General features: G+C 45.9%; 2 protein-coding genes across 3 annotated transcripts in view; one reads left to right on the top strand and one right to left on the bottom strand.

The window, feature by feature from the left end:
• Positions 1-16,179, bottom strand: part of NOTUM (notum, palmitoleoyl-protein carboxylesterase) — a 51,693-nt gene extending 35,514 nt beyond the window's left edge. The window contains exon 1 of the mRNA XM_040330800.1: positions 16,055-16,179. The gene's annotated coding sequence lies outside the window, so the exon portion shown is untranslated. The remainder of the gene's footprint in view (positions 1-16,054) is intronic.
• Positions 16,180-28,853: 12,674 nt separating this feature from the next.
• On the top strand, positions 28,854-99,571 carry ASPSCR1 (ASPSCR1 tether for SLC2A4, UBX domain containing). Of its 2 annotated transcripts, none has more exons than XM_040330799.1 (16): positions 28,854-28,977; positions 34,546-34,601; positions 37,338-37,452; positions 39,953-40,053; positions 42,734-42,794; positions 46,817-46,890; positions 50,414-50,903; positions 52,488-52,627; positions 55,137-55,218; positions 67,091-67,157; positions 67,254-67,316; positions 70,518-70,570; positions 86,663-86,714; positions 93,603-93,672; positions 97,562-97,740; positions 99,329-99,571. In XM_040330799.1, the coding sequence occupies exons 1-16, from the start codon at positions 28,888-28,890 to the stop codon at positions 99,337-99,339; spliced, it is 1,704 nt and encodes a 567-aa protein (XP_040186733.1). In that variant the 5' UTR covers positions 28,854-28,887; the 3' UTR covers positions 99,340-99,571. The 2 variants fall into 2 exon arrangements, with proteins under 2 accessions (XP_040186733.1, XP_040186732.1); XM_040330798.1 differs by having other exon boundaries at positions 39,950-40,053.
• Positions 99,572-108,297: the final 8,726 nt, after the last annotated feature.

The following is a 108,297-nucleotide window of genomic DNA, read 5'->3' as shown; positions in this document are numbered from 1 at the left end:
TTACCCCAGGTCCAGGATCTTACAGTGTGTCAAACCATCTCCCCTCTTCCCATTTTACCCCCCAAAAAACACCACAGAACTAAATGATTATTAAAAATAAATATATATAATTTTTTTGACAATTTTTTTCATTTTAATTTTTTTATTAACAGCTTTTGTGAAATATCAGGGGTCTAAACAGGCCACTGATGTCTCACTTTTGAGATAAAGTGATTGATTCAGTCTCTTTCTGTGCAGCCTTAGTTGTAAATGAAGGAGCCATTGGCTCTCGCTGCTGTCAAATCCAGTGACACGGGAGCAGGTGGGTAGGGCAGAGTCCCGCTGTCTGTGTCAATGAATGCAGCAGCCGGACTCGGGAGCATGTCTGCACGGGTGCCCCCCACGGCTCTCCGGAGGGGAAGAGGAGGAGCCAGGAGCGCCGCTGGAAGAACAACAAGAACAAGAAGTTTGGGGGTTCCAAGTAATTTTCTAGCAAAAAAACTTGTTTTTAACTTGTAAACAACAAATCTCAGAAAGCGGCTCGGCCCTTAAGTGGTTAACAAAAAAAACGCTGGTAATGGTTGATCATACACAGCGCTTTAGAAAAACGATCATTCAGTTGGGACTTATTTATTTATTTTAGGTTTCTCCTGTATCCCATTTTTTATTTTATCCCCCCCCCCCCCCATCCCTCCCTCTCCTGCCACCTCTGTGTCACTTTCCATCCCTCCTTTCCCTTGTTTTCCTCTCCCCCTCCATCCTCCGGCCCACACCCCTTCCTCTTCTGCGGTTCTGGGTGTCGTCGCTCTGCTTTGATCTCCGCTTTTTTTTTGGCGTCCTCTTTTTTTTTTCTCTCTAAACCACAAACAATGTCCACGGAGGGGGTGAGGGAGAAAAAAAAAAAAAAAAGTGTAAATACAGGCCCCTATCGCCAACTCCAGGTCATCTGAAACCTCAAACAATACAAACTTGTAGGGGAGTCCCGATAACGATCTCTTTGAACACTTCTAGGGCGTGGGCGATCATCCCTTTAAGGGCTTCGCTTAACCGGGACGGTCATTTCAGGAGAAGGAATCCAGGTATGGATATTTTGGAGAGGTTTCATCCATCCAGCGTGGATCCTACATAAGCCGTACCGGTGGGATCCCCGTGGAAGCTGGAAATACGCCGCTATTCCACGGATCTCCGCTAGCTTCCGGGTCCCACGCTGAGTGGCTGCCCTGCTGCTTTCTGAACACGGGAGGTCGGCCGCTCGGCATTAGAGCCATTCAGAAAATGATTTTCTGAATGAATGGAAAGCATTCTCCGATTGGACGAGGTGGAGAGGCAGGGCGGTGATGTCACGCTCTTAATTTCTTCCAGAAAAACGCTTTGCATTCATTCAGAAAACGCAAAAGCATTGTCCCAATTCAACTTTTGCTTCCGTGAACCTTGGGTTTTCCTATCCACTTGTGTGTTCCAGCTTTTCCCATTACATTCTGAAGATTATAAAATAAATACAAATCCAGCAGGGATGGTGGGAACCCCTCATAATGGGCACAGCAGGTGTGTAGACCAAGAACCCAGGCACAGGGATGGTGGGAACCCCTCATAATGGGCACAGCAGGTGTGTAGACCAAGAACCCAGGCACAGGGATGGTGGGAACCCCTCATAATGGGCACAGCAGGTGTGTAGACCAAGAACCCAGGCACAGGGATGGTGGGAACCCCTCATAATGGGCACAGCAGGTGTACAGAACTGGGAACTCAGCACAGGGATGGTGGGAACCCCTCATAATGGGCACAGCAGGTGTGTAGATCAGGAACCCAGGCACAGGGATGGTGAAAGAGCCTCATAATGTGCCCAGCAGGTGTACAGACCAGGAAACTCAGCACAGGGATGGTGGGAACCCCTCATAATGGGCACAGCAGGTGTACAGACCTGGGAACCCCTCATAATGGGCACAGCAGGTGTACAGACCTGGGAACTCAGCACAGGTATGGTGGGAAACCCTCATAATGGGCACAGCAGGTGTGTAGACCAGGACCCCAGGCACAGGGATGGTGAAAGAGCCTCAATGTGCCCAGCAGGTGTACAGACCAGGAAACTCAGCACAGGGATGTTGGGAACCCCTCATAATGGGCACAGCAGGTGTGTAGACCAGGACCCCAGGCACAGGGATGGTGAAAGAGCCTCAATGTGCCCAGCAGGTGTACAGACCAGGAAACTCAGCACAGGGATGTTGGGAACCCCTCATAATGGGCACAGCAGGTGTACAGACCTGGGAACCCCTCATAATGGGCACAGCAGGTGTACAGACCTGGGAACCCCTCATAATGGGCACAGCGGGTGTACAGACCTGGGAACTCAGCACAGGGATGGTGGGAAACCCTCATAATGGGCACAGCAGGTGTACAGACCAGGAAACTCAGCACAGGGATGGTGAGAACCCCTCATAATGGGCATAGCAGGCGTACAGACCTGGGAACTCAGCACAGGGATGTTGGGAACTCCTCATAATGGGCATAACATATGTGTTAATACCTGCAGGGTCCCACCAGTTGGAAAATCTCAGTATGGTGGGAGAACAGCGAACATTTCGCTGCATTTGCAGAACCAACTTCAGCCAGCCGAGTTAAAGCCAAGACTATGGCGGCTTCCAGCGGAGCACTCGAGGACAGGCAGATGTGTCACTTGTTTGTCATTCTGAACAGGACAACACACTATTTCTGCATCCAAGGAAGGTCACCATGTGCCTGAAACGTTGTGCCATTATTGGGTGCCGTGGCTTCAAATGAAGAAAAATAAAATAAAAAATAAATTAAAAAATCCAGAATATAGTTGTAGTGCTACCCCCGCAGGAGCCACTGGATTTAACTGATGCTATTCCCAAATACTCGCATAGGCAACAATCCCTTCACTTCGGCTCCATTAACCACTCGACCTCCAGAAGATTTTACCACATGATCATTGCAGCTCCGCCGGTGCCCATCATTGCAGCCCCGCCTGTGCCCATCATTGCCCATCATAATAAGTTTTCCTATTTTTTTGTGGTAAAATTCGGTGCCTCGGCTTATATTCAGGTCGGCTTATACGCGAGTATATAAGGTAAGCATCAGCCGACTCCAGTAGTACTGCCTCAGGAGGGGCAGCAGCCCCCGAGGCTGGAAGCTTCTCCAGCAGGACCAGAACAGCCCTGCTCCAGGCCTCATTCTCCCCAGCCAGCCACCTATTAGGCACACCTCCCCAGGGATTGGCTGAGATACCATAGACATTCAGGCTGCCCATTTGACTTTCCCAGCCCTCTAGACTTCAGAAACCTAAAGAATGCAAGGATAAACCATCAAGCCTGCAGCCTGTGGGTTTCAGAACAGCCCAAAATAAATCAATAGCTGCTCCAATGATTACAGAGAAGCCAAAAAGCAGCCTATCTAGGAGGACGTTACATTGTGGAGCTTAAAAGAATTTGGAGTCCATCTAAAAATATTAGCACAAGGAAACTGATGACTTTATACCCTGGCTTCCTATCAAGTAGATGACTTTGTTCTACTCTACGCCATCTATGGGCACAGACAGGTGTCCTCTCTTCCCCGCCACATCAAAAACAGACCCAAAAAGTGTGATGCAAAATAAATGGGCCGTCTTAAAGTGAAAAAAAACTCTGGTACGTATATACGCACACAGTATGTCACAAAAGTAAGTACACCCCTGACATCTTTGTAAATATTTTCTTCTATCTTTTCATGTGACAACACTGAAGAAATGACACTTTGCTACAATGTTGTGTAGTGAGTGTACAGCTTGTACAACAGTTTTTCATGACTGCGACATTATGGCAGACACGTCGGCCAATTTTGACACATTTTTGGGACCATTGTCATTTTCACAGCAAAAAGTGCTATAAAAATGCATCGATTACTGTGAAAATGACAATTGCAGTTTGGGAGTTAACCACTAGGAGGCGCTGTAGGGGTTAAGTGTGACCTCATATGCGTTTCTAACTGTAGGGGGGCGGGGCTGGACGTGTGACGTCACTGATCGCCTTTCCCTATATCAGGGAAGAATGGGGAAGGTGTGTTTACACTCTCTCTCACACACACACACACACACACACACACACACACACACACCCCCTCTCCCCGTTCTTCAGCTCCAGGGACCGATCGCGGGACTCCGGCAGCGATCGAGTCCCGTGCCCGCAGTCACGGAGCTTCGTGTGATAGACAGTACCGCGTGATAGACAGTACCGCGTGATAGACAGTACCGCGTGATAGACAGTACCGCGTGATAGACAGTACCGCGTGATAGACAGTACCGCGTGATAGACAGTATCGTGTAAGTACCGTGTGATAGACAGTACCGTGTGATAGACAGTAACGTGTGATAGACAGTAAATTATAATTCTCAGAAGAGCTATGGAAGGCCCTTTTCTCATGACAAAGTCCCTTTAAGGGCCACTCCAGTGCGTTTTTGTTCCGCATCAAAAACACATGGAAAGTAGGTTATATGGTTTCCAATGGCATAGTTTATACCAGTGCTTTTCAGTTGCAGGAAAAGTATATAAAAAAAAAATAAGGTAGAACACGCTGCATTTTTCCTGCACTGGATCGCAGCAAAATGCATAAAAAAAATAAATAAACGCACTGGACCCTAGTATAGTGAAAAAAAAAAAAAAAAAAACACACGCACCCTGAATGCAAGCGGGATGCATAAAAACCGTGTTATAAACACGCATGCAGAACAGATCTGGAGTACATTTTTTGTGGGGTGAACCGGCCCCAAGTCCCACAGAAAGCAGGTGACAGAATCCCGACATATTATCCTCGGATGTCCGATTCTACTGCGCAGTCACACGATTGGGTTGCACGCATGCCAACAGCCATTCCCTACACATACGGAGCCCTCGCCGTCCCCACATGTCATCCTGATGTTTTTACAAGGCTGGCAGTCTGCGTCACCCGCTCTGCAGCGCAGTCACATGATCCTTGCGGCTTCTCAGCTACACACACACGTGGCACGCTGAGCTACATCAAAGCGCCCACATGATACACTTACAGCATCTCAATTGCCGCCACACCTCTTACTACTGGCTCGGGGCTAATATACCATTTACAACTTAATCCACTGCTACGCTCCACGCCAAATTGTGGGAGACGCGCGACTTAACAGAACTCAATGTGGAGTCTCAAAATTAAAAAAAGCCGCCGTTTTCTTATTAAAAAGTGGATCTTTTTAGGAACTTCCTGAAAATGTCACAATATTAGTGCATGTATTAAAGAATGTACATTTTACCAATAAGAAGCAATTGCAGTGCTCCGGTCGCTGACTTTGCCTAGACGAGGGATGAGGATATATTTTTCCTTTGTATGAATTTCCCACTTCCTGTTCCTCCTCAGTAAGCTTGCCCCCCTCATCTGAGCCGTTCTGGCTGGGGGGTTAGTCAGCGGACATTTAAAAGCAAAATGGAAGGATGAGGTAAGTGAAGGTGGTCTGCACTAAGGTAAAGGAAGCTATTTAGAAAAAAAAAAAAGTGCCTTTACAACCCCTTTAAATTTGTCTTGTACTTATCGTTTTAGCAGTGTTTCTTCTCCGGCTCCGAGCGGGGAATCCTTCGGGGAGTAGGCGTTCCTAAATCAAGCGCAGTTGATTGACGGGCTTGGATAGCGCGTCACACCTTCCGAAAATAGTCGACGTGACTCTTGGCAATTTACGGCGCCTGCGCAGTCAGCTCTACACGGCAGGCGCAGGCGCCGTAAGCAGCCGAGAGTCACGTTGGCCATTTCCGGGGGGCGTGACGCGCTATCCAAGCCCGTCAATCAACTGCGCTTGATTTAGGGACGCCTACTCCCCGAAGGATTCCCCTCTCGGAGCCAGAGAAGAAACACTGATAAAACGATAAGTACAAAAAAAAAAAAAAATCCAGCATACTGCAGATGTCAGCAGTATGCTGGATCTAGTGACAGAAAGTTGATTTTTGGGTGAACCTCTATCCCCCTGAAGATGACCGTTCATAGGTTGAAACGCGTCAGGTATTTTACACCTTTCAGCATCGATATGCAACAATGTGCACAATTTCGTGTAACTTTGCTCATATGCTCTACTGTGGAATGTACTACTTGGCCAGTTTTTATATGTTGTATTTTAACCACATTATGACATCCATCTACCTCTGAATAAATGTACCCCTTTTGCCATCCATTTTACACTTTTCTGACTTTATTATATAGCTGTCCAAAGCCTCATTGGGGAAACTGTTCCATATCCCACAATTACGGTTGGCCTTGGGACACTGCAAGCCATACCCATGGGCAAAAATTACTGAACTTGACAATGGTCACCTCATAGCAATAGATGGGTACCTTCAGGCTTCCCCTACACAGCACCCTCTAGCAAGGAATAAAGGGTATGGTGCAAGATTTTATGTCTTGCTTAATAAGCAAGCAATCAATGCGTCTGTAAAGTACAGAGCACAGAGTGGCCCCCAACCTGCTGTTCTGGGGTCCCATGGTGGCTCTCGCAGATCTTCCCCGCAATAGCTAACCCCCTCTGGGAAGCTCTCTCCCGAGGGGGTTACCTTGCGGGTGCACTCCCGTGTCATACACTCAGCGTCCATAGACGCCAAATGTATGACTCGGCCCCCGGATTTGATTGACAGCAGAGGGAGCCAAAGGCTGCGGTGCAATCAATCTATCCAATCAACAGCAGGACCCCGTGGAGAAGAGGATGCCAGGGACATGTCGAGCAGGTGAACTGGCTCAGGCAAGTAAAAATGGGGGGGGGGGGGGGGGGGTGCGCCGGTGCTTGCCAGGTGTTTTTTCACCTTAGTGCATAGGATGCATTAAGGTGAAAAAAACACAAACCTTTACAACCCCTTTAAGTATATGGGGGTAGGTCGATGCGCATTATTGAGGGTAGACAATCCAAATACAATACACTTTAAGGAATCAGAGGGCCCTGCTCCTTAGAGCTTACAATCTAAGAGGCAAGGTCAAGGAGGTAATAACTGTGGGGGATGTGCCGATGGAGAATATAAATGTACAGTTGTTAGGCGGGGGCTAGATAGGCTTCTCCGAAGAGATGAGTTTTCAGGGATCGTATGAAAGTGGACATAGGAGGAGAAAGTAAGACAGATTGGGGTAGAGCATTCCAGAGGATGGGAGAGGCTCTAGAGAAGTCCTGGATGTGAGCATAGGATGAGGTAACAATGGAGCTCGAGAGCAGGAGGTCTTGGGAGGAGCAAAGAACGATTAGGTTGGTATTTTGAGACCAGGCTAGTGGTGTAGCTGTGGGCCAGGTTGTGGATGGCTTTGGAAGTTATTGTTAGTATCTTGAATTTAACGTGTTAGTTGAGTGGCAGCCAATGGAAGGATTGGCAAAGGGATATAGCAGACAATGAGCGGTTTTTAAGGTGGATGAGCCTGGCAGAAGCGTTCACGATGGACTCAAGGGGTATTGCCTATTTAGCGGTAAGCCAGTGAGAAGAAAGTTGCCGTAGTCGAGGAGAGAGATGACCAGGGCGTAGATTAGAAGCTTTGTGGCGACATTGGTTAGGAAGGGGCAATTTGGCAATGGTCCTCTCATATCTATAGGTACCTTTAGGCTCCCCATACACAGCACCCTCTTGTGGGGGTTGAGGCGGCAAATTTTGGATAGCGATTGGATGTGGGGCCGAAAAAGGTTACTTCGGAGTCCGGGTTTACACCTAGGACCTTGGCGTGGGGGGACAAGTTGATAGTTGAGCAGCGGATCTTGACAGAGGAATCAGGGGAAGGAAATATCATGAGCTCGGTTTTGGATAGGTTGAGTTTGAGGAGGTGGTGCGACATCCAGGCTGAGATGTCCGTTAGCAAGTTGGTGACGCGTGAGGAGGATAGATTTGGTCGTCATCAGCATAGAGATGATATTGAAAGCCATGGGAGGCTTGAGAGAAATGGCCATTGTTGACCCTCTTTTCCACTTACAGTAGCTGCTGCATTTTCCCACCCTAGGCTTAAACTCAAGTTAATACGTTTTCCATTTTTTTTGTGGCAAAATTAGGTTCCTCTGATTATATTCGAGTATGTACGGTACCTGTCCAGTATTCTCATCAATCATTGCCAGTATACAAGCCCCGATAAAAGGGCCAGAATACATGTCTACAGTATATATATATATATATATATATATATATATATATATATATATATATATATATATATATATATATATATATATATATATATATATATATATATATATATATTCTTGTCATTAAAGCGGGAGTTCACCCATTTATTAAAAAAAAAAAAAATTCTCCCCTTAGCTTCCTGCTCGTTCGGTCTAGGGGAATCGGCTATTTGTATTAAAATATGAGCAGTACTTACCCGTTTTCGAGATGCATCTTCTTCCGTCGCTTCCGGGTATGGGTCTTCGGGAGCGGGCGTTCCTTCTTGATTGACAGTCTTCCGAGAGGCTTCCGACGGTCGCATCCATCGCGTCACTCGTAGCCGAAAGAAGCCGAACGTCGGTGCGGCTCTATACTGCGCCTGCGCACCGACGTTCGGCTTCTTTCGGAAAATCGTGACGTGATGGATGCGACCGTCGGAAGCCTCTCGGAAGACTGTCAATCAAGAAGGAACGCCCATTCCCGCAGCCCATACCCGGAAGCGACGGAGAGGATGCATCTCGTAAACGGGTAAGTACTGCACATATTTTAAAACAAATAGCCGATTCCCCTAGAGAAAACGAGCAGGAAGCTAAGGGGAGAAAGTGCCCTCTAAGGGTGAACCCCCGCTTTAAGAAAGATCCTGTATCCAAGTTTGGGCGACAAGCAGGGCCATCTTAATAGCATCATGGGCCCCTGGGCAAAGTAATGCTTTGGGGCCCCTACAATGGAAACATACATTGTGCAGGTAAACAGAAATCAAGTAGGTAGGAGGTAGAGGATATCTAGGGTGTACAGGGGTCAGAGTGCTGGGGGGGATATCTGGGATGTAGAGGGGCTGCCCAGGCTCAAGGACCAGCTGCTTTGGGGGGGAAGGGGCAGGGGCCCCTATGCAGAAGGGGCCCCTGGGCAGTGCCCTCTTATTAAGACAGCCCTGGCGACAAGGTGTCTTGTGGTCTTTATTCCTGAGCTCAGGAAAACAGATAATCTGCCCTGAGCTATATCACCAATCTTGTCTCCAAATTCTTACCAAACCGTCCGCTCCTCCCCAAGACCTCCTGTTCTCAAATCTCCTCCTCTCATGCTCATCTCCAGGACTTCTGCAGAGCCCCTTCCATCCTCCGGAACTCTCTACCTTAATCTGTCCATCTCCTACTCTGGACGCCTTTAGGAAAACTCATCCCTTCGGGGGAAGTCCATCAATCCTCCAAGCTAACAACTGAACCTTTAAGGGGTTGTAAAGCTGTGTTTTTTTTAACTTAAAGTGGAGGTTCACCCGGAAATGTTAATTTTTAACTTTAGATTGAGGCTCATTTTGTCTAGGGGAATCGGCTATTTTTTTTTTTAATCGAAGCTGTACTTACCGTTTAAGAGAGCGATCTTCTCTGCCGCTTCCGGGTATGGGCTGCGGGACTGGGCGTTCCTATTTTGATTGACAGTCTTCAGACAGGCTTCCGACGGTCGCGTCCATCGCGTCACGATTTTCCGAAAGTAGCCGAACGTCGGTGCGCAGGCGCCGTATAGAGCCGCACCGACGTTCGGCTTCTTTCGGCTACTCGTGACACGATGGATGCGACCGTCGGAAGCCTGTCAACCAAAATAGGAACGCCCAGTCCCGAAGACCATACCCGAAAGCGGCGGAGAAGATCTTTAGAGAACCTCTCTAAAACGGTAAGTACAGCTTCGATTTTAAAAAAACTACCCGATTCCCCTTGACAAAATGAGCCTCAATCTAATGTTACATTTTTTTTAGGGTGAACTCTCGCTTTAATGCATCCTATGCATCAAGGTGGAAAAAAACACCTTGCAGTCAACGCCCCCCCAAGCCCCCATCTCAGTACAGACTCCCCTCAATCCAGCCCTTGAATTTTCCTTGTACCGGTCTAAATATGAAATCGGTTCCAGATTTTAGCTTTGATTGGTTTATAGAAAGCAGAACGGAGAAGGATGGTTACCGCCTGAACGCTCTGAGTCGCTGTGCTTTATACATTTCTTGCTGGATCATTAAGCATATGTACTCACTTACGTAATGAAGCATCAACAGATAATATGGCTGATGCACGCTGACCTCACCAGTGCCAAGAAACCTTTGTAATTTCCTTGCGTATACAATGAGATGGGTCTACTTTTGCGGAAGCCTCCATTTGAGACCAGGGTGTCCACCATGCGATGGCTTCTGGCGCTCTTACCTTAGATAATAGGGTACTCGCGTGTCCCAATATTAGAGCCGCCAGCATTCTGATTCAGCCGCAAAAGATGATTTATAAAAATCTAGGATGGACGCTTCCATCTTGCTTGTAGGCACTCTGAAGCCCACAAGCAAATCCTTCCGGGATGCGGTGAATGCTGATGTCCCAGCATTCGCCGCTAGATCCCGCGCATGTGCAGTGTTGACGGCGAGCGGCGCCAACACTACACAGTTGCCATCACAACGGCCGGCGTCCTGAAAAGGACATGTCCCGTTGTGACGACATACACAACATCTTTGGCGTTTTCACCTGTTTTCCCATCAGTTAAAACGGCGGAATTGTATCCGCCCTCGTCACATGACCAGCTGCAAGAGTCATGTGCCATGTAAAAATCACGCAAGAGTTCTTCTGCTGGGCAAAAGAATCGTCTCCTGGGCAGCGTCACGCTGTGCGCCCAGGAGACATTGCTAAGTAATCCCAGGAATCAATGTGGCGATCGCAGCCGAAGCGACACGCCCAGTCCCGCGGGAGCCAAACCAGGAAGTGCCTGGTTCGAAGGAGAGAACAAAAAAAAAAAAAAAAGGTATGGAATCAATTTAAAAAAAAAAATTTTAACAGCGAACTTTCAATACATACACTGAGCACTTGTGTTTAACGCTAACTATCAAATTAGGGTGAACCTCCGCTTTAAGCTTTGACATTTCTAGCTAGATTCAGGATGGCGAGCGCATACTTGCGGCGGCGTAGCTTATGGCATTTAGGCTACGCCGCCGTAAGTTAGCGAGGCAAGTACATGATTCACAATGTACTTGCCTGCTAAGTTACGGCGGCGTAGCCTAAAGCGGGCGGGCGTAAGGGCGCCTAATTCAAAATAGGCTGAGGGGGCGTGTTTTACGTTAATTAGGCTTGACCCGACGTGATTGACGGTTTTTAGGAACTGCGCATGCGCCTACATTTCCCAGTGTGCATTGCGGCTAAGTCCGCCGCACGGGCCTATTGATTTCAACGTGGACGTAAACTACGTAAATCCCTATTCACGGACGACTTACGCAAACAATGTAACATTTTCGAATTTCGACGTGGGAACGGCGGCCATACTTAACATTACTATTCTATTCCATCTATTTGATGGAATAACTTTAGGCCGCTAATGCGTTAGGTAAACGGCGTATCTGTACTGCGTCAGCCGGGCGTACGTTCGTGAATAGGCGTATCTAGTGATTTACATATTCTACGCCGACCGCAATGGAAGCGCCACCTAGCGGTCAGCCTAAAAATAACACTTTAGGATACGAGGGTGTAAGACACTTACGCCGCTCGTATCTGAGCCCAATTTAAGCGTATCTGGTTACCAGAATACGCTTAAATTAGCGCGGGCACACATTCAGACTTAGGCTGGCGTATCTACTGATACGCCAGCCTAAGTCTCTCTGAATCTGGCCATTCGGCTCCATTCACACTTGTTTGATTTGTTATGTGACTTTTGAAATGAAAGTCGCATGACAAATCGAACCCTGTTCTTTTCAACGGCACCCGTAAAAAAAAACAAAAAAAAAACGGTGCAGCAACTTTGAAAAAGGTGCCTACACTACTTTGGTGTTACTTTGATCCATAGAATGTAAAGTCAGATCAAAATTGAACCAAAAAAGTTGCATTCAAAGTCTGGAAATCATGCGACTTTGGAGACGCACTAATGTCAATGGAGCCTTAAACCGGCACGTTCTTTATCAACAGAAATATTAAATTATTTTTTCATTACAGGTATTTATATAGAACCGACAATTTATGCAGCACTTTACCTTTTGTACATTCACATCCGTCCCTACGGTCAAAGGAGCTTACCATCCGAGGCTGGGTTCACACCTATGTGATTTGGACGCGTTTTCCGCATCCAATTCACATAGGAGGAGAATGTGACCGGCTGTCTATGGGGCGGCTGCGGAAAGCGCACTGCACAGAAACGCTGTGTGCGTTTAACTCAGTTTCAGGGCCGAATTCAGGCAAAGATACGTCCCTGAACCGGAGAATGGGGACAAGGGACAACACACAAACTCCACGCAGATAGTGCCCTGGTTGGGCATCAAGCTGAGGACCCCGGTGCTGCAAGCAATAGGTGCTAACCATTAAACTTTTTACCTTTAAAGTTTATATAAAAGGCAATTTTTTACTTTTGGATAGAGAAGGCAAAAATATTATAAGATCTTGATCTACTGAGTTCAAACTCTTTTTTTTTATCATCCCCCAAGGACAAGGAGGACAAGGAGGTGTTTACGTGGTTTGGTAGGATCAACATAATCAAAATGAATATAATGCCAAGATTGCTATACCTATTACAGACCTTGCCTACTAAGATCCCGGTGGGATACTTGAGAGAGTTAAAGGAGTTGTAAAAGGAAAAAAAAATTTGTTGGCTGAAATGACAGTTTACAGTGTATAGAGACATACTATGCAACCTCTATAGCTAGCCTACGGAGCAGTGGGCAACCATGTCATCTCTATAGCTAGCCTACGGAGCAGTGGGCAACCAGGTCATCTCTATAGCTAGCCTACGGGGCAGTGGGCAACCAGGTCATCTCTATAGCTAGCCTACGGGGCAGTGGGCAACCAGGTCATCTCTATAGCTAGCCTACGGGGCAGTGGGCAACCAGGTCATCTCTATAGCTAGCCTACGGGGCAGTGGGCAACCAGGTCATCTCTATAGCTAGTCTACGGGGCAGTGGGCAACCATGTCATCTCTATAGCTAGCCTACGGAGCAGTGGGCAACCAGGTCATCTCTATAGCTTGCCTACGGAGCAGTGGGCAACCATGTCATCTCTATAGCTAGCCTACGGAGCAGTGGGCAACCAGGTCATCTCTATAGCTAGCCTACGGGGCAGTGGGCAACCAGGTCATCTCTATAGCTAGCCTACGGGGCAGTGGGCAACTATGTAATCTCTATGGCAAGCCTACAGAACAGTTGGCAACTAAGTATCTCTAGGACTAACATAAGGGACAGCTGGCAACTATGCACCTATAAGACTAGCCTACAGGAGAGTTGGCAACTATGTAACTTCTATAGATCGTTTATGAGACAGTGGGCAACTATGTAATCTCTATAGCTAGACTACAGGACAGTGGGAAACTATGCTAGCTATCCTACGGTATAGTGAGCAACTATGTAACTTCTTTAGCTAGCTTATGAGACAATGGGCAACTATGTAAACTTTATAGCTAGCCAACGGGGCAATGGGCAACTATGTAATCTCTATGGCAAGCCTACAGAACAGTTGGCAACTATGTATCTCTAGGACTAACATAAGGGACAGCTGGCAACTATGCATCTATAAGACTAGCCTACAGGAGAGTTGCCAACTATGTATCTTCAATAGCTAACCTACAGGACAGTGGGAAACTATGCTAGCTATCCTAGGGTATAGTGAGCAACTATGTAACTTCTATAGATAGCTTATGAGACAGTGGGCAACTATGTAATCTATATAGCTAGCCTACAGAGCAGTGGGCAACTATGTAATCTCTATAGCTAACCCACAGGACAGTGGGAAACTCTGCTAGCTATCCTACGGTATAGTGAGCAACTATGTAACTTCTATAGCTAGCTTATGCGACAGTGGGCAACTATGTAATCTCTATGGCAAGCCTACAGAACAGTTGCCAACTATGTATCTCTAGGACTAACCTATGGGACAGCTGGCAACTATGCATCTATAAGACTACCCTACAGGAGAGTTGGCAACTATGTAACTTCTATAGATGTTTATGAGACAGTGGGCATCTATAGAAGTTACATAGTTGCCAACTCTCCTGTAGGCTAGTCTTACAGATGCATAGTTGCCAACTGTCCCATAGGTTAGTCCTAGAGATACATAGTTGCCAACTGTTCTGTAGGCTTACCATAGAGATTACATAGTTGCCCAATGTCTCATAAACTATGTAATCTCTAAGGCTAGCCTACAGGACAGTGGGCAACTATGTAATCTCTATAGCTAGCCTACAGGGCAGTGGGCAACTATGTAATCTCTATAGCTAGCCTACAGGGCAGTGGGCAACTATGTAATCTCTATAGCTAGCCTATAGGGCAGTGGGCAACTATGTAATCTCTATAGCTAGCCTACAGGGCAGTGGGCAACTATAATCTCTATAGCTAGCCTACAGGGCAGTGGGCAACTATAATCTCTATAGCTAGCCTACAGGGCAGTGGGCAACTATGTAATCTCTATAGCTAGCATACAGGGCAGTGGGCAACTATGTAATCTCTATAGCTAGCATACAGGGCAGTGGGCAACTATGTAATCTCTATAGCTAACCTACAGGACAGTGGGAAACTCTGCTAGCTATCCTACGGTATAGTGAGCAACTATGTAACATCTATAGCTAGCTTATGAGACAGCGGGCAACTATGTAATCTCTATGGCAAGCCTACAGAACAGTTGGCAACTATGTATCTCTAGGACTAACCTATGGGACAGCTGGCAACTATGCATCTATAAGACTAGCCTACGGGAGAGATGGCAACTATGTAACTTCTATAGATAGTTGCCCACTGTCTCGTAAACTATGTAATCTCTATAGCTAACCTACAGGACAGTGGGAAACTATGCTAGCTATCCTACAATACAGTGAGCAACTATGTAACTTCTATAGCTAGCTTATGAGACAGTGGGCAACTATGTAATCTCTATAGCTAGCCTACAGGAGAGTGGGAAACTATGCTAGCTATCCTATGGTATAGTGAGCAACTATGTAACTTCTATAGCTAGCTTATGCGACAGTGGGCAACTATAATCTTTATAGCTAGCCTACGGGGCAGTGGGCAACTATGTAAACTCTATGGCAAGCCTAAAGAACAGTTGGCAACTATGTATCTCTAGGACTAACATAAGGGACAGCTGGCAACTATGCATCTAGAAGACTAGCCTACAGGAGAGTTGGCAACTACGTAACTTCTACAGCTAGCTTATGCGACAGAGGGCAACTATGTAATCTTTATAGCTAGCCTATGGGGCAGTGGCCAACTATGTAATCTCTATGGCAAGCCTACAGAACAGTTGGCAACTAAGTATCTCTAGGATTAACCTATGGGAGAGCTGGCAACTAAGCATCTATAAGACTAGCCTACGGGAGAGTTGGTAACTATGTAACTTCTATAGATAGTTTATGAGACATTGGGCAACCATTTATGAGACATTGGGCAACTATCTATAGAAGTTACATAGTTGCCAACTCTCCTGTAGGCTAGTCTTATAAATGCATAGTTGCCAGCTCTCCCATAGGTTAGTCCTAGAGATACATAGTTGCCAACTGTTCTGTAGGCTTGCCATAGAGATTACATAGTTGCCCACTGCCCCATAGGCTAGCTATAAAGATTACATAGTTGCCCTCTGTCGCATAAGCTAGCTATAGAAGTTACATAGTTGCTCGCTATACCGTAGGATAGCTAGCATAGTTTCCCACTGTCCTGTAGGTTAGCTATAGAAGATACATAGTTTCCAACTCTCCTGTAGGCTAGTCTTATAGATGCATAGTTGCCAGCTGTCCTGTAGGTTAGTCCTAGAGATACATAGTTGCCAACTGTTTTGTAGGCTTGCCATAGAGATTACATAGTTGCCCAATGTCTCAAACTATGTAATCTCTAAGGCTAGCCTACAGGACAGTTGACTGCAATGTAATCTCTATGGCTAGCCTATGAAACAACTGGCAACTATGTAATCTCTAAGGCTAGCCCAGCGGACAGCTGGCAACTAGGTAATCACAGAAATAGGTACCTTGTGGATTGCAGGTCACTGATCTCCGAAGCGAGGCACTCCTCTTTCAGTAATAAGAGTCCAAGGTCAATCACAGGGATGGACAGGTGCAGATGAACCAGTTCCTTGCAAAAGTTGAGGAAACACGAGATGAAAATCCACTCTGCTCAACCTCCCAATGGAGCCTAAGGGGAGCCCAATCCTAAATTCAGAGGGAACTGCAGCGGCGGGTGGTGGCGTGCCCCTGGAAATGCTGCTTATGAATGAAGCCACCTTTGATGGATGGATGGAGGTGGGTGGGAAGGTGATCTATACTGGGATCTCTCTGATCTCCCTTTCCAGATCTGCACCAAAGCAATGCTTGCTCAGGGCTCAGCAGACCGTCTGTGTGTGCGAAGCTCGGGGATCTGGGGATTTGGAATAAACTGCACTAAGGGGGCAGGAGGAGGGGGCTTTAAATTAACCCTTTAAGGGCAGCCTGGACCTCCCCTTCCCAAAGGCTTGCCATTTCCTCATTAAAGAGCCGTTAAAGTCATCAGGGTGAAGTCACTTAGGGGTCTTTAGTGGGTAAATAGCAGGTAACTTGAGAGGAGCTGAAAAGGCAAAAAGAAGAAAAAGAGAAAAAAAAAAAGAAAAGAAAGAAAGAAAAAAAAAAGTTACAAAGGACTGAATAACTGCTGCAGATTAGATCAAGCAAGTCCCACATCCGTCCCAGCAGAGACTGAGATGAAGGGGAGGAGGAGGGATCAGGAGGGGAGGGGGCCTGGACTACACAGAGGAGATATTCCTAATAAAATAGCACAGGGGGGTCGGGGGCGCCTAAGCGCATCATTCCAGTGGGACACCTTTTTTTTTTTTTTTATTGGGTTCATGTGCATCGCTCCCAACTGTCCCTGATTCCGAGGGACTGTCCCTGATTTGGAGCAATGTCCCTCTCTCCCTCATTCCTCCTCATTTGTCCCTCATTTTTGTCTGATCTATATACCGTATTTATTGGGGTATAGCGCGCTCCCGCGTATAGCGCGCACCCCTAAAGTTGCCCGAAATTCCTGTGGAAAAAAGTTTTTTGGTGTCTTGCGCGGCCTCGTCGGGTCCGGCGTCCGTCTGCGGCTTCGGGTGTCCTTTTCGTCGGGTCTGGCGTCCTTCTGCGGCGTCCTCGCGTCCTCCCCGCTCGTTTCCCGCGCCGAGTTTGAATACTGCACCGACATATACAGAGCGCAGTACACTTGTGTATAGTCGGGCAGGCTCGGCTACTCTCGCGCTGACGTCCTGTACGTCCAGGACGTCAGCGCGACTATACACGAGTGTACTGCGCTCGGTATATGTCGGCCCAGTATTCAAACTCGCTGCGGGAAAGCGGGTATCGGCGTATATCGCGCACCCACGATTTTGCCCTGATTTTCAGGGCAAAAAAGTGCGCGGTATACGCCGATAAATACGGTAGTTGTATATAAAATGCACTTTATCTATTCAAAAAGTGTTTCCCAGAGATAAACCTTTCATCTGATTTCTAAATTGCTGCATTTGTAAATTCCAAAAGCCAATATAAAGGAATAGTAGTGGTAAAAAAAAAAAAGCACTTGTGGGTTTAACCAAACTTGTTTTTTGTGCAATTCTCCTTTAACCACTTAAAGGGGAGGTTCACCCTAAAAACGACTTTCTAATATTACATTGGCCCCCCACATTACAATACAATTATGCCTATTATGTTTTTTTGTATGCTGTACATACCTTAGGAACAGCTAATTCACCCGTGGCTTCCGGGTTGCGAGTCCCGCGGGAGTGGGCGTTCCTAACATGCTGGTGATTGACGTGATGACCAAAAACAAGCTCCCCCCCGTCGCGTAAGCTGCATCACGATTGCCGAAAGGAGCCGAACGGCGGTGCGCAGGCGCAGTATAGCGCCGACTCGCCGTTCGGCTCCTTTCGCCAATCGTGACGCAGCTTACGCGACGTGGGGGAGCTCGTTTTTTGTCATCACGTCAATCACTAGCATGTTAGGAACGCCCACTCCCGCGGGACTCGCAACCCGGAAGCCACGGGTGAGATAGCTGTACTAAGGTATGTACAGCATACAAAAAAACATAATAGGCATAATTGTATTGTAATGTGGGGGGCCAATGTAATACTAGAAAGTCGTTTTTAGGGTGAACCTCCCCTTTAAGCCCCGGACCTTTAGACAGCTAAATGCCCAGGCCAGGTTTTGCGATTCGGCACTGCGTCGCTTTAACAGACAATTGCACGTGCGACGTGGCTCCCAAACAAAATTGACGTCTTTTTTTCCCCACACATAGAGCTTTCTTTTGGTAGTATTTGATCACCTCTGCGGATTTTATTTTTTGCGCTATAAACAAAAATAGAGCGACAATTTTGAAAAAAATGCAATATATTTTTACTTTTTGCTATAATAAATATCCCCCAAAAACATATATAAAAAATTATTTTTCCTCAGTTTAGGCCGATACGTATTCTTCTACATATTTTTGGTAAAAAAAATCGCAATAAGAGTTTATCGATTGGTTTGCGTAAAATTTATAGCGTTTACAAAATAGGGGATAGTTTTATTGCATTTTTATTATTATTATTTTTTTTTTACTACTAATGGCTTTCCTGGGCTTTTTTGTTGCATTTTTGATGCGCTTCCAGATGATTTTTATTTTTCTTTTCTTTCACCGCACTGCATGGTCCAGTGCATTTTTGATGTTCCTTTTTATGCGTTTGGGTGCGTTTTTGATGCATTTTACCATGTTCCAGTACAGTACTTTATTTTTTCTGGTGAGGCTGCATTAATGGGCGCTGGTGAGGCTGCATTTATGGGCGCTGGTGAGGCTGCATTTGATGGGCGCTGGTGAGGCTGCATTTGATGGGTGCTGGTGAGGCTGCATTAATGGGCGCTGGGGAGGCTGCATTAATGGTCCCTGGTTAGGCTGCATTAATGACGTTGGTGAGGCTGCATTACTGGGTGCTGGTGAGGCTGCATTTGATGGGTGTTGGTGAGGCTGCATTTGACGGGCGTTGGTGAGGCTGCATTTCATGGGCGCTGGTGAGGCTGCATTAATGGGCGCTGGTGAGGCTGCATTAATGGGCGCTGGTGAGGCTGCATTTGATGGGCGCTGGTGAGGCGGCATTTGATGGGCGCTGGTGAGGCTGCAATAATGGGCGTTGGTGAGGCTGCATTTGATGGGTGCTGGTGAGGCTGCATTTGATGGGGGCTGGTGAGGCTGCATTTGATGGGGGCTGGTGAGGCTGCATTTGATAGGCGCTGGTGAGGCTGCATTTGATGGGCGCTGGTGAGGCTGCATTTGATGAGCGCTGGTGAGGCTGCGTTTGATGGGCGCTGGTGAGGCTGCATTTGATGGGCGCTGGTGAGGCTGCATTTGATGGGCGCTGGTGGGGCTGCATTTGATGGGCGCTGGTGAGGCTGCATTAATGGGGGCTGGTGAGGCTGCATTTGATGGGCGTTGGTAAGGTTGCATTTCATGGGTGCTGGTGAGGCTGCATTTGATGGGCGCTGGTGAGGCTGCATTAATGGGGGCTGGTGAGGCTGCATTAATGGGTGCTGGTGAGGCTGCATTTGATGGGTGCTGGTGAGGCTGCATTAATGGGGGCTGGTGAGGCTGCATTAATGGGGGCTGGTGAGGCTGCATTAATGGGGGCTGGTGAGGCTGCATTAATGGGAGCTGATGAGACTGCATTAATGGGGGCTGGTGAGGCTGCATTTGATGGGCGCTGGTGAGGCTGCATTTGATGAGCGCTGGTGAGGCTGCATTTGATGGGGGCTGGTGAGGCTGCATTAATGGGTGCTGGTGAGGCTGCATTTGATGGGCGCTGGTGAGGCTGCATTTGATGAGCGCTGGTGAGGCTGCATTTGATGGGGGCTGGTGAGGCTGCATTAATGGGTGCTGGTGAGGCTGCATTGATGGGGGCTGGTGAGGTGGCATTTGATAGGCGCTTCACTAAAAAGGCGGGGAACATGGGCAGAGCAAAGGGGGTGGAGCCAGGGGGGGGGCGGCAAAATGAGGTTTCACTAGGGTGTCAAAAATCCTTGCACCAGCCCTGGTGACAGTTACATTCCAGCAACTGCCGGGAATGTTTTCTGAAACTGTCCGATGCGTTTACTTCAACTCGACCAAAAACAAACAAACTGTCCAAATTACAGATTTTCAAATGATTTTTTGGACGAAAACGGTTGGCCAAACAGCGGTTGCGTCCAATCAGATGCAGTTGCTGTTCGGATATTTCTGGCAGGAAAGTCGCTGTGTCCCAACAGACATGAATGGGACTGCCTGCACTGGAACGCGCGGAACCCCTTTGCATCCTGTGCCAGCAGGGCGCCACTTGACATGAGTGCACAGATGGGTGTGAATGAGGAAGTGTCACTTACCTCCATTCCAGTGCTGTGATGTCCGGAATCTCTCACCACTGCTGACATCTTCGCCGGTCTCCTTCCAGGTTCAGGGTCTTCAGTCAACTTCATTAACCAAAGTAATTCCTGCGCATGCACACAAGAGGATACCGGATTTAAAGATGCGTCCATTGAAGTTTATGAGGCCAAAAAATCACATGTAGCGCACCCCCTAAAGAGAAGCAAGTAGAACGGGATCCCCCGCCCTGCACAGCCAGGCACACTGCATTTTCACAGGAACTCTAGAGTCACAGAACAGTCCAGTGCTTTGTTGTTGTTTTTTGTTTTATTGAGGGATTAGAACTTGGAAAGGAAAATGATGGGATGCCAACTTGACTTCAAACAACTCCAGGGACAACATCTCCTATATACAGCCTATATACTCTCCTTCACTTAGACGGGCAAGTGTTGTATTCTCAAAGCACTTGCTCCGTAAGTTGCGGCGGCGTAGCGTAAATCGGCCGGCGTAAGCCCGCCTAATTCAAATTTGGATCAGGGGGGCGTGTTTTATTGAAAACTACTGTGACCCGACGTGATTGACGTTTTTGCGGAACGGCGCATGCGCCGTCCGTGGAATTTCCCAGTGTGCTTTGCTCCAAAGTACGCTGCAAGGACGTCATTGGTTTCGACGTGAACGTAAATGACGTCCAGCCCCATTCACGGACGACTTACGCAAACGGCGTAACTTTTTCAAATTTTGATGTGGGAACGACGGCCATACTTAACATTGGTACGCCGCACTTATGCCTTATATAGCAGGGGCAACTATACGCTGGGAAAAGCCTAACGTAAACGTCGTAACTTTACTGCGTCGGCCGCGCGTACGTTTGGGAATTCGCGTATCTACTTAATTTGCATGCATACTCGACGTGGAATTCTACGGAAGTGCCACCTAGCGGTCAAAAAAAAAATGCAGCTAGGATCCGACGGCGTAAGAGACTAATGCCGCATACAGACGGTCGTTTTTTGTGATAAAAAAAAACGAAGTTTTAAATCATGAAATAAAACGACGTTTTTGAAACATCATTTTCAAAAACGATGTTGCCTACACACCATCGTTTTTTCACAATGCTCTAGCAAAGCGAGGTTAAGTTTCACCACTTTTTTCCATTGAAGCTCGCTTCATAACTAGCTTCTGGGCATGCGCGGGTTTAAAAACGTCGTTTTAAAAGTCGTTTTTTTGCTACAAACGGTCAATTTCTGTGAAACAAAAACGACGTTTTGAAAAACGACACAAAAAATTCGAGCATGTTCGAATTTTTTTTTGGTCGTTTTTTTGAAGACATAAAACGACGTTTTGCCCACACACGATCATTTTAAATGACGTTTTTTAAAACGTAGTTTTTTTTCATCACAAAAAACGACCGTCTGTACGCGGCATTACGCCTGTCGGATCTAATGGATATCTATGCGTAACTGATTCTAAGAATCAGGCGCATAGATACGACGGGTCAGATTAGGACTTACGACGGCAAACAATGGCGCTGCGCTGTCGTAAGTCCTTTCAGAATCTGGCCCCTGCTCTTTTTGGTGCGTTTATTTTTCATAACCGCACCAAAGATGTGGCAAGCAGGACCTTTCAAAACGCACCGCACACACACAGCGAAGTGGTGTGAAGAGTCCCATAGGATTTAAAGGCAACGCGTTTTTGTTGTGTTTTTAGCAGGGTAAAAATGCATCAGTGTGCAAAAAGCCAAATCTTTCCTGAATGAGGGGGGAAACCCTAGATAGTTGTCACTGGAATTGGTGCCCCCCCCGTGGGAAGATTTCCCCTTACTTCCTGTTCCTGTGACAACTGTAAAATGTAGGGTTGCTCATAACTCAGGACAAAAAGAGAGGGTGAAAATCTCAAATGTTATCTTTGGACAGAAGAGGTCAGCTTTAAGGCTGCAGATGACAATAACAAATGGGTCCCTGTTGCGTAATCCTTCGTATATCTCATCATTTGCTTATCCGTAGGAAAGACGATCGCACGAATAAAAAAATAGGAAGAAATCCGACAGGCGCTGTGTCTAGCCACTGACGCAGGACACATCTGTTTATCAATGTACCTTATGTAAAAATCATCATGCAAATAGTTCCGGAATGCAGGAATTATTTGTGTTCGGATTTGGCTAAAACCACCATTGTCTGGGTTCCTGGAACTGGCCATTATGCAAAAAACATATATATATCCTCAGCCCATGGGTTCACCCGTCTTACATATTTATATTGACAATAAAAGCTTGTTTATACCACAATGCACAAAAAAAAGTAGGTGCGTTGATGTGCGTTAAGGCGTGTTTGTATCCATTGTTTAATTCACGTTGCGCTTTACTGTGCTGAAGCTGGCAGCAAGATCCTGCGTATAAAATACGCAACGTTTGCATGCCGACAGCGCTAAATGGCCTCTAATGACCACCATGGCTGCTCAGGTGTGTAGTGTCACTTGTGTAGTGATTGCATGCTATTGGTAGAAGGAAGCCACTGAGCATCCTTCTGTGCCTTGGATGTAGAAGGCTTCAGCCGTCTAGTGTCCTCCTGTTGCTAGGATGCAAATGGCTTCTGACACCAAGCATCTTTTGTTGCTAGGACACAGATGGCTATTATTCATTGCTAGGATGCAGGCGGTTATTGCTATTATTTGTTGTTAGGATGCAGGCGGTTATTGCTATTATTTGTTGTTAGGAGGCAGGCGGTTATTGCTATTATTTGTTGCTAGGATGCAGGCGGTTATTGCTATTATTTGTTGTTAGGATTCAGGCGGTTATTGCTATTATTTGTTGTTAGGAGGCAGGCCGTTATTGCTATTATTTGGAAATTCGGACAAATTTTTCATTATTCGGACATTCGGATGCATACGAATTCCCGAATTGCAATATTAACGAATTTACCGAATCCGTTTCGATTCCGAATCGAAAACCCACGGACGAAATTCGATCGGAATTCTAAAAAAAAAATTATATTCGAATTGAATTTGAAAACACATTCTATTCGAAAAGAGACTATGGGCCAGATTCTCATAGAATCGGCGTTTGCGTAGTGTAAGCCATTTACACTACACCGCCTCAAATTACTGGAGCAAGTGCCGTATTCTCCAAGCACTTGCTCCGTAATTTGCGGCGGCGTAGTGTAAATGGGCCGGCGTAAGGCCGCGTAATTCAAAGGGGGCGGCTTGTATTTAAATTAAGCGCGCCCCCGCGACGATCGAACTGCGCATGCGCCGGGCATAAAAATAGCCCAGTGCGCATGCTCCAGCTCACGACGGAAAACGTCAATGACGCCGACGTGAGCGTCATTGACGTAAAGTCGTATTCGCGAACGACTTACGAAAACGACGGAAAAAGATGACGCTGACCTGACGCCATACTTAACATGCATACGACGGACCTTCGTAAACTTGCCCCTCATATAGCAGGGGCAAGTTTACGCTTACGGAAACGTCGTAAATTCACTGGGTCGTCCGCGCGTACGTTCGGGAATCGGCGTAAATAGCTCATTTGCATAGACGACGGGGAAAACGACGAGGCGACACCTAGCAGCGGGAAAAAAAATTGCATTTAAGATCTGACAAGCGTAAGAGCCTTACGCTTGTCAGATCTAAGGGATATCTATGCGTAACTGATTCTAAGAATCAGTCGCATAGATACGCCGGGCCAGATTAGGACTTACGTCGTAAGCCTTTTAAGAATCTGGCCCTATTTGTTTTCGAATCCGGTCAAAATATTTTCGATTTCGACTGGATTTTTCGAAATTCGGTCGAAAACGAACGAATTCCGAAAACGGTCGAAATATTTTCGAATTCGACCGAATTTTTTGAAATTCGGTCGAAAACGAGCGAATTCCGAAAACGAATTTAACACATGTAACGAATCTAACTTAGCGAAATTAATTAAATAACAAATTAAAACGAAACGAAACAAATGTTTCCCTTTTGCACATGCCTAGTTGTTAGGAGGCAGGCGGTTATTGCTATTATTTGTTGTTAGGATGCAGGCGGTTATTGCTATTATTTGTTGTTAGGAGGCAGGCGGTTATTGCTATTATTTGTTGTTAGGATGCAGGCGGTTATTGCCATTATTTGTTGTTAGGAGGCAGGCGGTTATTGCTATTATTTGTTGTTAGAATGCAGGCGGTTATTGCTATTATTTGTTGTTAGGATGCAGGCGGTTATTGCTATTATTTGTTGTTAGGAGGCAGGCGGTTATTGCTATTAATTGTTGTTAGGAGGCAGGCGGTTATTGCTATTATTTGTTGTTAGGATGCAGGCGGTTATTGCTATTATTTGTTGTTAGGAGGCAGGCGGTTATTGCTATTATTTGTTGTTAGGATGCAGGCGGTTATTGCCATTATTTGTTGTTAGGAGGCAGGCGGTTATTGCTATTATTTGTTGTTAGAATGCAGGCGGTTATTGCTATTATTTGTTGTTAGGATGCAGGCGGTTATTGCTATTATTTGTTGTTAGGAGGCAGGCGGTTATTGCTATTAATTGTTGTTAGGAGGCAGGCGGTTATTGCTATTAATTGTTGTTAGGAGGCAGGCGGTTATTGCTATTATTTGTTGTTAGGAGGCAGGCGGTTATTGCTATTATTTGTTGTTAGGAGGCAGGCGGTTATTGCTATTATTTGTTGTTAGGAGGCAGGCGGTTATTGCTATTATTTGTTGCTAGGATGCAGGCGGTTATTGCTATTATTTGTTGTTAGGAGGCAGGCGGTTATTGCTATTATTTGTTGTTAGGAGGCAGGCGGTTATTGCTATTAATTGTTGTTAGGATGCAGGCGGTTATTGCTATTATTTGTTGTTAGGAGGCAGGCGGTTATTGCTATTATTTGTTGTTAGGAGGCAGGCGGTTATTGCTATTAATTGTTGTTAGGAGGCAGGCGGTTATTGCTATTAATTGTTGTTAGGATGCAGGCGGTTATTGCTATTATTTGTTGTTAGGAGGCAGGCGGTTAATGCTATTATTTGTTGTTAGGAGGCAGGCGGTTAATGCTATTATTTGTTGTTAGGAGGCAGGCGGTTATTGCTATTATTTGTTGTTAGGAGGCAGGCGGTTATTGCTATTATTTGTTGTTAGGAGGCAGGCGGTTATTGCTATTATTTCTTGTTAGGAGGCAGGCGGTTAATGCTATTATTTGTTGTTAGGAGGCAGGCGGTTATTGCTATTATTTGTTGTTAGGATGCAGATGGTTATTGCTATCTGTTTTTGGGATGCAGGCAGTTATTGCTATTCATTGTTGGGATGCATGCAACTCTTGTACTCTAATAGAGTATACACTGTATTTGGGCTGTACACTACATGCATGTAAACATCAGCAGGCTCTGCGACCTAGCATCCTTTTTTTGTTAGGACTCGGGCATCTTCTACCCAATGTCCTAACACTATAAATGTTAGCAGCTTCTATCTCCTAGCATCCTTATGTTTCAAGGACACAGATGCCTCCTAGCGTCCTTCTGTTGCTAGGACTCAGGTAGCTTCTTCCTAAGGTCCTAACACTATACATATGTAAATGTTAGAAACTTCTAACTCCTAGCATCCTTATGTTGCTAGGAAACAGATGCCTGTGGCCACCTAGTGTCCTTTTGTTGATAGGACTCAAGCAGCTTCTTCCTAAGGTCCTAACACTATACATGTGTAAATGTTAGCAGCTTCTGCCTCCTAGCATCCTTATGTTACTAGGACGCAGGTACCTGTGGCCGCCTAGAATCCTTCTGTTGCTAGGACTCGGGCATCTTCTACCTAACATCCTAACACTATACATATGTAAATGTTAACAGCTTCTGCCACCTAGAATCCTTCTGTTGTTAGGACTCGGGTGCCTGTGTCCCCTAGCATCCTTCTGTTGCTAGGACTCAGGCAGCTTCTTCCTAAGGTCCTAACACTATACATATGTAAATGTTAGAAACTTCTACCTCTTAGCATCCTTATGTTGCTAGGAAACAGATGCCTGTGGCTGCCTAGTGTCCTTCTGTTGCTAGGACTCAGGCATCTTCTACCTAACATCCTAACACTATACATTTGTAAATGTTAACAGCTTCTGCCTCCAAGCGACCTTCTGTTGCTAGGACTCAGGCAGCTTCTTCCTAAGGTCCTAACACTATACATATGTAAATGTTAGAAACTTCTACCTCCTAGCATCCTTATGTTGCTAGGAAACAGATGCCTGTGGCTGCCTAGTGTCCCTTCTGTTGCTAGGACTCAGGCAGCTTCTTCCTAACGTCCTAACACTATACATATGTAAATGTTAGAAACTTCTACCTCCTAGCATCCTTATGTTGCTAGGAAACAGATGCCTATTCCTGACAAGTGTCCTTGTGTTGCTAGGACTCAGGCAGCTTCTTCCTAAGGTCCTAACACTATACATTTGTAAATGTTAATTTTTTTTACCTCTTAGCATCCTTATGTTGCTAGGAAACAGATGCCTATTGCTGACTAGTGTCCTTCTGTTGCTAGGACAGCTTCTTCCTAGGGTCCTAACACTATACATATGTAAATGTTAGAAACTTCTACCACCTAGCATCCTTATGTTGCTAGGACACAGATGCCTGTGGCTGCCTAGTGTCCTTTTGTTGATAGGACTCAGGCAGCTTCTTCCTAAGGTCTTAACACTATACATGTGTAAATGTTAGCAGCTTCTGCCTCCTAGCATCCTTATGTTACTAGGACGCAGGTACCTGTGGCCGCCTAGAATCCTTCTGTTGCTAGGACTCGGGCATCTTCTACCTAACATCCTAACACTATACATATGTAAATGTTAACAGCTTCTGCCACCTAGAATCCTTCTGTTGTTAGGACTCGGGTGCCTGTGTCCCCTAGCATCCTTCTGTTGCTAGGACTCAGGCAGCTTCTACCTAAGGTCCTAACACTATACATGTGTAAATGTTAGAAACTTCTACCTCTTAGCATCCTTATGTTGCTAGGAAACAGATGCCTGTGGCTGCCTAGTGTCCTTTTGTTGATAGGACTCAGGCATCTTCTACCTAACATCCTAACACTATACATATGTAAATGTTAACAGCTTCTGCCTCCAAGCGTCCTTCTGTTGCTAGGACTCAGGCAGCTTCTTCCTAAGGTCCTAACACTATACATATGTAAATGTTAGAAACTTCTACCTCCTAGCATCCTTATGTTGCTAGGAACAGATGCCTATTGCTGACTACTGTCCTTCTGTTGCTAGGACTCAGGCAGCTTCTTCCTAAGGCCCTAACACTATACATATGTAAATGTTAGCAGCTTCTGCCACCTAGCATCCTTCTGTTGCTAGGACTCAGGCAGCTTCTACCTAAGGTCCTAACACTATCCTGTATATACAGGGGCAGATCCACAAAGAGAGTACGCCGGCGTATCTACAGTATCTACTATATTTTTTATGCAACATAACGCACATGTGCGAAGAAGTGAATTTTGCCTAATATATATATATATAATTATTTAATAGTATTTAAATGTAATATATACTGTTGTATATACTGTGGGGTAGATCCACGTACCTCTGCCCGGCGCAGATGTGAGATACGCTACGCCGCTGTAACTTACCTGGCTTTGGCTTGAATCCTCAATGAATTTGCGCCGTAAGTTAAGGCGGCGTAGTGTATCTCTCGCGGCAGATTTCAAATTGGGCGGGTAGGGGGCGTGTTTCATTTAAATGAAGCGGGTCCCCGCGCCGAACGAACTGCGCATGCGCCGTGCCTAAAATTTCCCGCCGTGCATTGCGCTAAATGACGTCGCAAGGACCAGCCCCAGCCCCATTCACGGACGACTTACGCAAGCGACGTAAAATTTTCAAAATTAGACGCGGGAACGACGGCCATACTTAACATTGAGAATAGCAGCTTTAACTATACGCCGGAAAAAGCCGAACGGAAACGACGTAAAAAAAAAATGCGACGTCCGCTCGTACGTTCGTGGATCGTCGGAAATAGCTAATTTGCATACTCAATGTGATTAGAAAAACTTGAATTATCATTAGATCTTAACAGACAGTCCCAATCCAGTTACATTGTTTCATTATAAATTATTCTCATATGGAACCGATCTATGCATAATAATCCAACGTACATCTCATACATACGATTACCATGTTCAGCTCTCCTAATAGGATGGAGAGAAGCGGGGGCGGGCTTTCAGCCATGCTATGGGCAACCACTGGGCGGGGTTAGGGAAGTCCAGAGGGCGTGCTCTGGGTAGTGTTTCGGGGATGGAGAGTGGGAAGCTACAAGGCGTGGCTGAGGCGTCCAGAGGACGTACGGTAGGCGTGGTTGAGGCGCACATAGGGGCGTACGATAGGCGTGGTTCAGGCGTACAGAGGACGTACGGCAGGCGTGACTGGGCGGGTTTTCAGTGCCATGGCAACCGGCGGGGCTCGCCTGCGCATCGCAGCAGCTCTCCCCTGTGCCTGGCGCTCCGCTCTCTGTCTGACTGTTGCCGTTTCAATAAAGTTACTTGAAAGCTTCCGCAGCGTCAGCCAGTATGGCGGCCAGCGGTGCCGGGGTGACGGTGTTGGCTCCCAATGGAAGGCGGCAGGTGGTGAAAGTGACAGCCGGGACCCCTCTGTTACAGGTGGGGGGGACACACCACACCTGACCTAGGCCCGGGGGGGAGGGGGAGGGGTCATGTCATAGGTGGGCCAGATGTTCTGTCATCATTCTTCTTCTGACTGGGATACAATGTGTTGTGTGTGTGGATATATTTATCATAATACATGTGTATAATAAATATATCCAGCTCTTGCTTTTAGTTGGGGAGGGCTACAGCCCCTGTCTGGTGTTTGTCGCTTCTCAGGACTCCACTGGTAAGATTTCCCCTCACTTCCTGTCCTGGTGACAACATTGGGGGGGAATTTTGGTGACAACATTGTGAGAAGACAACAATGGCGGAGGCCGATAACGCTTATTATTTTCTTACTAAATGGTTGTGTGTCCTTGTGTTGGGTCCCCCCTCCCCTTTCACTTCCTGTCCTGGTGACAACATTGGGGGGGAATTTTGGTGACAACATTGTGAGAAGACAACAATGGTGGAGGCCGATAACGCTTATTATTTTCTTACTAAATGGTTGTGTGTCCTTGTGTTGAGCCCCCCCCCCCCCCTCACTTCCTGTTCTGGTGTGAATGTGATCACCCAACAGGAAGTGGTGGGATATCTCCCCCAAAGGGGACACCAAGGGAAAAGTAACACCCCCCTCCTTTTCCTGCTCTAGGGGCTCATTTTATGGTGTTACGTTTCAACACGCGCATTATAATGGGCGGTCTGCAAACCGCGAGCCGCTGAAAGAATTTCTGCGGTCCTGTGATGTAAAGGGGGACTCCGCTGTAAAAAATACTCCAATGAGGACTGTAATGTAAGGAGGGACTCTGATAGGGACTCGCGATGTAAGGCTCGATTCACATCAATGCATGTTGCTTTTGAGCATCTCTGCAGTGCTTTTTGCATCGCTTGCCGCCCTTTTGGATACGCGTTTATTTTTATTTTTTTACACTGTATATAGCTGGTTGCTAAGGAGAGGGCCGGGAAGCCGGCCGCCGCGTCCTTAACAACCGATGAGTCATCAGCTGTCAGCGGGCTGAATGTAAAAAAAAAACAAAAGGGATGCCGGCTTAAAAAAGAAAATGTGGAAAAAAAAACAGCGGGGGTCCCCCCTCAGGTCCATAGTATGGATTCAGAGGGGACTCCCTCATGCCCACATTTTTTTTTTTTTAAATGGCATGGGGGTGCCCCCAAAATGTTTACACTGTATATAGCTGGTTGCTAAGGAGAGGGCTGGGAAGCCGGCCGCCGTGTCCTTAACAACCGATGAGTCATCAGCTGTCAGCGGGCTGAATGTAAAAAAAACAAAAGGGATGCCGGCTTAAAAAAAAAATGTGGGAAAAAAAACAGCGTTGGGTCCCCCCTCAGGTCCATACCAGACCCTTGGGTCTAGTATGGATTCAGAGGGGACTCCCTAATGCCCATTTTTTTTTTTTTAAATGGCATGGGGGTGCCCCCAAATTTTTTACACTGTATATAGCTGGTTGCTAAGGAGAGAGCCGGGAAGCCGGACGCTGCGTTCTTCACAACCGATGAGTCGTCAGCTGTCAGCGGCCTTCCCCGCTGACAGCTGAATGTAAAAAAAAAAAAACAGTTGCCGGCTTAAAAAAAAAAATTGCGGGGGGGGGGGGGGGGGGGGAAAAACAGCGTGGGGTCCCCGATTGGGTCCATAACAGGCCCTTGGGTCTAGTATGGATTCGGAGGGGACGCCAATTTTTTTTTTTTAATGCCATGGGGTGCCCCCCAAAATCTATACCAGACACTTAACCAAGCTTGAAGCCCGTAAAGTCAGGAAAGGGAGGTGACGAGCGAGCATGCCCCCCACCCCCTTCTGAACCATACCATGTCGCATGCCCTCAAAATGGGGGGGGGGGTGGGTGCTTTGGGGAACCCCCCCACTCCAAAGCACCTTGCCCCCATGTTGATGGGGACAAGGGCCTCTTCCTGACAACCCTTGCCCGTTGGTTGGGGTGTGCAGATCCCGCCCCCCCCCCCCCTATGTAAATGGGTATCGGGTATGTGGTACCACCTACCCATTCACCAAAAAAAAGTAGTGTAGTGTGACAAAAGACAATTGACAGTTTTTGACAAGTCCTTTTATAAAAATGTCTTCTTCTCCTGCTTCTTCCTCTGCTCTTCTTCTTTCTCCTGTCTTCTTTGTCCGGTGTTCTTCTTCCTCCGCACCCGCCATTGACCCTCCTCCGATGCTGCATCCCGCTGATCTGTCCGCGCCGATGTCAAGCGTTTCTTAGATATCTATGGGGCGTGGTCATCGGATGACTTCACCCGGAGGCCCCGCCCCCGTGACATCACAGACACAGACCCATCATGCCCCCAGGCGGGGCCTCCTGATGACATCATCCAATGGCCACCCTCTATAGTTATATATAGAAATGCTTGACATTGGCGGTGACAGATCAGCGGGACGCAGCATCGGAGGAGGGTCATCGACGTGAGCGGAGGCAGAGGAAGAACACCAGACAAAGAGGACAGGAGGAAGAAGACATTTTTAATAAAGGACTTGTCAAAAACTGTCTATTGTCTTTTGTCACACTACTTTATTTGGTGAATGGGTAGGGGTACAATGTACCAGACACCCATTCATATGGGTAGGGGTATCTGGGGGCCCCCTTGTTAAAGGGGGCTTTCAGGTTTCGATAAGTCCCCCGCCCGCAAACCCTGTCAACCACTGGGCAAGAGTTGTTGGGAAGAGGCCCTTTTCCCCTCATGTTTAGGGCATGCGGTCTGGTATGGTTCAGGGGGGGATCGCTCGTCCCCTCCCTTTTCTGACCTGCTGGGCTGCATACACACATAAGTGTCTGGTATGGATCTGGTTGCCCGCTTGTTAAAAGGAGGCTTCCAGATTCCAATAAGCCCCCCCCCCCCCCACCGGGCAAGGGTTGTCAGGAAGAGACCCTTGTCCCCATCAACATGGGGGCAAGGTGCTTTGAGGTGGGCGGGAGAAAAGCCCCCCCCATTTTAAGGGCATGCAGTATGGTTCAGGAGGGGGGGCACTCGCTGGTCCCCCTCCCTTTCCTGATTTACCGGGCTTCATGCTCTGTTAAGGGCCTGGTGTGGATTTTGGGGGAACCTCATGCCGTTTAAAAAAATAAATAAAATTGGTGTGAGGGAGACCCCTCCGAATCCATACTAGACCCAAGGAGGACCTTGCGTTCTTTTTTTCACGTGTTTTGTTTTTGTATCCGAAAATTCCTTTTTTTTTTTTTTTTACATTGCTGATGACTCATCGGTTGTTAAGGACGCGGAGGCCGGCTTCACGTCTCTCTCCTTAACAACCAGCTAAATACAATGTAAAAAAATAAAAAATAAATTAAATATCCATAAAAAAAAATATCCCATAGTTTGTAGACATCATAACTTTTGCGCAAACCAATCAATATACGCTTACTGGGATACCTTTTTACCAAAAATATGTAGCAGAATACATATTGGTCTAAATTGATAAAGATTGGATTTTTTTTATTGGATATGTTTTATAGCAGAAAATAAAAAAAAAATCTATTTTTTTTTCAAGATTCTCAGTCGCTTTCGTTTATAGCGCCAACAATACTGTTGTCCTTACTGTTGTCTTATTTATTTTTTTATTCAAAAAAGTGCGGTTGTAAGACCGCCGCGCAAATACGGTGTGACAAAAAATATTGCAATGACCGCCTTTTTATTCTCCAGGGTGCTAGAGAAAAAAAAATTATAATGTTTGGGGGGTCTAAGTACCGTATATACTCGAGTATAAGCCGACCCGAATATATGCAGAGGTACCTAATTTTACCACAAAAAAATGGGAAAACGTATTGACTCGAGTATAAGCCTAGGGTGTCCATGTGCATGCCTCACTGTGCCCATGCCTCACTGTGCCCATGACTAGACTGACATTTAACATGGGAGTCTATGAAAGGGGTGCCCAGGTTTGAAAAATCGGTGCTCCCCAGCTGTAGGTCCCCCAGACAACAAGCTTTGCATACTTGTAGATGAGAAATGGGGCTACATGTGTGCCAAGTTTCGGGTCCAGGGGACCTACGACCGGCCAGTACCGAGTCCCCAAATCACTGGAGAAATTACCATTTAACATGGGAGTCTATGGAAGGGGTGCCCGGATTTGAAAAATCGGTGCTCCCCGGCCGTAGGTTCCCCGGACAACAAACTTTGCACACTTGTGGAGGCTACATGTGTGCCAAAAAAAGTGCTGAAAAACTCAAATTATACTCGAGTATATCCACTTCCCGCCCGGTCAATGGGAGATTTACGTCCGGGAAGTGGTTCTGAAATCCTTACTGGACGTCTATGGACGTCCTGCAGGATTTCATGCCGCGCGCGCGATCGGTGATGCGGGGTGTCAGTCTGACACCCTGCATCTCCGATCTCGGTAAAGAGCCTCCGGCGGAGGCTCTTTACCACGTGATCAGCCGTGTCCAATCACGGCTGATCACGATGTAAACAGGAAGAGCCGTTGATGGCTCTTCCTCACTCGCATCTGACAGACGTGAGTAGAGGAGAGCTGATCGGCGGCTCTCCTGACTGGGGGGGTTCACGCTGATTGTTTATCAGCGCAGCCCCCCCTCGGATTGCCACACTGGACCACCAGGGAAAAAAAAAAAAGTCAGTGAAAAAATAAATAAATAAAAGTCAGTGAAAAAAAAAAAAGAGCAGGAAAAAATAAAAAAGATGCCAATCAGTGCCCACAAATGGGCACTGACTGGCAACATGGATAAATCAGTTCCGCCCCACAGTGTCCATCAGTGCCACCCCACAGTGTCCATCAGTGCCACCCTACAGTGCCCATCCATGCGCAATGCCCACCTATCGGTGCATATCTGTGCCACCCATAAGTACCCATCAGTGCCGCCTATGAGTGCCCATCATTGCCGCATACCAGCGCCTCCAATCAGTGCCACCTCATTGGTGCCCATCAGTACTACCTCATCGATGTCCATGAGTGCCCATCAGTGCCGCCATATCAGTGCCCGTAATTGAAAGAGAAAACTTACTTATTTACAAAAAATTTACAGAAAAAAATAAAAACGTATAGTGCCTGGTATGAAAGTGGATATAGAGTAATTGTCTAGCAAAAAAAAACATTTTTAACTTGTAAACAACACATCTGAAATAGAGGCTCGGTCCGTTCTGTTCCAGTATCTTCCTGCCCAGGCATGCTGAGACTTCTAGTTGTAAGGCCGTGGTTACCAGTGCTGGGGAACCGTATGTCCCTTGGAATTCGGTGTTCTCCCTTTTGGCTGTACATTCATGGAGATCCTTAATAACTTTGCCAACTTCTGATTCAGGGGTTGTATCACTATACGGCCCGCAATAGATGCTTGATTGCACATAATAGAAGTATTTGTTTATAGTCGTTCCAGCATGATCCGCACTGATGTTGTGCTGCTTCAATGACACTTATTCATTCATTAAATAGCTCTGTTTGGAAGTAATTTCCCCACTCGTTGAGGTTTCACCAATATTTGGTAATTGTCCATATGATTAATTCAGAGTCATCTTTTTCGCTTCCTTTTAGCAGTAACAAATCTTCTTCCAGTGTTGATGAGTTGCAGATCAGTTATGTTTGGCGTCTGTGTGTTTTTATAATGGCAGGTGCTGGAAGAAGTCTGCAAGAAACAGAATTTCAACCCCAGAGAGTATAACCTAAAGTGAGTTCAGATTGATTTTTTTAAATGTATTTATTTTTGTTTTATTTTTGTTGCGCAGTTTGCTTATTTGTAGCACCATCTTTATAAACAATGGGGTTTATTTACTAAAGCTGGAGAGTGCAAAATCCGGCTAACTTCTACATAGAAACCAATCGGCTTCCAGGTTTTATTGCCAAACCCTAAGTGCCGGTGTTCTGCCAATGAGTGTCCCCCCAGCGGATTATGCCCCCCCTGAACTGCGCAGGCGCGGCGCTTGCCTCCGAAAATAGGCAAACATGTAGAGCTGAGAGTCGGCTCTAGACGGGGCCTGTGTGGACCTCGCTGTAAGTGGCCAGTCGGCCTAACGTCCTCGCTTCGCTCGCTTGGCCTCCTGGCTAACATCCTCCATGTCCACGGGGATGCTAAGGAATGAGCCTGAATGTCAGAAGTGTAGCACAATTTGGTGTGCGCAGGAGCCGCCTAAAGCTGACTCTTAGCTCTACATGTACAGGTATTTTCGGAGGCAAGCGCCGCGCCTGTGCAGTACGGGGGGGCATAATCCGCCGGGGAACTTTTTTGGCAAAATACACCGGTTCACACAGGGGCAACCCGACTTGCATCGCGTCTTTGCAAGGCGATTTGGAGGCGACTTTAGCACGACTTCAACGTGACTTTGAGCAACTTATAACGCGACTTGAAGTTGCCTCCAGGACAGGCGACTTTGGCTGTGGCCAATCACAGAATAATCACCTCTGTGGGAGGGAGGGGTTTGCCTGAGTAAACTATTTTTTTTTTCCTGTTAAGATGGAGATCCGACTTTGAAATCTATGGGTACAAGTTGCCTAGATGTCGCCTTGAAGTAGTACAGGATCCTTTTCTAAAGTCGGAGCGACTTTAGTAGTGTACATTAAGACGGCTCTCATTGACTAACATGGGATTACTGATGTCAAGCGACTTGGGGCGACTTGAGGTCTGACAAGTCAGATCCCAAGTCGCTGTAGTGTGAACCGGCACTGAGGCCCCGTGTACACGGGACGCTGCTAACATACGTTCAGAGGCAGTTGGACGTTTTTTTCCACTGCCCCTGAACTCAATCAGTGTCATCCTATGTGACCATGTACACAATCTCGTTTATTGCCGTTTTTAGGCAGTTGCGTTTTAACCACTTGCCGACCGCCCACCGTCGTTATACGTCCTCACTTTAGAGATGAATATCTCGGTAACGGTAGCAGCTGCTGCCACAAACGAGATATTCATCTCTTCTGTGGGCGGCCGTGTTAACGATAATGGCGGTCTCCGCGGCGAATTCGCCGCGAGATCGCCGTTATCGGTGGCGGGAGAGGGCCCCCCCCCCCTCCTGCCGCTGTTCCGCGCCCTCCGCCGCTTACCGTAGCCGTCGGTAGCGGCGGAGGAGATCGCGACCATCTGGCAGCTGAGCGGGGACGAGACTGAAGGAAAAATCTCCTTCGCCCGTCCCCATAGCTCCGCTGGGCGGAAGTGACGTCAAAACGTCAGTCCCGCCCAGCGTCTTAAAGAAACATTTTTTTTTTTTGTCATTTGAAAAAATGACATTTCCAATTTTTTTTTTTTTTTTTTTTGCATTTAAGCCCAAATATGAGATCTGAGGTCTTTTTGACCCCAGATCTCATATTTAAGAGGACCTGTCATGCTTTTTTCTATTACAAGGGATGTTTACATTCCTTGTAATAGGAATAAAAGTGATAATTTTTTTTTTTTTTTTCAGTGTTAAAAATTCTAAAATAAATAAAAATAAATGCGAAAAGCAAAAAAAAATTTTTTTAAAGCGCCCCGTCGAGCTCGCGCGTAGAAGCGAACGTATACGCGAGTAGCGCCGACATATGAAAACGGTATTCAAACCACACAAGTGAGGTATCGCCGCGATCGTTAGAGCGAGAGCATTAATTTTAGCCCTAGGCCTACTCTGTAACTCAAAAAATGCAACCTGTAGAATTTTTTAAACGTCGCCTATCAAGATTTTTAAGGGTAAAAGTTTGACGCCATGCCACGAGCGGGCGCAATTTTTAAGCGTGACATGTTGGGTATCATTTTACTCGGCGTAACATTATCTTTCACAATATATAAAAAAATTGGGCCAAATTTATTGTTGTCTTATTTTTTCATTTAAAAAAGTGAATTTTTTCCAAAAAAAGTGCGCTTGTAAGACCGCTGCGCAAATACGGTGTGACAAAAAGTATTGCAATGACTTCCATTTTATTCTCTAGGGTGTTAGAAAAAAAAATATATATAATGTTTGGGGGTTTTAAGTAATTTTCTAGCAAAAAAAAATGGTTTTGTCTCGTAAACACCGACTCTGAAAAACAGGCCCGGGGCTAAAGTGGTTAACCGTGTTTGTTTGAAAGCAAAAAAAATAAATGGGTTCAGACGCAGAAATTTCCACGTTTCAGACGCCAAACGCAGTAATCCGCGTTTAGCAGCGTTTCATTTATAGAGTATTTTTGCCCATTTAAAGAAAAATATATATATATTTTTTAACTCTTCTAAAAGCAAACACAGCACGTAAACACGGCAAAACTGACGTTTTAAACGTGGGTTACTATCTGTCAAGTTTAATCATTTAGGAGCAGTTGTAAAAACGTCCCGTGTACATAGAGCCTAACTGAACCAGCTGAAGTCAGAAGCTGATTGGCTGCCATACACAGCTGCACCAGATTCTGAGTTCTCCGGCTTTAGTAAATCTACCCCAATGTTCCCGTAATCCGAGCCGATTCTTTTCAGGTTTCAGAGGACCGTGCTGGATCTTTCTCTTCAATGGCGATTCGCGAACCTTCCGAACAATGCCAAACTGGAGATGGTGAGCTGCTCGTTCCAGCGTGCCGGAGCAGATTGTTCGGTGAGGTTTCTTCTGCATCCTGTCTGTTTGATTTTTCTATTCAGAGATCATGAATGTTTGTAGTTAAAATGCTAATTTTGTTGGATTAGTTTAGCCCCCCCCCCCCATGTGCACAATGTGTGCACCCCCTGCTGAGAGATTTTCCTTTACATTAGCCATGCTCACTTGGAAGCCCAGGGGCCACATTCACATATCTAGAGCATCTGTGGTGGCCCCCTTTAAACTGAGAGATAACTGTCGCCACCTTGGAGGCTGCCATTTTGTTGGCTAGTATCGGAGCGGAGTAAAGCCTCGCACACACGATCAGGTTTCCATTGGACAAAGCGTAGGCCTTTTGTCCGAAGGGCGTTGGCCTTGAACTTGGATTGCATACAAACGGCAAAGAATTGTTGTCCAACAAACACGCAACCCTTTAGCGCCACCCTTTGGGCAACTTCTGCTAATGTCTCATGGTTGTGAGAGTTGATACCGCAGTCAGGCAACAGTCAGTGTCTGCAATGAAGTCCTCGGCATACAAACAGACTGGTGATGATGTTTACACAACCTCCTGAAAGACAAAGTCGGAACAGGAAGTGCGGCTCAGCTCGGCGTGCGCCTCAGCGTGGAGCGCAACGCTGCGTCGTCGGGCCGGAAGTGACCAATAGGATGACGCGTTTCACAGCATCCACAGTTTCATCAGATCCATGGAGTCTATGCAGGGGAAGCACATTATATAGACCAGGGAGGTTCTGTGATTGGTCATCAGCACACAAGCATTTGTTGGAAAATCGCTATAGCTATTAGTATACAATAATCTACGATATAATGATAATGGCAAAAAGTACTGGTCAAATTACATGCGGGTATGATCAAAACGGATATTCAGTCATATAAAAATACTAATATACATACAAAAACGGGCATACAAAGCTATTACTGAATTATGCAGATACCACATGCATGTCTCCGGTCTATATAATGTGCTTCCCCTGCATAGACTCCATGGATCTGATGAAACAGCGGATGCTGTGAAACGCGTCATCCTATTGGTCCGTTCCCCTCCCTACGTCACTTCCGGCTCGACGATGCGGCGTTGCGCTCCACACTGAGGCGCACGCCGAGCTGAGCTGCACTTCCTGTTCCGACTTTGTCTATTCGAGGAGGTCGTGTAAACATCATCACCAAAGTCGGAACAGGAAGTGCAGCTCAGCTCGGCGTGCGCCTCAGTGTGGAGCGCAACGCCGCATCGTCGAGCCGGAAGTGACGTAGGGAGGGGAACGGACCAATAGGATGACGCGTTTCACAGCATCCGCTGTTTCATCAGATCCATGGAGTCTATGCAGGGGAAGCACATTATATAGACCGGAGACATGCATGTGGTATCTGCATAATTCAGTAATAGCTTTGTATGCCCGTTTTTGTATGTATATTAGTATTTTTATATGACTGAATATCCGTTTTGATCATACCCGCATGTAATTTGACCAGTACTTTTTGCCATTATCATTATATCGTAGATTATTGTATACTAATAGCTATAGCGATTTTCCAACAAATGCTTGTGTGCTGATGACCAATCACAGAACCTCCCTGGTCTATATAATGTGCTTCCCCTGCATAGACTCCATGGATCTGATGAAACTGTGGATGCTGTGAAACGCGTCATCCTATTGGTCACTTCCGGCCCGACGACGCAGCGTTGCGCTCCACGCTGAGGCGCACGCCGAGCTGAGCCGCACTTCCTGTTCCGACTTTGTCTTTCAGGAGGTTGTGTAAACATCATCACCAGTCTGTTTGTATGCCGAGGACTTCATTGCAGACACTGACTGTTGCCTCATCCGTACTTCTTACCATCCAGATTACGGAGTGACACCGGACCGCCTATTGCATTATATATGCCCTTTACTTCTCATCTTTTGTGAGTAGCCATTTGGCTGTATGTTATTAATGCCACAATAAACTTTCAGTTATACTGCACTTAGATTGGCATATATTTTTATTTATTTTTTACCTGCAATCAAATGTGCATTTATTATTATTATTTTTTTAAGTGAACTTTTACTCTCTCCATCAACTCATTTCCACCTCGTTACTCTTTTGTATGACTTGCTCTTTTCTTTCAGATTGTAAGCTCTCACCAGCAGGATTCTCCTAACCTTGAACTGAATTATGTAACCCTACTGTCTTCCTTTTATATTGTGAAGTGCTCCACCAATCATCTATTAAAATACCGTAATCATTATATTAATAATAATTTATGTGCAAAGTAAAAAACAAACACAAAACAAAGTTGCAGCATAAAGCATTCACAAATCTTTCAGTGGTCAGACTCAAGTGAAGCTAATTCTGATTGATTTACATTAGCGTGTACATAATCTCTGCACTGCCAAGCCAAAAGCTTGTAAAAAATTAAGCACTAGTTTTATTTACAGCTAAAGTAAGGAGCACAGGCAGCTATTTAGCAGCTAATGAAATAATAGGCTGCATAAAATAACACTTTTGTTCTGTTCTGTTTCAGAAGGTTCGGGTAGCCTTGCAGTTGGAAGATGGGGCCAGGCTGCAAGATGAATTTCCGTGCACCAAGACTCTCTGGGATATCCTGGTCTCTTTCCCGCAAACTAAGTAAGATCCAAGAGCGTTTTGTTATTTTTTTATTTATGTTTTATTTTTAGGATATCTAAAGGTTTGTTTGTTTAAAAAAAAAAAAAAAAAAAAAAAACATGTCATACTTACCTCCGCTGTGCAGTTGGTTTTGCACAGAGTGGCCTCGATTCGCCTCTTCTGGGGTCCCTCAGTGGCGCTCCTGGCTTCTCCTCTTTTCGAAACAGAAAATTACGCGCTATCAATAGTAAGCAGCTCACACTACCAATGGACAATAGTGGAATACAGAACAAACATAAAAAGTGTAGCGCATAAAATTAATAGATCACCCAATGAAAGGATGAATAAACAGTGCATCAAACAAATGGTGAAAAAATTCTGATGACAATATATCAACCAAAAAAGTGATGTATCTGTATAGACACTGGATGGTGTATAGGTAAAATCAAAATAAATACCGTATTTATCGGCGTATACCGCGCACTTTTTTCCCCTTCGGGGGAAAATTGTGGGTGCGCGATATACGCCGATCCCCGCTGTCTCCGACATTGTCCGAGCCGAGTGTACTGCGCACTCGGCTCGGTCAGGCTTAGCCCCGCCCACAGCAACGCGAGAGGAGCTGAGACAAGCCAAGAGGAGCCGAACACACAGGAAATCCGGCTCCACTCGGCTCGCGCCAAAATCAAAAAACGGACACCGGAGACGCTCACCTGGATGGAGGCCGCAGACGGACACGCTGGACGAGACGGACACCTGGATGGAGCTGGATGAGACGGACACCTGGATGGAGGCCGCAGACGGACACGCTGGACGAGACGGACACCTGGATGGAGGCCGCAGACGGACACCGCCAAAGCCGCAGACGGACGCCGGATAAGGCCGCAGACGGATGCCAGACAAGGCCGCCGATGGACGCAGGGCAAAAATGTCCCTATTTTTTTTTCCTTTTTTACCTTGCTGAGCTTGGGGCGCGTGTTATACGCCGGGGCGCGGTATACCCCGATAAATAGGGTATATGTGAAAAAAAGTCCAATGTGATGAAAATTGGTGATAATAGTCCCAATGCCTCGGAATGAAGTGCAGTAAAGAAATTCACCACCGATCATTGAAAGAAAGGCTTACCAGAGATACTGTACCCTATTGGACATATGCCCAGAGGGTCAGTAAAGGAGGGTATAAACCACTCTCAGGCTTGGATCATCGGCTGAAATTCTCACGGAGACGTCTCGCATGTCAATCAGAGAGGAACCCAGGGATCGAATCAGGAAAAAGGTCGCTTCCAGGGGTACCCAATGTGGGGCAAAATTTAAACCAATATGTAGAGATGTAGGAGAAGAAGAGAAAGGCACATAGCGTATTACTGAAAGGTACCAATGTTTAATGTAGGTAAAAACACTTACATTATAAAAGGTGATCAGCGCTTTCAAATGTACAAAGTGGCAGCGGTGGGGTCTCCTCTTCTTGAGTACCCCGTTGGGTGCGCTCCTGTGTCCTGCTGCTGCGTCTATTGACACAGTTGGCAGGACTCGGGCCCCGCCCCCCGACTTCCATGTCATTGGATTTGATTGACTGGGTCCCTCAGCGGGGTAATGATGGGAACTGATGGGCGGCAATGATAAGCATTGCTGTTGAGGCACTGATCGGCATTACCGATTGGCATCCTGGTCGACACTGGCATCACATGTGGGCATTACTGACGGGCACTGGTGGGCGTTGCTGATGGGTCTGCACTGATAATCAATGAAATGATTATCAGCGCAGACCCCCCGTCAGGAGAGCTGCTGATTGGCTCTCCTCTACCCACGGCCTTGTCAGTGTGAATCGAGGAAAGCTGATTAAGGGCACTTCCTGGTTACCATGTGATCAGCTGTGATTGGACACACGGATCGACACTCTGCACCATTGATCGCCTCGCTGCGCGCACACGTGCAGCTTATTCTGCTGGACTTCATTTGACACCCAGTCAGGATAACAGAACCACCCCGCGGCCGTCATTCTGCATATAGCAGGCGGGAAGTGGTTGAAGGCTTCTGAGATAAGGGCAGTCACTGCTGACCAAAAGGGTCTAACCTTGGTAAAGGACCATACCATATGTAGGTGGTCTCCTTGTTCTATTTCTCATTAATGACACGTAGGGGTGATCCTCTTGCGCATCAAAAGAAGCCCTTTGGGAGTGAAATATGTGCAATGGAAATACCTTAACTGTGTTAGCTTATCCCTGGTGGAAATTACTGTATCTGGATAGTAGAAGGTATTTGGTTTTTATATTTAAGTGGAATTCCAGCTTACACCTAACTAGCCTTAAAACTGTCCCCTTCCCTCTCTAACACCTATGCTAACAAACCTGGGTAATGCTGGGTACACATGGGCCAAAAACGGTCGTTCGCCCCGTGTGTACAGCTCCCTGTCCGACATAAGCCGATCTCAGGATTCTGTTCTATAAAGTGCAATGTAATATGTCGCTATTTATACCAGGTATGATAACTTAACCGCTCATTGTAATATTTTTACCCGAAACTTTCACTGATCTGACCACTGCTGAATTCTGATTGGTTCCTGTAGGTCAGCATTCTTTCCACCGGCTCTTTGCACCTCCATATTGAATAAACTTGATATTTTGTCAAGTTTTTGGTAACGTTCCTGGCACATATGAAGTGATGCTGTCTGCGTTTTGAGGTTTACGGCTGTTTGTGTTTTGCAGGGTGTGTTTGGACGAGGTTCCTCCTGGAAACGTCGCCGTATGCATTTATATGCGGGATGAGGTAAGGCAATGCACAGAGCGGCAAATTCTGTAATCCAGACAGCTCGTTAATGATTCATTGACTCCGGCGCTTTCAGCTCGCACCTCCTTTACGTTTCCTCAAAACTCAGCGACTGATGCATCAGGGTGGACGCAAAGACCGCCACCTGCACACTTTGATGTGGCAATAAAAGTCCACCTTTAAGTGGGATTTAAAACAAAAATACAAATGACTTCATTGGCATGTGACATTATAGTCTGCGTATCCAGTAGTTTTCCTAAATGGCCAGGCCACCCAAATGGGATGTTTTCATTTTGGATAGGTGCTAGCGGATTGAATCACTCAGACATATAAGCGCGTAACATCATAGAGTGCTATTTTTTTTGTATGACAGCTTTTTTATTTTTTACGATTGGCCCCCTGCTTTGCTTTTTATTGATTTGGAGCAGAGTTCTTCTTTAAAGTCAATTTGCTGGTCGGTGGCGGGCCTTGTTTTTATAGTCAGGCCACCCAAATCTGTTAGGTTTATACACCAAATTTTATATGTCCGGGGGACTCGAATGGCATGACGTCTGTGTTTGAGTTCCCACCTGTACCCACCCGCCAAAGCCATTAGGGCGGTATGTTGGCTTTAGTTACAACAACATTGGCGCAGTCGTTTTGCACATGTTGAGTTAAAGAAGCGGTAAGGAATTCCACTCCCTAAAAGTAGATTGGTAGGGAAATGAAATAATCGCCCTTCAACATAAACTATTAGCATTTAAATGGGTCTTGACAAACTTGCATAAAAACACAGGGCGACTAATCACTGTGAATGCACCTATTTTAGTGTACCAACGTCCCGATAAAGCGACAATGGAAGTTAATGGACTAATAAATTTGGACTTTTGGCGGTACAGGTAATTAATGTAAAAGATCTATAAATATTTATAAAAATTGCATAGATAGAAACTTGTATACACAATTTCATAAGACAATGTCAGCATATGATATCAGTCCATCTAACACAAAGTAAGAGAAGGGTTTATAGTTATGCAGATACATTCATAATTTTTTTTTTTTTTTACATACCTTTCTGATGCTATGCGTTCTTATGTTATGAATGTATCTGCATAAGTATAAACCCTTCTCTTACTTTGTGTTAGATGGACTGATATCATATGCTGACAATGGCCCGGATTCATAGAGAGCGGGCGCACATTACGCCGCGGTAGCGCAAATAATATACGCTACGCCGACGCAGCGCAGAGAGGCAAGCATGGAATTGACAAAGCCAGTGCTGCCAAAACTGCGCTGGGTTTTGAAGGCGTAAGTCGGCATAGGTGGAAGTGGGTGTGAGCCATGCAAATGATGGGCCGAGCGCCAGACAGATACGTATCACCAACTGCGCATGTGCTGAGACGAGGACGTAACCCTCTGCGCATGCTCATAACCACGTCGGAACAACTGCCTAAAATACGCCTAATCACTGCCTACGGCGTGAACGTAACCTACGCCCAGCCACACACATGTCCAACGTAAACTCCGTAAAATACGCCGGCTTGTCTTCCCTGGTGCAGACCTTTGCATGTCTGCTGCTGGGTTACACCTCCTTTATGGGGCTTAACTTTACGCCGGACGTACAACTTACGCGCACATCGCGTAGCCTGCACGTAGGTTCGTGAATCGCCGTATTTCCCTCATTTGTATATTTAAATAGAAAATCAATGGGACCGCCACATGCGTCCAGCCTAAATATGCGCCCACGCTACGCCGGCGTAGGCAAGTTACGTAGGCGGGATGAAGCCTGTTTTTAGGCGTATCTTAGTTTGTGGGTCCGGCGCACAGATACGACGGCGCACATTTGCACTTACGCGGCGTATCTTGAGATACGTTGGCGCAAGTGCTTTGTGAATCCAGGCCATTGTCTTATGAAATTGTGTATACAAGTTTCTATCTATGCGTTTTTTATAAATAAATATTTATAGATCTTTTACATTAATTACCTGTACCGCCATAAACTATTAGCATCCAGATATATTGTTTACCGATAATTTAAAGGAGGTTGATATCCAATCAGTAAAATCTCATGTAGATTTTATTATGTTTATTCAATTTCAAAAGAAAATTTCAATCTACGGCATTCATGCTTTTTCAAAAGTCGTTTCAAAAAAATCTACACCCTTCAGTTAAAGCGGATGTGCCATGGGAAAATAATATTAAAAGCCAGCAGCTACAAATACTGCAGCTGCTGACTTTTAATATTAGGACACTTACCTGTCCTGGAGTCCAGCGCCGATCGCAGCAGAGGACGAGCGATCGCTCGTCTCTCTGCTGCTCCGCCCGCCATCCACGCTGAGGGAACCAGGAAGTGAAGCACTGCGGCTTCACTGCCCGGTTCCCTACGGCGCATGCGCAAGTCGCGCCCGCCGATTGGCTCCCGCTGTGTGCTGGGAGCTGAGTGTTCCCAGCACACAACGGGGGGGCGACGGGATGTGACGGAATGCCGGGCCGGAAGTGGGTGCAAATACCTGTCTTTAGACAGGTATCTGCACCCCCCTCCCCCCTGAAAGGTGTCAAATGTGACACCGGAGGGGGGGGGGGAGGGTTCCGATCAGCGGGACTCCACTTTAGGGTGGAGATTCTGTCATAAAGGTCTTTGTTTACAAGGCTGCTGTTAGAAATCACAGGGCCCTGTAGAGCAGGGATATGCAATTAGCGGACCTCCAGCTGTTGCAAAGCTACCCATCATGCCTCTGCCTCTGGGTGTCAGAGTCTTGCTATGCCTCATGGGACTTGTAGTTCTGCAACAGCTGGAGGTCCGCTAATTGCATTTCCCTGCTGTAGAGCAACCTGACAGCCCATCCCCCCTCTTCTTTCCTTTTTTTTTTTTTTTAACAGCCTTGTTGGGATGACCTTATCTAAACAGACCCCTAATTTCTCAAATTCGAGACAGAGTAAGGAACTAAGGACAGAGATTCCCCAGTGCCTTTCTCTGCAGCCTCAGCTGCACTGGACAGTGAATTAATGGGAAGCACTTTGCAGCTCCTTGTTCATTCACAAACACACTTTTAAAGGATGGACACCAAGGATGGTGCCAATTTTTTACTGTGTTCATTCAGGAAAGGAAGGGGCTGGTAAATGGGACATATTTACTGCAAACCCCCGCTGTCCATACCAAAAAACATCCTCTTTTGTGCCCTCAGCAGCTGCTGGCGGGGGAAGAGAGGAGGGAAGCTAGCACTGCTGCAGGGGAAGGGGGCACACAGAAAGGCCTGGACATCAGGGGGCTTGGGGGACACAGATACCAGTCTCTCTGCAAGTCAGCCTAAGGAAAAATAAAAGGAGGCAAAGCCAGCAAAGCTGCAGGTGGAGCCACAAGAGTTGACAATAAGGCAGTACAGCCATCGCTCTTCCTCGGCAGGTGCCCAGGCCCCCCTTTTGAACTGATGGGGGCTGGGTCCCCGGTATAGGAAGGCTGGCTGTATTGCCTTATCAGCGGCCCTGTTTGTTCATACCCTTTGTGTTCTGGTGTGAAAACGCTCACGGTCTGCCCGCTGTGTTTCTATGTTGTCACTCTCTGGGGTTTATTTACTAAAGCTAAAGAGTACAAAATTGGTCACATTTCTGCATAGAAATCAATCGGCTTCTAACCCCAGCTTGTTCAATTAAGCTTTGGCAATAAAACCTGGAAGCCGATTGGTTTCTTTGCAGAATTGTGACTTATTTTGCCCTCTCTAGCTTTAGTAAATAAATCCCTCTGTCTCATACACTTCCAACAGATTGCACAATATGTGCACATAGACAAAAATCTGACTGCCAAGAGACTGCAGATTGGTAGTATGACAAGGGATGAATAAATGTGTAAACCAATATTTAAAAATGATCAATAAAATCATTTTTTCTTTTTTTCTGGTTCAGATTTACTCACCTTGAGGTGATTTAGGTCATCTTAGGTCCTATATGATTGTGTACATGTATAGAGCGGTCAGTCTGAGGTATATAGGGATATTAACTATAAATTAGACAGAAATCCAACCACTTAATCGATTTTTGTTTCTCAGGTATCTGGTGAATCACTTCTGAAGCAAACCTCTCTTCAATCTTTGGGACTCACAGGTGGAAGTGCCATAATCAGGTCAGTAAAAACAAGTAAGGATGGTCATACATAGATCGAAAGTTCAGCTGGTTCAGCAGGAGCCTGACAAATTTCAATCAATGTATGGGCGTTCCCGTTCATGAGAAGTCAATCTATCGATCTATCTACTTCTCATGAACTGGCTTGCTGGTACGTTTTCGCTCGATCAGCACATGCAGCCAGTAGGCTGCAATGCTGATCCAGGTATTCTGACACCAGGGTAGTACCATTGTTAGAATACAATGACACAGCGGGGAGGATTTCTGTATCCACTGAATTGAATGTTTGGCTGGGGAAAACATTTCAGTTTTTTTTTTTCATTCCGCCGAAAGGCTAAACTAAAACAACAGAACCATGTATAGTGAGTTTTAGGGTGCATTATTATACACGTTTTATATAGCGCCAACAGTTTACGCAGCGCTTTACAGTGTAGAGGGGGGACAGCACAATTACAGTACAGTTCAATACAGAAGGGACAGGAGGGCTCTGCTCGTAGAGCTTACATTCTAAAGGAAAGGGGTGGTGGTACAAAAGGTAATAGATGCAGAGAATGATTTAAAGGGGGTGGATTACGGACAGTTGTTAGGTGGTTGTGGGATAGGCTTCCCTGAATAAATTAGTTTTAAGGGATCTCCTAAAGGTGGATAGGTTAGGGGCTGATCGGACACACCGGGGTAGGGAGGTCAAGAGGATGGGAGAGGCTCTGGAGAAGTCCTGAAGACGAGCATGGGAGGAGGTAAAATGCGCCAGCACTGCGATTGGATGCGACAACCCCAGCGGAGGGGTTCCCGTGATTAGCTACAAGTAGGGGTGCAACGGATCGTGACCGATCTGCGATCCGTACGGGTCGGCCTGTACGGATCGGCACAGATTGCGATCCGCGGAACATATCGCTGCCGCGGCCTTAGGAAAGGCCGCGGCTTTGGCCTAGCTCCGGAGCGGTCAGCCATCTTGGTACACCTGGCGGCGGCGGTGGTGACGTCATCACCCCTCTGCTTGTGGATCTTCTATTCTACGAGAGCGCGCAAAGCGGTACAGTGCAGTACAGTGAGTTGGATCATTTTTGGACTGGCTTTTATTATGCCTAAACTATTGGCTAACTAATGGTAATGGCTATTATTACTAATATGTGGGGGCAATGTTATACTAGTACTACTGGATATTATTACTATTGTCATGTGGGGGCAATGTTATACTAGTACTACTGGATATTATTACTATTGAAAATATAGCCAGAATAGGAAAAAACATAAAAATGCAGATGGATATATGAAGAAAAAGTCTTAAAAAGCCACGAAACAAAGTTCATATGACTCTATCCAGTAATTTTCCTTGTGAAAGAGAAGTGGATTGTGCAGACAATGTGAAAGACTCTTGATTGATGTGAGGTAAGCTGTCACCAATACACCCGTGAGGAAGGATAAGATTGCCTGCTTACCAGATGAAAAGACTGTTTTGCATCAGTCTAATAGGGCCTGTGGGAAGTCTGGTCTCCCAATACCTTAGCCGTCAAGATAACCACGGTATAGCTCAGCATACAATCCGAAGAGTCATAAACCAAAAAAAAGAGAAGAAGGACCTCTCATAGCGTATAACGTTTAAAAATAAAAGAGGGTTTAATAAAAATTGCACTTACAATTAGGCAATATAAATACAGCATGGATAGCAAAACGTCTCCGATCTCTTGTTCCGATGCTTCTCGCTACTCGGTCAGGAAAACACAGCCGGCGTTCAGGACGGAACGCGATGACGTCACGGCACCGTGGGAGACCAGACTTCCCACAGGCCCTATTAGACTGATGCAAAACAGTCTTTTCATCTGGTAAGCAGGCAATCTTATCCTTCCTCACGGGTGTATTGGTGACAGCTTACCTCACATCAATCAAGAGTCTTTCACATTGTCTGCACAATCCACTTCTCTTTCACAAGGAAAATTACTGGATAGAGTCATATGAACTTTGTTTCGTGGCTTTTTAAGACTTTTTCTTCATATATCCATCTGCATTTTTATGTTTTTTCCTATTCTGGCTATATTTTCAGTTTATTCCAGAATGACTTTTTTTGTTTATTATTAATTTATATGAGCACAATATCACTCACTAGCGCTGCACTGTTTTTTTCTTTTTTATGTTACCAAGTTGTTGTACACAATTTAGTGCTAGCAGCTATTTACATTTATAATTCAATATTTAATTTAGCGCAGCGTCAACCTTTTGGTTTTTGTTTATTTCTATTATTACTATTGTCATGTGGGGGCAATGTTAAACTACTGGCTATTACTATGTGGGGGCAATGTTAAACTACTGGCTATTATTACTATGTTGGGGCAATGTTGCACTGGAACAGTGATGGTGATGACGAGTGGGGGGCAATGGTGGACATTACGTGATGAGTGGGGGGCTGGGGGCAATGGTGGATTGCGGGATGCAGTAATTTCAACACAAAACTGAGCCTTTTTTGCTTAAATACAGTATTTGTAAATCCGACGGACAGTTTAAATGTTAAATTTAAAGTGAAAATCAGAGGTGTTTTGTCACATTAGCAACCATGTGAGGTCAGCAGGTTTGCTGCGGCTTTTAAAAATTAACATTAAACAGTCCGTCAAATTTCCAAATACTGTATTTAAGCACATGAGCTCCGTTTTGTGTTGATCCGAAAATGATCCGATCCTTGACTCCTGATCCGAGGATCGATCCGATCCGTGAGATTTTTGATCCGTTGCACCCCTAGCTACAAGAGGCAGCCCCATTGTAATCAATGGGACGCTGCAGGCTCTCGCAACTAATTGCAGACACTCACATGTCATTTTCAATGCAGCAATCACATTCAAGTGATCAGTTTTGGATGTAGGCAGCTAATCGCGGGAACCCCCGCTTGGGTTCTCGCATCTAATCGCAGTGTTTGTGATCCACTTTGATAAAAAAAAAAAAAAAGTGCATACTATTGTTATTGTTACATAAGGCATTTTGGAATTTAATATTACAAATAGCCTTTCAATGTTAGGTCATCCCCAGCTAGGATACTCTTTATATTTATCATTATTTAAATGTTGACAGGACAGAATTGCTCATATTTATTTAACTTGTACAGTGCATGCATAAGCAGCTGTTTTCAGCACTCCCGTGTGTCATGGGATGCTCGACAACTTCTAGGAATTACGGGAGCTGTGACATCACTTATAGGCTCCCATGTCCTAGATGTTGACGGTGCTCCCTCCTCTTCCCTGTAGCAGCCACTCGCTGACACAGGGGAGCTGGAATTGCAGGATCACATGACCAGACGGGAGGGGAATTTTTTTTTAATAATAATAATTACGGTATACAGATATTTTTTTTTTTATTCAGGGTAGGTAGGAGTGTTGGGAGGGGGTGGCAGTTTAGTGTTATGCTTAAATACTACTTTAACCATCTTCCTGGAGCCTCGGCTTCATGAAAATATCTGATTGCTTGCTGTAAAGACCTTTTAAAACCAAGAAACTGTGTTTTTGTAGTAAAGCTTATGATCTAATAATCTCATTCATAAGGTTTGTAGTGAGGAAGATTGACTCACCTGTAAGCGGACAACCACCAAGCACAGAGGCGGGCACAAAAAAACAGACGGATTCTGGCCTCAAAGAAGAGTCCAGAGGTCCTCCAGCAACAGAAGATGTGAAGAAAGAGCCTGTTGCCTGCCAGGAAGAGAGGTTGTCCATTAAGGCCACAGAAAGAAAAGAACCTAAAGAAGTTGTAACCCCTCAAGCAGCAGTTCCCTGTGTGGAGAAAGCACAGTCCAGTGTGGACAGTGTAAAGCCAAAAGCTTTTGCTTCTGCTCCTGTTCCCGCTATTGTTCCTGCTCCTGCTCAGGCTCAAGTGACTTCCTTTGTTCCATTCCAAGGTGGAGGCCATCGTCTAGGTGGTGCCAACGTTCCTTCAGCTTCATTCGAAGATGACCTACCATGTGCCACTGCTCAAGAACCTTTACACAGTCCAGAACATTCTAAGCCAAAGAAGTCAAAGACTGATAATGAGTCAAAGGTGAGCTGTGGCGTGACTACAGGGGGGTGCCATGTTAATCCAGAGCCAATGAAATCACGGGGGCCCCAGAATAACCTTCCCTCCCTCATTGGCCATGGGCTCTAATTGCATTCTATGCAGGAAAAACAGCATTTTTTCCCTTTCATTCTACTTCCTGCTTTTAAAAAGTTTGTACAACCTAATGGTGAATGTCTCTTTTTCTTTTTGAAATCAATTGAGAGCTCACTAACCCAATTGAATGGAGGATCTTTGCTCTGCATTTTTTATTTAATTCAATAATTGTATTTGCATTGCATACCATTTGGAAGCATTTTTTTTTTTTATTTAAATGATAAGCACAAAACTAAAAAATTGTCAGAGCCAACCTGTGTTCTCGGCATACTTCCTGTATTCAGTAATCTATTTATCTTTTTAAATCTTATCCGGGACTACAGAATGATTTAGCTGTTATATTGTAACTATCCCCAAGAGTGGGCGTGGTTCAATAGTTTAGCTAAAGACACCTGGGAGTGCTGACACCACAACAATCCTGTGTGTTGTCATCCCACAGCAGGAATTTAAAGTAGTGTAAGTTCACCTTATAGATTTTCTGTCAGAGCCGGTTCACACAGGGGCGCCACGACTTCGGGGGCGACTCGGCCAGGCGACCTGAAGACGACTTCCAAGGCGACTTGCAAAATGACTTCTGTATAGAAGTCAATGCAAATGGCCCCGAGTCGCCCCCGAAGTCGTACAAGAACCTTTTTCTAAGTCGGAGCGACTTGCGTCGCTCCTATTAGAACGGTTCTATTCACTAGAATGGGACGCGACTTGTCAGGCGGCTGCGTCGCCTGACGAGTCGCCCCAGTGTGAACCGGGTCTAAAGGTGAACTTGCACTTTAACAGAGTAATATTTGCTAACGGGAAATGCCCAAAGGCTATGTTCTGTACCTATAGAAATAATTTCTTCAATAAAAACAAATATTAAAAAATAAAATTTTACAGAGGAAATGCGGCAGTTTTTCATATAGAAAGCTGCCACAGATTCTGACCAGGTGTGAACTTGTACAAGATGTGAGCTTTCAGACCTCTCACGTCCCTCGTTGTGCCCGTGCAGTGATTATACTACACGAGCAGAGCCTGCAGGGTTAACAGTCCTCCGCTCTGAGCTTGAACTTATTTGGGGGGGGGGGGGGGGCATGCAGCTCCAGCTCTCTGTTTGCTCTTAATTAACAGGGGACTTGCATCCATTCGTTATTTGTGTCAGCATCTGCTCAATTTTTATGTTTAGAAGAATGGTGCAAGCATGGTGCATGCGCCGCTCTTTAACTCCCCCAGTCTGTCTTCTGGGTTTGTCAGTCTTCGCCTAGAAAGGCAGGTCTCTCTCTGGGCACTGCTGTGGGTGAAATGTTGTTTGCAGCACTGAGGACATGACTTAAAATGCTCTAGATGTAAATAAATGTGGAATCATAGTTCTAATTGTTAAGGTCAAAACAATCCGGTCCCCTCTGTGTATGGCCATCTGTAAAACCTTTCTGTGAAATATCCTAAGCACAGGTACTTTCTGGTCCAACATTAAATGAACTTTGATGTTTTTCCTTGCAGTCTCTAGACAGAGAGCCCATTGTGTGCCACCTGGATTTGGAGCAGGACGTACGTGCCAATAATAAGGATCTACCTGATGATTTTTTTGAGGTCACTGTAGATGATGTGAGAAGAAGGTTTGCGGAACTCAAAAATGTAAGGTAAAAGACTTGCTTTGCAGATCCGTTTTTTTTTCCAGTACATGTGTTCTGTGGGATGGGCGCGTAAGCATTTTGTATCTGATTGATGAAGTAATGCAGAGGTGGACAAAATAATGTAGAATCCAGGAGCCTAGTAATCCGATCTTGGAGCCAGAGAGTCATAAGGTCACCTTGGCTGCTCAAGAGCGCCTAGATCATAGTATTTGTTAATATACTTCCTTGAGATATATGCTTAAAGTGGAGCTCCAGGCTCCTTTATAAAAAAATAAAATAATCGGCGGCTACAAATACCGTAGCTGCTGACTTTTAATGTTGGGACACAGAGGTGTCTTCAGGGATCCAGAGGTGTCTTCAGGGATCCAGAGGTGTCTTCAGGGATCCAGAAGTGTCTTCACTGGAGCAGATTTTTCAATTGGCTCTCTGAGGCTGCCGCGACCATTTTGGCTAGGGGAAACCGGCAGTAAAAGCCTTGCGGCTTCACAGCCGGTTCCCTACTGCGCATACACGAAGCAAGCTACGCTTTTTGAATGTCCTGGCGGTGGGGGAAGGAGGCCGAACTTCCAGATGAGTCCGCTGCTGCACAGTTAGCCATTAGGTGCCGAATGTGGCAATGGGGGGGGGATAAGCAGGACTTCCCCCTTTCTTCCACTTTAAAGTGAAAGAAAAGCCTAATTATATCTATTCCTAAAAAAAAATCCACCCTCCTACCTATCCTTCCCTCCTACCTATCCTTCCCTTCTACCTATCCTTCCGAACCTGTATAAAAAAAAGATCTCTGTTCTTATCTTTTTTAAATCTGCTTCAGCTTGTCATGTGATCCTGTAGCTCCAGTGATCCTGCAGCTCCAGCTCCCCTGTGTCAGAAAGCAGCTGCTGCAGGGGAGAGGAGGGAGCATCGTCAATGGCTGGGAAATGGGAGCCTACGGTTGACGTAACATCTTCCGGAATTGAGAGCCATTGACGAGTTTCTCCTTACACAGAACTGCAGGATCACGTGACTGAACCGGAGCGGATAAAAAAATAGGTAAGTGGACACATCTTTCTCGTCATCTTCTTTGCGGTAAAAAGTCAATCACAGCGGCCCTTTACCATGTGATCAGCTGTGTCCAATCGCATCTGATCACATGTAAGCACACTTGCTGATTAGGGCCACTCCTTTCCTCACGCGCTGTCACAAATATGGTAACCAGTATTCTATCGAATAGTACGCAGTACGGAATGGTACAACAGCTGATCCCGATCAGCTGTTGTGACGGCTTGAAGATGCATTCGCAGATCGCAGGAGGCGCAATTGGAAACTCTGATGAGCGGCGAGGGGAAAAATGATTTGCAAAGCGAAATACGCCCTGCAAAACACTGAACCCGGTCAACTATACTAAAAAACTCACCCTTCAATACACCAAAGCCACCCGGCATGCGTGAGGCAGAATCGGAGAATGGCACTGTCCCTTGGCGCTTTGCAGATCATTTCTCCCTTGCCGCTCATTACAGTGTCGAACAGTGCCTCCTACAATCTGCGCATGTGTCTTCATGCCGTCACAACAGCTGATCGGTGCAGGCCGGAGTGGGAATTTTTCGTCAGAGGGCACCGGCTAGTAAATTAGGGGACACATACACAGATAATCGGGCAACTGATCACCAGTGCAGCCCCATCAGTGCCGCATATCAATGCCGCATCATCAACAAAGGAGAAAAATTACTTATTTGCTAAATTTTATAACAGAAACTTAAAGGGGTTGTAAAGGAATTATTTTTCTTTTCTTTAAATAGCTTCCTTTACCTTAGTGCAGTCCTCCTTCACTTACCTCATCCTTCCATTTTGCTTTTAAATGTCCTTATTTCTTCTGAGAAATCCTCACTTCCTGTTCTTCTGTCTGTAACTCCACACAGTAATGCAAGGCTTTCTTCCTGGTGTGGAGAAAGCCTCTTGAGGGGGCGAGCAGGAGTGTCAGGACACTCTCTACTTTGCAGATATCGAAAGGAGCTGTTTGTTAGTGGGCGTCCTGACACTCCTGCTCTCCCCCTCCCCCCCTCAAGAGGCTTTCTCCACACCAGGAAGAAAGCCTTGCATTACTGTGTGGAGTCACAGACAGAAGAACAGGAAGTGAGGATTTCTCAGAAGAAATAAGGACATTTAAAAGCAAAATGGAAGGATGAGGTAAGTGAAGGAGGACTGTACTAAGGTAAAGGAAGCTATTTAGGGGGGAAAAAAATAATTTACAACCCCTTTACATTTTTATAATTTTTTTTTTCAAAATTTGCAGACTTTTTTCGTTTGCTTAGCAAAAAATAAAAATCCAGTGGTGATTAATTACCAAAGGAAGGTTCTATTTCTGTGAAAAAATAATTATTTCATATGGAATATTTAAAAGGAAATCTTTTCAAACGACAAACAAATGCTCTGAGAATTTTCTTAAGACTTTTCGTTGTAAATTCTCTCCATCTATGGCCAGCTTTTCTCTGATTTCACATTGTGAGCTGTTTTATCTCTTCCTATGTTCTCTTCTCAGACATCGTCTGGAGGAAGCCCCGCTAATGACTAAAGCTTTAAGGGAAACACAACTGAAGGAAAAAGTGGAGAGATACCCAAAGGTAGGAATCCGATACCTAGCACATCCAAGGATTATTTCTCCCTGCTATTTACATTCCTTATCTAAAACTCGCATTGAAGGATGAGTGAGGAAATTGGCAGGACACTCTCTAGTAGATACATTATCCGAAAGAACAAGTGTGGGAGGATAATGCAGATAACAGCTTTCATCTGTCAACACCAGCAGAGGAAATTAGCTTTTGGGAGTCTTTTGATTTAGGCAGCTTAGAACAAGCTCTGGAAACTCGCAGCTCTCAAGCTGTCATATAACTTTGCTTTGCTGCCACCCTGTACAGCACAATCATATCAAGTTTAGAGTCAGAGTAAGAATCCTAAATGTCTTATGACTCTTAATTTTTAAATGCCAAAGTTGAAGTTGTTATTATACAGGATTTATATAGAGCCAGCAGTTTGAGCAGCACTTTACAATATAAAGTACAGGTACAGTACATTTCAAGACAAGAGGGTTAGAGGGCCTTGCTCGTGGGAGCTTACAATCTAACATAGAGGGTCAAGTGAAACAGAATATCTGTATGGTGATGAGTTGATGGTGAAAATAAAAGTTCAGTTGTTGGGTAGTTCACCTTTTTACAAGTCTTGCATTCAACGTTTGATATGAATTGTTTTATGTTATTTTTAGTGATGTCCAAAGTGTAATGCCCCGTACACACGATCGGAATTTCCGTCGGGATAAACTCTGACAGATTTTTCTGACGGAATTACATTCAAGCTGTCTTGCATACACACTGTCACACCAAATTCCGACCGTCCAAAACGCGGGGGACGTACAACACTACGACGAGCCGAGAAAAATGAAGTTCAATGCTTCCGAGCATGCATCGACTTGATTCTGAGCATGTGTGTTGTCTGAGTTCCATACAGACGAACGGAATTTTCCCCAAAAAAATTGGAATCGGAAAAAAGAGAACACGTTCTCTTTCCAAGTCCTTCGGAATTTCCGATGGAAAAACTCAGATGGGGCACACACACGGTCGGAATATCCGATGCAAAAATTCCGCTGACTTTTTCCATCGGAAATTCCGATCGTGTGTACAAGGCATAAGAAAGAAACACGGGGAGAGCATGGGAAATATACACAACTGAACCTCTTTTAGAGGAACAGAAGCATTTTTATACAATGGGCTGTTAAGTGCAGCTCATAGTTCAATAATACTTATTTAAAGTGATACTATGGGTTCACGTTTTTTTTTTTTTTAAATAACAAACATGTAATACTTACCTCCACTGTGCAGTTCATTTTGCACAGAGTGGCCCGATTGTCCTTTTCTGGGGTCCCACGGCGGTTTTCGCGGCTCCTCCCCGCAATAGATAACCCCCTCTGGGAAGCTATATCTGAGGGGGTTACCTTGCGGGCGCACTCCCGTGTCATACACTTGTGTATGATTCGGGCCCCACCCCCTGCCGGCCCCGTCATTGGATTTGATTGACAGCAGTGCAGCCATTGGCTCCCGCTGCTATCAATCTAATGAAGAGCTGAGAAGCCGCGGGGAGAGCTACACAAGATCGCCCCCATGGAAATTTGGGGCTCAGGTAAGTAAAACGGGGGGGGGGGGGGGCTGGGGGACCAGGCACAGCAAGGTGTTTTTTCACCTTAATGCACAGGATGCATTAAGGTAAAAAAACACAAGGGTTTACAACCCCATTAACCGCCTCCTGCCTGTCGTATAGACAAATGATGGCAGGATCCCCTCTCATTCTGGGCGACTTCGCCTGGGATGCGGCGTGACCCCGATCTCGGTAAAGAGCTGTGATCAATCACAGCTGATCACATATAAACAAGGAGCTGATCAGCAGCACTGACAACAACGATGGGACACTATTCCTTCCACTGACACCAATGATGGGACACTATTCCTTCTACTGACACCAACAATGGGGCGCTATTCCTCTCATTATTACCGGTGATGGGACATGATTCCTCCTCCTCCTGACCATAGGCCATATGTAATTTTCTACCCCTACTGACCCCCAAGCCTGAGTCATTGTTTGTTCCCAAAGACCCTGGGACATTTTCTACACCTACTGGCCACAGTCTGGCCCCCCTAAAGTCTGAACGACAGTAAACTGGCCCTTTATTTAGAAAGGTTGTACCTCCCGTCCTAGTGTGAAAGGGGCTTTACTCTTTTTTTTAACGTTTTGTTTTGTAGACTTTGACAATGATACCACAAACTTCTGGAGAGTGTTCTACACTTGGCTAGCTGTTGTGAAGAGTTCTTTCTTAGGCCCCTTTCACACTGTCGGACCGCTCAGGTCTGCCTGTCAGTTTTGACGGCGGACCTGAACGGCCGCTCCATGCAATCCCATGGAGCGTTGGATGTCAGCGGAGACATGTCCGCTGATATCCGACCCGATCTACCAAAATCAGACGTATGGCAAGACGTCCCCATCCGTCCATGGCGGACTGGATCGGGTGAGATCTGATGAAAACGGATATGCTGTCCGTTTTCATCAGATCTCTCCATAGGAATCAGCGGCGCTGCACAAGCCCCTCCCCGCTCAGTGAGCAGAGAGGCGGTACGTCCCCATCCGCCCATGGCGGATTGGATCGGGTGAGATCTGATGAAAATGGACATGCTGTCCGTTTTTATCAGATCTCTCCATAGGAGTCAGCGGCGCTGCACAAGCCCCTCCCCGCTCAGTGAGCAGAGAGGCGGTACGTCCCCATCCGCCCATGGCGGATTGGATCGGGTGAGATCTGATGAAAATGGACATGCTGTCCGTTTTCATCAGATCTCTCCATAGGAATCAGCGGCGCTGCACAAGCCCCTCCCCGCTCAGTGAGCAGAGAGGGGCTTGTCATCCGCCGGGTCAGCGGAGATCTGCGGACAGATCTCCCGCTGAGCTGGCGGACTCCGTAGTGACGGAGTCTGCCTAGTGTGAAAGGAGCCTTAACCTTGTAAAGAACTGCATGATCATCCTGGCCTTTTCGGTGTTACCGAGCTCACTGGTGCATTTTATATGTATTTCGCCATTTACCTAGAGTTAAGCTTTAAAAGCAAAACAGACGTTTCCTATATCTTTCCCCCCTTATGGGAAATGACTAAGAAAATGTAATTACCCTGGGGGATTATTGATCCCTGTATCAATAAGCAGCCTCTGTTTATAGAAGGGAAACAGATTTAGGTCTGCCATTTTTCCATTTGGAATACTTCTGTGTGACCTGTGCTTTCCAGCAGCGGCCCGGGTAAACAGAACATATGTGTCATTACAGCGATCGCTTCTTTCACCTTCTCTTCATCCTCTCTGAGCTCCGTCCAGGGTACAAGGAAAGACACATGAAGCAGCGTGTTTGAAATATTTGCCAAATCGGCAATGACTTGACAAAACTGTGCGGCTTTCACGGCGCTAGCCTTTCTCCTTTTGGGCAGTGTGGGGGGAATTATCTATGGTGTTTATTTTACTTGTGTATAGTGCCAACATTTTCTGTAGTGCTTAAAGAGCAACTTCTTAAAAAAGGCAGGCAGAGAGGACAGAGGACTAATAACCTTTATTGCCTGTGGTCACTCTGCAGCTGATCTTTTTCTCATTACTGACTTGCCATGCCCTGTTCTGCACTGTGTCCTTGTGTGTAGGTGGCCATCTTGGTGGCAGGGCTTTGCTTTCTTACGTTGGAGCCTCCAGCAAGGAAAACAGTGAGCAGCACAGTAATGACATCACCAAATCTGACTCCAGCTCTCCGAGACTAAAAGGCAGAAGCAACCGTGCTTTGGATGTGGTTGGTATGGTAAAGCCTCATACACACGATCGGATTTTCCAACAGGAATTGTGTGATGGCAAGCTTTTGTCGGAAAATCCGAGTGTTTGTATGCTCCATCGGACAATTGTTGTGTCGGATTTTCCAGCAACAAATGTTGGCTTGCATGCTTTAAAATATTCCGACAACAAATGTGTGCTGTCGGATTATCCGATCGTGTGTACGGAAGTCCTTCTGAAAAAAATCCAAATTCCAAACACACATGCTCAGAAGCAATGCTCACCATAACACAACACAACATTAGCAGAAGTTGCCCAAAGGGTGGCGCTAAAATGCTGAAAAAACACGTAGTTTTGAGTTTGTTGGCTGACAATTCTTTGCTGTTTGTATGCAAGACAAGTGCACCGGCAACGCACTTCGGACAAAAGTCCAATGCTTTGTCCGTGGAAAAATCTGATTGTGTGTATGAGGATTAAGTGTGTCAGGACTGGACTTTTGCTACTTTGAACAGCTCTTTTCTTTCAATGCCCTAAATGACAGCTGCACAGCTGTCAGTTTAATTACCATATTACCATCTACTCGTTGTTTCCGCAGTGACTCATCTGGTTACCATTAACTTGCATCATTAGTCCAGTCTGCAGCCTGCCCCTTTTCTCTTCCGTTCATAGACGGACACAGCCTTCATTGACAATTAGGGTTATGCTTCTTCCTACCAGGAGAGTCCTGGTAGGAAGAAGCATAACCCTAATGTCAATGAAGGCTGTGTCCGTCTAATGAACTCAGAGAAATGGATTTTACGGTGAGTACAAAAATCCTATTTTTTGCTATTTAAGCAGCTTGGCTGATTTCCTCCTTGCCCTTGCGTGGTCTATGATCTCCAGTGCATTCCTGCCTGTGTTCCTTTGTATGACTTGGCCTGGCTGACTTCTGATCCCTGTCCCTGATTTTTTTTCTTTTGATTACGCTCACTTCTGGTTTACTGACCCTGGCTTGTCTCATTGCCCACTCTGGCATCTCTTCAGCCCTAGGGCTTTCACACTGAGGCGATGCGCTGGCGGGAGAGAAAAAAATCTCCTGCAAGCAGCATCTTTGGAGCGGTGAGAGGAGCGGTGTGTATACCACTCCTTCCCATTTAAAACAATGGGAAACCGCGGTAATACCGCCCGCAATGCGCCTCTGCCGGCGGTATTGACCCTTTTTTGGGGGTTAATACCGAACTGCTAGCGGTGCTATATCGCCACCGCACCTCCCGCCCCAGTGTGAAAGGGGCCTTAGAGGCTCCTCTCTTCTCTTTTATACTCAATTGTGACATGCCGCTACTCTTATATCAAGACATTGCTTGTATATCAAGTCAAAATGTATTAAGACATTTTGCTTGTCTCTCAAACCAAGTTGCTCTCAAACCAAGTTACTCTCAAACCAAGGTTTTACTGTATTAAAACATTTTTTTTTAATGGGCTTATGTAATCAAATTTTCTGAGATACTGAATTTTGGGGTTTCACTACTCCTAATTATCAAAATTAAAAGGAAAAAATGCTTGAAATATATCACTCTGTGTGGAATGAATCTAAATAATAAATGAGTTTCACCCTTGGAATTGAATTCCTGAAATAAAATAACTTTTTGATGATATTCACATTTTTTTGAGCTGCACCTGTACATTCGCTCTGTTTGTGTAAGTGAACTTGCCTTTTGTCTTTTTTAGGTTTGCTTTTCTGCTTTTCTGTGTGCGGTGGAAGATTGCCACATAATCAGGCACACGCCATTCTAATTCTGGTTATTTCAGGAGATCTCAAAGCGGGGCTTTAATCCTGAGAAATGACTATTTCCAGTACAAAAACCCCCCACTTTGATCTTGCCTTGCTGGAACCTTTTTGTATTTACGTTCTGTTTCCCATAATTGCGGCCGTTACCGACGTCTTTACTGCTAAATAGGGAAAAACATCATGTCGCAAAGAATGGGGTTATTTTAGGAGATCAGTCCAAGAAGAGGCTGTCAGGCGGAAGGGGGCCCTGTGCGGTCCGGTTCTCAAGATAATTCTTGCGGTCTTTAATTAGAAACAATTCTGTGTTTTGTGCTTCTGCTGCTAAATCAGGTTCAAGACATCTTTCTGATGGCATGCTGGGTTCTGTACTATAAAACATATTTATGGGTAATGTTAAAGGCTTGAAAGGTATGTCAGCACCATATGTTGCCCTCAATGGAGATATTCTTGTTTCAGAACCTCAGTTTATTTTTTATTTATTCTCAATATGCTGGCCATGTTGCTTGGACAAATTGCCATATGTATTCGGTCATCTCCTTTTCTACTCCCTGCAGTTTCTTTAGCTCTTTTTGTATTGCTGTAAGCCAGGCATGTCCAAAGTCCGGCCCGGGGGCCATATGTGGCCCCCCTGTTGATTTAATATGGCCCCCCTGGGGATTTGGATATATATATTGTTTGTGGCCCCCAGGGCCACAAAAGATATATACTGTATTTATTGGCGCTGCCTTGGAGGGGGCAGGACAAACGCCGTCAGATTTCATGAAGAGAATCTCCTATTGGAAGTCCCGTCTCCTGGGATGCCATTGGACGACTGTTCTGTCTATCATAGGAGGTGGGACTTTGTATTAAAGAGGCCACAGAGTAAACAAGAGATTCTCCTGTTTGTAATCGGTCGGCACTCATCCAGCCCCCCTCCCTCTGCCCTCCGAGGCTGCAGATGGGCATCGTTAAGGCTGCACTGATGGCACATGTAAGGCTGCATTCATGGCACATATAAGGCTGCATTCATGGCACATGTGAGGCTGCATTGGTTGCAATGGTGAGGCTGCATTGGTTGCAATGGTGAGGCTGCATTGGTTGCAATGGTGAGGCTGCATTGGTTGCAATGGTAAGCCTGTGCGTGTTGTATGCCGATAAATACGGTATATCCAAATAACATGCCCAAGCTCATCCTTAGTCCTAAGCAGCGCTCTGGGATTCATTGGGGCCACAAAAGAAATATTTAGAGAATATCTAAATAACATGCCCGGGCTCATCTTTTCACCAGACACAGCCACAAAGGCAAGAGAATTCTTGTTGGGCCGTGTATTAGTGCTCAGATGAACACACTTAGACCGAATTTTAATGATTCAAAGAATGTCGGGCAAAATATTCGGCCCTCACACATGTTCACTTCATCAAATCTGGCCCTCTTTGAAAAAAGTTAGGACACCCCTGCTATAAGCTGTGTATACCTACCCACATCACTAAATCTCACTCCAGATCTCAAGAGGCATTCATCTGTGCCAGAGATGTTGGTTTTTCTGCACCTGTCTATGGAAGGGCACAAACCCACAACACTGGTATTATGCAGCTTTTTTTTCTGTGCAGATATCTGCAACATGTTGCATGTATGCAGTTTTCTAGGCAGAAAAAGAAACACACATGATATCAACATAGTGGTGTGAACAAGGCACATAGAAATCAATTATTTTCTGTGTGCCCTTGCAAAGAATTTATGTTGCAGATTCCTGCACAGAAGAAAAACCCTGTGTTTTGGTGTGAACAGGACACATAAGCCCGGATTCACAAAGCACTTGCGCCGACGTATCTCAAGATACGCCGCGTAAGTGCAAACGTGCGCCGTCATATCTATGCGCCGGACCCATAAACTAAGATACGCCTAAAAACAGGCTTCATCCCGCCGACGTAACTTGCCTACGCCGGCAGAGAGTGGGCGCATATTTACGCTGGACGTATTTGGCGCTCCCATTCATTTTCTATTCGTATATGCAAATGAGGGAGATACGCCGATTCACGAACGTACTTGCGCCCGGCGCATAATATACACGGTTTGCGTAAGTCGTACGTCCGGCGTAAAGTTATTTACCATATAGGAGGCGCAACCCATGCAAAGGTCTGCACCAGGGAACTCAAGCCGTCGTATTTTACGTCGTTTACGTTGTACGTAAATATGGCTGGGCGTAGGTTACGTTCACGCTGTAGGCAGTGATCCGTCGTATCTTAGGCATTCGTTCCGACGTGATTCTGAGCATGCGCACTAGGATGCGTCCACGGGACGGCGCATGCGCCGTTCGTTATTCGTAGCTATCTGACGCTTGGCCCATCATTTGCATGGGGTCACGCCTCATTAGCATGGCTCACGCCCACTTCCACTTACGACGACTTACGTCTAAGAAACCCAGCGCAGATTTGGCAGCACTGGCTTTGTGAATCCAGTGCTTGCCTCTCTGCGCTGCGCCGGCGTAGCGTAAAAGAGATACGCTACGGCGGCATTAATATGCGCCGATTTATGTGAATCCGGGCCATAGAATACAATAGTTTTCTTTGTGTCCTTGCAGAGACCTATGTAATTAATATGCACAGCTCTACACATGGTGTGAATAAGGCCAAAATATTCCATGCAAGTGAAATTTGCATGTTTTTTCGATTAGTTTTTCTGCATGTATGGTGTGAACAAGGCTTGAGACTAGTCAAATTAAACGGTTCCTTAGATGATCTCACAATGCAGATAAACAGCTAGAAGGCTCAAGGCCCAAAAATAGCACAGGAGGCATTCCAGACAAAAACGATAAACCCGGCAAAAGATGGAGATCAATAGTGCCATAGCTTCTGAAATAGAGTTAATAGACAGGTTTATCGAATCGCATGCAACAGCAAATAAAACCTCTTTTTGGAAGTTTTATATCGTTTTTGTGTTTGGTTGCTTCTGTCAGATTTATGGCTCTTATGTAAGCGATTTTGATCTCCTTTTTATTTGCGCTGAATAAAAGTCTCTGGGCAATGTGAAACCAATTACATCTTTATAGTTTGCAGCTCTGGGGACTTTTTTTTTTTTTTTTCATATTATGCAGATAAGTCTTGTCAAAACTCATAATTATGTCTTTGTAATCGAATCAGGATTTCAGGGCAGTCTTAAAGCTGAACTTTTTAATTTATTTAAAGGGAAACAGTCACTTTGCATATCCTGTGTAAAGTGACAGTGCCTTATGATAGTCCACCAACCCCCCCAGCAGAGCAAATCTGCTTAGATTGCGCTGCTTCGCGTCGGGAGTTCATCTGGCGGTGGTGTCAGAGCCCTGCCTCCTCCGCGGGCAGTGTTCTAGCATGGCAGTTGCCAGCTGAGGTCCAAGCATTGCCACATAGGGGAGTATACCGTATATACTCGAGTATAAGCCGAGTTTTTCAGCACATTTTTTTTTGTGCTGAAAATGCCCCCCTCTGCTATACTTGAGTCAGGCTTTTGCGCCTGATCTCCCGAACTTTGGGGACCTGGTACCGGCCAACTGTAGCCCCCTGGACCCCAAACCTGGCACACATGTAGCCCCACTCTTCCTCTACAAGTGTGCAAAAATTGTTGTCCGGAGGACCTACAGCCGGGGAGCACTGATTTTTTTTTTTTCTTTTTTTTTTCTTTTATTTCTTTTTTTAAAGCCGGGCACCCCTTCCATAGACTCCCATGTTAAACGTCAATCTAGTCATGGGCACAGTGAGGCATGGGCACAGTGAGGCATGCACATGGACACAGTGAGGCACAGTGAGGCATGCAGATGGACACCCTAGGCTTATACTCGAGTCAATACGTTTTCCCATTTTTTTTGTGGTAAAATTAGGTGCCTCGGCTTATATTCGGGTCGGCTTATACTCGAGTATATACGGTATATGCATAACCCCCAACTTTTTGAGATGGAAACAAGGGACAGCTATTGGCAAAAGTATGTAGGCATAGGACACACCCCCCTGTCACGCCCCCTTAAAGGAGAATTTTTTTGTGGTTTTTGTTACCACTACCATTTCATTATACTGTACTGTGTTTTTGAAATTTACAAATGCAACAATTTCGAAATTGGATGAAATTGGATGAAAAGTTTAGCACTGGGAAATACGTATATAGTGCATTTTATATACAACTGAATTGGGGATTTTTTAGAAGTATCGGTCAAAAAAACGATTTAATTATTGATATTGCTTCAAGGGGTCCCACCGGGGTGATGCTTGCAGCTGCAGGCATCACACCGGTACCATTCTTTAGAGCGGACGGTCAGCTTTATTGTAATAACAACTGATTCTAGGGTTAGGGTTTTCCCCGACTTGTTCATTCCCTGACTTAGTTAGGGTAGGCGGTACACTTTGGGGGTGGGTCAGCCACGCCTCCTGACCTTTGACCTCTGTGAACCTGCCTTCTGAGCTTTTGACCTCTGGGTCCCTGTTCTAATTCCTGAGTCCTAGCCTTATTCTTCAAGGGAAAACCCTAACACCCTAACCCTAGCTCAGCAGCCGCTCTGCTGTTATTACAAGTAGCGGGAGGGGACGTCCCCCCCCCCCCCCAGGGCTGTCTTAATGCATGGGCCCCAGGTGCAGGGGGGCCCCATTATAGTCTTGCATTATATCATACTTGACAACTGTCCCAGGATTTTCCGGGCCAGTCATGTTTTTTACTAAGCTGTCCCATGATCCCAGTATTCTGCCCTCCTGACCTGTACTGTGCCATTCTGCCTCCACCCCTGAACTGCATGCGCGCGGGAGACTTCATTCCGGCAAGGGGTGGCGGCCACCGGGCCTTTAGCCGAGGATCCCCGCTGAGCATGCGCTGCTGCAATCAGCAGCGCATTGCGAGGGGAATATCTCCTAAACCGTGCAGGTTTAGGAGATGTTCTTTATACCTATAAAAAGGCTTACCTGTAGGTAAAAGTGGTAGTAAAGAGTTTGCTACCACTTTAAGGATTTTTGTCTGAACATATACCTATGTTTGTCCCAGGCATGCTTAAAATCCCTAAGGCTACATGTACACGGCTGTAAGAGTTTTAGTTTAGTTGTATTAAGTGTGATCAGGAAAATACTTGCATTTAAATGCATACATTATACACACACGTACACATATATATATATATATATATATACACACACGTACACATATACAGTGTGTATACTTGGGTTGTGCAAAATTGTCCCCCAGACACAGATCTTTCAATTTTTGGTTACGGATTTGAATGCAGCTCATGTGTGCATGTCGTCATTAAAAAATTATACACCTGCACTCAGATCAGAAAAACATAAAACGGTAAAAAAAAAAAAAAAAAAAAGAAAAACAGGGTGGCTGTAGCTGTAAGACTATATTCAGAGAACAGGTGCAGGAACTCAATAATGCCCCCCTGAACCGCATTGAACAGTGGGTGTGACCAAATTGTATCAACAGTGGGAGGATCTTAAAGGGGCAATAAATGCCAAGAGTGCTTTATGTGTGGAATTCAGGGATGCAAAATGTACAGAGTGCAGTTTCAGGGGTGCCCTGGGTGCAGAGTTCAGGGGTGTGTTGTGTACAGAGTGAAGGGTTGAGAAGTGTGCTACATACAGAGTGCAGGATGTAGGAGTGCACAGATGGGTTTGCAGGGTTTCACAAGCTGTTCCCATCACACTTCCAACCCTTCTCGGTTCTGACCTCTCCACCACTCTCCCCTGTCCCTCCACAGCTTGCATCTTACCTACCTGACCTGGTTCTAGTACCTCCCTACCGGTAGGAGTATGCAGATGTAGATATATATATATATATATATATATATATATATATGAATTCTGTTTAAGATCGACTTGTTGTATTATGTACTTATATTATGTATGTGTGTGTATATATATATATATATATATATATATGTGTGTGTATATATATATATATATATATATATATATATATATATATATATATATATATATATATATATATATATGTGTGTGTGTGTGTATATATATATATATATATATATATATATATATATATATATATATATATATATATATATATATACATACATACATACATACATACATACATACATAATATATATGTATGTGTGTGTATATATATATATATATATATATAATGTAGCTCGCTCTCTGGGTCCTGAAGAAGCTAAAGATATGGCGAAACGCGTTGACCTCACAGGCAGTAGGCTAAATGCACACCATCTATACCGGAATGAATTTACCTCTGTTTGTAAATGTGATTGTATGTATTATCACAGAACTACATATAGCGAATCGGAAAGTATAATTTATCCTATATGTTTGGAGTAGGATGTCTATGTTTTGTTTTTATTCATTTTAAAGTTGTATAATAAAGATTTAACTTGCACTTTAACTCCAGTTTGGTTTATGATATTTATTTTATTTTGCAGGTTGTCCTTCGAGTTCTTTTCCCAGATCGGTTCATCTTGCAGGGATTTTTTCGAGTTACAGAAACCAGTATGCATTTTTATTTATTTTTTTCTATTTTCCTCTTCTTTTTTTTTTCCTACTTATTAAATCGTCTTTTCCCTCTTTTTTTTTTTCTATTTGCAGTTGGAGCTGTGAGGGAGTTTGTCCAGAGCCACCTGCAAGAACCTGAGATTCCATTTTATCTGTGTATGTTGCATAACTCTTCTTCTTCTTTTACATACAAAATTCGACTTCTTGAATATTTATTTTCATATATCCAAGTATGTATTGAGAGCCCTGTTATTCTTGATGGACATGATACCACTCCTGATAATGTACTAGTATGGTTCTGTAAGCTTTCCAACCTATATTCTCTTCTCCTGTGACCAGCCTTGTGAAAAGTTTTGGATTATGAAGCTGTCTTCAAATATTAGACATATTTAGGGTAGTACTCATCCCTACCGCGTTTCCCTGAAAATAAGACCTACCCCGATAATAAGACCTAGCATGATTGTTAGGGAGGGCTGCAATATAAGCCCTAGTAAAATTAGTTTAAATTTTTTTTTTTGAATCCACCTTTCAGAATGATTACACCCTATTTGCAGACTCATCGGAGGTCTTCTCCTCTCCTCTCCTCCTGGCTGACGCCCGCGGCCCCCCCTCCCCAGCGCACAGCCGGCACTGCTGGATATAAAATCAGTGATCTTTATTGTATCACCAGCTGGACAGCGGCACCCCCTCTCTCCTCTCTCCTCCCACTCGATGCCCGCAGCCCCTCCCTTCTCATTGCATGGAGCGGGGCAGACGCCAGCGGGACACCGGCTTCCCCCTCCTCTGCTCTCCTCCCGCCCGATGCCCGCGGCTCCCTCCCCCATGCACGGAGAAGGCCGACGCCAGCGGGGATCCCGGATGCAGAGAAGAGCCCAGGCAGACCATGTGACAGCCAGGGAAGCTGCAAGAAAGGTACCGTATTGCCCACAAAACAATTAAAAAATCACACGCTGCACCCCATTCCTACAAATTGAATTGAATTGGATTTGATTTTAAGATGCTATTTACATCAAAATACTGACTCCTGACCTGACAGGGAGGGGGAGGGGAGAAGACAGGGGACACAGGAGATCTATCATGCTTTAAAGGAAAAGGATTTTTTCTTTTTTTTTTTCTTTAGGGTAACAACCACTTTAAGATCATTGTACATATCGTAATTCAATAAGACATCCCCCGAAAATAAGCCCTAGTGTTTTTTAGGTTGCCAAAATTAATATAAGACCCGGGCTTATTTTAGGGGAAACACGGCAACACCTGTTTCCTTCTGCGTTTCTGATTTCAAAGAGTTTAGACCCGACCCCCCCCCCCCCCCCCCCACACACACACATAATGCTTGGCTCCCCCTTTCCATTAATACGTTGAAAGAGTTTAGAGCTTTTTTGCAAAATTACTTTAAAGTGTTTAAAAAAAGAGAAGTATGGAAAATAAATAAATAAAATCTTATCCTCACCAAGATGGATGCAGCATTGATCCGATGCTGGATCTCTCCCCCTCTGCACTGAGAACTGAATGATCAAACACTGCTGATCGCTCAGTTCTCCCCTCCGTTCTGAGCAGAGAGACATAACTGTCAGTCACCAGCTTTGCTCTGCCCCCCCCCCCCCCAGTGCTCACTGGAGGACTGGGGAGGGAGCAGCTGGCACGGTCTCCCAGTGGTGCAGCTGAGAAACTACGCCAGCTGCCGGTCCAGGCATCTGGGTGGATCCCAACTGTAAGGTCAGGCTCTTTCCCCAGCCTGGACTGGCTTGCTGAGAGGCTGAGCCGGGTGCTGGTCCTGGCATGTGGGTGGATCCCGACCATATGGTCACGATTTTTCCCCAGCCTGGACTGTGACATCAGCTGACAGCGGGCTTCAACCATACAGCACAGGAAGTTATCAGCTCACAAGATTTCTGGCAGGATCAGCCAAGTAATGTATGCAATTTTAGAACCGCTGTTTCAAACGAGAAGACAAATTCCTTTATTAGGGTTTACATACAGAATGCATGTCACCTTAACCACTTAAGGACCGCCGCACGACGATATACGTCGACAGAATGGCACGGCTGGGCACAAGGGCGTACAGGTACGTCCCCTTTAAGATCCCAGGCATGGGTAGCGCATGCGATCGGGTCACAGAGCTGAAGAAACGGGGAGAGGTAAGTGTAAACAAATCCCTCCTCGTGCTTCCTAGTGAGACTGTCACTGATCGTCTGTTCCCTGTCATAGGGAACGACGATCAGTGACGTTGCACGCCCCCACACAGTAAGAATTACATATTGCGGCACACTTGACCCCTTCAGCGCCCCCTACAGGTTAACCCCTCCACTGCCAGTGTCATTTTCACAGTAATCGGTGCATTTTTTTATAGCACTGATCGCTGTATAAATGACAATAGTCCCAAAATAGTGTCAGAAGTGTCCGCCATAATGTCGCAGTCACGATAAAAATCGCTGATCGCCACCATTACTAGTAAAAAATAAATAAATAATAAAAAGGCCATAAAACTATCCCCTATTTTGTAGACGCTATACCGTATTTATCTTCATATAGCGCACACCCCCAACCTAAAAGGAAAATTCCTGGAAAAAAAAAGAAAATACTTAGTTTGAATGCCCCTCGTCGGTGTCTTGCCCGGCGTCCATCGGTGGCCTTGTCCGGCGTCCATCTGCGCCTGTGGTGGTGTCCTCCCTGCTTCTCCCGCGCTGTTTTTGAGCCGATCCCCGCTTCCCGCGCTGTGTTTGAACGCCGCCGCTGACATATCGCATAAAGGCTAGGAGGCGGCACAGGGCGTGACCGCGAGCGGAGCCGAGCCTGGCCGAGTGTACTGCGCTCGGTATATGTCGGCGGCGGCGTTCAAACACAGCGCGGGAAGCGGTTAACGGCGTATATCGCGCACCCGCGATTTTCCCCTGATTTTGAGGGGAAACAAGTGTGCGGTATACGCCGATAAATACGGTAACTTTTGCACAAACCAATCGATAAATGCGCTTTTTTTTTATTTTTTTTTTTTACTAAAAATATGTAGAAGAATACGTATCGGCCTAAACTGAGGGAAAAAAAAAATTGATATATTTTTGGGGGATATTTATTATAGCAAAAAGTTAAAAATATTGATTTTTTTTTTCAAAATTGTCGCTCTATTTTTGTATATAGCACAAAAACTAGAAACAGCAGAGGTGATCAAATACCACCAAAAGAAAGCTCTATTTGTGGGGGGGGGGGGGGGAAGGACACCAATTTTGTTTGGGTGCCACGTCGCGCGACCGCGCAATTGTCAAAGCGACGCAGTGCCGAATCGCAAAAAGGGGCCTGGTCCTTTAGCAACAAAATGGTCTGGGGCTTAAGTTGTTAACCTGTTTTTCTTTCTCTGTGCAGTTATCACGCCCCCACGAACAGAGCTGAAGGACGACTCAGAGACTCTCTTCCAGGTAAATACGTTTTTGATATAAATAAAATCTTAGTTCCCCTCCACCTACCTCCATGGAAACATGGTATGGTATGGTATGGTATGGAGCAATGCTGATTGGAGTGATTATTACAGAGTGTTGGAGGGCCCATGTGACTTGGTGGTCAATGCGAGGTCTATATTGTCCTTGCTTAATAGTATAAACTGCTGCAAGGTTTACTGACATTACCAAATAGTGTGAAGGCATTTAAAGTCTGCATTTATCTTAAGAGACCAGTCTGAAGAGATATAAACTCGGCTTAATGTTTATAAATAGCGTTATTTATTGTAAATCTGCCTAATTTAATTGCTAGTGTCTAGGGCAGGGGTCTCAAACTAGCAGCCCTCCAGCTGTTTCAAAACTACAAGTCCCATCATGCCTCTGCCTGTGGGAGTCATGCTTGTAACTGTCAGCCTTGCAATGCCTCGTGGGACTTGTAGTTTCGCAACAGCTGGAGGGCCGTCAGTTTTAGACCCCTGGTCCAGGGACTTGATTCATGCCCGTTACTGTATAATGTGCAGAGGAACCCAATCCTAGGTGGTGATGATCCCTAGAAATATCTAATGGTAATGGTAAATGGTAAAACCAATCTAGCCACAAGCAGTCCTAAGAATTTTTTGTGGACAACCACAAGTATGCATGCACTGGTCCCCAGATGAAGATGGGGGGGGAGCACTCTGGCTCTGTCTTGGCTTGGGGGGGGGGGGGGTGGGGCGGGGTTCCTTGTCCTGATCTTGTATTCGCTGTGCATTCTCTGTTTAATTTCTATGAAGCGCTGGTCCCAAATATGAACTTTTGCTCTAGATCAGGGGTCTCCAAACTTTTGAAACAAAGAGCCAGTTTACTGCCCTTCAAACCTTAGGGGTGCTGGACTGTGGCCAATGGGAGTGGAAAATGCCCTGGCATCAGTGGGAGTAAATAATGCCATAGGCTTAGTGGTCAGTGTTAAAAAAAATGCATCATAGGTTTCAGTGGGAGGAATAGTGCCCCATCATCGGTGTCAGTGGGAGGGATAGTGCCCCTTATTTGGTGTCAGTGGGAGAATGAGTTCCCGATTTCTGGTGTCAGTGGGAGGAATCGTGCCCTATACTTTGTGTCAGTGGGAGAATTTGTTTCCCTGTCTTTTTGGTGTCAGTGGGAGGAATAGTGCCCCCTCTTTGGTATCAGTGGGAGGAGGAATAGTGCCCCCCCTCTTTGGTGTCAGTGGGAGGTAGTAGTACCCCCTCTTTGGTGTCAGTGGGAGGTAGAAGTACCCCCTCTTTGGTGTCAGTGGGAGGTAGTAGTGCCCCTCTTTGGTGTCAGTGGGAGGTAGTAGTGCCCCCCTCTTTGGTGTCAGTGGGAGGTAGTAGTGCCCCCCTCTTTGGTGTCAGTGGGAGGTAGTAGTGCCCCCCTCTTTGGTGTCAGTGGGAGGTAGTAGTGCCCCCCTCTTTGGTGTCAGTGGGAGGTAGTAGTGCCCCCCTCTTTGGTGTCAGTGGGAGGTAGTAGTGCCCCCTCTTTGGTGTCAGTGGGAAGTAGTAGTGCCCCATAATTGGTGTCAGTGGGAGGCATAGTGCCCCATAATTGGTGTCAGTGGGAGGAATAGTGCTTCATAATTGGTGTTAGTGGAAGGAATAGTGCCCCATCGTTGGTGTCAGTGGTAAGAAGAGTGCTCCATCGTTGATGCCATTGGGAGGAATTGTGCCCCTTCATTGGTGTCAGTGGAAGGACAAATGCCCAACTGTTGGTGTCAATGGAGGGAATAGTGCCCCATCGTTGGTGTTAGTGGGAAGAATTGTGCCCCATTGTTGGTGTCATTGGAAGGAGTTGTACCCCCTTCATTAGTGTAACTGGCAGGACATTTGCCCAATTGTTGGTGTCAGTAGATGGAATAGTGCCCCAAGGGCCGGATAAAAGCAAGCAAAGGGCCACGTCTGGCCCCCGGGCCGCAGTTTGGAGACCCCTGGTTTAGAGTGACAAGTACAAGCTGCTCAACTCTCTCTGACACGTCTTATTTGTATGCTTTTCCTGAGAGGGATGCTGATCCTCTCCTTGGTCTTCCCTAAGTCTCCCAGACACATCCCGCCGATCACACCGTTCTTTGGTGTGGTTTGTTTTCATCACGACACAGCTGTACCGGCCCCCCCCCCAATCCTCTTCTACAGTAGTAACCTGAGCCCCCCCAGGTTTGTGTGTTCAGCCTGGACCAGGGTCCTGGGAGGAGAGGGGGGCTTTGAGCTCTTGGCAGCTTGTGAAGGGGTCTTTCTTCTCCGTAACGCTCAGGCAGCGCAGCCTCTCCTGCCTCCTACTTTCATCTTGTTATTCTTGGCCAGCTTTCTAGAACTGCTGTTCCTAATAGAGGCGCTTCCACTGAACCTTGAACCACTCAATAAAAGTGTCACCGGAGGAGGGAGGTCCTTCCCCGGGGCTCGGAGGGCAATAAGACGCATCCTGTCGTGAGGGAAGACTGTGTATATTGGGGGGGGGGGGGGGGTACTTGGATCTCCAGGAGGAAGAGCAGACAGTGACACACACATTCAATCTCCTCTTCTTTTGGATGTTTGTTTTCCTTACTGGATATGTTATTGGTTGTCTCCGATCTTCCGACAGCAATCACAACCATGTATACCTTTTTTTTTTTTCTCGTGCACTGGATATAGTTTTGGTTTGACCTAGATTTATACTGTCAATTTGTAAGAAGAATATGAATTATCAGAACTGCATCGCCATCTCAATACCATTTGGGGCCTGAATCTACGTAAAGTGATTATAAAGTCTTGTTTGTTATTTAACCACTTCCCGTCTGGCCTATAGCAGGATGGCGGCCGGGTGGTGGTTCTGGCATCATATGACGTCCAGCAGGATAACTGCCAGCCCACACGCCCGGGGGGGCGGGCAGTGCGGTGCAGAGGCGTTGCTAGGGGGGTGCGGTCTGCACCGGGTGACACCATCCCGTTTTTTTTTTTTGCCCTGTACCACCCCAGCCTGCCCTGTACCACCCCAGCCTGCCCTGTACCACCCCAGCCTGCCCTATTCTACCCCAGCCTGCCCTGTACCACCCCAAACTTTCCCATGCCACCCCAACTTGCCCTGTGCCACCCCAAACTTTCCCATGCCACCCAACTTGCCCTGTGCCACCCTAACTTGCCCTATACCACCCCAACCTGCCCTATGCAACCCTAACTTGCCCTATACCACCCCAAACTACCCTATATTCCCCCAACATGCCCTATACCACCTTAACCTGTCCTATACCACCCCACTACACCAACCTGCCACTATAACACTCTATACTACCCTAACCTGCCACTATACTGCCCTATACTATCATTTACAGGGGCTGGTTTGGGGTGCGCCCCGTGCCTGTGCGCTGCCTGCTTGGTGCTGGGCAGCCTAGACAGAGGGGGGGGTGACACCATGTTTTACTGCACCGGGTGACACCAACCCTAGTGACGCCACTGGCGCGGCGTGTCAATCTGTCACACTGCTACAGCGATCTTAGTAAAGAGCCTCTGACGGAGTCTCTTTACCACGTGATCAGCTGTGTCCAATCAGTGCTGATCATGATGTAAACAGGAAGAGTCATTTATCGGCTTTTCCTCACTCACATCTGACAGACACAAGTAGAGATGATCGGCAGCTCTACTGACAGGAGGGGTCTGCACTGATAATCCCCTCCAGGGATGCCCACACTGGACCACCAGGGATGCCAGGACCTCCAGGGATGGCAATAAAGGACACCCACCAGGTATGCCACCCTAGACCACCAGAAAATTATAAAGTCTACAAACTATGGTGTATATAGATTTAAAAATTGATCAGTCCTGATGTACTGAGGGCTTAAGTAATTTCTTGAGGCCCTAAAATGCCAGGACATTACAAATATCCCCCAAATTACTCATTTTTGGAAAGTAGACAGTCCAAGGTATTTAGTTTAGCTGGCCATGCACTGCAACATGTCTTTCATTCAGCCCCATGGCCTGAACTGGAGAAGGCACTCAATTCCCCCAGCCACCCTAAACAGTGGCTGCATCTGATTGGATGCAGACGCCGTTTGTTAAGCAATTTTCCACCCTGCTCCTTTGATTTTTCAAGTCGAAGGATGTTGACAGGGCCACCCCATGACTCCAATTTCGTCGGGAACCTGCCAAAATTTGCATTGTGCATGTGCATAGCTTGTTTTCTTAGAAAGCAGTCAAAGATTAAAAGCCTGTCTGTGGCCCAGCATGCTACAGAGAGGAGCCCTTGCTCTCCATGCAGAGTTATTCTGAGCTTGAGTTCTTCTCATATCAGCAGGTAGTGTGAGTTTTGTTGATTGCAGTGCTGTAGGTTTGACTCAGCAGGGTGTGTGTTTTTGGTTGAACTGGATGGACTTGTGTCTTTTTTTTCAACCTGACTTCCTATGTAACATGCAGAGAGACCACTGCTTCCACACACATCATCTATATCTAAAGCTGGCAATGCCACAAGGAGGCATCATTGCCCCTGAACCCACCCCCATCAACATTGCACCAGCGGCTTGCACTTCTCTTCTCACCACCATACCTGAATCTCTCCCCTGAACAATGAACTAATTTTTCTCTGAAATAACTTGAAACTGACCAAAGAAATAACTTGAAACTGACCGAAGAAATTAGCTTTAATTGTTTTTATACCATATTAATCACCCACAAACCACTGAACATACAGTATCTCACAAAAGTGAGTACACCCCTCCCATTTTTGTAAATATTTTATCCTATCTTTTCATGTGACAACACTGAAGAAATAACACTTTGTATCTACAATGTTGTGTAGTGAGTGTACAGCTTGTATAACAGTGTAAATTTGCCGTCCCCTCAAAATAACTCAACACACAGCCATTAATGTCTAAACTGCTGGCAACAAAAGTGAGTACACCCCTAAGTGAAAATGTCCAAATTGGGCTCAAGGTGTCAATATTTTGTGTGGCCACCATTATTTTCCATCACTGCCTTAACCCTCTTGGGCATGGAGTTCACCAGAGCTTCACAGGTTGCCACTGGAGTCTCTTCCCCTCCTCCATGATGACATCACGGAGCTGGTGGATGTTGGAGACCTTGTGCTCCTCCCCCTTCAGTTTGAGGACGCCCCACAGATGCTCAATAGGGTTTAGGTCTGGAGACATGCTTGGTCAGTCCATCACCTTTACCCTTTGCTTCTTTAGCAAGGCAATGGTCGTCTTGGAGGTGTGTGTTGAGGTCGTTATCTTGGAATACGGCCCTGCGGCCCAGTCTCTTAAGGGGGGTCATGCTCTGCTTCAGTATGTCACAGTGCATGTCCGCATTTATGGTTCCCTCAATGAACTTTAGCTCCCCATTGCCGGCAGCACTCATGCAGCCCAAGACCATGACACTCCCACTACCATATAAGAGATGGTCAGAGACTGAGGACGTGATACAAGAGATATTCCGAGACTGAGGACGTGATACAAGAGATATTCCGAGACTGAGGACGTGATACAAGAGATATTCCGAGACTGAGGACGTGATACAAGAGATGGTCAGAGAGTGAGGACATGATACAAGAGATGGTCAGAGAGTGAGGACATGATACAAGAGATGGTCAGAGAGTGAGGACATGATACAAGAGATGGTCAGAGACTGAGGACGTGATGCAAGAGATGGTCAGAGACTGAGGATGTGATACAAGAGATAGTCAGGGACTGAGGACGTGATACAAGAGATGGTCAGAGGCTGAGGACGTGATGCAAGAGATGGTCAGAGACTAAAGACATGATACAAGAGATGGTCAGGGACTGAGGACGTGATACAAGAGATGGTCAGGGACTGAGGACGTGATACAAGAGATGGTCAGGGACTGAGGACGTGATACAAGAGATGGTCAGGGACTGAGGACGTGATACAAGAGATGGTCAGGGACTGAGGACGTGATACAAGAGATGGTCAGGGACTGAGGACGTGATACAAGAGATGGTCAGGGACTGAGGACGTGATGCAAGAGATGGTCAGAGGCTGAGGACGTGATACAAGAGATGGTCAGGGACTGAGGACATGATACAAGAGATGGTCAGGGACTGAGGACGTGATACAAGAGATGGTCAGAGACCGCAGACTGCATTTTCCCTGAGCTTTTCTTGCACTTAAGGTGCCAACAATAAATGCATATTAATTTAAATTGATTATATTCATTAAAAGTGGAATATAATACAATTATATATAAAAAAAATATATATATATTTTTTTAAAACTGTAATTTTCATTTTAGTTTTGGGCCTAGTGCATCCTTAATTTTCGGTTTTGGTACCAACATTTCCATTCGGAGCACCCCTACTCAAAATCGATTTTTTATTTAATTTTTTTTAAATCTTTTTTTCAATCTACGGCTTGCATTGTAACGTTATGTGGTGATCCTGTCATGACGGTCCTTGTTCAGGGAATTTTGGTGTTGGATGACAATGCTCTGTTCTTGTCTCCCCGTTGTGCGACTGCATTGTCCCCTGCACTTCCTGAGGCCCGATGATGCTGACACAGTCATGTTATGCTGGTGTCACCATCAGAAAACCAGTTCTAAGCAATGACATGCAGCCGCCGTTGGAGTAATTGCGTGTTGAACGGAAGTGGCTGCAAAGAGGGTTCAGGAGATCGGCAGCACTGAGATAAAAACGAAAACATGAAAGAATTTTTGCGTTCGCTGTATGAGTGTCTCGCTCCGTCATTCAACTTCTTTTTGTGATACAACTATAATCTCCTGCCATATATAGAACTCTTTACTGTACTTGGTGCAGTATGTTTAGCGTTTTCACCTCCTAATTACGTTTTAGGATCGTTAATAAATGCCAGCCTGTCGTCCAAAAATCTGAAATAGTTTATTTCATTACAGGCGGACTGGGGGCTGATGTCACACTCTAATAGTTTCCCTTTTTTTTATTTTATTAATTAAAAAGCTTGGAGCCTGGTCGAGGTCTCCCTCGGATTCGCCCTGTCCGCAGACCCCCATAATTATAGCATTGATCGTTCTGGATGCCTGCGATTCGGTGCTCTGGTTCCCCTCCGCCGTTTCGCTGGTGGTTCCTTCCTGTCTGGAAGCTTTTGATCTGTGCTCTGTGAAGCCATCGCTCAAGCCTTTAACGTCATTTTCAAAGCTGGCTTCCCCTTTCAGATCCTCGGATGTGTCTCTAAATGTTTGCTTTCTGGATACTGCCAGTCTTCCCCACTGGCCCTTTGATGTGCTCTGCCTCTCATTGATCTTCAAACATCAAAACTAAACAGACCTGTGGCACTTTAATCAGCCCCCACCCTGGGATGGAAAGAATGCTTCACATGCCACCAACTCTTCGCTCCTCACGGACACTTGATTGTATTGTTGTTCTTGTACATCAGAGCTGTGTATGTCTCCAGAAACAAACATATATTTGCTGACAGATCCACAGATTACCACCCTTGTGTGCCTTTAAAGGGAAACTTGTTTTTTTATTATTTCAAGTTGCATACAATGATGTGATTATCATTTAAAAAAACATGATTTCTATGTTTAGTACAAAAGTATATTTGAAGGTGGCAGCAGCTATTTTTGCTCGTTAGGCATGCATGCTGTGCTTCCTGCTTAGAAGTGCAACACAGAGATAGATAGATGGTCCATGTCAGTGCGAGTCTATGGGTCAGGTCTCATGTGTCCGAAAACAGGAGATATTTCTGCAGTCCTAAAGGGGAACCTTAATGCTCTTTCTTTCGCTCTTTTTTTACTTTGTTCTTTCTTTTATTTTGCTTTCTTCTCCTCCTTTTTTCTTCCTTTCTCCCTCTTCTTTTCTCTTTTCTTTCTCTTTCTTTCTTTCTTTCTTTCTTTCTTTCTTTCTTTCTTTCTTTCTTTCTTTCCTTTCGTTCTTTCCTTTCATTCTTTCCTTTCTTCCTCCTCCTCCCTTCTTCTTCTCCCTCCTTTTCCTCCCCCTCTTCTTCTTCCCGCCTTCTTCTTTTTTCCTTCTTCCCTTCATCCTTCTTCCCTTCATCCTTCTTCCCTTCATCCTTCTTCCCTTCATCCTTCTTCCCTTCATCCTTCTTCCTTTCTTTCTCCTCCTTTCTTCTTCCTTCTTTTCTCCATTTCATTCTCTTCTATTTCTTTCTTTCTCTCTCTCTCTCTCTCTCTCTCTCTCTCTCCCCCCCTCTCCCTCCTCCCCTTTTCCTCCCTGAGCTTTATAAAATGAGACACTGTAAAAGATAATTACTCTGTCTTGCGAAAGTGTAAACTGCAGCTTGAGCTATAGAGCTTGTACACAGAAGTTTTCATCAAGCTGTAAATAGACATATGCGTGACCTTCTTCCTTCTATTCTTCTTCCTCTTCCTTCTTTTCTTCTTCCTCTTCCTTTTATTCTTCTTCGTCTTCCTTCTATTCTTCTTCCTCTTCCTTCTTCCTTCTATTATTCTTCTTCCTCTTCCTTCTTTTCTTCTTCCTCTTCCTTCTTTTCTTCTTCCTCTTCCTTCTTTTCTTCTTCCTCTTTCTTCTTTTCTTCTTCCTCTTTCTTCTTTTCTACCTTTTTTTCTTCTTCTTCCTTCTTCCTCATTCTTCCTTCTTCTTCATTCTTCCCTCTTCTTCTTTTCTCCATTTCATTCTCTCTCTCTCCCCCCCCTCTCTCTCTCCCCCCCCCTCTCTCTCTCCCCCCTCTCTCTCCCCCCCCCTCTCTCTCCCCCCCCCCCCTCTCTCTCTCTCTCTCTCTCTCTCTCTCTCTCTCTCTCTCTCTCTCTCTCTCTCTCTCTCTCTCTCTCTCCCCCTCCCTCCCCCTCTCTCTCTCTCTCTCTCCCTCCCCCTCTCCTCTCCCCCTCTCTCCTCTCCCCCTCCCTCCCCCTCTCTCTCTCTCTCTCTCTCTCTCTCTCTCTCTCTCTCTCTCTCTCTCTCTCTCTCCCCCCTCCTCTCTCTCTCTCTCTCTCTCTCTCTCTCCCCTCTCTCTCTCTCTCTCTCTCCCCTCTCTCTCTCTCTCTCTCTCTCTCTCTCTCCCCCCCTCCCTCTCCCCCTCCCTCTCCCCCTCCCTCCTTGCGAAAGTGTAAATTGCAGCTTGAGCTATAGAGCTTGTACACATAAGTTTTCATCAAGCTGTAAATAGACATATGCCTTACAAGAAGCCAAGAGCCCCACTAGCTGGTTATTTTTCATAATTCTTCAGTTTGTTTGCACCCCCCCCCCCCACCAGCCACCACTGCGCCTAAATGCGTTGAGTTGTTGCCATGTGATTGGCCGATTAGCAATTTGTGTTACCAAGCAATTGAACAGGTGTACCTCATAAAGTGGCCAGTGAGTGTCCTGTATCTTCGACATTACAAAGAGGTAAGCCAAAAGGATAAAGGGATTCATTGATCACCATCATGGACTGGTGCACTATGGCAATACATAGATTAAAAAACGCTGCATTGCTCGGCAGGTACTTCTGAAGTTTTCAATTTGGCCAAGTTTTACCTTTAAACTTTTTTTTTTTTTCTTTTCTGTATTACTTTGTTTTATTTTATATTTCTGCTTTTTATTTTTTTTCAACCCTTCTAACTTTATCCTCTGTGTCTCTTGCTCAGTGTCGCAGTATTCCCCTCCGCCTTTGTGTTCCTCTAGCTGGTTGTATGTTGGGCCCGGCCGTTCCTCCCTGTGTTGAATTCTCCCTGACCCTCGGGCCTTTTCGCTCACGAGGCTTTGAAGTGTTTGCCCAGAGATTGACTGACAAGGAAGTTTTTAGTGGCGGCACCAGGGGGAACGGACAAGAAGAAGGAAAGAAAAAAAAAAAGGGACACGCTTTGAACTAAAGATCTTTCAGTTTGGGAGATGCTGGATTTAGTTATCTCCTTCACTATGTTAATTATTCACCACGATAATTGGGGGGGAAGAGTAAAGAGGAGAGAGGAGGTTATTAAAAAATTCCAGTACTAACACGCTACACAAACCTCATTTTCCAGCCTCTAGAGCGCATAAAAGAAAGGCTGTTTAAAAGGGGGCTAGTGTGTTTCCAGGGGAAGCGAGGGGGCCCCGTCTAAGCTGTCCCCTTTTTTTTTTTTTTTTTTTCTAAATAGTGAAATCCCTACAGCTGAAACATCAAAGCTCTGGCGAGTGTTCCCTCTCTGAGTTTTGACCATGTCTGGTACGCTGTAATTAAAGTTTACGGAAAGCTGTCTTTTGTTTTCTCGATGGCATGCAACCTTACACAATACGGATTGAGAAAAAAAAAAAAGTAGAAGGGAAATGTTAAAAAGCCCCCATACCGGGGGGGGGGGTTGCCGCTGTCCCTTTTCATGTGCTGCTCTCGTCTGACCTGATAGCGCAGTCCTTCATCCAGAGATGAGGTGCACAGCATCAAATGCGTAATTAGTGCATGGTTTGAGTTACAGACCAGGTATACCCGATCGTTACTACAAGAGAGAGAGAGCTTGTGGTTCATCAACAAATGGAAGTCTGACGTTCGCTATTTGGCATATTGAGTAAGACCCCATACACACAATTAGATTTTCTGCAGATTTTTGTTTTCAGATTTACCAAAACCATGTAGTGAAAAATGCCTGCCTGATTGCATACAAATTGAAACTCTTAAAGTGGATTAAAAAAAGCCAGCAGCTACACATACCGGAAGCCTGGAAAGGCTACACTGCCGCCGCCATTGCGGTAAAGGGAACCTGGCAGTGTAGCCTTTCAGCTTCATGCCGGGAACCCTACTGCGCATTCGCGAGGCCCGCTCCTCTCTCCTATTAGCCCGGCGGCCAGAGGAGGAGGGAGCCCCGTGGTGACGTCACAGCCGGACTCCCGGAAGTGGGAAAGGATACCTGTCTTTGACAGGTATCCTGCCCCCCTTCCCCCCCTGAAAGATGCCAATTGTGGCACTGGAGGGGGGGAGGAATCCAATGAGCGTCAGTTCCACTTGAGGGTGGAGCTCCACTTTAAGTTTTGACCTCCGTATGATAAGATTTTGGTAAATCTGAAGACAAAAATCTGCAGAAAATCTAATGGTGTGTATGGGGTCTAGGCTACAGACTTGGCCTCATTTCCATAGATCTGTTGCAACACTGCAGAATGAAGAAATGTAAATGATTGCGTTAAAGGGAAATTCACCATATTGTCAATTTTTAAAACTTTTGATAGGGCACCCCTTGCTCAATAATGTTCAGCTTCAGTCATCTGCAGGTGCGCTGAGAAATACATTGGGGGTTGATTTACTAAAATTGGAGGGTGCAAAATATGCTGCAGCTCTGCATGGCTAACGTTTCAGCTTCTAACTTCACCTTGTTCAATTAATAGCTTTCGACCCACCCCACGTACATTTACTGCAGCAGGGCGGCCCTTCAGTGCGAAATCTTGCATCACGTCCTCATCGCGTACCTGTACGTGATTTTGTTTGCCGTGTCTGGGGCGCACCGGCCACTCTATCTGCTTCGGAAAAGATTGGCGGGTTCCGCCGGACTCGCTGATTGCCTCCCGCTGTGTCCAATCACAGTGGGAGGCAATTGGCGGGTCCAATCTTTTCCAAAGCAGACAGAATGGCGCTTCCTATGTAAACAAGACAGATCGCTGTTCTGTGAGAGGGGAAGATGGATATCTTGTGTTTCTGCTAATCAGGAACACGGATCTCTGTCTTTCCCCAGTCAAAGCACCCCCCACAGTTGGACCCAGGGGCCGCCCATGTGTTAGCGGTATATCGCTGTTCGTTTTAGCTGGGCGCGTTACCGCTGTTTAAGTGGCGCTTTTCGCCCACTAGCGGGGCGCTTTTAACCCCACAGAAGGGGTTAAAAACACCTATGTTGCAGCACTTCCGAAGAGCTTTTCAGGCGCTTTGGAAGTACTGCCCATTCATTTCAATGGCCAGGACATTTGGGGGTGCTGTATACGCGGAAACTGTGTTTTTGGGACTTTCCGAGTTCAGCTGAGCTGTCCCTGAGTATTTCGGAGGCTCTCCGGCACCCCCCACTTCTGGCCACATGCGGTATTGCATGCAATAGAAGTCAATGCGTAACAAATTATCTTTGTTTCCATTGACTTCTATTGGAATGCTTGTAATGCAAGGATCCACTGTAATAAAATGTTGCCCTACTGCCTATTTGCAAAACGTCCCTTAGCCAGTTGGACTTGGTTTTAGGTAGAAGAAGAAAAGAGAAAATGACCCCTAGGGGCTTTGTGCTGCAGCAAAAAATGAAAACGTACCATGAAATAAAAAATTATAAATTTATTAAATATAGAGTTCAAAAAGCCCCAAACAGTGGGGACTCAAGATATGAGCTTATAACAACAGAGGTTATACATAGCGAATAAAAACAGAGAATAGAATAAATACAGACATAGCATAACAGTACTGAGGAATATACAAAATACTATGGGCGAAAAAACACCCCTACGCGTTTCGACCTTTTGAAAGTAACGGTCTTCTTCAGGGAGTATTGGTTAGACGCTGCCATAGGTTCTATAAAAAGAATACATACAAAAAGATACATGCAGATGAGTGGAACATCATAACAACAGAACATGGGGAGGCCCGCCACCCACAGCCATATAGGTAGATGGCGGGGTGCGGGTGTTCCTCCTGTAAATATGGACTGATGTAAAAGGTACCATTGCCACTCACCCAGGGGCGTCCACTCGAAGGCGTAGATCCGGACCAGATGAACCAATACCGCACCATCAAACTTCCCACGGGGGTATCGGAGGGGTGAAACAAGGGGGAGAGGAGCTCCCCTGGGTCAGTGTGGAAAAAGACTCCGAATTCCAAATCACCAACAGGAGAGGTACCGCCCGGGCCCACGAGAGGTCAACGGATAGCGCGCCGAAGGGTCGCGCCCCGAGGCGGGCCGGGGGGGGGGGGGCCAGGGGGACGGAGGGGGGGGGGGACCGCCACCAAAGGGGGGGGCGGAGGGGGAGAACGGGGCCGGGAAGGGGCACAGGGGGGGGGGGGGAAGAGGGGAGGCCCCCAACAACAAAGCCGGGGATGGCAGATGGAAGCCAAAAGGGGTAGGGGCGAGCACCCGTAACCGGCTGGGCCAGGGGGGGGGCCCAGCACCACCGTACGAAGCCGGGATGGGTAGGTTGGGGTGCGGTTAAGCACTTCCCTCCTTAAATTGCGATGAAGACCCTGTAAGAGAATACACACAAATATATATAAGGCTGAAAAGTATATCTGAAAAAAGAAAACTATAAGAATGAAAGGGAAGATAAACTAATAAATGTGAATACATGCCGGGCTAAACAGGAAGCCTGATGTATCAGCATGGAGATTAAATGAGCGAAAGAGATGCACCGGTAGGAGAAGGAAATGTGAAAATAGAAAAAAAAAAAAAAAAAAAAAAAAGGGGGGGAAAAACAGGGGGAAAAAAGGGGAGGGGAAACTGTGCGAAAATGGTGAGATAAGACGTGAGGGCAAAGCTGAAGATGTCAGTGCAGTGAAAAGGACTAGAACAGGAAATGGAATATGGAAAATGTAAGGAGTGTTGGGTGACTAAGGGAATCACGATAAAAGTGCAGTGTATAATATAGTGAAGAAAGTGTGGGAAGTGTGTGTAAAAGAATGGAGTGAAACAGCAGTGAAAAGTGAAGGAGCAAAGAAAAAATGAAATAAAATCAAATTAGGATGAATATCAAGAGGGAAAGAAGGGGCGAGGAAGAAAAAAAGTGTTAAGGTGAAAAGTGAAAAGAAAAAAGACACAAAATATACTAATGATGATAATGGATGTGACTACAGGTGTATAAGTGACCTGTGGTTTTAGGTAGAAGACAATTTAAAAAAAATATTGTTAGTATTTTTTTTTTTACTGTAATCTGAACACTTCCATTTTGTGTAACAAAAGATGTTGCATTCAGGTGACAAGTCCACTCTAACTAAATGCGCAATAGATGGCATAAAAATATCAAAGCACTCAAGTAGATTTATAGAGCTTGACGGGCCTGATCCGCACTTAGAGGGGAGAGAAAGGAATGGTGCAATTTGAAGGGTAGGAATTATGACTTTGTAATGATATGTGTAGCGGTGATGAGAAAATAACAGGTGTCCTCTTCGTATTACTTTGTCCCTCACTTTCACTGTTTGCCTGGATTAACCCCAGCCAGGCCATGGAATATACCCATCACATTATGTCTTTAGAAGGCAATGAGAAGAATTACCGTATTTACTCGAGTATAAGCCGAGTTTTTCAGCACATTTTTTTTATACTCGAGTCATCTTTTTGCGCCTGATCTCCCAGACTTTGGGGACCCGGTACCGGCCGGCCATAGGTTGCCTCTACAAGTGTGCAAAGTTTTTTGTATTTTTACTCTTGCAGGACTTGTTAGCTGGAAAAAGTAGTAAAAGAGAAGTATATTTATTACTTTATTTGCACCCTAACTGCATTACAGTAATAAATTAAGATAGTTCAGTTTAAGCTTCAGGTTAAGCTCGGTGCAAGTTCAGCTTTAAAGAGAACCTGCTATCATATTTTGTTAATTGCTTTGCACCTGATCCCTAGTGGACCAAACATGAGTTTTTCAGTTCTTTTGCTAATGATCACTGTAACGGAATGGCCCGTGATACCCAGAGACTTTTGAACGATGCGGGGTACTCCTGTGCCAGCTTCACTAATGACTCTTGGGTCTAGGGTCACCCTATGTCCAATAGGGGCATAGGATGACTGAGAAATGATATCATGGGAGCTGCGGCGGCTCAACGCGATTGGCAGTGCGCTGACAAGCCATTCACCTCTGCAGCTAGGGGTTCAGATCCCGGTCTCGGCTACATGTGAATTGAGTTTGGTGGTCTCAGCCCGGCTCCCGGTGGGTGTGCTATGCGAGGTAAGCCTGCGCTTAGTACGCCCACCCCCCTCCCACAAAAAACACCACACTTACACGCACTCGAAATTGGATTAACATGCACGCACTTTGACCACGCGGTCTCTAAAAAAAGAGAGGCGAAGGACTAACGGGGCTGGTGGAGCGGGCTAGATCCTCTCACTCCCTTATAGGGAGTCCCTCTGCCCCGTTGGGCTTCAAGCGGAGCAGGTAGGGCGGGCTATGTGGGATGACCCCCTCACGCACCCGCCATTGCCACCCGGGGCATGGAGAAAGGTGGCAGATTGCCTCTGGGGGAGGCCTGCCTACTCCCAACTTTTGCAGTCCGGCTCCTCTCTCGAGTGCACGCACAAAATACACTTTAAAAAAAATAAAAAATAAATGATATCATGAATTACATGAGATGGGACAATAATGAAAATTTATGTATTGCAGGATATCTTGAAATATTACAGGTGGTTAATTCTGACCCCAACAGGTCAATAGCAAAGTGACTCATTCATGTGGGGACACATAGACTGTTGAGGTGCTAATTAAGTCTACCTGGCTGTAGTGATAAAAGCTTGCTGTGTTTGCATTCTATTGTGTTAATTAAGCCTGGCTCCTAAGATATCTCATTGCTGATGCTAATGACACTGTATTGTGTGAAAGTTCTATTGATGATAGATATGTGTTGGCAGTCTGAAAGGTCAGATGTCTGGCCTTTCAGATGTAGTGGATTAGCATGTCAATTATGTTTACTAAAGGAATGTGTTTTATGTAGCAGGTGAGAATAACTTATCGCAGAGTCAGAACGTCTGGGTAATGATCAGTAATTCGCTCATCTGAATGTCATTATCTAACGGAATGTGTATTGAGCACCCATTGTGTCATGTTATGGGTGGAGTTGAGTCATTGTCCATATTTGGCTTCTAACTGTATAAAAACCTGAGAGTTTACCATTAATGTGGTCATTCGCTTTGGAACCAGAGACAGAGCTGTATGTGTCTCGTTTCTGGGGGATAAAAGACAAGTAGCTTAAAATTGTCGGTCATCTAATTTTTTGATTCTGTATATACAGTCTTCTATAATACGGTGCTATAAACACAGAGAATAATGACTCTGTGTGCATTGGCTGTGGCAGTCTTTATCTACCCTACATATGACTGGTACCTACAGGCAGAGGCGCTCAAAAAATATGCTGGGGGTACACAGAATCATGGAAAGGGGGGAATGGACGTAATTAATACATGACCGAGAAAATGATTTCACAGCTAAAACGTCACAGGTAGAAAATGTGAAAAAAAACGTTTTGTTTTAAATTCAAATGCGTGGTATGTATGATATTAATCTATATATCCTCTTAACCTCAGGCACGCCTTTTCCCAGCTACTGTTGTTCATTTTGGGTCACCGGAGCAAAGGGGTAAGTAGACAAGATGATTGTTTTGGAAATGTATTGACACCAGAGTCTCCACTCAAGTGGTCACCCAAATGTATGTATCATTTTCCCCATGATCCCTTGTAGCAAGCAATCGGGCTTCTAGAGGGAACCAACACCTCAATACCTCTCTTGATCCAGTGAGTGTTATTAGGGCTTTATTGGGCTCAGGAAGAGGGCACATCTTGTATGGGGACCATACTATCCACTGATTTTTGAAGGTACAGATTGAGGGCTGTTTAGAACAGTGATGGTCAGCGTTCTCGAATTTGGGGGTCCTCAACCATGGCCGCTGACATCACCAAAGGGCCACACATAAAAGTCAGACTGTGGACATGGTGCAGGAGATGGTCAGAGACTGTGGACATGGAGCCAAGAGATGCTGGGAGACTGTGGACACGGAGCAGGAGATGGTCAGAGACTGTGGACACGGAGCAGGAGATGTTCCGAGACTGTGGACACGGAGCAGGAGATGGTCCGAGACTGTGGACACGGAGCAGGAGATGTTCCGAGACTGTGGACACGGAGCAGGAGATGGTCCGAGACTGTGGACACGGAGCAGGAGATGGTCCGAGATTGTGGACACGGAGCAGGAGATGGTCCGTGACTGTGGACACGGAGCAGGAGATGGTCCGAGGCTGTGGACACGGAGCAGGAGATGGTCCGAGGCTGTGGACACGGAGCAGGAGATGGTCCGAGGCTGTGGACACGGAGCAGGAGATGTTCCGAGACTGTGGACACGGAGCAGGAGATGGTCCGAGACTGTGGACACGGAGCAGGAGATGGTCCGAGACTGTGGACACGGAGCAGGAGATGGTCTACAAAAAAAAAAGTTCCAACAAACCACATGCGGCCCTAGGGCCACAGCTTGGGCACCAGGGGTTTAGAATGTGAGAATGTTATAGGAGTTCTGTTAATGAGGCAGCCATGTTCAGAAGATAGATAAATCTATTCCACTGTTATGACCCATGGCTGTGGTACTGCTTTCCTCACCCGTTGCCACATGTGCAGTACCTCGTGGTAAATCTTGCTCCATGTCTCCAATGCATTTGGAATGCAGAATTTCCCCTGTCGGAGCAGAGAGCACCTTTAAGCGAGACACCAAGGTGTCTCGGGGCCCGTTCTCACAGACACTTCAAAGTGTGTTTGTCATGTGGAGCCTCTACATGTGTTCACCATGTGCTTGGGGACCACACTGGGGTTCTGTACCAGCAGTTTAAACTTCATCTGCGAGACACGCCAGCAAGTTAATTACTGTTTAGAATTGTTTATGTAAAATCACTTGTGACCAACTACAAAAACTCCGCTGCGACAGCGGGCAGACAGACGCAAGCTCTTATTTATTAAGACGGCAGTGCCGAACACACAAATCCATTGCAGAATCAACCGCAAGTCTAAGCTTTGAACATCTCCGCTAGTGTTTGAGAACCACAGGGGCTGAAATCGATGTCAAGTTTAAGTATAAAAATAAATCAGAGCTGGCAATATTTTTTTCTTTTTTAAATTTATTTGTGATCATAAGTTTACATACCCTGGAAGAATTCATGATTTCTTGGCCATTTTTCAGAGAATATAAATGACAACACAAACACTTTTCTTTCACTCATGGTTAGTGTTTAGCTGAAAGTGGTTGTAAACCCTTTACAACCACTTTTACCTACAGGTAAGCGTAGATTAAAGCTTACCTGGTCCTGTAGGTGCTCGAAATATCTCCTAAACTTCCACGGCTCCTACCTTTTCAGAATGAAGTGATCATTGACTCTGTCCATTCATATAACTGAGCATCGTAACCTGTGTTTACGATGCTTCAGTTTATGAATGGAGAGGAGCTTCCCTCCATTCATTTCAGCTGAGGCTGCAGAGAAAGGGACTGGGGAATCTGTGTCCTTAGTCCCTTTCTCTGTCTTGAAGGGGAGATGTCAGAGGTCTGTTTAGACCCCTGATATCTCTCCAAAGACCCCCAACAGGGCTGATTAAAAAAAATAATAAAATAAATTGCAATAAATATTTTTGTTTTTAAAATAAAATGTAAAAAAAACACACACTGAGGGCCATATTCTGAGAGAAGTTACGATGGAGTATCTCAGGATACTCCATCGTATCTCTCTTTTTTGGCCCGTGTATCTATGCGACTGATTCTTAGAATCATTTTCGCATAGATACACTTAAGATCCGCCATGTGTAAGTCACTTACACTGTCGGATCTTAAATGTAATTACGCCGCCCGCCGCTAGATGGCATTTACGTGAAGGTCTCATTTGTTTATGCAAATGAGCCTGCTACGCCGATTCCCGAACGCTTTTGCGTCGCGTACCCGTCGCTAACGTCGTTTGCGTAAGCGGAAACTTACTCCTGCTATATGAGGAGTAAGTTTCCGCATGTCCCACGTAGGCCATGTTACGGATAGCGTCGGGTCCGCGTCGTGTTTTTCCGTCGGCTACGTCGTTTTCCTAAGTCGTTCTTGAATACGACTTTACGTCAATGACGCACACGTCGGCGTCATTGACGTTTTCCGCCAAGAACTGGAGCATGCGCACTGGGCTTTTTTAAGCCCGGCGCATGCGCAGTTACTTAGAATCGGGGGCGCGCTTAATTTGAATAGAAGCCACCACCCTTGAAGATACGCGTGGCTACGCCGGGCCATTTACACTCCGCCGCCCCAAACTACAGAGCAAGTGTTTGGGGAATACAGCACTTGCTCCTGTAGTTTGGGGCGGCGGAGTGTAAATGCCTTACGCGCCGCCCGCGGACATTTAGAGAGAATATGGACCTGACAATCCACTCTCCCCCCTAAAAAAAAAAAAAAAAAATACTGCCACTGTCACATGACATTAAAAAAAAAAAAAAAAGTATCGGTATCGGCGAGTACTTGAAAAAAAGTATCTGTACTTGTACTCAGTCTCAAAAAAGTGGTATCGGGACAACCCTAGTTGTTACCTTGACTTCCAAAAGTCTGCCCACGCATTGGGTGCCTTGAAAATGTTCTGTTTCTTGCTTGTTTCCACCATAGAAGGGGCTAAAGTTGTAGGGCTCAGCACTGACCTCATCTACTGGATGGAGTGTTGCATGCATGCTCTTTTTTTATTTTTCCACCAGACTGTGTCGAGGAAGCATCTTGCCACAGCTGCTTCTGCTTGCAAAAAGCCACCTGAATTGCTGATCTTTGCTCCATTCCTGCTGCCTGCCTACAATTAGTTCTGGACACCTCAAGCCATCTGACCCTGATCTGCTACCTGCTGTTCATGTTTCATAAGTATCTGGGGCCTCGCCTTATACCCTAAACCAGGGGTCTCCAAAATGCGGCCCGGGGGCCAAATGTGGCCCTTTGCTAGCCTTCATCCGGCCCTTGGGGCACTATTGCTCCCAATGATTTAAAGGAATTTTCCTCCCAATGACACCAACAATGGGGCACTATTTCTTCCACTAACACCAATGATGGAGCACTACTCCTACTGACCACCAACACTGAGGCCATGTTTATTCTCACTGATGCTTGGCCCGAGGCATTTTCTACCCCCACTGGTCGGAATTCGGCCCCCCCTCAAATCTGAAGGACAGCAAACTGGCCCTTTGCTTGAAAAGTTTGGAGACCCCTGCCCTAAACCTTATGTTGCCTTACTGCCACATGGCTACAACCTGTCTGATTCAAGACCGAGGTAGGGGTAGGAATTCTGCTGAACTGGATGCCCCTTGGCTTTCAATCTACCAACAACTTGGGCTGCTTGCAGTGTTCCTACTGATGTCTGCAGCCTGGAATCATGCTGCCCTCCTAGAGTCTGCTGTTTTGTCTGAGGTTTGTACTTCAGCTGCGCAGGACATTATGGCCCAGATCACCCATTTACTTGCTGACTCTGACCACAGAAGCCACAAGCATGCTACGTTCCTTCCCCTGCTGACTCTCAATTTGATCTATCCATGGACTTCTGAGACGTTGGTTGCAGAGACTGAAATTCTTAACCGCTCCAGTCTTTGACTGATGAGCTTGCCCTTGAGGAGTTGCAGTCTACTGCCATTATTCTCAATGAAAGAAGACCATCTCAGCTCTTGTTAATGTGGTGCACACTACTGTAGTTAGCGGATCAGCTTGTTGCTTCTACCAGTGCTTTTTTCAGCCTTGGGTCCGTTAAAGTTGCCAAGGCTGCAAAGATTTTTGTTTTGTATTCCCTTTTCCACTTTATGTTGTATTCCCTTTTCCACTTTATGTTCTATGAGGATTGGAAACTCCCCGACAAGCTGTTTGCTCCAAGCCAAGTGCTTATTAGTCTTGTTCTAGTTTGGGGAGTCCCACCTTATTATTCCAGTGGAAGATGTCTGTCTTTAAGAGCCCAACCGATAAGCAGTTGTGAACTCTCTCCAAAAAAAGTTCCTGCTGACGGCCCTGCTGTTCCCCCCATCCTGGCTGTGACTATATTTTGCCAATCTATGACTGGTCAAAATCCATTAAAGGGATTTTGCCACTGCTGCAGGTGATTATTGAATGCTTGGAACAAATGGCTGTATATTTAAATTTCCGGGTGGTCTCCTGAAAGTTTCCTGCCTGATCTTTTGCATGCATCTTCTGTCAGTGCACATGCATAGTGCATCCCGAGTGTTGAGGGGCTGGCCCTAGTATTGGCTACATTGACGTTCTGTGACATCCCCATTGTGATATATTTAGACAACCTCCTGTTGAGGGACCAGTCGCTGTTTCCTCTGTTCAGGGACCTCGCCTGTGGAATGCACTACCAACCACCATGCGACTGGAGTCGGACCACTTGGCCTTCAGGAGAAAGATTAAAACCCATCTCTTCTGAGGTCAAGGGGTTCCTTACCCATGAAATGGATACAGCGCCCAGAGGCGATTCAGTTCGCATGTGTTGCGCTTTACAAGTCTCTCTCTCTCTCTCTCTTGAACAACATCATGGCCTTGATTGTCCGGACTCAACAGTGTTTTGGATGGTTCCTGAACCTGCAGTAATTGGCACTAGAACAAACTCGTTGTTTAGAGTTGGAGTATCTGGGTCTAGTCCTGGAGGCAGCTCGGGAAAAGTTTCTTCAACAGGAGAAACTTCAGACCCTCTGATCTCAAATTCAAGGAGTCGTCTGACTTTCCACTTTTGTATGAGAGTCTTGGGCCTGATGGGCCTGATTGTTGCCAGTTTTAAGAGGGGTCCATTTCCCCAGTTTCACTCCACACCTTTACATGGCAACATTCTGTCGGTGTTGGATAAGACAGTCAATTCTCTGGACAGACCGATTTTGTTTTATACCAAGGACCAGGTTGTCCCTAGTTTGGCCTAGGAATCGGAGAATTTCTTCCTTCCCGTCCTTTGGAAAATACTCATGATAGATGGCACCCTGTCAGACTGGGGAGGAGCCCTGGGCACCCATTTGGTTTAGGGGACTTTGTCACTGGTGGAGTTTCATCTCCTGATCAACGATGTGGAACTTAGGCTGATTTGGCTATCTCTGCAACATTGGGCCATTCTACTGGAAGATCACCCAATTTGGATTCAGTTCAGACAAGATTTTCAGTCAACCATCAGGGAGAAGCCAGAAGTCTTGCGGTGACAAAAAAGGTAGATTTGATCCTCTCCTGGGCCAGAACATTCCAGCCTTGTTGGCTGCGTACATCCCAGGTGTAGACAACTGGCAAACTTCCACCGTCAACAGTGCCTTAACCTTGGAGAGTGTACCCACACCCGGAAGTGTTCCAGAACCTGTGTTGCAAGTGGGGGAGCCAGATGTGGACTTTCTGGCCTCCAGCTTCAACAACAAACTGGACAGGTATGTTTCAAAGTACAAGGATCCACTTTGCATAGCACACACTTAAACCCTGGACTCTGCACTTGGCACACTCTTGAACTTTGCACTTGGCACACTCCAGATACAACTGGCCCTTTGGCACTTTGAGGGCAATCATACTGAAATTGAGTTTGACACCCCTGGTTTAGGAGATAGTCTATTCAGAGTATTATCCCTCCGCCCCCCCAAGACACTTGACCATCTATTACACTGGGTATATAATCAGGGAGACGAGGGGACTGCTTGTTATGTATAATTTGTATATAATTTTTATTTAAAATTTATGAAAAGAATGGTGACCTCTACCAGGTTGCCTTTTTCTATACACATTAGGCCTATTTTCCCTTACCTTATGTGTGGACTTAAGCAAAATAGTAGTAGCCATTGGCACTAAATGGTAGCTCTCTTAAATTTCTGCATTGTTATCATGATAGAAAGTTGAGGGATAATCTCTCCAGAGGAACACAGATGGAAAGCAGAGGTTATAAGTCTTCCCTATTATATCCAGAATATTTGTTGGTTTGAGTTGGAGGTTCACCTTGTGACTTTTACATTTTCACATACTTTCTCCTGCTTTTATAATTTTATCACATTTTGAGCTTTGTAGACTATCCACTAAAATAAAGCCTGGTACACACGATTAGCATATCGGACAATTGATCATCCGTTTATTATTTTTTTTTTTTTTTTGCATGCTAGTTTCATATTGAACAAAAAAGAGGTTACTAAAGTTACAAAAATTCTCGTAGGACAGAATAGAACTTTGGAAGCGTCGTAATGTATTGTTTTGGAGCATGCGTGGTCTTGGACTTCAGATTTTTTCGGACGAATACTGTACTGATTTAACCAAAATCATTTGTTCTGGTATCTGATAAGAACATTTTTCATGTTTTATCCCTTCGGATAATTTCATATGAATGGTCGTGATCGGCTCCCGAAAGCTGTGTACTAATGATCAGATTATTGCTTCAAAAGCTGTATTTTTCTGCCGATTTTTCTCATTGTGTGTACTAGGCATAACTCTAACTGGACATCACATTTACGGCAGTATACAGTATATTGAATTGAACCTTTATTTCCATTTTACAGATCATTATTTGCAACATTATCTACTGACAGAACCAAGGTCTCCTTCTCAAGCAGATTTGGTGGTCGCCAGGTACAGCAGCTCCTAACGGCATGATAATCTTTTTAGGCCATTTAGCTCAATAAGGACAGCAGGGTGGGCAGGCCAACTCTTTGTCTGGCCACTAAGGATGAGCTCTGGCGTGTTCGCATGCTACACGTGCAGAGCCCGCCAGGAAGTGTGCACGGCGCTGCGCTAATCACAGCCAGGGAGACATTGTCCCGATGCTCTGCTGCAGAGATCGGGAAATGTCTCCCTGGCTGTGATTAGCGCAGCGCCGTGCACACTTCCTGGCGGGCTCTGCATGTGTAGCATGCGAACACGCCAGAGCTCATCCTTACTGGCCACACACCGGACAGTTTTGTGGCAGTTTGGTCGATTTTAGTCCTCTTTCAACTGAAATAGTTTCCTAGCGTTGAGCAGCCAAATGATGGAAAATTGGATTAAACGTTTACCATAACCATTTCAGCAGCATCCAAAAAGATCTATTCCAATCCTAATTTGTATTTTGATTAAAGCAACACTGGCAGGTTTAAAAAAAATAAAGGCTGAGTATCAAAGTTTGGCCAGTTCAGCAGGAACTAGACACATTTTGGTACACATGTGCCCCTGGCTGTTTAACAGAAGCCAGTCCTGCAGTACTGATCTGATGGGGTGAGAGTACCGCTGTCCGAATACAATAGCGTGACGGAGGATATCTCTCTGCATTTAATTTTACATTGCTTGTGTGGATGCAGGGATCTGTGACACCAAGCTTGTGCACAGTGCACTTGTGTGTCCCACCGTGCACTGTGGTTTAATATTGTAGTAATGTAGGGATCGTAGGATGGTACCATGTCAAGGGACAAAGGAATCCAACACTCATGGATTTTCTGAATGCAGATGAGTCTACAGTGCTGAAATGGAGGGACGCAAGGGCAGCCAAAGAGAGGAGGATAAATTAATTTCTATTGCAGACACCTTTATTCTCAATGTATTTTAAAACTGATCGGGTTGCTTTAACCCCTTGTCTACCGAAATATGTTTATAAATGTCCTGGTATCGAAGGGGTTAAACAAGCTCAGGGCTGCTGGGCTTGGTATAGTTTTTTTTATGTCAGCTGTAGAGTTACCCAATCACTTTTACAGTGCCAGCTGCCCCCCCCCCCCCCCCTCCAGTGCTGATCACAGTGGTTCCCAGGCTCTCCTGTTCTTTTGGAGCCCCGGACTGCGGTAAAATGCCCCAATACATACTGCAGGAGGAGGTTGAGGAACGTCCGCTCTCCTATCCCCCTTAAGGCCCCTTTCACACTGGGGCGTTGTTCGAGCATTATTCAAGCGAAGCCTCATCTGCAATCCCAATGTGAAAGCCCGAGTGCTTTCAGAACCCTTTCACACTGCCAGCACCTGAAAAACGCTGGTAAAGCACCGCTAAGACCCTAACGTTTTAGGGCGTTTTTGCAGTGCCTCAGTGTGAAAGGGCAAGGCGTTTTTACATCGCTTTCAATTCATTTCAATGGAGAGGGGCGTTTTTGGAGCGTTTTTTTTTTTTCAGCGCCCAAAAGCTGCTCCAAAGATGCTGCTTGCAGGACTCAGTGTGAAAGGGCCCATTGAGATGCATAGAGAGCGTTTTAATAGCGCTATTTTTAACGCTAAAACGCTGTAAAAACGCTTCGGTGTGAAAGGGTTCTAAAAAAGGATGAACCCAGGAATGTTGCATCACTCCTAGGCCCTTCACTGGCTGCTATAGCCGGGGCAGCAGCTAATCAAGCATTCTCTGTACTTGATAAGCTGCAGCGGGGCAGGGGAGACATCAGAGGTCTAATAGACTCCTGATGTTTTCTTTAAAGAGGACCTGGGGGTTTAAGGTAATTTTCTAGCAAAAAGATTTTAACATGTACAAAAAATTGCCCTGGTAGACAACTGGTTAAGTATATAGCTATTGTAATGCTGGTCACATTTTTGGAAAATCATAGGCATTTTTTTTATAATTTGGATTTTAAATTTAAAGTTTTTATAACAGATAAACACAAATATTCAGAGGCAGATAGTATATAGAAAAACGTTTCTATGACAGGCCATCCTCCTCCACTAAAAAAACATTCCCAGTCTGTATTATAGATTGACATTAAAATTAGAACGTGAGGCATCTATCCACTTTCTCCATATACTTAAAAACTTCTGAAAGGCATTGCATTGAACATAAGGATATTTTTCAAACATTACATACTGGCCCAGATTCAGGTAGATCCGAGCAATATTTGCGTGGGCAAAGAGCAAATATTTTTCTCTGCGCCCACGCAAATATTGCGTTTTGCCCGCGATTCACGGAGCAGTTGCTCCGTAAATTGCGCGGGCGATATGCTAAACAGCCGGGCGTAAGGCTGCCTAATGTAAATGATCCCGCCGGGGGCGGGAATCATTTAAATTAGGCGCGCTCCCGCGCCGAGCGAACAGCGCATGCTCCGTCGGGAAACTTTCCCGACGTGCATTGCGGCAAATGACGTCGCAAGGACGTCATTTGCTTCTAAGTGAACGTAAATGGCGTCCAGCGCCATTCACGGTTCACTTACGTAAACGACGTGAAATTTAAATTTCACGAGCGGGAAGCGCAGCTATACTTTAGCATTGGTTGCCCCTGCTATTAGCAGGAGCAGCCTTATGCTAAAGTCGCCGTACGGAAACTCCGTACCTTGCGTGCGCAGGGCCCGCGCAACTTTTGTGAATCGGTGGTAGTATGCAATTTGCATACTATACACAGATCACAATGGCCGCGCCACCTAGCGGCCAACGCAAGAATGCAGCCAAAGATATGAAGGCATAAGGAGGCTTATGCCTGTCATATCTTAGGCTGCAGTCGGTGTAACGAGGTTCCTGAATCAGGAGCACTCGTTACACCGGAGCAAGTAAGCACTTGCGCCGCACAACCTATGGTTGCGCGGGCGCAAGTGCTTCTTGAATCTGGCCCACTGTATTTATTAATTTCCCAAATCCAGTCTCCAAGGGTAGGAGGGTTGGGTGCGAGACCCAGAGGGAGGCTTACATGCTATAACAAGAGATCTCATAGGAGCCACAATTGGGGGTTTTAGAATTTACATATCCTAGAAGGCAAAGAATGGGATCTGAAGTCAGCGCGGTATCGTATACAGAATTTACCAAATCCAGCACTTCCTGCCAATACCGAAATAGCTTCGGGCATCTCCGAAAGAGGTGCATAAAGGAACCAGGAGATTTAGCACATCTTGTGCATTCTGAATTTCTCTCCTGCCTACCCTGTGTAGCAACAATATATAGGCAATTTTTGCCATCTTTCAATCGGATCAATGACCAAGCAGTGTTGACTATTTCAGTGTCAATGTTTCACTGTAAGGCCGCGTACACACGATCGGTCAAAACCGGTGAAAACAGACTGAAGGACCGTTTCAGCGGTTTACCGATGAAGCTGACCGATGGTCTGATGTGCCTACACACCATCAGTTAAAAAACCGATCGTGTCAGAACGCGGTGACGTAAAACACACGACGTGCTGAAAAAAACGAAGTTCAATGCTTCCAAGCATGCGTCGACTTGATTCTGAGCATGCGCGGCTTTTTGACCGATGCTTTTGCATACTAACGATCGGTTCTGACCTATCGGTTAGGCGTCCATCGGTTCAATTTTAAAGCAAGTTCTCTTTTTTTTGACCGAAGGATAACTGACCGATGGGGCCCACACACGATCGGTTTGGACCGATGAAAAGGTCCTTCAGTCCGTTTTCATCGGTTTTGACCGATCGTGTGTACGCTGCCTAAGTATTAGACTGTTTATGGCTACGGTTATACAGGCACATTGTAAGGACCAGTCAAATCACCCCAGCTTTGTAGGTATTACACATGGCTGTCTGGTGACACAAAACTAGACTTTAGTTTCCACATATACTAATTGATATCTTTGTACATTGACAGGGCAATGCCACGTTTCCCAGGATCAAGCACTGCTCCCATCCCGGAGGACCTCCCAGGACCCAGCTCACAAGTGTCTCAGCGAGCACCAGAGAATTACGAAGACGAGTTTGGGATTCCTGACTCCAATCAGCAAGTTCAAAGAGATGCCAGCAAAGTCCCCAAATGGCTTAAACTGCCAGGTATTAAAAGGAGAGGGGCCTCGCCACAGCCCTTGCTTCTATCCAAGCTGCACATGAGTTGTGTTCCTCAAACAGGCAATCCCCGAGTTACGAATGACTCCTACTTACGAACGGAGGTGGTGTGACGTCACTGCCGGCCGATTGCGCTTCACAGTGGTCCCAGATACCGCCGAGCAGCCATCTTGCAGCGCTGGACACTAGCGCCGATACAACTAATCCATTAATCGACAACTAATCGATTATGAAATTAATCGATTACTATTTTCATAATCGATTAGTCGGCCAGTAACATAATGGGGTTAAAAAAACTAAAATTAGCCCTTTATAGTACAAAAAAGCAAATCGCTACTGTAAATATTACTTTCACTGTCCCACAGTAAAAAATGAACCCCTTACAGTAGCGATTATTTGCTCTTTTTGTACTTATTTTGGGGTTTTTAACCCCGTTATGTTATTAAACATCTCAGGCCGGGGTTCACACCTCTGTTTTTTGGTGCTTTTTGCAGAAACACACTAAAGTTCATTTACATGTTTTCCTATGGGACACGTTCACATCCATGATTTTTTTCTTTGGTTCAATATACTTCAATGGAGAAGCTGCAGAAAAGCATGTACCGTATTTGCCGGCGTATAAGACGACTGGGCGTATAAGACGACCCCCTAATTTTCCAGCCAAAATGTTGGTTTTGGGATATACTCACCGTATAAGACTACCCCCTTCCTACAAGTCATGCCTCGCCTCACGGTGCCACCACTACATGCCAGACTGTGCCCCATTACATGCCAGACTGTGCCCCATTACATGCCAGACTGTGCCCCATTACATGCCAGACTCGCTGTTCCCTTACCTTATCCTAAGACATGCAGAATCGCGGCCGTACTGTATGTTTTTTCAAAAGCCGCGCCTCCTACGTCTTCTGTTCCGTGATAGGCGGAACAGTCAGCTTCCCAGGAGGCACTGTGTTCAGTGTTTGCCTATCACGGAGGCCCTCTCGTCCGAGGACGAGAGGGCCTCCGTGATAGGCGGACACTAAACACAGGACGAGAGGGCCTCCGTGATAGGCGGACACTGAACACAGTGCCTCCTGGGAAGCTGAGTGTTCCGCCTATCACGGAACAGAAGACGTAGGAGGCGCGGCTTTTGAAAAAACATACGGCCGCGATTCTGCATGTCTGTAGGATAAGGTAAGGTTAGATATGCGCCAGAAAATACGGTAATGTGTTTTGTAATCTGCCCAACAACAAATTGGCCCAACAAAAAAAAAAAATGCTATAATACGATTAATCGATTATGAAAATAATCGTTAGTTGCAGCCCTACTGGACACAGTGCTGTACTGCATGGCCACAAGAGCCCCAAATAACACAACTGCACACATAGAAGCGCCTGAAACATCCCACATCACTGCACAGGTTGGAGTTGCACCTAAAAATGTACAGTTCTGACTTACAAACAAATGTGAGTTAAGAACAAACCTAACTTGTTTGTAACCCGGTGACCGCCTGTATTAGGTGTGGGCTGACCGCGCTGCCTGCTATGTGCACCTAACACAAGCACGTGTTCATGACTCCTTTGTGTTTTCTTTTAGGAAAGAAATAAGTGGAGTTCCTCTGCTCTTGCAAAGAATTTCTCTCTGACACTAAGCACCACGTCTGGAAACCAGCCACTGTGGGGCGTCGATTGATGGAGAGGCTTCGCCAGTCTTCTGCGGATGAGCGCATACAAATGGGATTTACATACTACAAATGTTTACCATTTACTGCTTCAGCTGTGCTGAAGGTGGTAAGCGTACAAAAGCTGTCTGTGCGTTATTAAACTAATTAATGATTTACTTGTCTCTTGCTTTTTAGACATGCTATTGCAGTCATCTGATGTTTCTGTTTGCCTCCTTTTTTTTTTTGTAGTTTAGTAGCTGTGGTACGTGGTCGGAAAAGCCTTATTAGTCAATATAGCGTTACGATCACCCCGAAAGTGCATTTCCTGTAGGAAAGCAACTTGGGTGTTACATTTATTTATTTTTTTTAGATCAGCCAGAAGCTGAGAGAGCTTCTCAGGGGCACTTAGACCAGGGGAGGGCTGGCAGGGGGGGCAGGGTTGAAATCTCCCCCCGGGCTGGTGACACTATGAACAGCCACCGGCCGCCACTACCAAATGCTGTTTTTGCAGAGCAGGAATATGCCTGCTGGAGCTCTGTTAACACAGTTCACGGCCGCTGCTTACCTCCCACTGGTGGACTCTGATGTAAGGGGGGCCACTGTGTAAACTCTGATGTAAGGGGGGCCTCTGTGTAAACTCTGATGTAAGGGGGGCTTCTGTGCGGACTCTGATGTAAGGGGGGCCACTGTGTAAACTCTGATGTAAGGGGGCCTCTGTGCGGACTCTTGTGATCATGAAAAATCTTAGACTGTTTTCCTCGATCCATCACTTTTCCACGCTCTATGGGCCACTTGACTGGACTTGCCCCCCAGGCCTAAGACTGCCAGCCCCCCCTGACTTAGACCTTTCACACTGAAGCGTTTTTACAGCGTTTTAGCGTTAAAAAATAGCGCTCAAATAACGCTCTCCATGCATCTCAATAGACCCTTTCACACTGAGTCCCGAAAGCAACATCTTTGGAGCAGCTTTTGGGCGTTGAAATAAAACGCTCCAAAAACGCCCCTCTCCATTGAAATGAATTGAAAGCGCTGTAAAAACGCCTTACCCTTTCACACCGAGGCACTGCAAAAACTTTCTAAAACGTTAAGGACCCCTTTCAGACTGAGGATTTTTTCAGGCGGTACAGCGCTAAAAATAGCGCTGCTATACCGCCTGAGAAACTCCTGCCCAGCAACCTCAATGTGAAAGCCTGAGGGCTTTCACACTGAGGCGATGCGCTGGCGGGAGACAAAAAAATCTCCTGTCAGCAGCATCTTTGAAGCGGTGAGAGGAGCGGCGTGTATACCGCTCCTTCCCATTTAAAACAATGGGAACCGTGGCAATACCGCCCGCAATGCGCCTCTGCAGAGGCGCATTGCGGGCGGTATTAACCCTTTATCGGCCGCTAGCGGGGGTTAATACCGCACTGATAGCGGCCGAATCCCGCGGCAAACCCGGCGGTATAGCACCGCTATTTTTAGTGGCGATATACCGCCCCAGTCTGAAAGGGGCCTTAGGGAGGCGACCTTGAGGAGACCCATGACGCTCCCCTGGCCTGTATGAGGTCACACGAAGGTCCCCCTTAGCATTAACCCAGGCTTTGTAGTATTAACGCAGGGACCCCTAGAAGAATGTACTTTTGAAAATATAGTCGCCTTTTTAAAGCTTGCTTGAGATTTTAGTGAATTGTATTACAAATACTTTACCCCAATGCTAAATATTCTCTTCTTCTGCATACTCACCTCTTCCTGCGTCTGGAGCACCTGCGCTGCAAGCTTACAGGGCCGTTCTCCTTCTTTTAAACGTATTATTTATGAGAACTGAAGGCTGCGAGAATTATGCCTTAGGCTGCATTCACACCTGAGCGTAGGTCGTTCGGTCGTTTTTTCGGGTGTTTTTTTCCGGCGTTTTGTCGCGCTTATTTGTGCGTTTGCATACAGCGTCGTCCGACGTTTTTGTACTTCGACGTTTTTTATTTTAGCCAATAGGCTATCACTTGTTGCTATGTTGGTAGATTTTTTTTATCTTCTGCCTGGGTAAAATGTTCTATTGATTAAAACGACGAAACGCCCGTAGCAAACGCTCGTTGTCGCGCTAGTCGCTTGAATCGAGCGTTTCCATTACTTTCTATGGGAAATGTAAACGCTCAAAAACGCCCAAACCGCCCGATACGCGCGACAAAAAAGGGTCCGGAACTTGCTTCAGACGTTCGGCGTCGGGCGTTTTGGAGTGGAGATGTGAACCACCTCCATAGGGAATAATGTCTTTTTTCCCCTCTAGCGTTTTTGAGCGTCGCGATTCAGGCGACAAAACGCTCAGGTGTGAATGCAGCCTTAGCGGCAAGACGGCAGGGTGTGAATTTGTGGCAAGCGCTTTGGTGCAGCAATTAGGATCTTCTTTTTCAAAGTAACCCTCGAGCCCTTCGCCGTAGTCAAAGCACGAGCCTGACATTAAAGCTTGGTGTGGAGACTTGTCTATAACAGCGGTAACCTTTTCTAAGTGGAAAAAATAACTTTTTAACGAGCGAACTTGTGCTTTCGCAAGTTGTTTTCTAACTGCTTTGGATAATGATCCAAAACGATGCCTCCGTCGGCACAACCCAGCCCTGTGCTAACGACGCAGGAGACTACTTAAAACGTCCAAAACGCCTTTGATGTCAGCCACTTGGCTCTCATCTTTTTCCACTTCAACATATTGACTTTGCTAATTACTCATCCTCCGACAACAAGGAACCCGGGCTGAAAAGGTCCTTTTTTACCTTTGAGTTTGTCTGCCTTCCCCGTTTCCTCCACCCCTTGCTTTCCTTGGCCCGTGCTTTTCCTGGGTTGAAATTGTCCTTTGTTGGCACGGCTTCCTCGGCGAGTTGCGTCTGAGCCACACATGAGATGCTGGAGCTGATAAAAGGGGACAATCGATGGCTTTTAGAAGCGGCAGGGGGAATAAAATGGCCTAACTATTTACAGCGATCTTTCGCGTCACTTTTTACAGTAACGCTACAATTTAACTTCCTGTTAACAGATGAAAAGGAGCTGCTTCAAAGTGAAACTTCTACTTATGCACCTTATGGACAGAAGGAAATAAATTAGGGCTGTTACTGATCAAAAGTTTTCTGTTTGATTATCCGTTTTTTTTTTTTTTTAATCGATTAATCGACTAATTTCGATTAATTATAACGCACATACAGATCCAACTACTTTTAGCTGATCTCCTTGCAGGCTGATTCCCAGTGCAGCTACCAACCACTGGAAAAATGGATAGCAGGATACAAAAACACACAAAGGCAGCGCTCGATGGGAATAGCATAAAAACGTTTATAGTCTTCAAGTAGGTAACCAAATAAATATTGCACTGGAGATAAAATGGATGTAGCTACATAAACTGTAAAAATGGTGCGAGTAATACCAAACGGTAGCAAAAGCAGTCATAAAAACATGTAGCTAAGTGTGATACTGGTATAAAAATGTGTACAACGATACCACTGCTGAATCCAGATGAGGAGGGGTTAACATCAGCCCGTCGGCATGTAGATGTCCCATGAAGGGAACTATCACAACTCCCAGTGGATGGTTGTAGAATCCCAGGTTGATAGAGGGAAGTGATAGAGGGAAGTGTAACAGTCCTTGCGTGTGGCAGATAGTGAGGTCCCGCCGGCATGCAGATATGAATGCACAGCAAACGAGCCCTTCAGATGGACACGGCAAGCCCCGCCGGTGTCCGTGACATCACCGGATCTCCGACAGAACTCCCAGAAGGCCCAGAAGCAGGCGGAGAGGTGAGTACCAATCAAAAAAAATGTAATCGATCAAAAAGATTAAAGATTAATCAATTAATTAAAAGTTAATTTGCACAGCCCTAAAATAAATAAATAGAAAAATACAAAATATGCATCACTTTAACCACTTGCCTACTGGGCACTTTTACCCCTTTTCTGCCCAGGTCAATTATCGGCTTTTGGCGCTGTTGCACTTTGACAATTGCGCGGTCATGCAACACTGTACCCAAATGAAATGTTTATCATTTTTCACACAAATAGGCCCAGATTCACAAAGCACTTACGCCGACGTATAACAAGATACGTGCGCCGTCGTATCTGACCCACAAACTAAGATGCGCCTAAAAACAGGCTTCATCCCGCCGACGTAACTTGCCTACGCCGGCGTAGGGTGGGCGCACATTTAGGCTGGACGCATGGTGGCGCTCCCGTTGATTAGCCATTCAAATATGCAAATGAGTGAAATACGGCGATTCACAAACATACGTGCGCCCGACGCAGTGCGCGTAAGTTTTACGTCCGGCGTAAAGTTAAGCCCCATAAAGGAGGTGCAACCCAGCAGCAGACATGCAAAGGTCTGCACCAGGGAACACCATTTTGTGTTTATAGCACAAAAAATAAAACCCACAGAGGCGATCAAATACCACCATAAGAAAGCTCTATTTGTGGGAAAAAAGGACGTCAATTTTGTTTGGGAGCCACGTCGTACGACCGCGCAATTGTCGGTTAAAGCGACGCAGTGCCGGAAGCTGAAATTTTGCCCTTTGCAGGAAGGGGGTATATGTGCCCAGTAAGCAAGTGGTGAAGTTTCAGACTCCCCGTGGGGAATGGGCGTTCCTATGCAGAGGGAAGATGATTGACGGCCAGCTATGGCGCGTCACGCTTCCCGAAAATAGCCGGAGTAGGTCTCGGCTCTTCACGGCGCTATACGGCGCTTGCGCACAGACTAGGAGCTGACTGCGCAGGCGCCGTGAAGAGCCAAGTCCTATTTAGGCTATTTTCGGGAAGAGTGACGCGCCATAGCCGGCCGTCAATCATCTTCCCTCTGCATAGGAACGCGGGGAGTCTGAAACTTCACTACGGGATTAAACTGTGAGTACGGCGCCAAAAAATAAAATAAAAGCACACTGTGGCTCGCGCTAGTATGCTTGATGGCATGCTCGAATTTTTTTTTTAGGGTGAACCCCCACTTTAATGACTTCCAAATGTCTCAAGCAAAGTGGGTGGGGGTGACCCAACCAGTTAAATGGGGGGGGGGTCTGGTATTAGCGGTTGGTAAACTATGGCGATGTCTTTAGAGAAGGATGAAGTGTAAGGACAACTTGGGGCAATGAGAGAAAAATAAAATAAAAACATTTTTGGGAGTCTTGTTGGACAAGAGAGGAGTCGCAAAGTCTGAAGGGCTTGGTCTGTTTTCGGAAGTATTTCTCAAGACGCTCATGAAAACTCCTTTTTTTTTTTTTCCCCCTCTTTCCCAATTTGCTCAATAAAGTCCTTTGAAGGGTGGCCAGAATTGCAAACGACGAGCAATGTGTTCTCGGAGATGAGATAAGGAATTTGCGGTCCGGCTGTATACGTTCGTCAGCGGAGAACGGAGACATGTGGCAGAATTGTGCCTTTTTCTATGATCTTGTCAAAGAGTGCGCCATGAGGACAGTCGGGGTCGTGCGCAGAAAATGATCTGTATGCAATCACTAGAAATTAAAGACCAACTCTGGGCTATTTTTTTATTCTTTTTGAATATCTTCAGGAGTTTAACCACTTAAGCCCCGGACCATTTTGCCGGTCAAAGACGCTTTTTGCGATTCGGCACTGCGTCGCTTTAACTGACAATTGCGCGGTCGTGCGACGTGGCTCCCAAACAAAATTGACGTCCTTTTTTCCCCACAAATAGAGCTTTCTTTTGGTGGTATTTGATCACCTCTGCTGTTAAAAACAGGCGCTATAAACAAAAATAGAGCGACAATTTTGAAAAAATAGGGCTGTTACTGATAAAAAATTTCATGTTCGATTTAATCGATTTTTTTCTTAATTATAACGCACATACATTTTTCGGATCACCACCATATATAGTCCTGTAATATCCACAGACATCTCCCCCACTGTAATATCCACAGACATCTCCCCCACTGTAATATCCACAGACATCTCCCCCCACTGTAATATCCACAGACATCTCCCCCCACTGTAATATCCACAGACATCTCCCCCCACTGTAATATCCACAGACATCTCCCCCACTGTAATATCCACAGACATCTCCCCCCACTGTAATATCCACAGACATCTCCCCCCACTGTAATATCCACAGACATCTCCCCCCACTGTAATATCCACAGACATCTCCCCCCACTGTAATATCCACAGACATCTCCCCCACTGTAATATCCACAGACATCTCCCCCACTGTAATATCCACAGACATCTCCCCCACTGTAATATCCACAGACATCTCCCCCCACTGTTATATCCACAGACATCTCCCCCACTGTAATATCCACAGACATCTCCCCACTGTAATATCCACAGACATCTCCCCCACTGTAATATCCACAGACATCTCCCCCACTGTAATATCCACAGACATCTCCCCCACTGTAATATCCACAGACATCTCCCCCACGGTATAGGAAGATTAGTGATTGCTTAGTCTTACCAGAGAAGCCGGCCGAACACAAGCAGTTGAGGCCGGGTGATGACGTCAGCGCGTCGCTCTAGGCCAGTGTTTCTCAATTCCAGTCCTCAGGCCCCCCCAACAGGTCAGGTTTTCAGGATTTCCCTCAGATGAAAAGGCTGTGGTGATTACTAAGGCAGTGAAACTGATCAAATCACCTGTGCAAAATAATGGAAATCCTGAAAACCTGACCTGTTGGGGGGGCTTGAGGACTGGAATTGAGAAACACTGCTCTAGGCTCACCTAGACCGCCGCCGGGTGGACCAAGATGGCCACCGCTCTGGGAGCTAGGCCCCAGCTGCGGCCTTTTCTATGGCCGAGGCAGCAGCGGAGCTCCGCGGATCTGAAAATGTACAGTTACTTACAGTTGCCCGGCGTCCATCAGCGGCCTTGTCCAGTCCATCTGCGGCATTCGTGGTGTTCTCCCACACTGTTTTTGAACGCCGCCGCCATATACCGAGTGCAGTACACTCGGCTGGGCTCGGCTCCTCTCGCGGAGCCGAGCGTACTGCATTCGGTATATGTCAGCAGGGGTCCTCAGAAAGTGGGGATCGGCGTATAACGCACACCCGCGATTTTCCCCTGATTTTAAGGGGGGAAAAGTGCGTGTTCTACGCCGATAAATATGGTATTTATTTTTTTCTACCACTTAAATCTTTATTATTTATTTAATTAATGATTTATTTTATTTATTTATTGTTTTTTTTTCCCCCCCAACCACTTAATTTGATTAAAGTTGATAGTCTGACTTTGCAGCCGCTGTTTGACCGGGACTAATGTTGAATCAATAGTATGTAAAGTGCTGCTTGAATTGTCGGGTCTTTATAAATATCTGTAATAATTCTATAATAAAACGCAGCCAGTTAGCGGTCTTCGGCGACAATAATTGGGTAACAGCGGATTGGAGAACATTCTTATGAAAGCCAAATCATTTCTTTATAAATATCGCCATCTAGTGGCAAGAAAGCAAAAGAACAATCGCCAGCTTACCGTCCTGTTTGTTTGTCAATACAGAGATAGCAGCGAATCTCCCCTCATCCAATCCCTGATATAGATCCCTCAGGGGGAAGGTACCTGGCGGAATACCATTCTCCAAACTGCACAGGCGCCTTTGTACGACTGGTAATAGGGCCGGTCTGATGGGTGACGACGCGCTCTTCTCGAGCCATGTTGATTTTGGCAATGATGAGCCGACGGGGGAAAAGGCACAGACATGGTAATGGGCTGTTTATTGCGAGTTCCAGGGTGGTGTTGCTGAAGAGTTGGGAAAACTTATGACAAGGTATTAGATGTTGGCCGACAGCTTTCTCAAAATTAAGAGCGTCTAGGGCTTGCGGCAGAAAACGTCTCGTAACACCTTTTTATTGAGATTCTTCCTTGAAAGACTTTTACAAAACCGTCCCGTGAAAGCGGAATAAAATAATATTTACAGCCCGCATCCTGGATAAGATAGGAGAGACGAGTCCTCCCAGGTTTATTGCATCCGTCAGTGAGCGCGCTCCATCTCCCTATCCGATCTCCGGATTTACTAGACATGTGCGCTGCCGAAAAATTTGTTAGTTTTTGGGTCATTCGTTATAATCGCAATTTTAAAATAACAGAAATTCTAAATAAAAACTAACTATTAAATTATAGGTTATAATTATACAGTATCTCACAAAAGTAAGTACACCCCTCACATTTTTGTAAATATTTTCTTCTATCTTTTCATGTGACAACACTGAAGAAATTACACTTTGCTACAATGTTGTGTAGTGAGTGTACAGCTTGTATAACAGTGTACATTTGCTGTCCCCTCAAAATAACTCGACACACAGACATTAATGTCCAAACTGCTGGCAACAAAAGTGAGTACGCCCCCTAAGTGAAAATGTCCAAATTGGGCCCAACGTATCAATATTTTGTGTGGCCACCATTATTTTCCAGCACTGCCTTAACCCTCTAGGGCAGGGATATGCAATTAGCGGACCTCCAGCTGTTGCAGAACTACAATTCCCATGAGGCATAGCAAGACTCTGACAGCCACAAGCATGGCACCCAGAGGCAGAAGCATGATGGGACTTGTAGTTTTGCAACAGCTGGAGGTCCGCTAATTGCATATACCTGCTCTAGGGCATGGAGGTCACCAGAGCTTCACAGGTTGTCACTGGAGTCCTCTTCCCCTCCTCCATGATGACATCACAGAGCTGGTGGATATTAGAGACCTTGCGCTCCTCCACCTTCCGTTTGAGAACGTCCCACAGATACCCTATAGCAGTGATGGGGAACCTTGGCACCCCAGATGTTTTGGAACTACATTTCCCATGATGATCATGCACTCTGCAATGTAGCTGAGCATCATGGGAAATGTAGTTCCAAAACATCTGGGGTGCCAAGGTTCCCCATCACTGGCCTATAGGGTTTAGGTCTGGAGACATGCTTGGCCAGCCCATCACCTTTACCAAAATAAAAAAAATTAAAGGGGGTTGTAAAGGTA

Source organism: Rana temporaria, chromosome 12 (assembly GCF_905171775.1).
Source record: "Rana temporaria chromosome 12, aRanTem1.1, whole genome shotgun sequence".
Lineage (NCBI taxonomy): Eukaryota > Metazoa > Chordata > Amphibia > Anura > Ranidae > Rana > Rana temporaria.
This window is presented reverse-complemented; position numbering and strand designations above follow the sequence as displayed.

Bases quoted from the DNA above. Each gene is read 5' to 3' on its own strand.
- ASPSCR1 (XM_040330798.1), top strand. From the start codon at position 28,888: ATGGCGGCCAGCGGTGCCGGGGTGACGGTGTTGGCTCCCAATGGAAGG. The intron at 55,219-67,090 runs GTAGGAATCCGA...TTTATTTTGCAG, and splicing joins AAGTGGAGAGATACCCAAAG to GTTGTCCTTCGAGTTCTTTT. The intron at 70,571-86,662 runs GTAAATACGTTT...TCTTAACCTCAG, and splicing joins ACTCAGAGACTCTCTTCCAG to GCACGCCTTTTCCCAGCTAC.